Source organism: Diadema setosum, chromosome 12, assembly GCF_964275005.1.
Source record: "Diadema setosum chromosome 12, eeDiaSeto1, whole genome shotgun sequence".
NCBI lineage: Eukaryota > Metazoa > Echinodermata > Echinoidea > Diadematoida > Diadematidae > Diadema > Diadema setosum.
In genome coordinates, this window is record NC_092696.1 from 2,418,056 (window position 1) to 2,562,234 (window position 144,179).

Sequence of the window (144,179 nt, forward strand, 5' to 3'; positions counted from 1 at the left end):
CATGATATTACAAAAATGAAATACAGTCATTTCTTTTTGTTTACAAGAGAATGAAACATGCAGTGTGTACATCCGAATCTAGTCTTGAAGTTATTAAATGTGGCGTCCCTCAGGGTAGTATATTAGGACCTTTACTTTTCATCATATTACATAAATGATTTTTGTAGATCATCCGACATACTTTCTTTTATACGTTTTGCCGATGATTCAAATATTTTCTTCTCCCACCAAAATCCAATCACTCTACTGTTAATTCCGAATTAAAACAAGGAAAAGTAGAAATTACGCGGTGCGTAATATATGTCCCCGCCGGAAGTAGCATTTTGTAGCAAAATGTGCAATATAGGTAAAAAATCAAGGTCAAAGGTCAAAGAAGTCAAAGGTCAAAATTCTGTGTAAAAGTTTTGAAGCCCTCACCTAGTGCCATCACATAAAGCAAACGGGATCGAAATCGGGTTAGAAATGGCGAAGGAGTAGCATTTTCTAGCAAAATGTACAATATAGGTCAAAAATCAAGGTCAAAGGTCAAAGAAGGCAAAGATCAAAATTCTGTGTAGAAGTTTTGAAGCCCTCACCTAGTGCCATCACATAAAGCAAACAGAATCGAAATCGGGTTAGAAATGGCGAAGGAGTAGCATTTTGTAGCAAAATGTACAATATAGGTCAAAAATCAAGGTCAAAGGTCAAAGAAGTCAAAGGTCAAAATTCTGTGTAGAAGTTTTGAAGCCCTCACCTAGTGCCATCACATAAAGCAAACGGAATCGAAATCGGGTTAGAAATGGCGAAGGAGTAGCATTTTGTAGCAAAATGTACAATATAGGTCAAAGGTCAAGGTCAAAGGTCACAACTGAAATTCTGTGTAGAAGTTTCAAAGCTCCAATGTAGTGTTATCATATAAAGCAAACAGAATCAAAATTGGCTCATAAATGACAGAGAAGTAGCAAATTTAACATTTTGATCACACACGGACGCACACACGGACGGACGCACGGACGGACGGACGGACGGACGGACACACACACGTACGGAGCCCGTTTCATAGTCCCCTGTTCGAACTCGTTCGGCGGGGACAAAAAGTGACTCAATGGATAAGAGCCAACAAATTATTACTGAATCTTCAGAAAACTAACTATATGCTATTCAGTAAGTCTATAGAAGTTTTACCCACAGATATCATCTTTGATGACATTCACTTAGAGCGTGTATCTCATATAAAGTTTCTCGGTATTACAGTGGACGATAAACTTTCGTGGAAGCCTCATATTATTAATATTAGTTAAATAATTTCGCGTAATATTGGTATTATTAATAGACTTAAATCTCATATCCCGTTGTCTTCTTTGCTGACGTTGTATTTTTCATTAATATTACCTTATTTAAATTATGGAATCTTAGCATGGGGTATAGTGCCCATCAAACTTTATTAGATAGATTATTGTTATTACAAAAAAAAAGGCACTTCGTATTATTTGTGGCATTTCTCCACGTTCCCATGCAGATCCATTATTTGTTAGATATACGATTTAAAAAATCAAAGATTTGTTTTTCTTACAGCTGGGTCAGTTTACGTTTAATTATAACACAAATGCACTTTCCAGCATTTTTGATTCAATGTTTCCCCGAAATCAATATTTTCATAATTATCCCACCAGGCGATCAAATGAGTTTCATTTACCCCTTCTGAGAACATTATCGGCTCAAAATACATTTATATACACTGGCCCTAGATTTTGGAATTCTTTAAGTTGTGATATAAAAAATTCTTTATCTTTGAATTCGTTTCAGCGTAAGTTAAAATATTTTTTGTTGAACTCATATATCAAGATATATACGATTCATTACTTAGCTGGTCTTTACAGCCTAAGGGTTCATCGTCAATCATTGATTTCATCATTGTGTATTTTTTTTACATTATCTTATTTGTATACACTTTGCTCGGCTGACTGAGCTGAAACACCTCAATTCCCTCTTACGATCCCGATGTTTAGCGTGTTGGCTTTTCCTTTCATTTCCTTTTTCTTTCTCTCCTTCCTTTCCATTATTCTTTTGTGTTTTATTACTGTCATGGTATACCCTACTGTAAAGTCATGTAATGTCGTTGTGTTTCTATTGTCTTGTCTATTGTCCTGTCTTGTTCTCTCCTGTCTTTGTAAAAAAAAAAAAAAAAAAAAAGTTTAATGTATTCACAAGAATCCTTTAAGTGGTTCACAATTTACAAGCATGCTTTTCAGTGAACCTCTCAGTTCTTTCTTTTTTCCCCTCTAAACATAACTTTGTATTCTGCCGGTGTGCATGTATAATTTCCTATTTGTTAACCATTATCTACCATGTAAAGTCGAATACATGCCTATGTTATATCTTCTGATTCATTTCGTGTTATGTTTGACGAAAAAGAAAGAAGGAATGAAATAAATGAAATGAAAATGAAATGAAATGAATATAAAATTGAGATATATCGACAGATTAAAGAAAAGAGTATAATGAGAGAACGCGTCGATAGGGAACCACTCGGAATAAAGAAAATCACTGACTGAATTAACGGAGTGTATAAATGCAGAAGACTGTCGTCAAGTAAGCATATAGCTTGAAGATACGGCAGTCACATTAGTGGTTGTTATGACTCTACTGGTCGATTATTGTTGACATTAGTGGGCTCTACACATGGTGACAGCACATTTTGGATGAAAATCTTATGCAATGATATTGTGAATTCACCTAACTCCCTCGGATTTTGAGCATTTGACTTGAAATTTGGCACATGACCACGTGACAGCTATGACATATAGTTGTGCAAACTTCATTTTTTCTTAATGTCAAACATTGTGTTGACATGGTAACAGTATTCTTAATGAAAATCATAGAAATTGCTGATTTACTGACTTTACTCACTCAAGTTTTGAGCACTTGACTTGAGATATGGAACATGTGACTATCAATGAGCATAGTAACGCATTTTTGTTAATTTTATTCAATGTTGAACAACATACATTGTCATAGTATTTTTTTTAAAGAAAAGCATATATACAAAGTGATCATCGCCTGTTGAGCTAACTGCCTCAGTGTTTAGTTTTGGGGATATTAATCACATTGAGTGATAGTTCTAGTTTGTATCACAATACTTCTTGGATATTGGAGGATCCGATTACATCTGTAGTATACCTTCATGAAAAAAAAGTGCTTGAACATAAAGAAGTGAATAAAGTGCATAATGACTTCATGCAACAGTGGTGTAATTTTCCTAGATAACATGTGACTGTACATGTTTCTAGACAAACTGATCAATGTAGAGAGTAATAAGTGGTCTTGTAAACAAACATTGTAAAGTTTAAGAATCAGAAAGAGAGAATGGGAGAGACAGAGAGAGTATGAAAAACAAATAAATTGTATGATATATATAGGCTAATTCAAGCAGTGATCGAGCAAGGAATACACGAGTCATGAATTTGAAAAAGGAGGGGGTCCGAGAGAGGTCGGAAAATGAATATGCAGAGTGAGTCTTTGAAACTAGTATGAAGGAAAGAGGGACAGGTTTGAGAAACAAAATAATATACCATCAGTATGAAGATAGATTTGGGGGCCTTTAATAGCAACAGATATAACAGGGGGTTGGGGTCTGAGAAATAAAGTTAATACATGTACATACAATGTATATATAGAGGGGGTCATAGAAACAGAAATCATGTGATATGAGAGGGAGTCAAGAGAGATAGGAGAGAGCTTGTATTTGGAACAAATACTATGATGTATGGAGAGACGGGAGAAGAGAGACGTTTTGGAAAGAAGAGTGTGAGGGGGGTGTGAAAGACAAATACAGTACTTTTGATACAATGTATTAATTTTAAAATGAGAAAAAGGGCAAACATTTTCCAATGTATATATGATGTTTGTTCCCTTCAGGTGTCATTAGATTTAAGCGATCGTGTTATTTCACAACTCTCTGATACATGTACATGCATATGTACCAGCTGTAGCCTATTCCATAACTTTCAACTACTCTCCCTTCAAGCTTTCCATCCATGCTCTTCTTCTCCACTCCTTTTCCCTTCAATCTTTCCTGTCAATATCTAAATTATCAATCAATGGAGATGGAAAAGTGTTACATTATTATATACTTACATTCTGTTAGATTACTCGTCATGTGTAGGCCTATTGTGTCGTTATGCGTTTCAGTATCAGGGGGGGGGGGGTGGATTGGCTTCACCTTCAGTCCCCCTCCCCCCCCCCCCCCACATATCAGTAAACGCAAACGTGTGGCCTACAATTTACAAAGGCGAAAAATGACCATCTAAATGTAATTCTTTGGGAGTATGCTCAGCGCCCCTACCATCCCTTTAAAAATCACTCCAACCTGTATATATATATATATATGAATATAAATGAATATATATATATGGCCCGTTTCACAGTTAGGCGCCACTTTTTGTCAACCTAGGTGTCAAAATTTCAAGTTGTCTTTCAGAGATGGAATGTCTTGATTTTTTATTCCTAAGAATGTGAATTTAATGGAAAATGTAATGCCTGAGCTTAATTATTATTGCAATATTTGATATCGTGAATGATTCTATTGGAGATGAAGGTAATTTTGCTGAAAGATAGTGCTATAATGTCATGGACAGAGCTGAAGCACTATGTGTCCAACAGGTAATTTGAAACTGTAACATGATTAAGTGATATTTAAGCAAACTTGGTGCCAAATTTTGTGTTCTTATTTGGATTTATTGGAAAATTGTACCACTTTGAAGGAAAAATATAGTGTAAAATAGAGTATATGACTTCAAAAAGTTTCTCTTGTTTTACACTTCCTCATTCAGGATGTGTAATATTTCATGGAGATAATACTTATGTTGGGGCACATACACACACTTAATACTAACATTGTGAGTGTCCATCTTTTTACATTTAAAATTTCAGCTGGAAGATATGGTGGATGTGACAAGAAACAGATGTGAACGGACATTTTACACCTTGACCAATAAACAACAGTAATAAGGCAAATGATTACCCAAAGAATAGTCAGCACAAGTCAGTTCACACTAAGAAACAAATTATGTTTCACAAGAAAGTTTTGTTTCCAGCATAAATGACATCAGTAATAGCCAATAGTGGTGGATGTGACATGTGAACGGAACACCAATTTCCTTGGTATTTTGTTTTGTACACACCTTGCATATAACAAATGATTTTGCATGCAAAACTACCGAGAATACTATATTCTATAAATTCACAACTCACTGCTGATAAGGCCTCATGTGCTGTAAAAGTTATGGATGCCTGAAATCCCATGTGGCGGATGTGACGGATTGAAGATGTGAACAGACATTTTCAATCTTCTCAAATTTATACTTGATAGTTATAGTTCAAACCATTATTGAAATTTTTATCAGCTTACATGATCAAAGTATATATATGTACAAGGTTGTTTTTTTGTTTTTTTAGCTGACAACATGTACACTATGTTCATTGGACTCTGAATGTTTTTCAGAGTAAATTGGATCCAACATGGTGGACGTGATGCTGAAATTTAGAACAGAATTCCAAATATTCATCTTTATCATCAACTGGTAATTGCTAAGCAGTAGGGCCTACTCTGTTTCCAAGAACCACATATAGTGTAGAACAGTCATATTTTTGAACACAAATCACTGCACACAAGGGTCCACATATTTTCAAGGTACAATGTATGAATGCAAGAAGCTCCTTGCGGATGTGACAAAATCAGATGTAAACAGACATTTTTTTTTTTTTACCTGCAATTGATGTGCAATTGTGGCATCCTTATTCATTAACCAGCCAAATCATAGTGTTTTCATTACAGCAACTGTGCATTCAAGTTTGTTTGTTTTTTTTCCCCCACAGTTAATGATATCCAATGTGGTGGATGTGACATTTTGTTGTGATCAGAATCCCAAATATGCAAAATCTTGCTGTAAGTGTTTCCCATAGAATTAAAAGGAAAAGGTAGGCCCACAAGTACTGTGAGTCTTAGTCTTACCGTACTTTAAGTTAGTTTCTGCCTGTGATGAACCTAGAAGTGAAAACCTACATGTAGTATAAGGACCAATCCTATTTATAATCCTAATTATAATAGATAAAATGCAGATTATGCTGTCATGGCCCTGTTTTCATTACATGCATTGGAAATCTATAGTACAGGCAAAAGCTACACTAACGCTCCGATATGTCACCTACCAGGATTCCCCCAAGAAACTTTGTCATGTCAGGTAAAAATCACATTTCTAATTTGCCTTAGTTTGTGAACATGTGAACTCACAGGATAAACTTTCATACTTACTGACAAACTGAAATACAATTGTGTTCTGAAAAAAAAAAAAAAATTTCTCCTCCTTTGTAGTATGCCACCCTTCCACCTCTTCTACTTGTATGTCATCACCAATATGAGCCATTGTTTGCTAATGACTGTTCATTTTTTTTTTAATGTTTTTAATAACAAGTCTTATTTCACTTTTTTGGCTGTATGAGGCTGTTTCAGCAGGGGGCACTGGGCATGCAGTATTTACCAAAGGTTGTTTCCTTCTTGGTCATGTCTTTATAGGGTTGTGTGTGCAAATACCAATTATATCTTCCCCCCCCCCCAAAAAAAAAAAATAAAATAAAATAAAAAATATTCAAAGGCATTTAACTAAATTATCACTTCCTTTACCAAAATCTGATTGTTTCATTATTAAAAACCGACAGTATGGACGTTGAACACAAAATTAATCTGATCTTCAATAAGCCAAGGGTTATTGATATGCCACAGTGGTCCAGTTTGCCCATGCACCTGCATTCGTTTTACCTGACTAACAAAAGAAATGGACCTCCCCCCCCCCCCCCCAAAAAAAAAAAAAAAAAAAAAAATCATTAACATTTTTCAGGAAAAGTAAGGGATTCTGAAGAAAACTACTAGGGGCCTCTTTAGCTTCAACCAGATCCTATCCTGTGTTACTACAGAAAAATCTTGGGACATACTTGTATACTTATTACAGAGATGGGAGTAGCCAAGGTTAGGAGATCAGTTTTAACCCACTTTTCCCTACCTGTTGCTATAGGATAAGAACCTGTACTGTCGGGCAGAAGCTTGGTAGTCTGGTGGATACTTAGCCCCTATGGACTTACAGTACTGTAGCCTGTCTAGTAACCAAGACCAGTAAATTAGGAGATAGTTGGTTGGAATCTAACCCAAGTTGAATGCCCATGATTTTGTCATGGCGACTACTACACTGCATAACCAGTGTTTATGATATGTTGGAGGCTAATTGTTCGATCAGTTGCAGTAAAATAATTTACAAACCAATTTATTTTTTTTTCACCCTTCAATCTTAGTTAACCATGCCAATGGTTGTGGATCATTTCACACTGTGTTCAAGTCTTGTTGCAAGGTAGCGCATTAGGGAACTAATGCTGAAAAATGCTATGCATTTGGGAGATACACTCTGTGTCCGTTCACACCCCAAAATGTCACATCCACCATATATTTAATCATTATTAAACATATCAAATACATGGTGCAGCAAAGGTTCAATTAATGTAATTAAATAACATTTATATTCTTTTGCCTTTATGAGATTAATCATCTGGAAAATTGATTAAAGTATGTAGAACATCAGCTTTCACAGGTACAGTGACAGGATCATGCTACATCCTCACTGTGAATAAGTATTTCAATGTAAAATTAAGGTGAATATGATGTTAAAGTGGATGTCTCATATCTAGATATCTTGGTAATGACATACTTTTAAAGATCTAAACATACTTCGTCCCAAAAAAATAAGTTGTCCCTAGATTTTACTTAATATTCATTGAAATGTCCGTTCACATCTGGAAATGTCACATCCACCAGGGCATTTCAAGCATTCTCGAAGTTTTTAAAATTGTTAGTTTCATAGCAATGTCAGTATCAATGGCATTTGTAAGCTTAGTACAGAGTCTAAAATGTCTGAAGATTCACAGTCAATCAGGCCAGTATTTAATGAGATGCACACCAAAATGTGTTTCTGACAAGAAAGGCTGGTGGATGTGACATGTGTGAACGGACACCATGTTATTTGACATTAAAAAAGCATTTGAATTTCAAATGCTGAATTGTTTTGGAGGGATGGACACCCAACTGTGTATCACTGATTTATGCAAAAATTTTAGAAATAAGCTAAACCATTAACAAGTTATAGTTATATAAAATTTTGGCGGATGTGACAAAAATGTGAACGGACATTTAAATTTTGTTTTCATATTACTGTCATTTCATCAGATGGAACTGAAGCACAAACAAACTTTCTACAGTTACTCATACAAAGCTATACTTCACTTTTACATTATTTTCCTGAGACTTGCCTTTGTTTTCTTACTTACACAACCCATATAAGCAGATGCTTAAATGTGAACGGACAATGTCACATCCACCAAGAGAATTTTGGGGTGGAAAAAATTAATCAAAAAGGAGTTGAAACTTTTTGACTCTGATATGATTCATTATGGCCACTCATTCACTACACATAAATATGTTTAGTTAACTCAAAGCCAGATATGTTAAAGAATGGCAAAGTTTGTAAAAAAGGGATGTTGGCCAGGTTGACACCCAGTAGGTCAGATTTGGGCACATCTTGCTTCACTGTGAGCAAATGCTTTGGAGTTACATTTTCGTTATGCTATGGGAGGTAGACCCCATGGGGGTCTAACATATGCATAGCAAAACATTTCATGAATCTGCTCTTATTCTGTGTAGTAGACTGAAAACTGAAAAAAATGAAAAGTGGCGCCTAACCGTGAAACGGGCCATATATATATATATATATATATTTATATATATATAATATTCGGTCAGTGTAGCCCATTATATACACCCCCATCATACACCAATAATTGGTCTTCCATGGAATGTACCCTCATTTGATGAGATATCACAGAATATTCATTGCTTTTTTTTTATCTCTTTCCTTTTGATTCTCTCTCTCTCCCCCTCTCCTCCTGGTCAGATTTTTTGTTTTGTATTGTTTTCTTTTTCGCACTCTCACTCGTTTACATACGTACATGGGTGTACTTGGATGCAGGTCTACCACGGCGAGCAAAACTTTCACAGCGCGTACACACACTCACTGATGAACGTGTACGAATCGCGAGCGGAGGGTTCAGTGCTCACAGAACCCTTCGCAACCAACAACCCTAGTGGAGTAAGCATAGACGCATCACGAGCGGTTTCATTGAATTAGATTGCGAAAAGCCACAGGCTTGCGTGTAAATAAAAAATACGCGACCAGGACGAGCTTCTCGCATGAACATAATAGAGCATCTTTTGAGGTCATATGCGACCAGCTCCTGGCTGAAGGCTGAAAGGGCACCCTTTCTAGAGGCAAAGCTCCCACAATCCATGCACATTCGCAGCATGTCTGCTTGGTTGAGGTGCGAGTTGAAATCGGTGTCACTCCAGTTGACGACAAAGGAATGTTTGTAAGCATTCTCTGGCTTGAACTCAAGGTCAAAGCCTTTCGGTGGGGATTCCCGTATGTTTGTTGGACAAAAAATTCTTTTTTATTGTTTTCATAGCAAATGGCACTTAATCCCACGCGTACATTTCGTTCTTTACGCAAACAGCCATGATTCGCAGGGTGCCGATGTCAAGGTACCCTGCCGATAGGTGGTACCCTTACCATACTCAGTACACTGTATGTATGTAAGCTTATGTACACTATGCGAGACCGTTCATTCGCGTACAAATTGGCTGAGCTATAGAATTGGAAGTCCACGCGCTTGCGCACTTCAAAATTTCAGCTCAACTTATGAATAATTCATGTCCTGTAGCGTTTCCATGTACGGAAAAAATATTCGCGTCCGGATCTACACACTGTGTATCCCAGCATACAGTGCTCTTCCCAAGAAAGCTGACCCTGGCATTGAACTTGAGGGCGTGATCAAGGTGCAGTCTCTTCTCCAGACCTTGTGTGAAGTTCATCACAGCGATGCGTGCAAAGACGGAGGCATCCTCTAAGTCTACATCGAACAAGTTCAGACTGCCCCCAAAGTAATCTGTTATGCACCATGGGTTGATTTTACCTATGGACAAAAGAAACAAGCAATCAAATATCAGGGTACCATGTTCCTGTTCCAAAATGTAACTGTAGGATTACCATCATGGCAACTGCTCCAATCTCAGCCTTATTCAAGTACGTTTAGCTTGTAAATGTACAATATATACACATCTACTTCAGTAATCATGCACACATGCACTATAAGAGACAGTTGTCTTCTATTCCATTTTCTCCCTCTCTTTCTCAGCCTTAAAAGAAAGCTCTGTTCAACCATATTGTCCTTGTGACATAGGCCTGGAGTTGGATTTAGTGATCAGAACAAGGAAGAATAGCAAAACATGGGAAAATATAACAACCCATTTAGTTTTTGTGTTGGAAAGTCTAATCTTTGGGAAATCATGACAATGTCCAGGGCTGGCGCAGTGTTTTCAAAAGTGTGGGGGCCCACTTCCGGGTTTCATAAGCTGACAAGCGAAAAAAAAAGGGGGGGCTCCTCAGCTCATTCTCTCCCCTCCCATTTCCGGGTGTTATAAAAAAAAAAAAAGTCTTCAAAGAAAACACATAACCTTACCGCCACCATACTTCAAGATCTCTATTTCTATTTCAGTGCCACTTACGTACTTCTGGGTTGAAAAAAGTGTGGGGGCTCAAAGTGATATAACCTTATGTATTCCTTTGTATGGTGCACAAAAAGTTGGGGGGGGGGGGGGCAAGCCCCCACGGCCCCCACGGCTGCGCCAACCCTGATGTCTCTGATGCACTCTTGGTTCGGATAATACATGTAATTGCATTTTGAAAGACTGCAAGAAAGAATAAATTATGACATTATTACAGAGCCACATATGCCAAAACAAAAATCTGTGATGTTTCAAGAATCCATTGTAGCAAAGCCATCTATAAAGTAGCATTTTGAATATACACAAATTGCAATTTGTAGGCATCTCTACCAAATTTGTTGAATTCCCCATAGCCCAGGTCCTTGTTGATGTAGGATTTCACGAGATTAGTTTCTTCCAATTTGCTCTCCTGGAACTGTTTCATCAGATTTGTCCATTCTACAGGAATTCCTGCAGAGGATGCCAGAGTCCTGATGGGAGGACTGGTCCTGGAAGATAATAAATGTCATTACAAGAAAGACAGATGAGAAAAGGGAAAAATTAATTAGGAAGTAAGAAAGAGTATGAGAATACAAATTTCTGTCTTCATTGATAATCATTTCAACAAAAATCCTAGTCCCTAGACAGAATATTCTGTCTGCAGAAGTCCAGCCACCAGAGTTTTTTTTTTGTGTGTGTGTGTGTGTGTGTTTGTTTTTTGTTTAATCTTACTTTCTATGACTCTCCTCCACAAAGAGAATTCTGTGAAGCCAGACGTATTCTCCATAGAACATATACCCAAAAAGATACAGTCCGACCTTTTTTTAGTTTTAACTAAACGAAATTTTAACACTGACCCTGAAATCAAATGATGATTTGTGTTTTGACATATACATATACATACAACGAATAGGCCTACATTAAAAACCATTTCTGGTGACATTAAGTCAAGTATTGATGTCAGTCGTAGACCCCTTTATATGACATATTATACCGACAATGATAAATATACCGATGCAAAAGTTAATTATATTAGGGCGAGTGTCTAACATCCTGGTTATTTCTTACAGTCTACATTGACATTTTGCACAATCAGAAGAACATGAGTGCAGCCATACTTTCAGTACTGACACAGTTTGAAGTCTAGTACATTGTAGTTGTACATCAGTGCAATGGATTTATTTATTCTCAGACATATAAGAGAGAACTCTATTTTTGTTCTTAGAAAAAGAGGGTTTCTTGCCGAGTTTTTTCTCTTAAGATTTGGGCCAAGATTTGTGTTTCAGTAGACTATTCGTTGTAAATGCACAAAAAGTGATTAAAATAAGTGACCCACCCACTGACACCCGCTACCTGCCATACCTGTTGCACCTGTACGCGGCCGAGGGGCACAGTGCGGGGCTGATCTCGTGCATCAGGCCTTGGCCTACCGGCGATTTACGACATCGACAGACCGTGGCTGTGGGCATGCTGTAAATGTTGCGACCATCTCGTCTGGAACAAGCAGAAGCGGCTAGGAATAGCCTGGAATATATACGGGACATGTTGTAAACGTTCACCAACATTAGTAGAAATGACAGTGTCAGGACGGGTGGGGTGTGACTGAAGGGGGCAGCTAGGGTACACATTCCCCGACGCGACGACCAGATACAGACTGATATCTTTCGGTCAAGGTACACTCGCGCATGGTGATGCACAGGTACCGACGCACGTGCGACGTGACTAAAACCAATTTTAAACGGAGGTTCAAGATATGGAGTTACAACTGCCACACTCAATCAGCTGTCAGTTTTCTATGGATGCACAGAAGAATTCCAATTGTGCCTTTAATATTTGATGCTTGAAGCCGCAATCTTTCTGAGCAATCTGAAGATTCGTTTTTAACGCTAACATAATATCGGGTATTTGTTGCTCGTTTATACATCAAATTAATGTAATGAAATTTCACCTAATGATAAAACATTAAAACAAAAGTCAATTCCGTTCGAAAATATGTGCACAAGTGTAAATCTGAGCTGTATTTTGTGAAAGTATTGAAATTTTACGCTCACGGAAAGCCACTTTCATCACTTTTCTCCTTATCCGCAAACTGAAATGAAAATGGTATCATTTTCAAGTACCGGTATAGTTCTTTATAAATTAATATGTCACATTGGCGTACAGTCACGTACATTCGAGTAATTTTGATATCTATTTCAGCAATATTTGAGCAATTCTATTCGCTCACCTTTACCATTGTCTACCGCCCATCGTTTAGTAAGTAGGGATAGCGAAAAGTAATTACCATCACAAAGATAATCTTCTTTGGAAAGCGGCTGGTGATTATACTAGTAATGCAATGAGACACGAGTCAATTGTCTTCGCATCTGAGCGGCTGATTCAGTTTGACATATACTTCAAATATTTTTTTAGTGGCGGCTTCGAGCATGGGATCAAAGCGACTGTTTTGACTCCATTTCTCGAACCTCCTTGCTTATACTGTGTGTTGGCCAAAGAGCGTACGCTCTTTGCTGTTGGCCTACAATTATAACCAAGGAGCTAGCAATAGCTCCTTGATTAAACCATCCTTAAATTGCCTGGAGCCAAACCTAAAGCCGGAGAAGCTAGTCTTGTGACAGGCGTTTAAGATGAACTGTATCACCAAAAGTTTATTCATGCCTAATATTCCTCAAGAATTGCCTATATTTTTTCTTCTAATGGTACAAAATGAATAACGTAGGTAAAAGAAAACTCACTAAGCTATTGAAAAATATTATAAATGATGTTTTTGTCTTAATCTGTAATAGGTCAAACGAGCCAGTTTGCTAGACCCACTTTATAATTGCTAGACCAAGACCCAATTTGCTAGACCAAGACTAATCATCAGCGTCATGGGGCAGACTGAAGTGGAGAGAAGTGGAGAATATTTCTGAAATTTACTTAAATTATTCGGATATATATTTCCGAATTCCGTTACAAAGTAGAGCAGACACATGAAGCTTCGAAAAGGCAGACAGGGGGGCGGGGGAGGGGGACGGCCTGCATATTTTGGTTTTGCCAGGCCTACACCCTTCACCCGATTTCACCCAAATATGGTGACTTTTCCTAAAATTTTATTGCAAACATTTTGATATATAATTTAGCTATATGTCAAGCATGAGAGTGCATGAGAGAGTCACAGCTCATGCACGTAAAAGATCCCGCTTCATTCATTCATCGCAAAGAGCAGGGTGTCCAACCCGGTGAAGTGGTCCCACCCCACAACCAACTGGACCCCATGGAAGACCAGCTTAGTGTAGCTGAATATGGGCTATCCAGCCATCTTCACAGATGGAAAATGAACAACAAGTATAGCTGATTGCCATGGTAACCGTAAACTGACAACCATGTTCGTCAGAATTTGTATGATTTTCTGTTTCAAATTGAACAGCCAGTTATGATTTTCAATGAGCTAAATTCAAAATAACATTTTTCTAAAAATTTTTGTCATTTTTACAAATTTTCTGTCATTTGAATTTAAATTTCACCAAAGATCCTTTTACTTTGTAATTATGTTTTGCCTTTCTTTAATTTTTGGGGCTGTAGACAGAGAACAATGGGTAAATTTTCATATGAATTTGTGTTTTCTATTGTCTTTGATTTGTCTTTTGTGAAATAAGGGCAGATAGGCCCTATGCATGAATGAGAAATTGTTCATTTGTGCAATTTTCACTTTTGTGCCATGAAAGAGAAAAACAAATGTGTTCACTCATGCATAAAGGTGCATTTTTTTTTTGACCTATGAAGTTGACAACTACAGTTGTAATTAAATTGCCTTTAAACACCTTTAAAGGGGACGGCTAGTAACTGATCAGTGGGAATCAGTGGAAATACTGGGAGATGATTGCTCCAATCCTTATGGGATTCATTCAAGAGTTTATTGTATGTCTTTTGTTGTGTGAAAATGATTTGCTTCAGAACGGTCTCATATTCAAGTAATGTGCAGATTAATGCTCCGTCACTGACCAGGGACGCTGACCTGGAAGCATTAAACTGCACATTACTTGAATATGAGACCATTCTGAAGCAAATCATTTTCACACAACAATAGATATACAATGAACTCTTGAATGAATCCCGTAAGGATTGGAACAATCATCTCCCAGCATTTCCACTGATTCCCACTGATCAGTTACTAGCCTTCCCCTTTAACATGGTATAAAAACATTGATATCTAGCTGAATATTCTATGAGAAATATGAGCTTTAAAAACTGCTTACTTTCTCTTTTGCTGTGTTATGTCTCCATGTGTGTGTATGGTTGTGTGTGTACATGTTTAATATAGACACATATTGCACATACATACATGTATGAATTGTATAAATATACAGTGTTTATCTAAATCTATAGATGTATAGATCACACAGACTAATAAATAAGACTTAACAACTGCGTTATACATGTAATACATGTGTTCTTGTTATTTAATCACTTTTCTTCTGTACAGGTATAAGAATGCACAATGATTCCCGTGATCATTCCAAGGTACATACAACAGACCGACAGACAAACTGAAATGCTGTGAAAGTAATGCTTCTTTCTCTAACCTTTTTCCAAAATATGCATTACGACTTCACAGTGACACCAAAACTCATCTTCATAACAGATATACATGTCACTCGGCTACAGATAGATAATCAAATATCCTTTTATCTACATACATAAAGTTACAAGTGGGCTTGGTGGTCTAAGGTGCATAATGGTGGAAATACAAGCTACACATTACATGAATGATATACAGAGTTTTGAGACACAGGAAGTAATACAGTGGTATGTATTTCAAACTGTCATACCAATCTACATGAAAAAGCGGACTTCAAAGCACAATCCACCAGTACTGCGGTGTCTCACTCGCATATGCGTATGGTGAATGGAGGATAAACGTTGCAGCCAGCTCGCAGGGCGGACACCACAGTACAGTCATGTCAACTGAATAGATCCTCTGGATTGGTCTTTTACATGAGTACTCTATCAAAATTAATGCACACAAAACCAATACTAGCTTTGGATATTTTGTTCGACGGTGGGGTGCTGAGGCCTTTCCCCTTCCTATCAAGATGGCAGCACCAAACCTCAATCACTTCTTAATTAATTCTCAGGCGCATACAAGTCGGCAGTAGAAGACATTTACAATGTCCATTGATTTTCAAGTGACTCAGGAATTGAGCTGAACAGCGCCCTCTATCCGAGCCTTACTACAGTTAACTCCAAATTGTATGCAGGCACACTGAAGTTTTGCCACACACGACACAACACCACATGGCTTGCTCTGCTTGGTACAGAATTCAACTAGAGAGAGAATACCTCAAGTTCTTACTACAAACATCAATGTAACAAGCAAGTAGAGACTCGGAAGAGAGAACCCTCCTTCCATGATGGGGTGTTAAAAGAAAATTAATCAAATACAGCAAATATAATCAATAAGTACACTCTACAATTGGTCGGCGCAGTTTAAAAAATGTAAAATGTCCAAAACAGAAATAGATTGAGAGAAAAAAATAACGCAACTCTTTCTGTACTACCTTTAGTGATTATTCAATCACAGGTGGCACAGTCTGAAGCTGGTAGAACTAATATTAACTTACTTTACTTCATTTTTACTATCTATATCTTTTACCTCTTCAAATGTATCTATAGACCTAAAAAGGTATATGGTGCCAAAAAGGAATGGGAACAATAAATGATTGAAAGGAAAGCAAAATACCTCTCCTGTAAGGAGTCTATTCATTCTTGACCACATCAAATTACACACACACAGACATGTATGTCACAGTTGATAGAAAAAATGCACAGAGAACACATGATTGTATACATCAGAAGATCAAAAATAAAGATCATCAAAAATATCATCAAAGACAAAATAATCTGTGAAGTCCCTGGCGAATATTAGAGTGAGCAAGGCATATGCAAAATGTCTGCCATCTTTAATCAAGCATCATAGTAAAAAGATATGACATATTTGACAAGACAATCGCCATAGATGATTGGACGAAAATCATACCATAGATTCTGAAAGTAAGGCAGAGTGTAAAAAAAGAAGAAAAAAAAGGCAGGTGTTCACACAGTCATCGCCTACTTTCCTACTTTTTGAAGTTTGCTTGCTTTAATGATTTTAAACACATAAGAATTAGTGTGACATCAAAATCAAACATGTTCCATCCACTTGCTATACTTGCTATTATGACACCCATATTGGTTTTCACATTTTCATGGCAAAACTAGACTTGGGGCATTATGAATTTTTTAAAAAGAAAAGAAAAAAGTGACGGTCATTAGCACAGTCTGTGGAAGCAGAAACAAGTAGAAACCGCCAGGATACAAGTAGCCACCACAACTCTGCTGAAGTTCACTTTATCAGAACACAAAATACTAGCTATTAAACATCATCTTAAGACATTGGATAGGTACAACCTCCAAGCCCACTTCACAGATCTGTACTGTGACATCCACTGGTCTGATGTACCAAAGTACCTACCACCTGTTACTGGTTCCCTTGGGCTGAGATGAACCCATTTCAGTTTGACATCACTACCACCACCACTACAATGAGCATGTAGGCTAACATCCTTGATTCAATCACCCTATAGCAATTCACACATCATATTCATCGTTCCTTTTTGTTTGGCCACCAGACAGTAGCTAATCTATAAAGGAGCACCTTGATTTCTCGCTCCTCAAAGAGGCAGGGTGAGGTACTAATATACCCCAGCTATATTGTAACAATTGCTTCCTATAAATGGCAGGTGATTGGGGGGGGGGGGGGGTGGAGGGGAGGGGTGACCAAGAAAGGACTGATTAGTGTTCACGTGATGGTGTGGTGTGTGTGTGGGGGGGGGGGGGGGGAATGCCAATTACCACTCTGATTCCAGTATTGAGAGAATACTAGTCTATCAATATGTGGTGTGTGTGTGGGAGGGGGGTGGGGGACTTCAAATTACCACTCTGATTCCAGTATTGAGAGAATACTACCAATATGTCTCCTCATAATATACAAAGGATATACATCTATTTCTATTCCAGCATTTCATATGATTTACTTTGACAGTGATCATATAGTCATTGCTCAAGTACAAAGTATAATATTCTTGTCTCTCGTGCAGATAAAACATTTCTAGTACAAATAACAACACAAGAACAAACATAAAATACAAGAAGAGAATAGGTTGCCATGGGAATTCCAAACAAATGCGATTGTACATAGAGCTGCTAAAATATGGGTGCATTCAAAATGAAAAAAAAAAACAACAACAACAAACAAACATGCTAACTTTACTTCATATCAAAATATACCATGTCGCACTCTTATTTGAACCAGACTGCACTTGGGCATATTGGGAAACTTGGGCATATTTCTTAAACACTATACTACTAATCCTAATTTCCCCTCCTCCCTCTCCCTCTCTCTCTCTGTTATATCTTTATCTTTTTCTAGTTCTAACTCTATTTCCTGTATCAATACTCTTCCGACTAACACTACAAGACTCTACGCTTGTAAAGAAATGGTAGTACTAACATATTTTGAGGTCTGTATGAAAAGTAGAGGTATCACCATTGAACATTTTTTCCACACACAGAAATAAAAAATAATACGAGGCCATTTTTGCACTCTTCCTTCATTACCAGGCAGTAGCTAATATCAGCCGAGAATCTATGACACTTGATCACATTTTGATCTTTTTGCTTCTGAACTTTGTGGCATCTCTGATAGCTCACCGTGAAAGGACTGGCTGATATTTTTTTCTTCCTTTCCTCAATATTAATAAGGCAGCGATCATAAAGGCAACACCCGACGTGTTCACATTACTGAAATTTACTGAAACCATGTGAGTACAACTGTGTTTTCATTTTGCAGTGTAATCATTTTCAGTATTTTCACGACAGATTTGTATTTGGAGTTAGAGTAGTAAAACAAAATTTCAGCGACAACTACAGTAAAATCAGTCACCTTTTTAAAAAAAAGCTTTCACTACTAGAAGGTCTGGTGCCGCGGTCACACTGGCAAAACTTCTTGAAAATTGGTCAGTCTGAACGCAAGCATCCAAAAAACTTCTCAAAAAACTTTCCACTAAACTCGGTGCATCTGAACACGCAAAACTGAAACTTCAAATGGCCTGAGAGAAATATTTGGAATTATCCATACTGAAACTTTCACTGGTAAGGACTTTTTCTTTTTCTCATGATTTGTTCGGATTTTTGCTTGTCCACTCTCCTGATAACAGTTTTCATTTAACTCAGATCCCTTCACACAAACACTTCTGACGGGGCAATAACCTACCACCCATTACAAAGTGTCCAAAAAGTTTCAATTCCATACAAATTCTCTCATTTTTCAGACAAAAATAATGAGCTGCAGCTGAAGGTACATTCCCTTGTCTCAAAAAAAAAAACACCCCCAAAACAAAACAAAAAAACACTGGATAAAGAGATACAAGGGTAAATCCTACTGTACATCTCACAATAAAACACTCTCTGTCCGTGTGCTATGCTCAACACACAATTTTTAGATTGCACATTCAAACCCCATTTGTATACAAGAAAAAAATCTCCATTTAGCTTATCTAACATAATTTCAAATTCATACATGATCATCACAGATTTCTCAAGGCAGTTCAGTTCAGCACATTTCACTGTGAATATACAGAAATGATTACAAACCATTACATGGCTATATTCTTCTTTTCCAAACAAAAAGTATCAGGTATAATCTCTATCATCCACACATACATAATCAGCTGTGCTAAACTAAAATAAAAGTGAGAAATGCAACAGTGAACTTTGCACTTGTAACTTTCAGTTTTGCACAAACCAATACATGGCATTTATTACCCCTATCACTCTAATCCTCATCACCTACTGTACTGTTTCTGATAGCATAAATGTTAAAGACGGTGTTTCCAGACCTACAGACTTTGTCAAAACACAGCTTAGGTGTAAAATCAAGGCTAAATAATTAGGTACAATTTTTGGGAGCACAACAGGGAAACTAAACTTACTTTTCTTTCACATATCATTACGAAGTAGACATGATGCTGATCAGAATAAGGTTTGCAACAAAGAATCGCTGCAGGTGGCAAAGTGTTGATTAGGAAATCCACAACAGACCTTTCTTGAAAAACAAAACATAATTGTACTTGTCATAACTGTAATTGTACATAACATAATTATGCATGTCTGTGCTGAAACATCTCAACTTCTCATTATCTCAAAAGTGTTCAGTAATTCTTCTTTACTGTATAGGCCCTATGCTGTTATTTTCGCGTACAGCTATTTTCGCCAATGAGGAGATCACAGACACTTTCGCGAGATGTTGCTTTCGCAAACTGATACAGAGGTCTTCATAAGCGCACTATTAGCTTAACGCATGGTGACATTTTCGCATGTTGTTAAATTCAAGGCCCAAGTGTGATTCACAAAATTCATGAAAATTAAACCCTTGCGAAAATAACAGCTTATACAGTATATGAATACTTTCACTAGTACGTAACGCAGGAGATCTGACAGAATAAATCATCTACAACAAAATAAACAACCAATTGTTCCCATGAAGAAAAATTCAAGCATCTCACACTTGGTTTAACTCATTCCATACTGAATTCTAAAATGCCCATAGACTTACTACGCAGGCAATGAGGTATCTGTACAGAACGGGTTAAAACACACCAAGAAGGTGGATCCTGCACTCACATCCTTTCCTCTGTAAAGAAAATAAACACAAAAACACAAACAACAACAAAACCTAAAACCTAAGCCACTATTGTATGCAATCACAAAAACCAAATCTTGCCAAGTCACAGTTCATAAAACTCACTACAGGCATACAGCTATACTCCACGCCTTCTTGACTTATTCTTCAGCACCTGTCTGGTGGTTATTGACATTATCTTTAAAATCTAGACTCTCTCTTTCTTATAGATGTATTCTCAAATTCAAGAAAATTAAAGCCTTGCTTAGTCAAACAAATTAGGCAAATCACACACTTGCACAGGTATTCCCAATAAAGATTAGATATTCCTCTGTTAAAATTCTTATGAAAGGAAAAGATGTATTAAAAATAGATCTGTGATTCTGTTTTTCTTTCAGCTGACAACCAACCCAATTTAAACTCTGGTACACAAAGGCACCATATTTACACACATACAGAATTACAGTTAACACCCCTCGTGTCTTAATCAAAAATTTTGCTAGAGACCGTAGCCTTCACACTGACATGGCTTGTAAAGTATCTACAAGACATGCCGCAATACAAAGTGTCAAGCCTTGAAGCAGAGAAATCAAACAAGCAGAATAATGAAATTCTACTTCATTAACATCAGACAAAAATCTGTAAATTATGATCATTTCCGCACACTCTATATTAAGTGGTACATGCTGCAATCACCTATGCAAAATAGTTTGTAATGATGCTATCAAACTGAATGGCACAAAAATATATCTTCAAATTAAAAAAAAAAAATGAAAAAGTGATTTTACCTTTCATTTGTATTGTATTGTGATAACCTTACACTTAACCTGAAAGGTAATGAGGTTGGAGTTTGGTAATTTTTCGTTTGAGCCAACTTTTTTGTTGTTGTTGTTGTTGTTGTTGTTAGATGCAAGTTACATGTATGGAGAGAGTTGTGATGTGAGAATTCACTACCATTGCTTAGGAACATAATTCACAAGTAATTGTCACAAATGACACTCTTTTACGAAACCATGTGAATGTGAATCATTCCATAATTTTCTTATCATTTTGCTTTGCTTTATTTTGATTTCAGCCATCTGAAAAGATGGCTGGCCCATATTATGGGCTATGTATGACTAGTATATGGGCTCTGTGGATAGCCCATATTCAGCTGTAAAACAGCCCATATTCAACCTGTTTACAACAGTCACTCTTTTCATCACCCTCAGTTGGCTGCTATAGACAGGTTTGACTATTAAATGTTCATGGAACCTCCTGAAGACTAAGGAAGGGTTGGCAGCTCTGTGTAAGCATCATTCTTCAAGGCAGTATACCATTATAATCACGTCACCCCAAAACTGTCGGCAATCCTTTTATATGCCAGGACCAGGAGAGACATCGAGGCTAAAACATCTTATACATGGATATGCAAGTGAGGCAGAATTTGAACACTGAATCTCGTGCATACTAGTTGAAAGCTTTCTCCACTATACCACATCACTCCCCGTAATAGAACATGGCATAAGTTGATGTATAAACATGATGACAATCACATAATAATATGAGGTTGATACCGGTACCCTGTTTTTCCTGGCTGAGTGAAAACGTGGAATATTTTCGTATAACTTTTTTCTTGCAAATATGAGACTGAAATGTATGACATGTATCAAAAGTGATCCGTCACATGTGAAACAGCCAACAATGGTGCAGAATGAGTACGTTTGCAGTGTTACCATGATAAAGTGTTGAATAGCAGGCTTATGATATACAGGCCAGACCTTAAAAACTTTGGGATACACAGCAGTAAAGCGTGATCGGTACAAAGAGTTTTACTCAACACGAGTCGCCCAGTGGAAGAAAACAGTCAAGGAAACTATGTACTCAGTGAAAAGTCAGAGACTGTTGGTAACAGGGGATATGATATGTGGACCCCCCTCCCCCCCCCCCCCCCACCCAATGTTAAAACATACAGTGTTTGAATAGTGCGTGAGTGAGTGAAAGAAACAGCCAACCTTGTCTGTGTTAACCAATGTTAAAGAAACAGGAAATGAAAAGAGGGGATGTGGTGATGACCAAAAAGGTTGCACTTGAGTCTGGCCGATGGAACCAGAGCAAATGCAAATTTGAATTCTTATATTGAGAAAGGATCTTCGTCTGTTCAAAGCATTTTTTTTTTTCATATTTGGATTATTGAGGGATATTTTCTATTCTCTCAAATCAAATTCTTAAGTTCAATGTATCTAAAAAAAAGATAGCTAAAAGAGTAAAAAAGACTGTTCTGTGGTCTATGAAATCATGGACATTAAAATAAAAGATTGTAGGTAGCTATGTGAATCAGTTAGAACTAAAGAGACAAATCATGATTTCGCCAGACTTTAAGGTGCCTCATTCCATTCCAACATACAATTATAAACACAATTTAATCTGGAAATGAGACAGTGCTCTGTGTGGCATTGAGACAAACAAAATAGACCTGAAGTGAAACAATCAACAATAATTAAATTCCTTACTCTGTGAAGATCTGTGTATTTTCACCTCCACATAAAAGACAAAATATCAATGTTGTCACATGTACAATGAGGAAAAATAATAATCTCTAATTTTGGAAAGTTACTGATACATCACCATGATAGCCAGACAATTGACTTGACTTATCCCTTTAATAGGTATGTCATAAATCCTTACTCACTTGGTTGAAAAAACACTGAGCTTGGCAAGGAAATGACAGGCTCTTTGAAAGTGTTAGCAGACAACCTGGTGCCTACGTGTGGCAACATACATCATCACTCATGTCAATAAAATTCCATCTATTGATGTAACCTGGTTTTACAATGACATTTGCAGAGATTCAGCCACAATTACTGCGACATTTAGCAGCAAAGGCCAAATGCACAGAAACAAATAAATTTTCCCTCCATCTTTTTGATTGTTCAGTAGAATCTCTACATTGTCATAAAATTGAATAAATTCAAGTATAAAGCACATTAACCTGTTGAAGACACATCCAGATTGTATACTCCTACAGGTGTCTATGGAAAATGCATGTTATTGTAATTATCGGGTCAAAGGCAATTACCCCCTGGGCAATTACCCTGGAACCTGACCCTAATCCCAATCCTAACCCTAACCCAAACTCTAACCCTCAACCTAACCCTCACCCTAATCTTTACTCTAACCTTATCACTAACCAGTATTTAGCTGGGGGGTAACTGCCCTGATACAATAATTATCTTACTCGTAATCTTGCAGTGTATCTGTTCCCTGAAGTTTGAATATGAGAGGTGTAAGAACATATCCTCTGAACGCCACAAAAAGTTTTTGCTCATCACAAAAAGCACCCGTAACTAAAATATATAAACCTCTAATGTCCACTCGTAACCATGCGAGCTGCATTAGTAGCCAGTTCACTTAACCCGTTCCTTCTGCTATTCTCTGAGTGCCTTAAATACCCCCAAACGAGATTTTTGCCCGTCAACAGAGAACTGTCAGGTTGGTAATCCATCTGTGCACAAGCAGTCAAGCAGTACATGTATCCCCTTTCTATGGTCAACTACATGCGCCTTCGAGCAATGAAAATATCGATCGGGCACAAGGTATGAATAGACCGTGCGCTGATGGGCTCACAAACTCTTTTGTTCACCACAAAACCAGGCACCTGAATGGGATGCCTGGGGTCAGCGAACACAGAAATCTACTGAGCTCATCAGCTTTGATCACTATGTACATGTCCATACAAGTTTTATAGCAGAACAAGTGCAAAGTAAATCAGAGAAAAGTAGTACTGTGATTTACGCATTTTTCCAACAGAAAGAAAATGTATGGTGATAGAATAAACTCTTATCTTTTTATCAAATCCATTTTTCTTGGCATTAGAACACAAAGAAACACGAATTTAGGCCACAAAAGCAGGCACTCTTGTCTTCATCTTGGGAACCTGGTATACCAGGTTCCCAAGATGAAGTTGCTGCCATGGGAACCGGGTATACCAGGTTCCCGTAAGGAACGGGTTAATAGTAGCCATGCATAGCTCTCTGGCAAGTGCATGTTACCTTTGCTAGCCAATGTCCGCGTATGTCTTTATTGAATCCTTTCTTTCGGTATCGCATAGCATTTTGACACACCAACACATACATGCACGCACCTGCAAGTTCGAAAAGCAACACCGAACAATGAAGTCCGCATAGAAAGTTGTCAAACTATGCAATTGAATGCAATCAATATTGTGATGGTTAGATCGAGGTGCCTGTAATTTTAGGCGCTTTGGGACTGATTTTTTTCATTCAATATCTCGTTATGGGAGCAACCTCGCACTAAGATTTCTCAGGGATATTGCCCATAAAATAAACTTCAATGTCAGATAATTATATTTTTGTGCACAGATACGCTTGACATGTCATTGGAAAGCAATACGAATTCATCCACCGAGATATAGACAGAGTCATGACAGTGTTCAAACATAATATAAAATAGCAATGACTTTGTCACAGTGATTGAAAACTTCATCCCAAAAAGGAAGTCACTTTACCCATAACTTTATATGTCATACCGGGCTGATTTTCCTACAACACGCAGGTTCCCATAGACACCTGCTCGAGTATACTCAGGATTCGTCTTCAACAGGTTAATACTTTCTTTGGGGGAAGGAAGCAATTCTAACCCATGTACACAAGGCGTTCTCTGCATTCATTTCATTCTGCATCAAAGCTTTCTATGAATTATACTGCCCTCTACAGGCCAAACTGCATCAAGCCGCTGGTGCGAAATCAGTTAAAGGACAAGTTCACCTTCATATACATGTGGATTGAGTGAATGCAGCAATATTAGTAGAACACATCAGTGAATATTTGGGGAAAATCCGACAATCCATTCAAAAGTTATGAATTTTTAAAGTATCTGTGCAATCACTGCTGGAGGAGAAGACTACTACAGTGTATGATGTCACTTGCGTACAACAATATAAGGAAAATAAAAAGAGAATTTCACAAAACTTGACTTTTTGAATAAAGTGCACATTTCTTCGACATGTTACTGACTTATGTTAGGGGTAATATTATTTCCCCTGACATCTGAAAGAGAGAAGTCGAGTGTTCTTTTATTATGTGAGAAAAGTGAGAATATCTTGAATTTTCTTTATACTTTCTTTATATAGTTGTACTCATATGACATCACAAGCTATAGTAGTCTTCTCATCCAGCCGTGACTGAGCAGAAACTTCAAAAATTCATAACTTTTGAACGGATTGTCCGATTTTCCTCAAACTCTCATTGATGTGTTCTACTAATATTGCTGCATTCACTCAACCCACATGTCAGATGAAGGTGAACTTGTCCTTTAACATGGTTGGTGATATCTGTGCCTGGCAAATTTGCTGCCCCTGGTAGATAGAACAGATTTGCCAGCTCTCAAAACTTTGGCGATATTTTGCTGATCATTAGCAGCAACATTCTGTACTCGACATCAAACAGAAACATCATAACAATGAATGATACAAAGTGAAACACTGGGTATTCTGTCAAAAAAAAATGGAAAAATAACAATGATTTCACATCTCCAAATGAAACTGTCTGGGATAGAGTCTGATGTACTCCTGTATCCAGTGAGATCATAAATCCAATTAGACCATTAAGACACACGATGTAGAGACAAGTAATCAGCACGTGTCTTAAACTGCCCAAAGTAGCATCCATGATCTGTGAGTGGTTCTTGTGGAGGCACTGAAGAAAGTCACATCCTCGTTCCCTCATGAATTCAAATCTTGATTTGAATCCTCAGCCAACAAACTCTCCCAGCTGATTACAAATTATCTCAAGCTACTGTGCACAACTCTGGACTATACACCTCTTTTGGCTCTTCAAAAATCTAGTGTGTGACGGTAGAGTTTGTAGTTGTGCGTGAGACTAAATATTGAGGTATTTTCTTACCCAAAAATAACTCCCACTATGTGCAACATCACAGCAGCTGACTCTAACTCTCTTTTCTGTCTTTCATCCAAGCAAAATGCTTGGGGCAAAACTGGTCAAGCTGCATCAATACACACAGAATATCATTCACATTTTTTGAGGTTCCACTGTCCAAATATTGGATTACCATGAAAACATCTCACAAATAATAAGAAACCTTGTCCTATCTCGCTCCCCTTTTTCTCTCTGTAATGACTTGTAGAGCCAGATGAGGATCATCCACCAGTACCAGGTCTCTGGTCTAACTCTCACCAGCTGGTAGTGTCATGGCAACACAGCTCAGCTGTCTTTGGCAAGTTCACTAGAATCGTTTGGAGACACTGCGGTCTACTGACAGTAACAGATAACGAAAATCCTTACTGACGAATCTTTTCATACTCTTCCAACATTCGTGGGAGTCTGGTATGTGTTCAAGTCTCCTACAAAGCAGGGCACTCCGAGGTAAGGCTTACACGGTTTTCAAACTAAGCTATGACACGGCTTTTGTCGATTCAAGATCTTTGATGACTGGTATCATAGCGGCCAGGGCAGGTCATTGAAATCTACGGATCCTCCCAGCCCAGCATCAGCTTCCAACAGACTCATGATGAAAGCCATGGCTGCTTCGTCATCTCCTCCCATCTCCTTCACCTTGGCTGCCGCTGCAGCTGCCGCCGCAGCGGGAGAGCCGAGGTCGGCCAGAGCCGCCATGGCCGATGATCCCGACGTGGACGGTACTTCAGCAAACGACGAGGAAGTGGTGCTCGACCTGGCCCCGCCCTGCTCCACGGAGCTGTTGAAGAAAGACGGCTGCTGCTGCTGCTGTGACGGGAGGGAAGGTTTGTTGGTAACCAACGGCGGAGTCCTGGCAGTCTTGGGGTCACTTCCACCACTGCTGCTAGGCTGGGTAGCATCGGGGGTGGAGTTGAGGTTGTCTGCACCTCCCCCAACGGAATCAACCACAATGGGGCTGTTATCCTTGGACTCCCAGCCACTGGATGACACTTCATTCCTGCATTGAATAGATCAAACAAATTATTTATCACAGAGAAAGGAACATTACATAAAGCTCTCATTAACAGTGGTCTTGTCACATCTACTCCTAAACACATTAAAGATAATAAAAAGTTTTGGTACCTCAAAAGTTTCCCTGAATTTCCATGTTTCAGGTTAAAGTACCTTTCATATAACTAACACTGTGAGACTTACTCGCCCCAAAGTGCTCTCATTTCTTAGTAATCATGCAATTAACTGTGACCAGCAGCCCCATACGCATAGCGTAATGGGGCTTCGCATTGTAGCATTCAGGATCATGACAGATTTAGTATCGCAGGTAAATATCAACTTAAAATAAAAAAAAAAAAATTCTTCAATTTGAAGACTTACCAATTAAGTTGAAGTCTTGAAAACAGGCTTCGGGCAACGTTTGGTTCTGCCAATAGTCCCTTTCTGTTCGAATTGATGACTGAATGTGACTCTGTCGAGAGGATGTTGGGAGAGCTACATACACTGATTACTACGGCCAGCGCATACGCACACATCACATGCAAACAAATTTCAAATCCATGAACGGATAAGATGTTTGTGTGCGCATGCACTGGCCGTCAATTCAGTGTAGCTCTCCCAAGGTCCTCTCGACCAAGTCACATTCAGTCATCAATTCGAACAGAAAGGGACTATTGGCAAAACCAAACGTTGCCCGAAGCCTGTTTTCAATACTTCAACTTAACTGGTAAGTCTTTAAATTTGAAGAAATTTTTGGATTTTAAGTTGATATTTACCCGCGATACTAAATCTGTCATGATCCTGTAAGCTACAATGCGAAGCCCCATTTAGCTATGCGTATGGGGCTGCTGGTCGCAGTTAGCTACTCAGTATGCGTATGGGGCTGCACGCTGCTGGTCGCAATTATCATGCAATAATGGTTTCGTACAATACATGTACTACCTAACCGCCGTACGGCGGCGGCTCTGGTATGAAACCATTATTGCATGATTACTAAGACATGAGAGCACTTTGGGGCGAGTCAAGTCTCACAGTGTTAGTTATATGAAAGGTACTTTAACCTGAAACACAAACTAAGACAAGGAAATTCAGGGAAACTTTTGAGGTAATACCAAAACTTTTTATTATCTTTAAGCCGTTGATGACAAACTGATTTTGTTACAACATGCATTTTCCATAGACAACTGCCCGAGTATACTCAAGACTCATCCTCAACGCGTTAATCGTTTCCAAGTATTTCCACCGTAAGATTCAAATATGAATCAATATTTATTTTCCCAACTGATATTGTCTTCACTTCATGCCTGAAAAAAAGAATGCTAAAACTCAAATCAAAGAGAAAATTAACAAATAATCTACTGTATAACCAGGAATGTTCGCGTGCATTTTGATTTCATGAATTTTGCGCGAGCCAAGATTCGTGAAAGTTGTCTACACTATATGTAATGAATGTTAGTTAGAACTCAGTATAAAGAAAATTTCATGCCGCAAAAAAAGGCTGTCGGCTGCAATTCGCGAAAATTTCATGCCGCGAAAATATCGAGTTTTACAGTATTACTCACATACCTAAACATACAATATACAATGTAAATTAATTCATACATAACAGCAAACTAACAAATATACATACATGAAGTAAAGCACAAAGACATTATGTAGTCTCTTTTCCAGACTCACATTCTTTCCGCTTCCATGACCATGACCTCCTCAGCAATGCGCCATCCAATCTTGCCGGCTCCCATGTGGGTGTTGTGACTGAACCCCGGCACCGGTGCCTTCCCCATGTTGGTGATCAGGGACTGGAGCTGTGTGGGTTCCTGGTCCTTGCTAGCTGCACCGTCTGTGTTTGAAGAGGTCGCTTCTAACTTGTTCCTGCCAGGTAGAAGGAAAATAAAAACATGTTGAGAAAAAGAGTTTGTGGTATAATGTTGCAACAGCTACAGTTCAACAAATTTAGTAAATCAATGCCTGCCACACTAAACCAAACTCACAAATATAAACTGTCTGTAGAAATTGCCCAACACTCAGTTACATGATTTAGCATTCAATTTTAATCAAAAGCCTTGTTTGATCTCCTACTGTAAATATACTATCGCAAGTGCAACCCACCATGCAGGATGTACACTGGTGTGAAACATACTACCTGGTTCAACTGTGTCTATATGAACACCCTTACTTAATGGTGTAAAACACACTGCCAGGTACACCACAGATTAAATGAACACTCCCAGACTGCTAAATTGCTTTAAACATCAAAAACTCCACACTGAGTAATACTTCTCAATCCACTTGACAAGCCTATGAAAGAGAAAAAAAAAATAATAACTTGATCAAAACTTGTCTAATCTATGATATGTACTGAGTACATAGCACTATTTCAATGTTTTTATTTCATTTTTGACAAGATCCCTTGAGCTCTGATTAAAATTCACTTTAGGGTCTAATACTGAATGAAAGTGTCAATCATTTAAACACTGCTGGTGGATTTGTAATATTTCAGTGAAATCCTGTATAAATGTACAAGAAGAACCAAACATGATCAATGTGCCCACTGAAGAAAGGTTGGATACAGCCGACTTGTACATCTATTGTACTACTGCGGCACCGTATGCTTGTTGTATGAAATCAGCACATGTTCACATGACTTAAACACATATTTGCTCAGGCCAACAATCTGTCTGATTACAACCATCACACCGTGAATGTGTAAATTAGTAAATTACTGTAAAAGTGGATATTTTTGCGCAAGTTATTTTTCACACTCGGCTAGGTAAGATGGATTTCAGGTGTTTTTAATTCCACGGAATCAGGACATTAAATACTGGAACATAATCATATGGCATGCAAAAATATTTGTGAGCTTTCATTTTCGCACTAGCGTCTGGTTTTGTGATATGCCCGCAAAATTTCCACACAGCCAAAATTTCCACTTTCACAGTAGTAAATAGATTAATAGGTAAAGACTGATGGTATTTCACAAGTTTACTTACACCAAAGTGTTTGTTGAAACAACATATTCAATTTCTTTTGTCCACGGGTTGCGGAAGGTGAACATTCGTGATCTTAGGAGGATGAACTCTCCATTCTTGGCTCGGAACCGGTATGGACTTGTGATGATTTTCTCTCTGCTTGACAACACTGTATACAATGGGAGAAAAATAGGTTGTATTCAGAACACTTCACACTGATGTTAAAAGATGATGGTCCACATGCTTTTCATTTGTTTGATCCACCTGCAGAAATCCTGGATGTAGTGTCAATTCTTTACTATACATGTACAAATTACCAGCCAAACTTTCATAAAATATAAAATACACAACTTTAACACCCTCCCTCCTCCTTCCCAACCCACCTCCTGAAAAAAAAAAAAAAAAAAAAACTGCAGCTCACTAGTACTTTTGGCTCCACGCCACATGTTCAATATGAATGTCATTCCCATTATCTCCAAATTTTGTGTCTTGCCAGAATACCAAACATGAAAGAAAGATATCATTCAGAGGGGTGAAGGTTCAGGTGTGAGTTTCTTCACTTTGTCTTCCTCTACACACTGAATTTGTTAAGATCGCAACTGCTGATCTGTAAATTAACAAACATGTCGGAAAAAAAGAACCAGTGGGACTCGAACCTGTCATCTACTGGTTCCTTTTTTCCCACATGTTTATTAATTTACAGATCAGCAGTTGCGATCTTTACAAATTTGATGTGTAGAGGGAGACAAAGTGAAGAAACTCACATCTGAATACCAAACTTGTTACACACCAAGCAAAACATCCATTCAGAACTCCCCCCCCCCCCCACCCAAAAAAAAAAAAAAAGAAGAAGAGAGAGGAATAGATGCTGAATAACAAAGAAATGACCATGCTTGCTCCCTACTTACCTGTTTTATGGTTCTCTGCCATGACGGATATGTCATCAATGTGGTAGTATTCATAGCAGGACGTCCCAAGCAGTTCTTGAGGTAGGTAACCCATGACAGCCGTAGCTCTAGACATTGATAGGTAAAACACAACAATTTCAGTCATATACTGTACTAAGTTCAGTACTTGAAGCAAATAGTGATATTAATGATTTGATATCATCTCAATTACCACATCTCTTTTTGTCACTCATTAAACAAGGCAATCATATGTCTGCCATCAAACTATTTCCTCAATCAAGCCATGTCAAGTATGCTACTGGAGAAAAGTAGTCTCCCATCATCACATCTCTTAACCTTTTGAAGACTAACCCTGTGTTGCAACTGATTGACAAATTGCCCTACATCGACGTAAATAAGCCCTACTTATTTACGTCAATGTAGGGCAATTTGTCAATCAGTTGCAATGAAGACATCTCGTCGGAAGAATTTCATGAATTTGAATAATTACGCAGTTCCCGCTGCATGCTATAAGGATCAGAACCAACACTTGCTGTCGGGCGAAAGCTCGGTGGTCTAGTGGAGATGAAGCCTGTCCGGTGATCAGGAGGTCATGGGTTGGAATCCTGCTTGAGTATGTATGCCCATGATTTTTTAATCATTGCTACTACTAAAACACTGATCAATTCAGTGCTTATTTACGTCAATGTAGGGCAATTTGTCAATCAGTTGCAATAAAAAACCTCTCGACAGAAGAATTTCATGAATTATGCAGTTATCTAGGGATACGCGTGTCATAGAGAGACTTGCTCATTCTCAGTGTGTTTAGCATTCTCTACATCCTCTGCCATTTTGATATGGTCAAGCTCCTTTGTGCTGATAACAAGATCTGTAGAAAACTGGGATTAGGCCTGGTGAAGGAATGCTGTCTCAACCAAGCAAGCACCTGGTACCACTTGGGTGCCCCTTCAACTTTGACACTTTGGTTTTATGGTTGGATCCTTACGCTCATGTTAGTCCACCTCTCATAACATCCTACAACCCTTCTACTGCCCTGTTTATGGCAAATATGAATGCCTCTTGTTTTTAAATGATTAGACAAATGGAATCATCACAGCTCTTATCTGCAAGTGTGAATGGGGTTTTTTCAGTCTTATTTCACAAGTGTGAAGAAACTTGTTCTGAATTATCTTTCAAGTGCCATTGGGTTGATGAATCTGAAGTGTCTATAAGGTTTTTAGTCTTTACATTACAGACATAAACAAAGAATCTCCTGACCTCGACAAGTGTGAGAGTATATCACTTTCCCTCTCTCATTTTATCATTGACTATCACATGTGAAAGAAGTCTCCTACTACAGCTAACTTTCACATGTGAAAGAAGTCTCCTACTACAGCAAACTTTCACATGTGAAAGAAGTCTCCTACTACAGCTAACTTTCACATGTGAAAGAAGTCTCCTACTACAGCTAACTTTCACATGTGAAAGAAGTCTCCTACTACAGCTAACTTTCACATGTGAAAGAAGTCTCCTACTACAGCTAACTTTCACATGTGAAAGAAGTCTCCTACTACAGCTAACTTTCACATGTGAAAGAAGTCTCCTACTACAGCTAACTTTCACATGTGAAAGAAGTCTCCTACTACAGCTAACTTTCACATGTGAAAGAAGTCTCCTACTACAGCAAACTTTCACATGTGAAAGAAGTCTCCTACTAGAGCAAACTTTCAGGTGACAATGGGTCTTTAGTTTTTGGCCCATATGAGGACATTTATCAATAGAGATGTTTCTGTTCAATACAGGTGCAGTCTTGCAGCGCTCCATCTCACAATGTGAATGGGGTCTTTCGCTGGAACGATAAACAACATTTTCTGCTGCCAGAATCTTGCTGGTGTGAAATGGGCCTTTCACTGCTACGTTCCTGGGGAGATCTTCAACTATATTGTAACAGACCTTACCGCGGCAACACCCTGACAACATCCGCGGAACAAAATTCCTTGCCTAGGATAATAAAACAGCAGGAGGCTGCAAAAGCAGAGAGCAAAAGTTACCACGATGATGTCCGAGTAGCAACCATTTTTAAAGGCAGAGTAAAACTAGAAATGTCGCTATGGCGACTGATGCCTCCGCCATAATGCAAGATTCTCCCAATAGGCGTATAGTACAATGTCTTCACAATGTGTGATCCATGACAGTTTCACATAACTGGCAAAATATTGAAATGACAGGTTTGTCAGAAATGTCTTGAACTGGGTTTGCTTTAATTTTTTAAGAGTGCAGGTACACATATATGGGGAATTGAGAATTTTTACTTGAATTCTGACAGACCTTTTTATAAGTTTATGCATTGAGTAATTTCCAAGGTATGAAGAAAGAGTGTAATGATGGTACAAAATGGATTTTTTTTTTTTTTTTTTTTTTTTTTTTTTTGGGGGGGGGGGGCATTGAAACCTGGCCTTTGACCCTTAACCTTTGACCTTTGACCTTCTGGCTGGAAATTTCCCAGAGAATCTCCATTAGGTAATGCTTAAGTTTTGAAACTAATAATGCAAGCATTGCATATACTAGTATATGGGGGAAATAGTAAAATTTTGAGGAGATGACCTTGACCTTTGACCCCTGACTTTTGACCCATGACCCCTAAATTCCCTAGATAATCCCTGCCAGTCAGTACATGCATATGTACCAAGTTCCAGGAAGATACATTGAACCATTTGCGAGAAAAGTGATATTACATTTTCACCTAACCTTTGACCTTATGACATGAAACTCTCTCTGGAGAATCTCTATGCGGTAGTACATGTCCACACCAAGTTTCAAGAAAAGACCTTTGGGCATTGTATAGATATGGGGGAAATTGCAACATTTGTAGCATTTGACCTTGTTTGACCTTTGACCTCTTGCCAATGTCACTAAAATCTACTCAACTAATTGTCCTATCATACATCATCCTTGAACCAAGTTTGGTGAAAGCTGCTTCATCCAGTTTTGAGTTATCACGTAAAAAGATAAATTTTAGGATTTGACCTTGATCTTTGACCTTTGACCTCTGTCCGATTTCACTGAAAAACTAATCAAGTAATTGTCCCATTTTACATCATCCTCCAACAAAGTTTGGTGAAATTTGCTCTATCCAGTCTTGAGTTATCTCGTAAACGGATACAATTTCATGATTTGACCTTGACCTTTGACCTTTGACCATTAGCCGATTTCACCCAAAATCTACTCAAATAATTGCCCCATCATACTTCATACTTGGACCAAGTTTGGTAAAATTCCAGTAAATATTACTCAAGTTATCGCGTAAACGAAAGCGGACGGACGGACGTACGGACGGATGGACAACCCGAAAACATAATGCCTCCGGCACCACTTCGTGGCGGAGGCATAAAAAACATTACCTGGACACTGCCGCAGTAGCTCTAGTTTGAAGAATTCTGTTAAAATGGGTCTTTCCAAGAAGAAAGGGTGATCACTTACCTCTGGTCGACAAATGTGAACTTGCCATCCATAGCATGGCGAGACACAAACTCTGTAGGCTTGAGCTGGATGTTGTTATTAGTGGAAGGCATCGGGCTCTGAATGGTCTGCATAAGAAAACGAGAGAATAATCAGTCAAGAAAAAGACAAATACACACACTGGGCAGTCTTGTAAGTTGTAGTAAGAAATTCTTTTTATGCTCTCACATGCAATTATCTTTCCCAGTTATTACTTGTGTGTCATTAAATACAATTTACAACTGAGTAACTATATAAAGTTACTACTCGAGTGTATCAACATTCAAGTAAAACTCGCCGAAAAACATCTATTTTGAATATGACCAACATATTTCCAGAAAAGGCAAATATTTACATGATTAATCTGTTACCGAAAAACAAGAAACATCCTGGCATGAAACTTCCGCTAACTGGAGCTGAAGGCCTTTTTTTCTGGCATGAAACTGTGGGGATTGGAATGATATACCACTGGCATAGACAAAACTTTTGTTTTACTTTTACTTTTGCGAACCTTGGCTCCTCGCAGACCTCGCAACAGTTTTCTACACAGAAAAATTTCTGGTTTTACACACTTACAGTGCTCCATGTTTCCTTTCCAAGACCAATCTTACTGGTGATCTATCACTTGGTCTACTCCCACTTTGTCTAATAGTCATTTAGTCTCAACCTATCTGGTTTAATCCCATTTCGTCTACAACCAGTTCGTCTAATGACCATTTAGTCCAATTGCCACTTAGCCTCATTACCAGTTGGTCTTCTCTCATATGAGCTATGTCCATTTCGTCTAATACCCACAGTTTATTACACAAAATGGGAAAAATCCAAGGAGACAAAATTGCAGTTAGACCATCTGGTTATTAGACAGCAAGATAATTAGCCCAACAGGGCATTAGACCAAGTGAGAATTTGACCAAACGGGCATAAGATGAAATTGATAGTAGACAAAATGAGTTTAGCCGTAGTGGTGTTAGACGAACTGGAAAGTAGACCATCTGATATTAGAACAAGTAGCAATAAACCATCTTACCTGAACTCTGGCGATTGCAACAAGGCAGCTGAGATTACAGCCATCAATGTCCACTTCAGTCTCATCCTTGTCTAGACCAACCTTAGCTGGAGGCCAGCTCTTCAGGTAGCCCGTACAGTGAATGGTGGCGTACTTCTTACGATCTGGAAACAACAAAGAAGGTAAGCAATCCAATGTGATAACACATCCCATACCCCAATCACATTGAAGTCTATCGATGGTCTAAAGACAGATTAAACCATATCACCTTGACTTAGTAAAGACTGTTCATACTGCATATAAAACTGTCTTGAAACAGTTTACAGGGGCTTAAGATAGAGACTACCATTGCTATCCAATGTCATCCCGATATCACTTCCACCTGTTCACTCCTACTTCTGTTTCTCATAAGCTAGACAGAGGCAATGATATCCCACGCCCTTTACTGTATGGGTGCCAGCCATGTAGACTCAGAGACTGAATTTGAGGAAACCTCGGTATCACTTTGCAACACGTGGTACAGTCCTTGAGATAAAAACCAAATTATATTCTCACAGTGAAACAATGATCCCACACATATACATCTGGTAATAATACAATTGTTTCTGAAGGAATATAGAGGAAAAAATGAAAATACACATCACACGATTGTTAGAGAACAAGCTTGCTTGCAAGCTTTAAGGTCCAGTTAGATGTGTTCCAGTCTAATAGGGTAGATAAAAGGCTGACAGGCATCACAGATTTGTGTGTGTGTGTCTGTCTGTCTGTGTGTCTGTGTCTGTGTGTGTTTGTGTTGGTCAATGTACAGGTCTATGGGGCAAACAAGACACAGACAGGTGTCTACTATTTATGCTTGAGTGAGCAAGCAAGAAATAGACAGGCATCTACTGTTTGAGTCTGATTGTGGAAACCTGCCTGCTGGTTGCTTCAGTCTCTTCCACTGCTGTCCATCCTCAGTCTTTACGGCGTGCTCTGGGCTGTATATCCTCATGCGACAGAAGAAGGAGCGGCGAGCCCCAGACGACAGCTGTGGGGGCGATATGGCCACCTCTGATTTCACCAGCATCCCAGCTGAGAGAGAGAGAGGGCGACATTTATAGATTAACAAAGGCTTTTTATCAAGACAAAAGAGACTTAACATGTCCTGTGATAGCTGACAGTACGTACACCCTTGGCCCATTTTTGATGGTACAGTTTCGGTTCAGATGGAGGTTCAGGTTTCCAACCATTTCTGATGATGATTTCTAGAGATAATGAGAAAGCTCTTGTGAAATATGAAAGAGCACATTATTCTTAGAGTAATTCAAAGTTAATTGATAAAAATCAGTTTTGAAATGGCTGAGATATCCAAAACAAAACAATCCGACTGAAAGATGGGACCCAACTTCCTTAGGATTGCTTTGTTTTACTTTGTTTATGGATGTCTCAGCCATTTCAAAACTAATTTCCATCAAATAAACTTTGAATTCCTCTCAGAATTGTATGCTCTTTATCATTCCATAAAGTGGTTTCTAAGTATCTCACAGAAAGAGGAAAGCTGAATCTCATCTCAATCAATACTATGCCATCCCTTTAACTTATCACTCAGACAGCTACTTGTACTTGCATGAGGTTGAATCTATTGACTCTGAACATGCCAGACAAACATACTGACATGCCACACAAAATACTGCTGTTTGGGATTTGTGTGTACTATCTGGAGCAAAATTGTGACTTTGGCAAGATAAGACTTAATAACATCTGTACATGTATGACACAACTCTCTTTGACCCCGTTTACAGTGCAGGGCAGGGCCGAGCCCGGGCCGAGCACGGCCTCAATGGCAGTACTCAGCCCCGCAATTCTGGGCTTTTAATTCAAATCTTTCAATATTTCGTCGTAGTGGCGCTCTGCTTGTAAACAAACAATTATTTGAGAGTGCAGCGGTCACAATTTGGTACCGTATTTGGCCCAGTTTGCGTTTACAGTGAGAAAAGGCCAGGCTGAGCCCGGGCTGAGCCTGGGCCGAGACTACCTCCAGAGCTTGGTTAAATGCGCGGACGTTTTTGGTGCCGCATTTGGCATATTTTACTTTTGTGTTTTTACTCACTGTAAACGGGGGTCCAAGTGTAATTGCTTTGCACAGATAGTTTGAACATATGGAGTAAAACATCCTCCAAAAGCATGACATACACTAGAGGTACACCCACAGCAAAATCACTTTCCTCTCTCTCTCTCTCTCTCTCTCTCTCTCTATCTCATATGAGTTTATTCTTGCCGAGATGAAAACCTCTATGACCAGGTCTGACATTAAAATCCTAGATTTGACTGAGTGCACTTATGACCCTCTATAACCAAACCATGAAACTTGTGTAAACACTCGAAAATGAAAGAAAATCTGGGACGGTTCAATTCTTTTCCCTTCCTTCCTGTCCCCCTCCCCCCCCCCCCACCCCCCCCCCCCCCACCCCACCCCACCTCAGCAAAAAGGTAAATCAAAAACAAGGATGCCAGTTAAAATGAAATGAATAAATAGCGTATGAAAAAATTTAAAAAAAGACAGAAAATACTTACTTTTTGTGTCAATGAACCTTTCACGGGGTGAAAGGTCGGATGAAGACAATTGCTCTTTGACCTTTGGTACATCCTTGGGGTGAAGAATATCAAACAGACTCTGACCAATCAGACGCTCCTGTGATCAATAGTGAAAACAAACCATGGGGACTTAATTAGAGAGAGTGCATTATAGGTATAAAGGATGAAAGGCATAGAAGGTAGGTCTGCCAAGATTCCCACATCCAAATCAGGGAGATTCCATACAGTAATCAGGGAGATAACTGTGTCTTACATGCATTTCAGTGGGAAATTTCCCAAACCAGGGAGATTTTAATATTCTCTTATTCAGCCATTAACAGATTTTGACATTTTCAGGGAGACTTGGCAGATCTGAGAAGTCAACACAGATAACAGGAAGTGAGTTATGTCACTGCCAGTACTATCAAATGTTACAAGCTAAAACGTAGTTCTCAGAAAGGCTCAAAACTCATCTTCCACCCTTTGGAATTTGCTTGCAGCATATCGGAGGATTCCACCAAGAAACTTACCTGGCTGACACAATTTGCCAGTATAATGAGCTGTTTTGGAGTGTTTTCGGACCAAAATGCAAAAAGATAAATGTCCGTTTACCTAAATTTTATTCCTAAAGCACAGTCACTGTTCAGAAGAGTGTAGGTAAAACACAACTAGTATGTGATGATGGGAACATGCTCTAGCAATACCGTAAAAGTGGAAATTTTCGCAGCGTGCAAATTTTCACGCATTTCACACAACCAGACGCTAGCGTGAAACTAAAAGCACGCAAATATTTTTGCATGCCATATGTTCCAGTAGTTAATGTCCTGATTCCGCTGAATTAAAAACACACGAAATCCATCTTACCCAGCCGAGTGTGTACTTGTAACCTATACTTTGCTTATAATGTTAAAAGACCAGATATCATAATAAAGATTTGTACTGGGCACACCATAGTGTAACCTACATGTAACAATCACCACACCACATGCACTTCACTCGACTTTCCAATCTCAAGTACAGTATATGACTCACACCACAGCCATGTACGTCACTATCAAACAAGGCTAGACATGTCTTTTTGTATGCTTAACATGGCAACCGTTCGTATTTCTAGCTGTTGTATTGCTTTCTATGTTTTTCCATAATGCAAGAATAAATCAAATCTATATGTAGCTTTATCTGAAGTAAAAATCATTGCATGTTATTCACATTATTTATTACATTTGTCTCTTCCTGCCCTTAACTTATTTTATGTCATTTATACATCTTTTTATTTTATGTAAATGTTATAATCTTTACTCCTCCTCCTCTCCCTCCTCCTCCTAAACTTATCCTGGCTTCTGATTATAGACTGATTAGCCAAGATCAGGCCTGTAACCAGGATTTTTTTTTTTTTTTGGGGGGGGGGGGATCAGAATTAGAATAAGTAGACCACTTCTGGGTTTAATCAGCTGACAAGCAAAAAATAAAAATGCTCCCCCATGCAAGTTTTTCACTTCTCATGCCACTTCCGGGTTTCATCAGCCCCTTCAAGCCCCCTGTCATTTTTTTTTCCAAAAGGGGGAGGGGGGTTCTTTTTTTTTCTTTCTTTCTTTTGGCTGCTGGCAAATAGAGAGAGGGGGTTCTGTGGAACCCCTTAACCCGTAGAGGACAAGTCCCGAGTACTCGGACGTCTATGGGAAATGCATGTTGTAGTAAAATCAGCCCATCCTCAACGGGTTAAACCCCCCTATAATACGGGCCTGAAGACGCAGCACAAAGTTACAAGGTGAAGTAGCCGAAATGAGTTAGATGTTGGAAAATGTTCAACAGCAAGCAAATAAAATATCCTCCATGCCCCTCGCTGCTCTGTAAAGTGAGTGCTCCTTGAGTGCTATGGCACCATAAATTCTAGAACTCTGTAGGGGAACGAGAGGGGAGTTTTTGTGCTCTTCCATGGTATTTGCTCACATCTACTTGAACAAACAAATTCGTCATACCGCCCCAACTTCAGCTGCATTCACACACGAGTTATCAGTTTTTGCCTTGCAATGCAAAAAATACTGTAACATTTTGTTTGCTGCCAATAGTTACGTTCAGACGACAAGCCTTAACCTCGAGGTTAGAGCTTGTAGTTAGGGATCGTGAAGACGCACTTATAGTTAGCTAACCTCGAGGTTTGCTCAATGTTAAGAGCCATGAGAAATCTTATGGTTAGTGCTCTAACCACGAGCCGCAAGGGGTCCCAACTCGTAGTTAAGCACCGTGTGGACACAAAAATCAACGCACTCGAAGGGGTAGGAATTCAACCTTGAGGTTTCGTAACCTCGAGGTTAAGATTCGTCGTGTGGACGCACATCATAGTTAGGGGGCAAGAGCTTACAGGACAAGTTCACCTTCATTAACATAAGGATTGAGAGAATGCAGCAATATTAGTAGAACACATCAGTGAAAGTTTGAGGAAAATTGGACAATCGATGCAAAAGTTATGAATTTTTAAAACTTTTGTGTTGGAACCGCTAGATGAGGAGACTACTAAGGCTCGTGATGTCATATGAGTACAACAGTATAAAGAAAATGTAAAGAAAATTCAACATATTTTCACTTTCTTCGCATAATAAAAGAGCACTTGACTTGCCTCTTTCTAAAGGCAATGGGAATAATATTACCCATAACATATATATGTCAGTAACGAGTGAAGGGAATGTGCACTTTTTTCAAAAGATGAAATTTTGTGAAATTTTCTTTATATTTTCCTTATGTTGTTGTACGCATGTGACATCATACACTGCAGTAGTCTTCTCATCCAGCAGTGACTGCACAAAAACTTCAAAAATTCATAACTTTTGAACGGATTGTCCGATTTTCCTCAAACTTTCAATGATGTGTTCTACCAATATTGCTACATTCTCTCAATCCTTATGTTAATGAAGGTGAACTTGTCCTTTAACCTCGAGGTTTCGTTACCTGGAGGTTAGGGCCTGTCGTCTGAACATAACTAATGACGCACGCCTGTGCGGGACAAATTATCCCCGTGAGCGAGAAAACAAACAAATTATCAACAGTGACCGTAATGTGACCCCGGTCTTCCAAGTGTGCCGGGCTACTCTGGCGAGCCACACTATGGAATTTAACAAAATTGATTACGTCTACATTTGCCATTCACACATAGCGCCAGTGCAAATTATTGCAATAGTTAAAACAACAACAAAATTCAAGCCAGACAATTTTTCACATTGCCACGCAGATTGTGAAAGTCAAACATTTTTTTTTTGTGTCCACACTACATAAACTGACAATATTTGCATTGGGTTGCAAAAAAATGATTTTCAAAAAGGGTTTTAATTTTGGGATTGTGAAAATGCGTCTTTGGTGTGAAGGGGAGATCTTTCACGGGTATTACACGAAATGCTCTTTTTCTCAAGACATTGCAGCAGAGGCTGAAGTAAAAGTCAATGTGTCAAACTAAGTGCTAAAACGAGTTTGAAGTAGCAAGTAGGGAGGCTTGTAACTTCTGGAAATGACCCTTTTCATTGACAGGGCAATTAGGAGAGTTCTCACCATTAACCCGTTGAGGACGAATGCCAAGTATACTCAGGCAGGTGTCTATGGGAAATGCGTGTTGTAGCAAAATCAGTCTGTCCTCAACAGGTTAATGATTACCGTAAATAACAGTATATTAACCACACTCATTTAGTAACCACACCCCCTTTTTTCAGCTGTCGGGGGAAATAGAAAAAAAAAAAGACAACCCACCAACGAGCACAGATACTGCCTTGCAGCCCACATGTTGCTTGAATTGGGTGAAATGTCTAGCAGAGAAATTTGTTGATTTTTGTGCCATTAAAAAGAAAGAAACACAGAAAAAAGGAAATTATCTTATCAAAATATGAAGTATGTAAGACCAGTAAAAGAAAATGAAATAAAAAAAAAAAGAAGGGCATGTTCTCCATCATATGGTTGGCTGTTTTTGTGAAATAACAAGTTTAATTTCTAGTTTAATATCCTTCTTGTGTGTGTATGTGTGTGTGTGTGTGTGTGTGAGATATTCGTTGTAACTAACATACATTGTCTGCATACTATATGCAGACATGCAGTAGGTATTGGCTGTAACAGTATATAAACTGCACCCCATCATTCACGGTAATACAAGAATCACATGTGAGTTACACGATAAACACAAAGAATGTAGTAAAACAAGAAATTTTGTGTGCGTGAAACATTTGCAAATTTGCAAGGAGCCAAGATTCATGTAAGTTCTTGTCTGAACAATGCATTGAATGCCAGTGGCAATTGACAGAAAAGATTCATGCCCCCCAAAAGGCGACGGCTTCAATTCATGAGTTTCATGTTAGGAAACGTTTCTGAGTTTACAGCGCACATTACACACAAACACCACACACACACACACCAGAGCTACCAAGTCTCACGCATTCTGCGTGAGACTCAAGCATTTAGGGGCCATCTCACGATCTCACGCATGGCACCCATTTTTCTCACGCATCGGGCGAAGTCTGCAACTTGGGCCTAAAATAATGAGCGTAGCTCAAAAGATGAAAATGATAGTTGCATTTGAAGGTATATTTTCCTTTTGTCTTTCAACAAGTAAGTAGAAAATAGTCACTTAAGTATGCACCTGGTCACATCATTAAGAGCTAAAAATTGAAAAAGCTCCCTACCGTGGGAGGCCACAGGGGGGTAACACGCCTCCCACACCCTTGCTCGCGCGCACATTCGCTCGCCGAGATGCCGAGTCATGAAAATCTCACTCATAAAATTTTTTTGAACTTGGCATCCCTGACACACACACACACACACACACAAACATCACACATCACATCACATCCAAAGTATACACACACATCAAACAAATATCACACAACCATAATGCTGGGAATGAATAATATGCTGCATGTATTACACACAGTGATATGACCTTTTGCACAAAACCTCAGCGAAAGCCACAGAAAATGTCCACAGACACTTTCATAACAATATCCACTTTTCACGCACAATAGTTTAAATAAAGAAAAGGTTACCCACATTATAACAAAACAAAGCTTACTGGAGACTTATAACCAAGCAGCAACTAATGAATGCAGCATACATGGTTTAAAAGGATTAGACAGAACAGATGAGAGGAATAAAAGATGTTGCATAGGTTGTCGGGATGAAGTGCAGTATTTTGTATGCATTCACTAAATGTACTGGCATGAACATGTATAGTCCCAGTTCCAGACATGAATATTTCAATTCTAATCAGGTGGACAATGGAATGTTGAACACTCCCTGTGCCCCAGATATAAGCACACTCTCCCTCTGTCTCTTTATCTCTCTGCTACATATATCCCATTCACAATTTGTAGACCACTGAAAAATACTATAATATTCACTACTTTCCCAATATTGCAATGTAATCTTGTTGGGCAAATCTAAGATACAAGATATGACACACTTTAAGTCTGGAGAGGAGACTACAAAAGATCACATCAAAACCAATCCACTCTGTGAACTAAAGAGAGAAATGAGGTCTGTGGTTTCCAGACAATCACCAGGTTCTTGGTAATCTGTGGGGAAAACAACCATGTAAGGAAATATGCCATCACAGCAGGCTGACATTAATATGATAGACAACTATTACCTGTGTACATGTACTTCTTGGCAGATTTGTTTACATGTGTGAGTGTTGTGTGTGTGTGTGTGTGTGTGTGTGTGTGTTTCATACAAAATTCTTTCTTTTTCATTTGTAATATTGATGATGGGGAATTTATGTTGTCATAATGAAATTTGTATAATTTTTTTTGCAATCAACTAATTTGTACATTATTGCTCGTATGAAAAAGAAAGATAGATAAAAAACTGACAAAAACAAAAAAATGTGTTTGTGTGTGTGTGTATTATGTGTGTGAGTGTACATGCATGACTGTCTGCGCATAGTTTTTTTTTTGTGCTAGTTTAATGGTATACTGTTAGAAAGGATAGCTGAGGAGAATTGTTTTGGCGGATCTTTTTATATTTTTTTCGATGTGATATCCATTTTTTTTTTTTTTTTTTTTGAGGGGGCGGGGGATTGCTGTACTATTGCTATATTTCTTGTTGCAAATGTTGAAAAAAAGAAAATGAAATGTATCATTAATCGTTTCCTTTTACCAAAGGAATAATGTCACATTGTACAGTGATACCAAAGTGAATCGTTGTTTCTGGTATTATTTGAATAGAAGTGAATGAATATTACTTTTAAAAAAAATCACATCATCAGCAAAAGAAAAGAAGTGTGAAAGAAAGAGAGAGACAGAGACAGAGATGGAGAGAGGCAGAGAGAGACATGAAGAGAGAGAGAGAGAGAGAGAAAAGAAGAAGAAGAAGAAGAAGAAGAAGAAGAAGAAGAAGAAGAAGAAAAAGAAAAAGAATTTGAGAGCGTGTGTAGTCTTTGAGTTTAAGATGAAGAACCTGTTCTTAAAAGCCAGAAATTAAGGAAGGCATTATTCAGGTAATTCTAGCTGGTAAAATCCATTAGCAAATTCTTCAAACTTGAACAGAATTTTCTCTCTATGGTGTGATAACATATGATTTGAAGTGTTTAACTCCATTTCAGTTTCTGCAAACATCTATAGCAAGAATGAGTACAGTAAAATATGATGAAAACACAGAAACCATGAAAATATTGTGTGTTGTTTATTTCACTCTCATCATAGATTGAAAAGCAATGTTAAATGGTATGGTATCTCATTCATTTCATTTAAATTCTAGATTTAAAGGGAATGGCTAGTAACTGATCAGTGGGAATCAGTGGGAATGCTGGGGATGATTGTTCCAATCCTTGTGGGATTCATTTAAGAGTACATTATTATCTATTGTTGTGTGAAAATTATTTGCTTCAGAATGGTCTCATATTCAAGTAATGTGCAGCTCAATGTTTCCAGGTTAGCATGCCCGTACAGTGTCGGGGCGACCGTTACGTATTGTACATGGATGATACACATGTACAGTGTATGAAATAGGTGGGTCATTTTGACGAGATCCCACTAATCTACTGTGCACTGCAAAATACGCTAACAGTCCCACATGTGCATAACTGTGTGGGGATGTGTTAATCATCTCGTTTAACCTGCACAGCAGGAAAAGTTTTCAACAGCAATTATTTGTGTTGTTTGAAGGTTTGAATGGTGAAGTAAATATGGGAGAAAGATTTGCGGTGACACCATGTGTATGTAGTCCTTAACCGGATCGTTGTTTGGCAGAAGAGCCTAGAAAGAGGAGAATTGAAGAGGGAAGCGACATATGGGGGTTGTGAGGAGGGCAAAAAGTGAAGAGTGGGGGACAGTAATGAGCTCGAAGTTGAAGTTGCACTAGTGGAGACGATAGAGAAAGGAACAGAGAGAGTGGTAAGGAAGAATAGAGTGAGAATCAAGTAAGATGTTCGGACATCGTTAGGAGGAGAAAGATGAAATAGAAGGGAAGAGGAAGAGGGAGGTGTTGAATGTTGGAGAATCATGGAGATAGGGGAGAGCAGTGAAGATTCATGAAACCAAGAGACGAACGAAGTCGGTGAACAATGTGGACTATGGAATGCAATTATTTACCCCAATTTTTTATTTTTTTTCTTAGCAGTGATAAGCAGTGTAGAGTACTGTAGAAGTGGACATTTCTGCATCAGTAAGTTTTCACACTCAGCCAAGTAAGACGAACTTTGCGTGTTAATTTTGTGCAATCATGGTGTGGTATGTAATAGTAAAATGTGCATTTATTTTTGCATTCATTCATTTTTGCACCAATTTTTTGGTTTACCATAATTTCCACACCATAAAAACGTCCAACTTTTACAGTACAATACACCTTTAATAATGAGATTGTGTTGAAACCAAAGCCTTAAAGAGACAGGTCATCACATTTCAATCTTTACTCACCCTTGTGATATTGAGTACATTCAGGACTGACTCTGATACATACAGCATGCGGCCTCGGTCACAGCTCACTACGAAGAGGAAGCCCTCTGCAGCCTAAACAGAAAATAGAAAACACAGATTGTCATTCAACACCTAAAAAGAATGTAGCTCTCTGATTGGTCGATTGCCCATCATGTGACATTCAGTTAAAAGTTCCATCACATGCTGTGACTGTCAGCTGTGCAATTTTGTTTCAATAAAAATGGATAGCGCATGGCTAACGCAGGGAATAATTTTCCTGGTATCGCATATAACAATTTGCTATGCATTTTGGTATGACTGCTATACAAAATGTAATTTGCATAGCAGTTTCATTACATTGACTTGTATACCATTTTGTTGAAAATGTACGTCCATTGACAAAAATTGCTATTCAATTTTGAGAAGGAAAATTATTCCCTGCTGACGTTACAAACTTCCACGGACTCTCGTGGTAAACTCACGACTGACTCAAAGGTTTTGTTACCACTACATGGCTCTGATGTCACAATACACATACATTTGCCTCGCACACTCAACAATTACAAGGCTCTAGCACACTTACATGTACCAGCGCATACTTTTGTCACTCTTTTTTTTTAAAACAACATCAAGCAATCGGTCGGTTTCGTGTACATACATGCATGTACACGGTGACTGTGCGGTTATACTCATTCGTCTTTCACAGAAAATGGTTGCCATTTCTGTGCTTAATTCAAGAATCTGTGTGGACCACATCTGTTGACGTTCAAGGTGTTGTATAAAACAAATAGTGTATGGTCTTTACTCGTGCAGTGGAACGAGATTTCGCACTCGGAGGAAGATGAGGCGCACAATTCAACTTGGTTTCGCCTCACTGAATAGAGCGCCTCTATCTTTCACCTCGTGCGAAATCTTGTACCATCGCACTTGTGACCATTCACTATTTGTATACTAACGCTACTTATCATCATCAATAAGCCTCACCCACACGTGTTTCAAAACAAGGACAAAACCTAATGAATCACAAATATGCCTATCAGACGAAAATAGAAATATGGCTTCAATACAAAACAAAACACTAAAATTGTCTTCAAATACCGTTATCGTCATCAGTAGTAATACTATTCCTACTTTGTGATAAACAGGGGAGTGGCGAGCAAAAACAAGAACAAAACAAGAAAGAAAAGAAGCGAGATAAACTTGCTGGGAATGTTTTGACAGAGCTACTGCAGTCTCAAACTTGGACTTCAATCAAACTTCACAGGAAGTTTCTTCTCTCCTTCTCTCTCTCTCGTAAAGGGAACCCAAACCCAAAGAGCAATGTGGATTGAGTGAAAGCAGCAACATTAGTAGAACACATCAGTGAAAGTTTGAGGAAAATCGGACAATTGATGCAAAAGTTATGAATTTTCAAAGTTCTGGTGTTGGAACCGCTGGATGAGAAGACTACTAGAATTTATGAAGTATGTGTGGACAACAATAAAAAGAAAATATAAAGGGAATTTCACAAAAATGCATTTTTAATGAAAATTACACATTCCATCAACTTGATACTGATATGTTAAGGGTAGCAATATTATTCCCCCTGCTTTCTGAAAGCAGTTAGTCGAGTGCTCTTTCATTATGCTAGAAAAGTGTTTTGTTGTTTTTTTTTCTGTGGAATTTTCTTTATATTTTCTTGATATTGTTGTCCACATCAATTGTTTGTCATAACCTCTAGTAGTCTCCTCATCCAGCAGTTCCAACACCAAAACTTTAAAATCCATAACTTTTGCATCAATTGTCTGATTTTCCTCAAACTGACTGATGTGTTCTTCTAATGATGCTACTTTCACTCAATCCAGATTGCTCTTTGGGTTTGGGTTCCCTTTAAATGCTATCTGATATCTCCTTTCATTAGACTGTGAAGTGTTTTTTGCATAGCCATCCATAGTCTTTTATCTAATCGCCCACTGTCAGAAGACTATCGTAGGATTTTAGAATAAAAGACACTTTGAAATACCAATGTTGGGCATGTACACTGTTGATATTTGTGAATGAAAGCCAAATAAAAAAACGAAAATAATAACAACAACAACAAAAACAATAATAATAATAATAATAATAATAATAATAATAATAATAATAATAATAATAATAAAATAATAATAACAATACTACTACTTATAATAATAATAAGAATAATGTAGCCATGGTCTTTCATGACAGTCATCAGTTTTTTTTGTTTTTTGCTTTTTGTTTTTACGCAGTCCAAAACCTACATGTACATAGAGTGTGTGTGTGTGTGTGTGTAGCTGGTAGATATCAGACCAACAAGTAACAAGTCTGTACTAATGAATACAAGCCTTGAAAGGGTAGCTATAAAGCAGAGTGTGGATGTTTTATTTTCATCCGACGATATCAAGGAATGCTTTTAACAATGAGTGATATAAATGACTGTGATATTTTTGACATATGCCGTAGTCAACATCCAGTGAATAGCCCTGATTTGATAACCAGCGCAGTAGACAAGTCTCCACCAACACTCAGTGACCTATATGAGTATATAGATTAAGAATCAGTCAACTTCTTTCAGACATAACATTAGCCTTCATCCCAGACACCCAAACTTCTTTTTTCTTTGACAAACATCACCAAAGTTAAGGTCCTATTTACCTTTGGGAGCAGTGAATTAAAAATGTTTAAGATATCACATTTGATGCATATATGTGTGCATGTAGGTCAGTTGTATCACAAAACATTCTACCATATAAAGAACTTTGCAATAAAACCTAAAATATAAGGAGATATCACTATTTTTCTCATTAAACCGTAACTGTAGATGGTTTAGTCTGGAAATTTTTTTTTATTACAATCATTGTTCACATTTTGTTTATCTAACAATATATAACATTGATTATACTAATTAAAATTTTTACATTGGTTGCTTCTATCCCTAACACACATTTTAGAACTATTTCGAAGCACTAGTGCTTGGTTTTTATTTCATTTGCAAATGATAAATTATGCCTTTAAGCTGATGTCTTTGTGATTTCCTCATCTAAATATCAAATAAGATGATCATATCAGTCTCTCACAGATACAGGACTAAATGATGCATTGTGCCTTTAAAGGGATAGTATAGTTTTGGTTGAGACCTAATTTCAAGTTTCTAACATTTATTGGTGAGATAATGAGGAACCTCTTATGAAATATGAAAGAGCATGTAATTCCATGAGGAATTCCAACTTTTATTTGATGAAAATTGGTTTTAAAATGGCTGAGATATCCAAAACAGAGCGATTCTAATACAGTGTGGGACCCACATTATATTACGATTGCTTTGCTTTACTTTGTTTTGGGATGTTTCAGTCATTCCAAACCCGATTTTCATCAAATAAACTTTGAATTCCACTAAAAATGGTATGCTCTGTACTATTTCATAAGTGTTTCCTTGATTTCTCGCAACAAGTTAAAAGCCCAATTCTCATCTCCACCAATACTGTACCATCCCTTTAAAGCCCACATAATAGGTGCATTCACAATTCAATATCATCATGGTATCAAACAACATTATAATTTAATGCTACCATTCTCACTGGCAAAATAATAAAGTAATAGATACCAGGAAATACAATGTATCTGATGTTTCTGTTCTGAACAAACTGAGCATGCTCAGATCTCTGATGGGTACTGTATACGCTGTTATTTTTGCGAGGGTTTAATTTTCGCGAATTTCATGAATCACGGCTGGACCGCGAATTTAAAAACACACGAAAATGTCGCCATCCAGTAGGCTAATAGTGCAATTACGATAGCCTCGGTGTCACATCACGAAAACAACATCTCGCGAAAATGTCCGTGCCCTCCTCATTCGCGAAAATATCTGTCCACTAAAATAACAGCTTATACAGTAAAAGACAGGAAGTGCATCAGGTCACATTAGAAATGCACTGTTGTATAATTTGTGTGGTACACTGTATTTGATGACACCATTCACACTCAAATCTACACTGTATTCGGTGACACCATCACACTCAAATCTACACTGTATTCAATGACACCATTCACACTCAAATCTACACTGTATTTGGTGACACCATTCACATTCAAATCCATACTGTACTTGGTAACACCATTCACACTTAAATCTACTGTAACACTCTATTTGGTGACACCATTCACACTCGATCTACACTGTATTTGGTGACACCATTCACACTCGAATCTACACTGTATTTGGTGACACCATTCACACTCGAATCTAAACTGTATTATTGGTGACACCATTCACACTCAAATCTACACTGTATTTGGTGACACAATTCACACTCAAATCTACACTGCATTTGGTGACACCATTCACACTCAAATCCCACATGCATAATCTGCTCTAATCTAATCACCATCCTAAATAACAGTGGTACTTTACGATGTATTTTGTGGTATATCACAACGCTACCTTTCCCCTTTCAGATTAACATGTGAAATACCACTGTATATCATCATTAATGTGAATGCACGAAGTATAACATCTTGCCAGAGTAGTATTATTGTCATTCAGAAGTAATATCACAGAGCTTGCAGCCACATATTTATTACATTTTGTCCGATTGCTGACTTGTATTAGAACAATTTAGGTACAAACATGCACACTAAATCTTCAGACTGCAAAACAATGTATACCTGAGAAAACTTAGATTGCCTATAACATCATCTTGCATGCGAGTATGCATGATTATATTCACACTCACCTCAAGAATAAGAGACTTTAATTCATCTTCAGACAAAAATGATGGTTTGTAGTTGGCTTCTTTCCTCGAGCTCGATGCTCCTATTAAAACGATGAAAAAGAAAACACACAAAGAAATTATTAATGCCTATAAATAGAGCTCCTAAAAGAAGATAGGAAAGAAGCCTAGTGAGAAAAAAACACTGCACAGTAAACACACATTAATGACCCACTTCTTCAAACCTGACTAGCATCGACAATACCTTTTTGCTACCCAGAAAATATCACATTTACATCTCTTTGGAGCAACCAGACTCCATTCTGTATCCTTGATAACATTACCTTCGGTCTGTAGAGAGCTTTCCATGCAAAATTCAACCAAAAAAAAAGTTTTCTCATTTGAAGTGCATAGAACAAGTAAGAAATGCAATGCAAGCAATACACGTCACATAACCGAGAAAACCAAAATGGAGCCATGCTTTATGGCAAGCTGACAGTGTAAATGTCACCACAGTCTCAACAAATCTTCAGTCCAACTTAGTCATCACTCGTATTTGTTTCGATACTGTGATATAAATTTGTTTTGGTTTGAGGTCAGTTTTCATCTCTATTCTATGAGAGAGCATGATTTACCTATGACATTAAGTGACTGTTAAAAGAAACAAAAAATGTATGAAAATCAATCATCACAGTTCAGTGAAATTTCAAATCAAATGGGCCAAGAATTAAAAAATATTCTGAATTCATCTAGCTTTGAATGTCATTTAAAGTGGAAGTCAATAAAAAGAGTTTAATCACAAGCAGTGCTTATCTTACTTGTCAGTTACTCAAGGGTCAGTGAAATATACACCTTGAATAAATGAACCTTCATGCATTCGGTCAAATATCCTTGAAAATTGTACAAGACTGCAGATCTAATTCATGTACAGTGCAGCTCTGCCACAAAGATTCTCATAACATGTATTTCCCACAAGTAGAGAAATCAGAAACTTTTCTCTTGAAATTAGAGAGCAATTCTTCCTCATTCTACCCATTAAAGGGAAGATAAACCCCAAGAACAATGTGGATTGAGTGAAAGCAGCAACATTAGTAGAACACATCAGTGAAAGTTTGAAGAAAATCGGACAATCGATGCAAAAGTTATGAATTTTTAAAGTTTTGGTGTTGGAACTGCTGGATGAGGAGACTACTAGAGGTTATGATGTATGAGTGGACTACAATATCAAGAAAATATAAAGAAAATACTACAAAAATCCATTTTTCATGAAAATTACAAATTCCATCAACTAGATATTGACATATGTTAAGGGTAGCAATTATTCCCCCTGCTTTCTGAAAGCGGTTGGTCCACTGCTCTTTCATAATTCTAGAAAAGTGAATTTTTGTTGAATATCCTTTATATTTTCTTTGTATTGTTGTCCACTCATACGTCATATCCTCTAGTAGTCTCCTCATCCAGCGGTTCCAACACCAAAACTTTAAAAATTCATAACTTTTGCATCGATTGTCCGATTTTTCTCAAACTTTCACTGATGTGTTCTACTAATGTTGCTGCTTTCACTCAATCCACGTTGCTCTTTTGGGTTTACCTTCCCTTTAATGTCACTCTCAATCATAATTTCCACCACTTGGAAAATTGTCTCACAATTGTGAAATATACACACAAAATATCATCTCTAGGGTGACAAAACCTTGTATCTGAAATTTTGGTGAAAATTCCTTCTTTTTTTTTTAATGGTCAGATGATCAGTTTATCAAAGTGATGTCCTGTCCAAATCCTAGCTGGTTCACCAAAAAAAAAAAATAAAGCCACCACAACATGTCAAAGGAAAGGCTCTCCCATTTGATGCAGTGGTTTGGCTGCCATGTTTTCTTTTGCTCTCCTGAACATGTGACATCTATAAGGTCCTGTCGCCCAAGCGACGATATATGATGTATCAACACAGAATATGGCCACAATGGGGTTCAAAGGAAAAAGCAGTTTTTAATTGATCTTATGAAATACTTTGGTCAACGAATCAAGCCCTAAAAGTGTATCTGTACACTGAAATTTAGTTTTCTGACATTGTAGGTTATTGAACAGGTAATATCCATATGAAATATAAGAGTGCAACATTACTCACATACAGAGATATAGCAATATATATAAAGAGACATATAGAGCAATCTCTAAAATGCCAAAAATTACATGCCCCTTGATCTAAGAGTAGTCTTCTGGCCTTGTCGACTGCATTCAATTGCATAGTTTGATAATCTTCTATAAGATCAATGTACTACGATACTCTGAAAACACGCAAACATACGCAAATGTCCACGTATGCAGCTAAGTAGGTGCTACCACGGCGCGCTACTCATGCAGATCAATGCATATGGCTCGATGAGGCGATACCGATAGACAGTATTCGATATAATAGCTGTGTGCAGACAGAGGTGAACGAAGGAAACGTGCACACACCGATGGTCTACACGCGGCTAATATTTTCAGATTTGGCTACTAGTGCAGCACACTCTAGTGCGTGCTGATTTATTAAAATTAATATTTCACAGTTTGGGACATTTTTTTGTGATAATGGGATAGAATTTTCTCTAGAGTTCTTTGGACATGCTCTCACACCTCTCAAATTCAAATTTTAGGGGAGAGATTCCCTTTAACCTAACCCCATCAGTATTATAAAAGATGCTGTGCTGCATTATGGCAGAAACATGTTTCTGGGGCAGGACTGGTTAAGTATGTTGTGGTTGACCCTTTGCTTGTTTTGAGTGCTGACTGGGAAAGAAATATGCGAGTGTTGTACACACTCTCCGAAATCCCTGCCACAGACGATACACCAGAAGATATGCTTCTTTAAACTTTGAACAATTTCTGGGTAAGCTTTTGTCCACTCCTGTGGACTTTTTTTCTTACAGACAGCCAGGTGATGCAGTATGCAAGGTGCTACAATGTACATCAGTGTTTGCCGGCAAGTGAAAACCACAGTTATGCAGCTGTCATTTGTATCACGCACCTCTTGACCCCCGGGATAGGTGCGTCAAAGTACCAATGTGCGTCATACCTTTTAAGTACCATGACGTACCCTCCGTCACAAAAAGTGACCCACCTCTATGAGACATTGACGCATTAACCAGTCAAAATGGTGACGCACCTCTTCGTGAAAATGACTGACCCTTGACGCACATGTTATTCGCAGTACGTGCCAGACTGGAATGCTGCAGAGCTCTGTGTGCGCTCACGCAATTCGCTGCCTGCGAACTGTGTACACCGAACGGAACTTCGCCCGCGTGAATCCCTGTCGCCTACGGACCCTGGATGTTTACTTCGATCGCCGTGGTACTGTATCCCCATGTTGTGGGCGGCTGGGGAGCGTTAGTATAGTAGCTTAGCTGCACACTGTAGCCAGCTGCTACTACACTCCAGTATCCTGTTTCGATTCGAATCGGGGTAAGCGTTCCGTTGTGCAATGTCTGCTTCTTTTTCTCTTCTTCTTCATCCGCTTGTCCCGTGCCTCCCAAGTATGAAATGATTTTTAGAGTGTTGTGTGTGTTTTTTGTAACGTTATTGCATCATTTTTCTGCAAGGAAGAGGTGAGTTTCTGTTCGTGTATTGATGTGCACTGCAGTATGTGCAGGTGAAAAGCGTTCGAACTGTCTTTCCCGAGTATCGTGGAAGCTCGATGTATTTCTCGGCCTATCAAAGGAGATCTCATACAACAGAATACTTATAACAAACTATTTTCCGGTCAAAATGAATTGATTTCGTTTGTTTTGTATCGTTTATTGACTTGATCCTAAGGATCTTGTCGCAATACCGAGTTTCCAATGTGTATTTATTTTCACCTTATTTTCGCGTAGCTTTCGGTGCTGTAAACTGTTGCTAGGGCCTAAGCCTACTACTAAACTTACCGTTCTCCACTGTCGTTTCTCACACATCGTTTGGTACGATTTCTTCCATTTTATATCACTTTATCCGTTCCCTTTATACTTTGAAGTATTTGACGTAATTCTTTCAAGTGTCTCGCACTGCTATTTTCGTAACGGCGATTTCTCCGCTTTGCTGCAATACTTTTTCGAATTGAAGCGACGAAGTTGATACCAGCCGCTGTAGTGTGCCGTGTGTTGTCTTTTCTAAATATTTGTGTTGTTGGGAGGTGTTGATACTTTGTATTTGTTATTTATTTTTCTTAATGTTGATAGGAAAAGGCTAAAATGGTCTGAGTGATGTCTGATGGTGATGATGATAACTATGCTGGTGTAAAAAGACGGCTTACTGTGAATGCTGAGCGTACGTGCCGTTCGTTCCATTTTACTTTCCCTCTTATTCTTTCCCCCTTACTCTTCTTTTCCTTTCCAAGAATGATAAAAAAAAAGAAATTACATACACCTCACAACAAAATAGAACCACGTGCTACCAACCTTCGTAAAGTTAAATCTAAATGTTCAATATCAGCAAAGAATAAGGGGAAAGCACGAATGACAATAAATTAGAGCGAAGAGATTGTTTTACATGCAGTCTTTTCGGCTCGAAGAAACTTGACACCCCACCCCTCTCCCCTTGTGGAAATTTCCACAAAAGCAGGTGCCACACCCAGGTGCGTGCCAGACGGAAGAATGCGCGCACTGGAATAAACAGCGTGTAAATCAAAGAAGCATCTTTGGTGTAAATATCATGGAAATATCGATCGAAGAACCAGCTCATTAGTTGAATTAAAGGAATCATTGCAAAGATATCGTGATTCTATAGCCTTTCTTTTGGCGCATAGTAGGAAACATCAAACAGTCGAATATAATGTACTTGATCGAATATCTTATGTTCCCTGAACAATAAAAAAAAGATCGATTAATCAGTCAATTAAAAATGCAACTGAGCCAGAAATACTTAAAAGGTCTCGTATGCCCAGAGAAATTCACTACGAGTAGGTTCAATGAGATGCAGTCATCACCTGGTTAGACAACAAAATCATGACAATTAATTTCAGTTCACGCTCATGATAACTGCTTATTACTTATCAAAGTTTTGGCTATCAACATTCGTTCGTAGGTGTTTTTTGTTTGTTTTGTATGTTTTTCCTCGTGAAAGACGTAATGATTTCTTCGTATCGAACGTAGACTGCATGTTTACCGTTTATCCAAACAGTAGGCGCCTAGGCGTACTTTCTGAATATATTCAGAAATTTCTATCAACATTTTAAATATATTACAAGACTCCCAAATACCAGTTGAAAAAAATTAAGAAATCGAATTTTTTAGATATGAACAACAACAACAAAAAAAAATGCGTAGGAAAAAACCACTTCAACCTCGAATGACTTCGAATTTCTCTAAACCGTTCCCTAGTTCATGGACATCCCATAGAAACGCGTGTTTTGATATACACGTTGCTATGGCAAACTATCTAGTTTCGCGAAACTACGGCCTGGCCACAGTAATTTTTTCCGTAACCTCCCCCCTCCCCTTCCCCGATTCGAAAACAGCTTGATTGAAGCCCCTGCCTATTTTAATAAACACGAACCTTATTAAACCCAAGTTAGGTACATGGTTTATATGGCTAGTGTTTAAATAGAATTTACTATTTTAAGTTAATGCAGGTTTTAATAGACTCTCAGTAATGTTAGTTCCATAATCGTTTGTATGTGTTTTGGGGCCTGGCCTCTGCCATGCCTCGCCTTCTGTATACGTATGTACGCGTGTACTGTATGTATACATGTACCACATGGTCGACATCACGCACGTGGTTTTTCTGCAGGTTCCACGGTCGACGGTCGATGCTACACTACAGTGAATGCGATTGAAGGATAGCGAGCTTCGCGATGCCGCGGGCTGTATGTGATGATTTTATTCACAAATCGTGTTTGGTAGTGTGGTTTTGGAGCAAATTTGTACTCAAACTTTCTGAAAAGACCTTTAGTCTGACATCAGATAGAAAAAGAAGACATACGAGAATGAAGTGAGTATCAGTATGTTATAATAAAACTGATTGAAAATTGTGTCATTTTCGCGTTTCCAGGAGCCGGTGAATTCGGCCGACTCGCGATCGCGAGTTTGTTTTATTCTGTTACGGAGTGATACCATGCCCCATGCAAGAAGCCTCGCAAAGTTACATGACGGTCCCATTAACGAACCTTTTGACACACTCTGGTTAAATGACCGACTATGACGCACATAATGGGTCAGTATTGTGACGGACATTTTGCTCCCGTGACGGCACCACGCGTCATCAAATTGGTGGTACTTGACGCGACCATGACGCACATTTCCCGGGGGTCAAGAGGTGCGTCATACAAATGACAGCTGCATTAGCCAAGTGTTTTGGAAAAACGAGGAAAAATGCTTGTCCATGGACAAGCAACACGTTTCAAAATCATCTTTGATTTTTTAAGTCCCCCCCCCCACAACCCCACTAAGTCAACCATACAGAAGTCAAAAAGAAATTTATGACTGTTCAGAGGGATGCACCACACTTTAATTTCCTTATAACAACTTTCAATAAAATTTACGTGGAGAACCCCTGCAATGCCACTCCATCAATCCAAGTTTGTTACTCCAATGTGTTTGTAAGCAAGCAAATCAGTGGGTGATGTTCATTCAAATGATTGTGTTTTATTAAGCCCTTGACTTACATTACCAGTGATTTTCTATATCATTTACTCATATTTTTGGACTTTCTTTTTGGGTAAAGTAAAATTCATGTTTAGGGAAGTGCTCTGCAACAATCTGAACATCTGCCTGCCCAACCGGGCAAGTAGTAAAAATTAAAAAAAAAAATAAAAAAAAAATAGTTGTGTAGCACCCTAGTGTGATTATCACTTGACTTGAAAAAGTCCACAGGAGTGGATAAACACTTGCCCTCTAACTGCTGGTTTGGTAGAAGCCTACAAAATGTAACTTCTGTTGTATTACCATCACAAAGAAGCACTGAAAATTTTCTGTAGGGTTAAAACCTCCTCCATGATACCTCTTAAAGTCTTCATGTGCTGGACGGCCATGCGCAGGATGGTCAGTTTGTCCAGCTTGGATGACATGGAGCTACAGGTGGGTACCATGGCACTCAGCTCCTGGATGTACATATTCATCTTTTCCCTTCTCCGCTTCTCAATTTCGCTGTGGTTTTGCCTGCAATGGAAAGGAGTCAGGAAATGATATGATGATGGTAATAACGATAAGTAGCAATATAACGGTACTCGGAGAGCACAGACCTCTGCCAAGCAGCTCATTTCCACCCCATACTATAGTCTTAAAGGACAACTTCACCTTCATAGACATATGGATTGAGTGAATGCAGCATTATTAGTTGAACCCATCAACCCATTATTAGTTGAGAGTTTGAGGAATATCTGTTCAAATCCGTTCAAATGTTATGAATTTTTATAGTTTCTGCTTGCTCACTGATGGATGCGAAGACTACTCCATCAGGTGATGTCACATGTGCAGAACAATATAAAAAATATAAAGAACTTTAACATATTTTCACTTTTCTTGCATAATAAAAGAACACTTTCCTCTTTCAGAAGGCAGGAGGAATAATACTATCCTTTACTCATTGACAAGTCGAGGAAATGCCAACTTTTTTCCAAAAATTAAATTTTGTGAAATTCTCTTTATATTTTCCTTATATCATTCTACGCATGTGACATCACACACTATAGTAGTCTTCTCATCCAGCAGTGACTGCGCAGGTATACTTTAAAGATTAATATCTTTTGAACAGACTGTGCGAATTTCCCCAAACTTTCACTGATGTGTTCTACCAATATTGCTGCATTCATTCAATCAACCTGTACATGCATATGAAGATGGACTTGTCCTTTAAATTCACAACATCTGCATTATTAGAATCCTTGACCATCAAATACTGTATTACGCCGAATATCTTTGTGAGGTGTTTTTTTTTCCGCGAATTTCACAAGTCATATTGACTCCGATCACGCTATGAATGTGACGCATGCGTACATACATACATTTCTCCATTTGGTACAGGACTCCACGATCGCAAATTTAACCACTCACGAAATCATCGGGAAGTGCTGATTCGCACAAATTTAGACTCGCTAAATATATGGCATATATATACATGTATATACAGTATAACAGAGCCTTAAGATTTGCGACACGAGACACTTCAGACGACTATTGCACAAGCCATCTCCTCTCTCCCTGCGTCATGTTGCAAAGTAGCTTTAGATTACACGAGGGCGCAACCTATGAAATATAAAATGGCGCTCCCATGGGATCATTGCATCAAGTAGCTCTCTGCAGTGTGAATTTGAGCTGACACAAAATGGCCCAGAACCGACCGTGCAAACTCTTGACGACGCGAGGTCAATTTTTATAAGCAAATATGAGCATATATGCAGAATTTGTTTTTTTCCCTCTGAACGTCTGCGTCACCAAAATCTAAAGCTCCCCAATATACCTTTTAATAGCATTTGGACTCACATTGATATCACTGATAGTTTAATAGCTCATCACAAAATCCTTATATCCTGGATCCACGTGGTATTGGGGATCACTATTAAAATTGTAATCATCTGTTCCTTGTGTTATAGTATAGTTTCCCTGAAAATTTCATCCAAATCCATTCATAACTTCTACTATATTGCACACCTCAGTTTGCTCAAACTCATGCTGATCTGCTGCTTTGACTGCAATAATTCTTAAAATTGTGTTTAAAATGTTCTAAACTTGCGTATACTCCTCCAGCTGTGTGGAACAAGGACCCCTTTATGTACATCACATTAACAAGCTTTCAGTGTTTTTTTTTGTTTGTTTTTTTATTAAACTAATACTGCTCTTCCACAGTGAGCGGGTGGTTTGCGTAATTTTCCCCTCATCATTTAAAAAGAATCCTTCCTTGCCTTTAAACAAGACATTCAGCAAAAGCCTGTAAAAAAAAAGTTCCATCATGCACTTCAATCATGAAATATTTACAACTGAGTATGATAAACATAGAAGCCTTCATGTACATCTCAATATGACCTCTTCAAATATCTCATCCTCCTCCCTGCCTCATTCCCCTCACGCCTAACTCTTTCATCCGCTACCATGGCAACTGTAAATCCTCCTGAAAGGAGGGAGCGAAGATTTCAGCAGCATCAATATTCATGAGCTAGAAACAAAGGAGACGACGGACTGATATGCAGGCTGGATTGTCTCAGGCACACAGTTAGTCTTTGTCAAAGACCCTCTCACTGTAATGTAACTAGCAAGAGGAAGTTCGTCATGGATACAAAGTCAAGCCACTAGCAAAAGGTGAACTTCTAACAAGCCTTAAAAAACAAAAAGAAACACACACACACACACACACACACACACACACACACACAAACACATTATAAGAAATAATTCTGAGCAGCTTTTGGTAGCTCTATTCACAGACTCACAGCACATTTATCCACATGTATGGATGTTGGATGGGCAAATATAGCACTTCCATGGGTCAAAATGATTTACTGTAGTTAATTATTGATTTTATACTTGTAAGTAGTTTAGCTTTTGATAAGCTCATAAATAACAATGACATTCTAAGGAATTTTATATGCCCTGGTGTTCTGGGCTCTGCTTGAGTCTATTATCAAATGACAGCAGTAACAAATAAAGAGTGAGAGCCTTTGAAAAAGGCTAGCACACTGTCTTCAAGCCTACTGTCATGAAATGATGCCAGACACGGCTACACAACATGGGTGTGAGAAGCCATAAACTGCCTGCTGTACTCAGACCAGCAAAATTCACTCACCACACACACACACACACACACACGCACACACACACGTATATACACATACACGTATGCACACACACACACAAACACTGTACATTGTATGTCATTAACAAGTTCGTCCAGTACACATTGCCATTGAAAATGTCAGCTACAGTGTGAAACTAGACATTTTCGCGCTAGTATTTTACGCACTCAGCCGCGTAATGTGAATTTCATGTGTTTTCAATTCCATGATGTCAAAAACATTAATTACTCAAGCAAAATTATTGCTGAACACTTATTTTTGTACTGTTAATTTTACAAGGGGAGAGGAATACATGGTATTGTATATGTCATTGTACTTTTATATAGCGAAAAAAAAAAACCTTTTTACAAAAAAAAAAAAAAAAAACTTTTTACAAGAAAACTATCCCAATGAGAAAAGTGGGGTAAAAATGGTCAATCTGCATAAAATGGGTAAAAATTTAACATTGTACACATCAGTATGAGGCTGTTCAGCATGATAGTTTTATCACTTAATTCAATGTATTCAAATTACAACAGTCAGTTATTAGCATATCAGTTTTTACAGCTGCAGTCTTAATTGTAGCTCAGCTACAAATTTCTATCTGGTTGACAATGTCATGACTGGTATTTTACCAGCCATGATATTTATCATTAAGAAAAATCAAACAAAACAAAACAAAACAATATTCTCCATTTCTTTCTAATTTCATCCTCCTCTGATCAGTGTTCTGTGCTCAGTATAGTTTTGCTTCAAATCAATTAAGATTATAAATTAAAGCAGATTGTCAAGCCCCCACTTAAGAATTGTTGCCATAGAAACAGTCATATAGAAGAAAAAAGTCTTACAAAAAAAAGCCAAAATGTGATAAATATCAATATATGTGCGAAATGTCAAAAGATGGCAATTAAGCATGCATTGGGTTGACTAATTTTTTATCTTTTTTTTCTTTTCTTTCTTTTTTTTTTTTTTTTTTTTGGGGGGGGGGATACCCACACCAAATATCTTCAATCAATAAATATACAGATACTTACAGTACATGTAGGTCATGACTTTCATGATCATATTGCTTGCTACTAGCATCCCATAATGTAGGTGAGTCAGGGTTATAAATAATCCTTTTGGCTTCAAGCAAACTGCCATAAAACTTTGAAGGTTTTACAAGTTCTTGTTGTATTGTGGCTCTGGGCATACGTATTAGGGTCAATCCACGTCAAATCATCCAATTTTCATAAAAGTTGTCACCCAACCCCCTCCGATTTTCTTTAAAATCGCACCAAATGTACCCTAAAGTGTCTGACGGAAAATCCCAAAATATTTTGCCCCAAGGTCAATTGGTTGCTAAGATACAGCCTCACATAGCAACCGGTGCGCATTCCAAAAAATTAGTTAAAAGAAAATTAGGCATTTTTGATTGACTGTTTTAGCTTGGATATTTATGCAAAAGTGTTCATTATCTAGATTTTGAGAGAACTTTATAGTCTTTGCAAGAAAAACTGACTGTAACGCGAAATTGACTTTTCGTTAACGTGCACGAGGTCACCGAAAATGGTGTTAAATGTTAATTTTGAAAATTTTAATGCATATTTAGAAGCTAATATCTTCCACATTTCATCACCTTAGGTTCTAAAATATTATGCTGTTGAAGGCTTTGACTTGCTGAGTAATTTTGAAAAAAAAATTGGCGCATTCATGATCACCGTTTTTACGGAGAGCGCCCTCAAAGTTGACAAAAAAGAAAGATGTGCCAAATTCAAGGTCACGGATCACCCTTCGTCCCACCTAGGAATAGCATCAATTTTTGTATATTGATAGACATTTACCTATATTATCTTGGGTTACCAAAGAAATTTTGCTCCCGAAATGTTCAATGGCAAATTTACCCCACCGAAAATGGTCGTAAACGGCCTAATTCCCACGTAATATCACATATTGGGTTTAGAGGACATTTCAAATGTCCACGCTTTCAAAATGAAAAGCACTAGCCCTGTGATATTTGCAGTAGGGATAGTCTGTTATACATATTTTAGTAATGTATACCTCAAAACACTTTTATTACATAATAATGACCTTGAAATTTAACCCAAAATTTGATAGAAAACAATAAATCGCTCCATTTTCCTCATTGCACTGCATGTAAATGTGTTTTTAAAGACTTTTCACAGAGCAATATTTCAAGAATTATGAAAGCTGACAGCCTACAATATTAAGGTTCTAAAGTATTTGTGCTCTTCTTTCAGATTTTGTGTCAATTTGATCATGAATGTTATACCCTTGACCTTGAAGTACTTCTAAAAATAGCTGTAAATTTGTAAACTACAAAGTACACACACGACAGGTGTTTTATGGCATGATACACTTGTGATTCTTCCACAAACACAAAAGCTTTTTATAGTGTAAATGTTATATACTGGAATTAATCTATACATGCTTGCAAGATATGTTCCAATCAATTGCTTTGTTCTGACAATGACCCTCAATTTATGACCTTCAAAATCATGAGAAATGCCTATTCCTCTCCATAAAGACCTGTATTAAAGTACGTAATAATAATTGATAATTATGGACATTAAAAAATTCGTATTCTAGCCTGTGAAACCCACATTAAAAGGACTGAGAGTCTTCTTTTTCGGGGAAATTGTTCTGTACCTAATGAAAACTTTCAAAATCATTTCAATTCTTATGTATTTTCTTGTTTTTGGAATTTCTTATGTATTTCTTTGTTTTTATTTTCTGCAGCATAACCATGTTTTTTTTTTAATTGGAAATTGTCACAGCCCACTTTTCTACCATAACTAGAATAGAATTAACCAATCAAAGTGATAGATAGTAAAAATGGTCAAGTTTTTATGAGTTTCACCACAAAAAGCACTGTTTTCCATAGGAAATGCACACAAAATCACAAAATATTACCATCCCCATTTTTGATTGAAATTGAGGGTCATTGTCAGAACAGAGTAATTAATTGTAACATATCTCGCAAACACGTATAGATTAATTCCAGTATATAACATTTACATCATAAAAAGCTTCTGTGTTTGTGGAAGAATAACAAGTATATCATGCCATAAAACACCTGTTGTGTGTGTAATTTGTAGTTAACAAATTTACAGCTATTTTTAGAAGCACTTCAAGGTCAAAGATATAACATTCATGATCAAATTGACACTAAATCTGGAAGATGAGCAGAAATAGTTTAGCACCCTAATATGGTAGAATGTCTGCTTTCATAATTCTTGAAATATTGCTCTGTGAAAAGTCTTTCAAAACACATTACATGCAGTGCAATGAGGAAAATGGAGCGATTTATTGTTTTTTATCAAATTTTGGATTAAATTTCAAGGTCATTATTATGTAATAAAAGTGTTTTGTGGTATATATTACTAAAATATGTATAACAGACTATCCCTACTGCAAATATCACAGGGCTAGTGCTTTTCATTTTGAAAGCGTGGACATTTGAAATGTCCTCTAAACCCAATATGTGATATTACGTGGGAATTTGGCCGTTTACGACCATTTTCGGTGGGGTAAAGTTGCCATTGAACATTTCGGGAGCAAAATTTCTTTGGTAACCCAAGATAATATAGGTAAATGTCTATCAATATACAAAAATTGATGCCATTCCTAGGTGGGACGAAGGGTGATCCGTGACCTTGAATTTGGCACATTTTTCATTTTTGTCAACTTTGAGGGCGCTCTCCGTAAAAACGGTGATCATGAATGTGCCGATTTTTTTCAAAATTACTGAGCAAGTCAAAGCCTTCAACAGCATAATATTTTAGAACCTAAGGTGATGAAATGTGGAAGATATTAGCTTCTAAATATGCATTAAAATTTTCAAAATTAACATTTAACACCATTTTCGGTGACCTCGTGCACGTTAACGAAAAGTCAATATCGCGTCACAGTCAGTTTTTCTTGCAAAGACTATAAAGTTCTCTCAATTTCTAGATAATGAACACTTTTGCATAAATATCCAAGCTAAAACAGTCAATCAAAAATGCCTAATTTTCTTTTAACTAATTTTTTGGAATGCGCACCGGTTGCTATGTGAGGCTGTATCTTAGCAACCAATTGACCTTGGGGCAAAATATTTTGGGATTTTCCGTCAGACACTTTGGGGAACATTTGGTGCGATTGTTAAGAAAATCGGAGGGGGTCGGGTGACAAGCACTGGATGATTTGACATGGATTGACCCATTTGTTATCTTTTTGAAATTTTCACTATGAATCACACCTGATCTACTTTATAGAAATGCTTACGTTACATTTTTCACATATCAAACAGAGTTGGAACTCAGAAGGTGAACTTGAATCATTTTTCTCCCAAACCCTTTTCTCATGGTTAAATCAAAGTATTATTATATTAGAACTTGATTCTAGGTGCATGTTGTCTGAAGTCTGAACAGCAGTGCTTTCACAGTGGCCATGAGGCAAGTGGCCGTGCTGCCTCACCAACTGGCCCGCATGCCCATGCGACAAACCACAACCAATTTGTAGTCAATAGTAAACACGAGAAAATCCTAATAAGTTTGAAAACAAAAGCATGATTTTCCCTGCCTTTTCATAAATCTGCACAATGCAGTATGTATAACTCAAAGTTTGACTTCAGTTCACCTGTGAGCTACAAGTAGATCTTTGTAGCTTTAGCTGGCTTGATAGCACAGCCCTGATATCAAGTAAATACCAAGGTACTACATGATTGTACAGTATCACATTCTCTAAAACAACAATGGTAACTTTTGTTGACAGGCAGAGAAATACCAAATTCAGTGAAAATCAAAGCATTATTCTGGGGAAGAAAGTTTAGCCTTGATAATGATAACCCCACCCCTCACCCCCACCCCACCCCTCACCCCCACCCCACCCCAAGCTGGCCCTGATTCCTCCTCTAAAAATTTGAGAGTCAATAGCACAGTGACCATGGGGAGTGACCCAAATGAAATGAATTTGAGGCCTGGAACAGCTTGACTTCCTTCCAACTTACTGAGGAGGAAGAGTGATGCTTGACCTTGTCTACACTTCCTGCATGATATCTGTGATACATTTTGAAGGTTGGGTGATTAACAAGACTTCAAGGCCCGCATTCACAAAGGTAGTTTATAACTTACATTGTAAATAGAACATGGTCTAAAATAAGCATTAGATAGGCGTATCTTTGACATGCGCGTATCAATGTGCGTTTGCTACTGGACGTCTGTTGGCGCACACAATCTATCACTTGTACTTACGCAGAAAGAGTTTGAGAGTTTGTGATGCAACTCTGTTTTATGAAATGTAATCTGCATATTACTGTAGCATGGACAGTTAGTCTACATGTATTGAATGGTTCAACTCTATTAAAGCACATTAACAGAATCAAGCTCAAGCTGCATTTGTTGGGGCATAGTATTTCAGTAGGCACACAACATTCAATGTCCTACCTTGACTGATTTCATTCCTAAAGTCCTGGCACAACCTTTCTGTACCAAGGACTTTGGACAGTGCGTACAATGCTTTAGGGGTTTCTGTGTTACAAATGTAGGTGGCACTCAAAGCACACAGGAGGGGAAGGACACTGTCATTTTCAACCTAAGCAAATCAAGCATTATATTTTGATAAATAGATTTTAACCCCCCCCCCCCCCCAAAAAAAAAAAAAAAACCACATATTTTCCACTGTATCAATGTTTTACATGGATAGAATTAAAATTGATGTAAAACAAACACGAACAAGGTGAATGCTATATTGATACATGGAATATACACTGTACACTTGTATAACAAACTATCCAGACACAGTAGCACTGTACCATGGAGCTACCATAGCTCTCCATAACTACACAGTGTAAGCCTACAAGCTGTATGATACTTTCTGTAATGTGAACTAGCCAGACACATGAACACACAAATCATTCCACTGAACGTGCTTCCACTATCATATCATTTCCATAATTCCAGCATACTTTGTATTTCAAATGTAGCTTTACTTCACCAAACATACCATATTACATTGTATGTTTTGTGGCAGTGCTCTAAATATAAACAAATATCCTTTTTTTTTTCTCTCTCTCTCTCTCTTGGTAAAATATTGCAGAAGTTTCCTTCTACAGCCTAGTACTCGAAAACTTCCACTACAAGAGGCCTTTTAGGTGTGTTTCATGTCACTGCTTCAATTTAGTGTGCCCTACTCACAGCATTTGTGTGCAAACAGCCATAGACAAGGAAAATCTCTTGACTATTCAGCCTAGATCAAGACTACAGCACCACTATTCCTCCCAAAAAATACCATGGCTTCATCAGGGATAGACTCTCAGGAAATACAGCCACTTCAGACACTGATTTCCAGCATAGCCATAAATGAAACTGTATTCTACGCACATACCATTTGCATTGCTGCAGTGCGAACCTGCCACAGAGTGCTGCACACACAAGACTGTAAACAAGACTGGTGTGCCCTAGAAAAACATAGAGGTTACACTGACTCCAACATGCTGGCTATACACTGTACATAGAGTGTACCCTTACGGTAGCTAGCAGTCAATACTCCACAAACACACATTGTATGTTATCACACACTTGAACACATCCAGAGAATATTTTGAAAGCTTGCAATGCTAAATACATTCTCTTTCCAGGGATAGGACAGTTTATGACCTCAGAGTAGAATGATAAAATTAGTCTTGTATCATTGCAATCCTTAAAATATCAATGCTTTTCATAATGAAACATTTATGCAAAATACACATACATTGTACAAATGTTCAGTCTATATTATATGGGTTGTTATGACCCACTCCTTGCTATTACATTTGTAGATTGATAAATTACCACAAAGAAAATAAAAAGCTTTCAAGGTGTTTCTTTTTTTTTTTTGCGATTTGGGAAGGTTTATATTAAAGCAAGATTCTTTACAATACAATACGATATAGATACTTCCAACCTTCTACGAGTTAACATGTATCATGGTGCTTCACAGAATTATACCAAATTTACAAGGAGGGAGGAAAAAATTTACAATAGACGACAAAAAAGTGATAATAATAATAATAATGATAATAATAATAATAATAATAATAATAATAATAATAATAATAATAATAATAATAATAATAATAATAATAATAATATTTAATAATAATAATTTGATAAAAATAATTATAATGATAATCATTATTATTATTATCATTATCATTACTATTATTATTATTATTATTATTATTATTATTGTTATTATTATTATACATTTACATAGTGTCTTTTCCATATTAGGCGTACATGTTCAATGTTATACACTTTACCATTGAATTATTAACATTTAAAGAAACAAGTGAGTTTTTAGATGTTATTTGAGGAAGATGAAAGATTGCTGATGCAGAGAATTTGGGGTAGTTGATTCCACATAATTTATAAATCAGTTATTGAAAAGGAAAGCCTTTCAATGACTTCTGGAAGACCGACAGAGATGGTGATTCCTTGATACTTTGAGGGAGCTGATTCCACAGGCGTGGGGCGGCTGCCAAGAAGGATAGTCTGTCTCCTGTCCGAGCGAGAGTCCTAGGGACAGAGAGTCGGGTTGGGTCTTGGCCTGACCGCATTCCTTGTCTTTCAGATTGGTAACAGGAAACTATTTTCTGAAGGTGTTAAGATGGAGCACAATTCCAAGGGCATTTGTGGGGTTTAAATTAATGTTTGTGCAACCCAGGCCTGATCCAGGTCCATCATATCAAAGGATGACCTTATTTTTCTTTCTGTCTTTCTTACCATGAAATCTCATACAGTTATTTTTTAAAGGTGCAGTCATACATGTATTAAGGCACACCACAACTTTTGGCATCACGACAAAGAAACAAAAAATATCACAAAAATCATGGATGTACTCTTGTACACAAAAGAAAACTCATGTTGCCCCACTACTGATACTGAGAGCGGCAGGTTGCAACTAGTAGCGCCTGGCACATCCATCTGCATGTATACCACTCCACTTTTGAAGACAACGAGAGTCAGTACGATTGTTGCTTGTTATCCTACAACCAACAGTTATTGAACAACCTATTCGTTTTCCAGTAATGAACTTGCTATTACAGACATTACGTATTTTACTCTGCTAGTGCCACAAAAATGCTTATCAAAAGCCACTTGCTGATGAAATCTTGAGCTGTCATTGTCTCTATTTCGTCTTTTCTCTTACTTCTTTTGGTATGATTTCTTTATGTTTCTCTATCTTTTCCCTTTGTGACTGGAAGTAAAGTTAATCCTTTGAGTGCGTTGTGTTTATTCTTGTATCGGTCAGTAATAAACATGTCTGTTTTGCTGCAGTATTTTGAAATGAGAGTGTCTTACTCATAATAACTTTTAATAGTGCTATTTGTGGTAAATTGTTTGTCCCACTATGGAGTTGGTCTCACTAGGGAGGTGGTCTCACTAGGGAAGTGGTCTCACTAAGGGGGTGGTCTCCTAGGGTGCGTTCGAGCACTCTAAAGCGAACCAAAGCGAACTGAACTAAAGCGTACCGTACCATACCATGCCAATTTTGGAGCGTTCGAGCGCTCTGTGGAGAAAGCGTACTAACGAGTTCTTTTTAGAAAGGTCACGCTTGTTTGTAGCAAGAATGTCATTCACCCCTGGCGCTTGAACTACTTACAGCTGTCCAGAACAAAGAGAATGATGTTTTTGCATTGTGACATATGCGCATGATACGCGCATGCTTTACAACGAACTTTTGGTATGCTTTGGTACGCTTTTGGAGCACATCGGGAAGTGGTCCACTTTTGGCTCGGTACAGTACGGTACGGTACACTTTAGGAGCGTTCGAACGCTCCTCTGGCACGGGTACAGTACGGTACAGTTCGCTTTAGGAGAGCGCTCGAACGCACCCCTAGGGAGGTGGTCTCACTAGGGAGGTGGTCTCCTGGGGAGGTGGTCTCCTGGGGAGGTGGAACCCCACCTCTCTGGTATAATAGCCTTCTTCCAGTTTACTTTTCTCCTGTCACTCCTTATCCGTGGCATGAGCGACAAACAAACGAGACCCCCCCCCGCAAACAAGAGCCGCATGCTATTGCCAATCAATCTTAAGGCAAAATCTTCCTAATGACAAATTAGAAATAACACTATGAACTAGACAAACATTTCCAGGAAAGGCAAAGCTTCAGACTGGGAAGGGGTAGGGATCTTCCAACAACAGAATGCCGTGCGCAGCCTGTAAATAGCTTGAGAACAGCAACGAGAAAGCCGGTCTTATCAAAGTCAAAGACCCCTGACATTTTTGCACACATTGTAAAATAAATTTCTATTTTTCTTTCCTTTGGGCTTTAATACAGAAAACTGTGGGCAGGCAATTTTGAATACCAAATATTCATTAAAACCTACACTGTACACAAATAGCAATTCATCACCTCATGGGAAATGATGAATCAGATTATATCCAAAGATGACTTATGAAGATGTTGTATTGTATGCTAATTCAGGTACCATTGCTATTAAAAGCAACAACACTGAGGGACATGAGCTTCATACTCCTGGCACACCAACTTCTGTACAAACATGAACAGAGAATGTTAACCCTATGAGGGCGAGTCCTGAGTATACTCGGGCAGGTGTCTATGGGAAATGCGTGTTGTAGCAAAATCATTCAGTCCTCAACGGATTAAGGTGAAAGCGTGAAGTAACATACTGTACCATGATCATGGCAATGAATAAACTCTTAATCTTCGAACCACGCTCATCAAAGGCACAAATGCAACTGTGAAATTCTTTTGAACACCCATAATAAAAAACTGGCAGCTGTTCGCCATAACTCGAGAAACACAATCCAAAAGGATTGCAATCACGTTTCATAGTAGGTATTGAAACATTTTTTAAACATAGGAAAGTTGATAAATGCAGCCTTGGTGTTGTATTTGATAGCATAACCTTATACTCAAGATAATGCACCATAAACCTTGAAAAGAAAATGGGAGAAATTTAAAATGCGAGAATGTCCATGATAAGTGAACACCAGAGGTCAAATATATTGGGGCCATCCTTTGCCCGAAGTATCATACTTTGTATTGCTGTAACATTTGATACTGCCATACAACATGGGAAATGTGAAAGAGATGCTTCTGGAAACTATACTTCTAAACACTCATGGACCACCCCACCCTGTATCTCTTCAGCGTCCAAAAGACTGAAATATAAACATGTTTCAGTCACTTTTGTGTCCTTATCATGCTCTTGGCATTTGTTCCCCCAAAATATAACTAGTATTACTGTAAACACAGAAATGTCCTCGCCAGGCGTTTTACGCGTGGCGGGTGCACCACGCGAAAATTGTGGCAGCCAATTTTGCGCCACACGTAAATTGTGGCAACCAATTTTGCGCCACGCGTAAATTTGTTCTTTGCTGGCAATCAACCATTAAATTTAACTTTACAAAGGTTGCTAGCACGTGGTTCTTTTTGTTGTGAGGTAGACATGTATATAATTTTTATTTTCATCGTTCATGGGAGGTTGGGAGGGGAAATAGAGTAAAAGAGGGAGACATGAAATAAGACGAAGGACTAAACACGCATGCTCAGCATTCGCAGCAAGCTGCTGTCTTTTACACCCAGCATTGGTAGGCCCTAATTATAATCACCATCACTCAGAATCATTTTTTCCTATTCCTATGACATTGAGAAACACAACAACCATCATCACTTCAAGATAAACACCTAAGGCTAGCGAACAAATTACAAAATCCCAACAACCTCCAAAACACCACAAAAACTACAAAAATAACACACAGCACACCAAAGTGGCTGCGATCAAACTTCCTTCGAAAATACTGCAGCGAAGTGGTGAAATCGCCAATACAAAAATGTGAAAAGTGTGAATTACTTCTAGATAATTACGAAATATTTAAAGAGAATGAATAAAGTCATATTAATCAAAGAAATCCTACCAAATGAGAGGCATGAAAAACAACGAAAATAAAGCAGTAAACCGAAGTTCGCAGCACCGAATGCCACGCGAAATAAACACAGTGAAACTCCGTATGACAAGATCCTTGTGCCTCCTTAGGCCTAGATCTAGACCATCTATATTGAGTTTCCACAATACACGGGAAGCAAAGTTCAAAAGCCTTTCACCTGCAGTGCATATCGACACGTGAACATGAATCATGCAACAATGATAAAGACTTCCTTTATTTTGTGCACCGACATGTCTTCTTACTTTATATTTCATTGAATATTTTCCGAATGTTCCACCCAAAATACGCACCAGATCGTTGATGCATTTCTATATACTTCACAGCGACGCATAATTATGCAGCGTTGATAGTTGCAGATAGCACTTCGTTATAGTTACACTATTTTTTTTTACATGTAGGCCTACATGTACCTCTTCTTCCTTATCTTTCCACGTTCTCCTAAATTGCGTGATCTTTGAAGTACACTATAATATTTTGTTTTGTGAGGAGCTGTGAGGAGCTTTTAAAATATACTCTTTGAACTGCTATTTTGTGACATCTGAACGGATATACCCAGATAAATACCCACATTTAATGGTTCCAGGCTAGCATGCCTGAACAGTGACGGGGCATTCAACTGCACATTACTTGAATATGAGACCGTTCTGAAGCAAATAATTTTCACATAACAATAGATATATAACGTACTCTTAAATGAATCCCACAAGAATTGGAACAATCATCCCCCAGCATTTCCACTAATTCCCACTGATCAGTTACTAGCCATCCCCTTTAAGTTATAGGTATCCACTATTGCCAAAAAAGAAAAGACGATTTCGCAGACTATAAGTCACATTTTCAGCGACGCAGAGGTAAGCTAAACGCAGCATTGCAGTGCGATACCGCTCCATTAGTTATACCAATATTTCCTTCCTTTTTTATTTGCTTATTTTTTTCAAAACAATGTGATTCTTAAAATAAAAAGAAACAAAAGAAAGTATAAAAAGCAATGCAGACCCACACTTTATTAAAAGTATTTACTATATTGTCATTAAAAAAATATAATTTCGGAGATTTCAAGTCACACTTTCAGCGGTGCATGAAAGTTAAGTTAAACGCAGCATTGATAGTGTGATGTCGCTGCCATTAGTTCCACCAGTATTTTCTTTTTTTATCTTTTTCTTGCTGTTTTCTCTTCTAAATTTTGCAATTCTTGAAATTAAAACAAAATCGCAAAGAAAGGATTAAATGGAACGGCAAACTTACACTTTAGTAACGTGATAAATATCGATAATTTTGTCGAAAAAAAAAAAGATAATGCCTGACTCCCGAAGTCATTTTACAAATGCAGCGTTGATAGTGCAATGCCGCTTCGCGAGTTTCATTATTTTTCTTCTTTCTCTTCTGCATTTCCTCCCCTGTGTATGTCTTCAAAATGGCGTGATCTTGGTAAAAAAGACAAATAAATGAAAGGATAAAATGCGATGCAACCATACACTTTAGTTACGTGATAAGTATCAACAATGCATATGATCTCTTACAAACGGAGGGATGATTTCAGACATTTTTAGTGACATTTTTTAGCTATGAAGTTGTACCGTCATAATGCAGCATCGACAGCGCGATGTCGCACCAATTTTGTCCCTCCCCCTTTTTTAGCATGCTTCTCGCGCACGTGCATGTCGGTGTGTAAGTGCTGTTTCTTCCCTCGACGACCCGACCACGTGTTCAGTTTGAGCCACCACGCATAAATACTTCAAACTACATGTACCTGACAGCACTTTTCTGCCACGCGTACTTCATTTTTTGGCAAAGACGCTGTAAAGCGGTACATTAATTTTGGCATATTTGGCACTACTTCTGGCTAGCGCGAATTCTAAAACCCAAGAAAATATCTTCACAATTTTCTCTGCACATAGCGAATGGTTTGACAATTGCGCAGTGCAAATTCAATAACCCGTGAATATGTTTTTGCGCCGCTCAGCAAGAAAAATTAATCACGTGAAAATATCGACATTTGCAATATTTACATTACTCTTGAATTTGTTACAAGGATTCAATTCTACAGACTTTCGCTCTCCTCCTCTTTTTTCTCCCTACATGTAATATCATGTATTCAAACAAAATAATGATAATAAAAATGGATTCAACAGTCTTAAAACTGGGTGTTGATAATGCAGAATTTTCATTCCACTTTCAAAGACGTTAAAACTTGCATTATTTTTTGTTTTTTGTTTTTTGTTTTAAATCATACAATTTGCATTCACTGCTTGTATGAACAACTATGACTCAAAGAAAGTGTCATGCTGAATAAATTTGCAAAATAAAGTAACAGATCATGATAAAAAATCAACTGATTTAATTAGCTATAAAACTCAAGATAGATCTTTTTAGCATGTATATTTTATCCCCATTGTCTTGTATCTAAAAGAAACCTAACATAGCTGTTTTTGGTCATCTTCATGAACAAGTTCCCTGAATGTAAAGTCCCCCATTCTCTTTGTCATCAACAAAATACAAGGGACTGTGATATACAAACTGTAATGCACAGTGTGAATGGGCTTTATATTCCACTACACTACCAACATATAAATTTCTCCAGCAGTGGCATTTCCTTGTAATCTCTGATCACCTGAAACATTGTCGCTGATTTTATCCTCCTACCCCTCCCCCTCCCTTTCTTAGAAACATATATGAAAATGAAAGTGAAAGTCACAAAGAAGAACATCTGATGAGATGTAGAGTGGATTATCTTACTTTGAAAGTTTTTTGCTGTCATCGTCCGTTGTATTCCGCTCACTTGAGATGTCTTCATCACTCATTTCTTCCCTGCAAGAGATGGTAATCATCAAAATTTTTAACAACAACAATGATAATATAAGAAGAAAAAAATGATAATAAGAATAATAGTATCATTATTACTACTATTACAATTACAAAAATAGTAGTTAGTAGTAGTAGTAGTAGTAAAAGGAATGATGATGATGATAATAACAATATTACTGATGATAATAATAACAATAATGATAACAATAATAATGATGATAATAATAATAATAATAATAATAATAATAATAATAATAAGGAAAATAATCATAATAAAAATGATCATGATAATAATTGATAATGGTATAAATGATAACAATAATAATAAAAATAATAATATTAAATAATAATAATAATACTAAAAGGAAACAAGAACCCCACACTGGCAACGTACATGTACCACAGTACTGTGTCTGCTCAAATCTCCAGTATACAATTGTACATTTGTACATGTACAGTATAGTGCAGTCCTTGATGTGTCTAAATGCATCAGAAAAGCATTCACTAACTCATTTTTGCCACTCATTTGAAATCTAAGGTAGAAACTGGGGTCTGCATTTAGTAAACATTCCTCTTACTTGGGACTACTTCCTTTGAATGCAAAATGTGTTTTCACTGACTCAATAAGCATGTACAAAAGAACCAATAAATGAAAAGCCTTCACATGATACAATGTATTAGGAGTTGCATTTTGTTTTTCGGGGGGGGGGGGGGGGGATGTTCGGTTTGTTTGCGTTTGTAGTGATTTTCACAAGAGAAGTAATAAGGGGTTAGCCTTGATAGAGCACTGGCGTTTGCTAGTCTGCCACATCTGCTGCCCTTTTTAATATCAGATGGTATGATGTCATCTGACTTTGTTTTTATTTGTCTCAATTTTCTGAATTGCCCACGAGGAAACACAATGTATTTTAATATACCACATTGTATATCTGAAAGTTAACAGAAATTTTGTTTTCCTCTCAGATTCTAATATTGATACATCATATTGGTTGTTTTGTTTTCAGGTGTTTTGTTTTTTGGTTTTTTTGTCGTTGTTGTTGTTTTTTTTTTTTTGTTTTTTTTTTGGGGGGTGACGTGTGAAATTCCTTAGATGCGGAATTAATTGAAATTTGGTATACAGGACTGTAAATGTGCACATGGGAATGGATTTAAACAACAAGATGCCTGCCAACCCCCCCCCCCCCCACCATATCTAAACACACACACATTTACAAATTATATGTCATATTGTTGGTCAGTGCTTCTTGGTCATTCCAAAGTGACTAATTAATGCAGTCATTTCTGACGAGGCATATTTGCCTCATCCCTATACTGCACATCATTTAGATTTATCATAATTTATGAGGAGAGCCTATACCTCTTCTCTATTCAAATCAATGCTTACAAAGTTGTAGCCCAATACAATGTTTTCTTTTTCACTGTGAGAAATATGATGAGATAGCATCAGGGAATTCTGAGATATTAGCTGCACAGGCAATTTTTAGAGCTGAAATTTGACCCTTTTATATTGAACTTTGTTGAATCAGTCCTTATACAGTATCTATTGGGGTCAATGTGCTGTCATATTTTATCATTGTACCTAATCTGATGGAAAATCTAATGGACGGTTGTCTGATATTGTATACAAAAAATGATTCAGCTAAAAACACAAATTTGCGAAGAATTTAACTGTTCTATCACAGTATCATCCCATGTGCAAAGACAAAATATACAGCTCCAAAATATGTCAGATAAACTTGCTGGGTTGGTGGAATAATGATAACTCTATGTTGCAAAAACAAGAACAACTTGAGAGAAAGAATGAGATTAAAGAGAAAGAGCTACAGTGGGACTTGAGATGAAGAGATTGATTGATGGATGGATGGATGGATAGATAGATGGATTGATTGATTGATTGATTGATTGATTAAATGATGGATGGATGGATAGATGGATGGATTGATTGATTATATGATGGATGGAGGATAGATGGATGGATGGATTGATTGATTGATTATATGATGGATGGATAGATAGATGGATGGATGGATTGATTGATTGATTATATGATGGATGGATGGATAGATGGATGGATTGATTGATTATATGATGGATGGATGGATGGATGGATGGATTTTATTTTTGGACAAAAGACAACAGCTAGATACAAGTAGCCCAAATGATGCAAAAGGAAAAAAAAATCATCATAATCGAAATCCTATCAAAAAGCACCATAATTATAATCATAATCCTTTAAAAAATACCACATAAAAACAGGAAAAACAAGAACAGCAATTATGAAGCAAAGATGAGGTGAGACAGTGGCAACAAAGAGCAGCAAGAACAAGTGAAAAAAAGAAAGATCAAACACCAGAAGGAGGAGGAAGGAGAAAACATGAAGTACATGTACAGCAAAAAGAAATGGAATAAAGTGAGAAAGGAAGAAAAGGGAACACTTACCCTCCAGAGTCCATAAAACTGGACAGTTTTCTCTTCCTGCCTATGAGTCCAGACATGGTAGAGAGAGGTGGTAGGTCTTGATTCATGTTTTGCATTATGTCTGTAGGGGAATAAAAACATAAAACAGGTATCTGTTTTAATACACCATCACATGCTATTAAAGGTTTATCTTTGGGAGCAGAGATCTAAAAGAAATGTTTCAATTATCACATTTGATGTGTAGTATGTATGTGTAGGTCAGTTGTATCACAAAACATCCTACCACACAAAATTTGGCAACAAAGCCTAAAATATACAGAGATATTACTATTTTTCTTACTAACTATAACTGTACACGGTTTAGTCCACACACAATTTTATCATAACTACAGGCCTCGAATTTCGCCAGTTTTAGGGGCAGGCAATTTTTGGTTTTGGGGGCACTCTCTCGCAATATTTTTTTTAGGGCAGCAAGGCAAGTCAGAGGGGCACCAAGGCAAAACCCAAAAATTTGAAAGGGCACCAAGGCAAAACCAAAAGAAATAAAAGAAATGGCTTCCAAACTTAAGCGAACATTATTTCCAATCATTCATTGCTGTACTTTACATGGTAAGGGCTCACCTCAGTTTGAGTTTAATTAGTGTAGACCACATTTAATTACGTCTTTCAAGAAAGAAAGAAATATGATAAAAATGGTCCATATAGACAAGAGAGAAATACCATAATTCATTCACAGGTAGGCCTACATGTCCAGTAGATTTAGTGGACTCCGACTTAAGCGCAGCTGTTCAGTTGGTGGAGAGAAAACACTGTCACTGGTTGAGATCAAATCTGGAAGATTATTTTATTACCTGTACAGAGCTGCCAACCTTCGGAAGCACAAATTAGTACTCAGCAGCTCCAAAATTTGTATTCCATCAGAATTCGTATTTTTTCAATCTCCCTCTTTTTGCTATTTTGAAATAAACTCGCCAACTTATGAGGCCTACAGGTTCTAAACATAATATTACGACACATACTGAAGTACCGAGTTGGTCATCAGCACGATAAAGATTCCAAACTACGCAATGTTCAGTGTTGATTGATTGCTTACTCGCTCGCAAAGAATGTGTACTTACTACGAGTGCATGTATGTGGTGTCTCTAAAAACTTGCTGGGCTGGTTGTGGAAACTTCCACTACGTAGCAGGGGAGGGGGAATGCTTTCATCTTCTCAAGAGAGCTTTTGTGTGAGCGAATGCAAAACTCTGTTGGGTGTTTCCAATTACTGTATACTATAAAACATAATCATCCGTCGTTTTCAGGCTTTTTCATTTCATTGGATTTTAAACATCATTTTCCGAAGTATTCCAATTTCCTTTCCCCTGAATGGAATCGGAAAGTCTGCCATAACGATGATCGTTAATGCCGCGCTGTGTGTCGATGTGCCGATGTGAAAAACATGTGGTTTGACTTTCAAGTTTAAAGGAATGCGCCATGTGCTTACTGCAAGTTCGATGGATCGAATGCGCCATAGCTGAGCTTAATGGTTTGGTTACGGTAAACACAATACGTTCGATACAAAGAAATCGTTACGTCTTTCACGAGGAAAAAAGGCACAAAACAAAAAAAAAAAAAAAACACCCACGAACGTATATTGACAGCCAAAACTTTAAAAAGTAATAAGCAGTTTTGATGAGCTTGAAATTAATTGTCATGATGTTGCTGTCTAAGCGGGTGATGGCTGCATCTCATAGAACCTACTTATAAAGAATTTGTCTGGGCATACGAGACCTTTCATGTATTTCTGTGATTGCATTTTTAGTCGAATGATACTTGATTAATCAATCATTTTGGGTTTTTTTTTTTAATTGTTCTGGAAACATATAAGATATTCGATTCAGTACACTATAATCAACTGTTCGATGTTTCCTACTTTGTGCCAAAAGAAAGGCTATAATAGAATCATGATATCTTTGCGATGATTCCTTTAATTCAACTCTTGCGCTAGTTCTTCGATCAATATTTCCAGGATATTTACACGCTGTTTATTCCAGTGCGCGCATTCTTTCGTCTGGCACCTGGGTCTGGCACCTGCTTTTGTGGAAATTTCCACAAGGGGAGAGGGGAGGGGTGTCAAGTTTCTTCGAGCCAAAGAGACTGCATACACAATCTCCTTGCTTCTATTAGTATTTACTGTACTGTCATTCGTGTTTTCCCCCTATTCTTTGCTGCAATGCTGGTTATGAACATTTCGATTTCACTTCATGACGGTTGGTAGCATGTAGTTCATTTAGTTGTGAGGGGTATGTATTTTTTGTTTTATCATTCTTGGGAGGGGAAAGAAGAGGGAAAATGAAGGGCAAGTATGCTCAGCATTCACAGCAAGCTGTCTTTTACGCCTGCATCGTTAATTATCATCACCATCAGGCATCATTTTGACCTTTTCCTATCAACATTTTATAGAAACACGATCACCATCATCACTCGAGATAAACGCCTAGGAATAGAAAGTAGAAAGTATCAACAACCTCCCGACAACAACACAAACATTACAAAAGATAACACACAGCACACTGAAGCGGCTGGGATCAAACTCGCTTCGAAATATTGCAGCAAAACAGAAATCGCCGTTACGAAAATGCATGTACAGTGCTAGACACTTGAAAGAATTACGTTTAAATACTTCAAACTATAAATGGAACGGATAAAGTGATATTAAACGAAAGAAATCGTACCAAACAAGGCATGAGAAATGACAGAAATAAAATGATAAGTAGGCCTATAGGCCCTAGCAGAAGTTTCCCGCACCGAAAGCTACGAGAGAATAAAGGCCCCCTACATGACAGTAGAAACTCAGTATTACGACGAGATCCTTGACCTTGGGATCAGCAGTCAAACGATACAAAACAAAGGCAATTAATTCATTTGGACCGGAAAATAGTTTGTTATAAGTATTTTGTAATATGAGATCTCCTTAATAGGCTTAGAAATACATTGAATCACAGGAAAGAAAGTTTGAATGCTTTTCACCTGCGCTAGGCCTACTGCCGTACTGGTACTGCAGTGCACATCAACACATGAACAGAAACTCACCTCTTACTTGCAGAAAAATGATGCAATAACGTTTAAAAAAACACACACAACAGTCTAAAAGTCATTTCGTACTTGGGAGACAAGGGAAAAGCGGATGAAAAAGAAGAGAAAAAGAAGCAGACATTGCTTCTACCCCACCTCAAAAGAAAACGAAGTAGGATACAACTACTTGTATTGTAAGTATGTGGCTGGAAACTGGCTAATGTGTAGCTACTCGCGCTCCCCAGCTGGCCACACACACACACGGGGATGCCACAGCGATCGATGTAAACATCCTAGGGGCTGGCGGCGGCAGGGATTCACGCACGCGAAGTTCCGTTCGGTGTATAGAGTACGTAAGCAGCGATTTGCGTGTGCGCCCACTTTTTCTATTCAGCGCTTTCTACATTCAGTGCGTACGCGTTGCGTTGATATCCCAGCCGAGTACACTACAGATGGCATGACACATAATGCGATGTGCGTTTATCAATTTTTTACCCATTATTTTCCCCACTGTGACTTCGTACTTTCTAAGGACGTTTTCGTATTCCGTTCGAGTTTTCGTAACAAATACAAATTTTTTGAGCTGTATTTCTGATGAAAGGGCATCACGGCAGACCAAAAATAGGGGACGGCAACAAGTTGCCGTGAGCATGGTAATTTTGAGAGGGGCATCGCGGCAAGTAGATGGGGCATTGCGGCAAATTGCCTTTTGCCGCCCGGGTAATTCGAGGCCTGTAACTATTGTTCACATTTCATATATTTTACAACAATAACATTGATAATAGTAACTTTCTTTTTTACACTGGTTGTCTTTATCCCTAACTCACATTTCAGTTTCTAAATGTTTTGAAGCATTTAAAGGTCTTGTTTCCCTTTGGGAGCAGTGCACATTTTCCTGCGAACCAGAAAGGAATTGAGATACATAGCGTCAATATAAGCGTCTCTAAACATAAATGTGTTTTGCATTTATGCTACCCCAATAAGCCTGATTAGAAAGAAATGTGATCATAAATGCATATTAAGATTTGTGAGTTGGGAATAAGCATTTCAAAATGCTGATTATATAGAGATGAGTGGGGATGCAACCATGTTTTGGACTTATCACATTTCCAAACACTGATTATGGCCCCGAAAAGTTGAGTATAAGCGCACCCATAGATAGTCATATGTTCTTCTTTTCTTTCTTTTTTTTTTGTCTACAAACTACACATCTTTCTCTGTATCTACATTGTACAGACTGGTACAGTACTGTAGGTTGATGTCTCTCAAGGTTATGTGTAATCAATAATGGAATACAGCCGGCTGTGCTTGCTTAATACCAGATTGAATAACAGATGTTCATAATATCTGCACATTAAAATTAATGATTTGTTATTCCGTGGATGATGCTAGTCACATTGAGAATGCACAGAGCTATAAAGTGGAGTATTTGCATGGTAATGATCTAGAAAAGCACTCTGAGAGTGCAGACCTCCGCCAAGCAGCTCATTCTCATCGCTGATCTTGTTCTTCCATAAAGATCAGTGATTTCCACTCGATGCATGCTGAAAATCCCCAATTTCCCAATAGAGAAGCCCTTTGTTACGTTATCGGCTTCCAGTCACATGGTGCCTCGCCCACGCAAAACAAGCACTTTAGTGCGCGTATGTAAACCTCAAAAACATGCAGCTTGAACTCCCAATTTCATTGACCCTACCTGCCAAAATATTTTTTTTAAAACTTTTATAAAATCCATAAAAATTCCTGTATCACTACCAAAATTTGGTCATTTGCTCTTAAATGTTATTCTCAACCTTTCCTGTAAGTTTCATCTAAATCCGTTCACAATTTTTAGTTATTTTGCAAACAGACAAACAAACAAACACCGAAGAAAACATAACCTCTTTTCTTGGCAGAGGTACAATTTGTACTAGATGTACCCTCTTCGGTGTTGCCACCATTCTACTGCAGGGAAGAGCCATTATCACCAGCCCTAGCGTTGCCAGGCACCCGTTCATACATCTGGGTTAAGAGAGCCATGGTAGGTAAAAAGATTTTCCGAGACATACATGGGTTGTAGGCATATGAGGGATTCACAGACAACGCAGGGAGATCTGGGTTGTAGGCAAATGACAGATTCACAAATGACGTGTGGAGATCTACAATTGTAACTCTGGGGAAAGTGACAAAAAATCTCCATGGCTGGGGGATGAAGAAGACCCTTTAATTTAAAACTCTATGAAATACATCATTATATCTGTTTTATGATTTTCAACAATATTATCTGAGATTCTGGATTTTTTTTTTTACAGAATGGTTGGTAGAAAGCTTTGTATTCTTTGTGGAACAATGTCTCCCCGGGCCCCTCATCCCACGTTAAAAAAAAAAAAAATAAATAAAATAAATCTTTGTGCTTTATATAGAGGTGTTTGTTAAAGCAGGGAGGTGCTAGAGAAGGAGAGACAACTACTGCTCTCCTTTGAAAACATGCGCGGCACCGCCGAGAAGTTATGCGTTCAACTACTGGTGTTACATGTACCCATGTGCTTTGACAAAAGAGAGCATCAATAATCAGGACTAGCGCTCTCATATCTAGAAATACTTGTCCCGACTGCAATTCACTCTCTCTTTCAATATGATGGCAACAATGAATTTGTTTACCTTGAATTGGAGCAGCGAATCAAAATGCAGTGTAAAACTGACAATTTTAACAGCAAATACACTCTGTAGTTTAAAAGCACGCTGGAACAAGCTTTAGCGGAGTACTTTACTTGAAAGATCAAAATATCCCAGATTAATAGATAGGAAACTAACATGCGGAAATGTGCGCATTATAGAAAAATATTAGGTTTTTTAGAGGGCCTGATTTTCATTTCATTTCGATTTGCGCATTATGAAGAAACTAGAAATACAAATTTATAATATTGAATTCTTTCCTAAACTATTCTTAATCAATTTGAGTATTTCATTTAAAATTTTACGCTGAAATAAAGCTTGTAATTCAACGAAAGGTAAAATGCGTTTGTCGCCTCCGAACTTCTTGACCAGCAGGCAGCATTCTTTCACTGTCCAGTAATTGATAACCCTCATTTTGTCCATCAAAAGGTGGCCCTCTTTTTGTACAGTGAACTCTCAGAATATCAAGATGTGCATTGAAGAAACACTGTTGTTGCTTCCTAATTCATGTCGTCTATGTTCCACTGGCACAGCAGTCAAAAATTGTTTTGACTCTGGCCCCAAAGGTTGAGTTCAATAGTTGATAATATTCTCTATGAGGCAATAAAGATGGGTCTTATTTCAATAGTGTCTGAATTATGACCAGGATGTCTTGGGTTTGAGGCCCAGTAGGTCAAACTAAGCAGTCCTCTGTGTTTGTGACAATTCCTCAGCTAACAGACCTTATGCATATGACGTCACACGGTCTTACTAACTGAAGGGCGCCCTCCCTCAGAGGGCAAGCGATGCGTTGCTAGAGCGTGCTTTTACACGCGAGGCAATGGGCATTTACACACAACATCGGTGTTTCTTTTACTGTCTTTTCTATTGCATGTAATCTACAGCCCTAGATCGGGAAATTCAAGCTTGTATAGCAAAATCGACATTTGATGTATGCATTGCACTCACCAGGTTAATGATATATCCAACATTTTGGCACAAATTTTCATGAAAAAAGATGCAACTACCAGCGGTCGTAACAGCTCATCAACCTACGAATCCGCTAGCCAATCACATGTGAGGTAGATTTCTACGTGTTTTTTACTAAAACACGTACCTCGCATGTGATTGGCTAATGAAATTCAAAATGGCGACATGCATTCAGCGAACGGCGATGTTGTGCTATGGATACAAATTTCTGCGATATAACCTAGGAATTCTGTAGTTACTGTGAGTATTTCGATTGCACAATGTGAGAAAATTACCCAAATATTGCTGCATAATGTGTCATGTCATGTCAAACTTGTTTGATGGTAAAAAAAACCTGCCACTAGCCTGGGGACTGGCGGCGAGTAGAGCGATCGCCGCTAGCGCGCATAGGAAAAGCACATAACTAGCTGCACGCCTCTGCGATGTCAAGGACTCGCTTGCCCTCTAAGATGGCGTCGCGAGAGGTTGTCAAGCGAGTGATGACGTCAATGCATTTAATGTCTATTAGAGGCAATAATGATGAATCTACAATAAGATCAGAAATACAATACAAGACGGAGGTCCTGTGGATGAAAATGTCATGACTGACTCACATGCAAGTGTATGCAACAGCTAAACACTACACTTCTCAATAAAATAGAAATAGAATTAACTGGTCAAAAAAGGACACTAGACCAAAAAACGGTACTGACCAATCTCTCCATCCTCTCCACCAACATTGAGAATTCCTCCAGATTTTCATCAGCCAGTGTAGGCCTAGTATGTACACCCTGTAGCTACAAAGTAATACAGTGCTCACTCAAGTAATGTGAAGCACTTTACAGCAGGAACCTATAGCGACGGAACATCACTGAAGTGCAGTAACATGCCTCATCTCCTGCCCCTCCCAAATAAGTAACATTTAGATGATTACATCCCTTCAATGTCTGTGTTAAAGGCTATACATAGCAATCTCTTTTATTCAAATTGGCCTCATGGAGGACACAGACTCAACTGGTCTGACTGGTGCAAGGTACAAGTACTGTATACGCCATATACTTCGCGAGTCTAAATTTCCGCGATTCGGAAATTCCCGACGATTTCGCGAGTGGTTAAATTCGCGATCGTGGAGTCCTGTACTGAATGGAGATATGTACATCGGGCTCAGAGTCAATATTTTCGCATGTCTTTAATTTCGCGAATAGCACCTGACTCGCGAAATTCGCGAATATATAATATAAAAACCTTGCGAAATATTTGGTGTATACAGTAGCTGTCAGTGTGAATGCATCTTCCATTAAAATGCAGTACAAAAAGACTGTAAGAGAGCAATGAGCAGAGAGTCTTGAATGAAGCAAGATTCACTTTTTCAAGATTTTTTTTTTTCATATGTTATAAAAGCTTCAAGGATACATTAGACAAATAGAAATGCTATGCCAACTGTTATTTCAGCTTGGGTATCACAAGTTCTCAGAAACCATGTCCCCTTGACAGACATCAGGTAAAGATGGACACACCCACGAATGGTGTTGCAAATGACTTCAATGCTCCTCAGAGATTCCTTGCTCAGGATTCTGGGAAATTTGCAAACTGTAAAGGCTGTTATTTTTGCAAATATTTTTATTAGAAAGTCACAGACATTTTTGCAAGATGTTGTTTTCACAATTTTTACTTCATGGCTCTCATGAGTGCACTATTGCCTGTCCATTCGCGATGTTCTAGTGTGCTATTCAATTCATAGGCCAACCATGATTTCCGAAATAAGTGAGAACTTAACTCACAGAAATAACAAATTTGACACCAGTGTAGTGCTGCTTTCACATCTACTTTGTGATACAGTGTATGTTAAATGTTTTGCAACAACCCCTAGTGCACATTGCTACCCATTAAACTTGAACCATGTACAGTAGCCCATCTCACATCCCACATGAACTAAGAAGAGAATCCGGCCACCTTGTAAGCCAGCTGCCTCTCCTGACTGCACAAAGATTTGTCCAAAGGCAGGGGTCACCTCCAGTCTTGTTTTTAAACAGGTGTATTGGCTCACAGAGCCTTGGGAATTCCACCTGTCTGGGAATGAACCCATTTGCTAGCATCGTTTAAATACCCTAGTGCAATGTGAGTCTGGACAAGTTCGGGTGTCATCGCAATGGGGTCGAGAATGAAGATTAGTTTCACTCAGGAACCATTACATACAACTGTAGGATTACAGGAACCAAATTTTAATACACAACCAAAATTAATGGGTTTTTAGTGAAAATAAATTTGGCAAAGTGATGCAAAAACTGCTAATTTGTGTGCTAGGACACAGAATAATATTTTGTTTAATATGAATCATGATGCAAAACTCAGTTCTGCTTTTTTTTTTTTCTAAACTCGTGATATTTTGCCCTACATGGTCTGTGTGAACAGCATGCAGAGATTTTATTAATATTTTTAAACCCATTAATGCAGCTTGCCACAGTACACATGTCTGCCTATAGATATGAATGCCCACAGTCATGTTGTGGTCAAATGTTGGTACAGACTGTATTCTTTTTTTAAAACTCTTATGCTAGTTTGTAAATAATATTTTTGCATCTTTGGAAAAACCAATACAGTTGTAACTCTTGTGTGCCAATGCAGCTAAGATTAATTACAGACTGGCTCTCTTTAACCCATTGAGGACAGACTGATTTTGCTACAACAGGCATTTCCCCTAGACACCTGCCTGAGTATAACTTGGGACTTGTCCTCAATGGGTTAAGGTGTAGCACACTCGCAGATTCTCTTCAGTAGACACACTTTTTCTCATTGAATGAAAACTACGGGTCATCAAGGATACCTCTTGAGGCTGCAGCTATCAGTATATCATCTCATTTATCATCAGTGATTACACACTGCCCCAGCTGATAACATCTGTCTTGCTGTCTTACGAGTGATTATAGATAGAGAGATTCATTCAAGATACACGTATACAGCCTTTTCTACTAGAGTTTCACTGATATCTATATCATGACAACAACTGTTCTATGAACAGGTTCTGCATTTCTTGTCAGTCAGAACGTACAGTAACATCAGCCAGCGATCCTTTACAGTACTCTCCGCTTTTAATTGGGTAGAGTCTACCATTTAAGCATTTTTCACCCAATTAACCAAAAAGCATGTTAATTAATTCGGAACACAGACACCACATACTTGTTGCTACTGTAAAATGGATATTTTCACGCGGCTAATTTTTCGCGCTTGACCAGGCAAGAAGAGTTTCGTTCGTTTTGATTCCACGGAATCAAGACATTGTACTTACTGGAACATATGTCAAAAGCAAAAATATTCGCGCGCTTCTATTTTCGCGCTACTTTCTGGTTGCTTGAAATGCCCAAACATTTCAACCCGCAAAAATTTCCACTTTTACAGTAATCACACACCTCTCTGCATTAGACTCACAGCACGGTGTGACACTTGTACAATCGTACCATCTGTCACTAGGTAGACACTCCATGCTCAATAAATCGGCTTTTCTAGCTTTCATGATTGTTTGTGTACATGTACAATGTACATTGTACAAGTTTATACACTATCTTGAAAAGCTGTTGTTGTTTGTCAGACTTAAACATATTCAAACCATCATTATACTGTACACACTTCACTGCTGGCAATCACTTGTTATGTCTCCAAGAAACGGTAAATTGTTGTTGTTGTTGTTGTTGTTGTTTGCATCCATCTGTCTTGTGAGACATACAATGTACTGTATTTAAGCTGTTATTTTCGCGAGGGTTTAACTTTCGCAAATTTAATAACATGCGAAAATGTCACCATATGCAAAGGTAGTAGTGCACTTATTGTCTCTGTGTCAATTTGCAAAAACAACATCTAGCGAAAATGTCTGTGAACTCCTCATTCGCGAAAACAACAGCGTATACAGTACTTTGTACACCCTGCATTAACTATACACAGCCCAGTTGCTGTATAAATCGTGACAGGGCTGTACCTGAGCGGCCCACAACACAGAGCACACACAAAGCAAATTTTACGATCATGTTGAGTTTTGATATTTGACGTAATTTTTTGTTACCTCAAACTCAGTATAGACAATCTTCATTAATGAGACTTCATAGCTATGTAGTCGATATTGACGTACACAATTCAAAACTTACCGAAAATGAACATTATATGCAGCGTTTACGAACGGTACATCTGATATTTGGGAGTTCACGCGATCTGAATGCACTTTTAAAGGTCACGCTGTCGACTGTGCTGCTACATTCAAGCAGCACACAGACACAAGAGATTGTGGCACTTACAATGTGTATGGTCACACACACGTGCGCATAATTTGCAGAGAGATCAACGCGCCATTTTGAATTCTGCAACAATGAACCCCGACGGTCAGGGATTACGCTAGAAGGTGTCATTTTTTTGTTCCATGGACTTATCGCGAGGGCTCTCTGTGGACTTTGATATGTATGTACCTTTTGTAATATAAGCATGCACTTTACATAACGTATAAATTGTTCGCCAAGATTTGTAGTTGTGTTGTGGTTCCCCGATGTGATGGCGAGGCCCCGCTCGTCTGACGCCGTGCTTCGCACGGCATCTGGTCGGGCTAACCCTGCATAGGAACACCAGTTTATTTCTTGATGGAGCATTTCCTGGTGTTCTTATGCAGGATGTTTACCATTGCCTCATGAGACAGATAGATGAACACATACTGTGAGAGTGCATCAGTAGAGGTGCAACACACTTTGAACAGGGTACAATGGCAAACATGCACAAAGCGCAAGTGCATGTTGCACGCCATTGCGAATACCTGAGACTGCATTGCATCTCCACTAATGTCACAAATCTAAATCTGTGCATTAATTGTTTTATAAATTGCGATTCTGAAGTACCATATCATCTGGCCGTGGTATTAACATTTTTTCTTTCAATGGGGGCTACTTTCTGACTGGCCATGCAGACAACTCTGTGAACCAGAGTGATTATTTATGGGATCGTGCCACGCACGTTTGTTCATGTACCCACCTATGGACAGAGCATGATTGGTATTACACATAAAAGGTAAAATTGAACCATATTAAAGATAAAAAATTAACACACTGTGTGGCATGCAGTTATGCTTCTTTGCAGCACATTTTGCACACCATTGATGTTACAAATGTACATGTAGTAACAATGTTGTAAAGAGTGCATACATGACTCATTTCAGGGCTTCTGATTGGCTACACTCTTGAACCCATTTCATATTATTCCTTTTCCGTAATACAGGTAGGGTGTCTGAAGCATTTTTACAACTTTTGAAATTCTCTGAAAACGAATTGTGAACTATTTCATATGAAAGAGAATTACATCATTAAGACACATTTCAAATTTCATAGCGAAATGATGTTTCTATCTTGAGAAATATAACTTTCAAATCACAGCAATATTACCCCCTTTTTTGTCGAGCACGCTCAAAAATGTGTCCAAATCATTACCCCGGAAAGTTGTATTCGCGTGTGGATCTCAAGCGATCGGATAATGAGCGTACAGCGGTTAGAAAATACATGTAACAAGCACAGAAGCCACTCCTCCACAATGTCGACTCGTCACACCGCATGTGGTGATTGTGTACATGTGTGTGTGTATACAACGTGCTCGCTACCCTTACATACCACACACGGCGCAGTTGTTTACATTGCAGACCCACGCACGCAACCCCATCACTGCGATGAAGCTAGCGCGAAAGCATGCATGTGCGCTGCAGAGCGAGGATGCCGTGTGCGCCAGCCGACCGTGCCCATGCCTTTACCACAGTGTGCGCAGTGTTGGCTCCGGTAGCTAGCCTCGCCACTGCGCACCAGTATCAGTACATTTATGTAGGCAGCTAGCTTGCATGCACAGCAAATGCACAGGAAGCATACTAGTAATCGCCCAGCAGCCACTCGCGTGAAAGTGATGCCAAATTACCACCATCCATAAAAGCATTATTTTATCACAAAAGAGCCTACAGGCTAAAGCAATCTTTTGAAAATATCCTCGATTACAAGTTCAGTAAAAAAATATCGTAACTAGTAATAGGTCTACTCGATCGTACTCACAGTTTCCTGTTCAATCGTGTCTTCCACGCGTAGGCCTTTTGTATAGGAAGGAATTGACTGATCATTTACAGCTGTGGCTCTACGTACAACTTGTTTGTTTGCGTGGTTAACTCATGTGATAACTGCCACATCGGCTGTCTGAGAAAGCGAGAGTCAATGTTATCAATAGTGTTTTGTTTGTGACTGTGGTTGTTTGTATGTATACACCTGTAAAGCTAGTCTACACGAAGGCACATGGCATTTAGCATTATCCTTTTGTAAATTGTGGAATTGGTGTGTATCAAACATCGTGCGTTGATTGCTGTCAACCGGGGTAGCACAGTTTGCAACACAAGCGGCCCGGTTGACGTTACTGACAGGGCTTGCCCTGGCGGCCTACTGTAACTGTTAGAGCTGCCATACCCCATGCCTGCAGCTGCTGCGATGCCCTAGCTGGGTGTGCAGCGAGCAGCAGACGCAGCGGGCCGTGTGTTAAAGTACGGTACACACACACACACACATCCAACATAATACACACAGCATGCACACACGCAATCCAGCTTCGCGCCGCGAACGCCATGTGGCTGCGTTGCGTGTTGAATTTAAATATGCATGAGCCCCAATACGCGAAAGTTACCATGGATCCTTGCATACGAAGCCACGCCTAAAGCGTTCGCTGCAGCCGAAAAATTATTGCAAGGGTACTTTCAAGGCAAAATCCACAGTCGAAGACGTGGAGCTAGCGAAAAACTAACCACATCATTGGATTCGGCATATCCTAAACTACTCACATGCTACACGCTGGTGCAAGTACCGAAGCAGACGCTGAGATATATGTGGATAAACATGTTTCTAATGACATTTACACCAATTCATTGAAGGATTCATGTACCAGCGCTCTAATACAATGTGGAGACAAACTACAAAATATGTATGGTTGAGGGGTCTAGATATCGCGCACGAAAATTTGAAATGCTCTTATAATAATAGAAGTTATTCCATAATCGTACCTGAATTTCTCAATGAATATCACGAAAATGCAGAAAAATCACCTCCCAGAATCTCCTGATGATACGATGACGGAGTAGTGCGCTGTCGCCGTTTGTATGTCGGACTTTTTTTTTATGCGTTCAATTTCTCGGGGTATGTAAAGATCGCGCAGCTGCCCTCTGTAGCTTCATGCATGAAAGTGTCTGCCCCTCTGCGGCTGTAACGTGCTCCGGCTTTCGTAGAATATTTTTTCACTTGATATTAAATTTGTCCCTGTTAAGCAACAGCAGTTTTACCTAACTTGGTTATATTATTGTTATTATTATTATATGTGTTATTATTATTATTATTATTATTAGTATTATTGTTATTATTATTATTATCATTATTACTATTATCACCACCACCATCATCGATCATCATAATCATCATCATCATCATTATCATTTTCATTATTATTATTATCACTTCCACCACCATCATCATTTTATCATTCTTATTATCATTATTTTTATCATTGATATTTTCCTAATCGTTATGATTTTCATTTATAAAGTTTTCTTACAATATTTCTAATCACTTTAACCAATAATATACGCGTAATATAAAATGGAAAAAAGTAAAATATGAACATATATTTTGTGTGTGTGTGTGTGTGTGTGTTTGTGTGTGTGCTTACCCATTCGTCACCCTCTCATTTTCGTCACCCATTTGTCACACTCTCATCTAATTTGTTTTCTTCAGTATCATTATGGCCCTCCCCTGTCACAAATATATCACAAGTTAGCGCAAGAAATCACAAGCAAATTCAAATTGAAATCACACTTCAATTTCAATAGACTGAAATATTTATTCCTTTGTAATATTATAATCGTTGTGTTAAAATTTGACTTAAAACAACATTTACTAACAGTATTTTAGCGTAGCTGGCAGCATACATTGTTCTTGCGTATGATGACGTCACGTGGTAAATGATCGATCGAACAAATTACGAATTCTATCGACTACGGACGAGACGACACGTCTAGGCTACAACATCCTTAGAGCAGATTTTAAGGGAAGGTAGGTTTGTACAAGGTAAAAAAAATTGGAAATTTAGTGGAAAATTTGTTGGAAATCAAAATTTCTTACCTGCTTCCTTCTCATGTTGAGCGGTAAGTCAGTTATGTTTATTCCACGGGCGTATCGGCAAATTTTGCGCTTAGTCCTACGCGTAATATCGCTTGCTATACGCAGTTACGCTGTGCGCGATCATTAGGTCCCTGCGCGAGACCTAGTACCCTTACTATACTTCTTTCATATGATACCAAATTTGTGAGGATTTGATGTTGTCATCGACTGTGGAAAATGCAATAAAGGCAAAATCCAGCTCAAAATCGCTTGCCAAAATCGGCGCACCTCGCGTTTTGCACAGCGTCCTATGGGAGTTGCGTGTTGTGAGATAGGGCGCAAAATGGTCCGAAGGTAGGAAGGGCGCGATCCGACACCCTAATACAGGTAATTCCGCGATCCCGAGTGTACCATCTCATGGCAGCATGACCTTTCAGTTGCATGCACAACGATATCATACCATCTGGGTATCTTCTGTCTTTACCAAGTGGAGAAGAGTGAACTAGAGCTACGTTAAGTACGTATTTTAGTTTTTACAGACTCTGCCCAAGTCTGACACAATGTAAGGTGTGTGCACATGAAGCAAGAAATCATTGTTTTGGGGATAGACAACGAACGGTTCTAGTTTTACTTGCAGGCCATAGCATAGCCAGGTTGCGTCCGAGTGTAGACAGAAAAACCCATCCAGAGAAGTATTTACACATTTTTTTTTTTTTTATTTAGGGCCTACTTTTAATCTAGACTATCTATGCCGGGTGCCCCTCCTTCGTAGGAGGGGATTCCGTGAAGCCAGACGTAGTCTCCGTGAAGCCAGACGTAGTCTCCGCGGCCGCGGAATCTCTGCTACTCTAACGCCGGTTAACACTACACTACACAGGTTCTACCCCAACGACAAGATCCAGACCAATCTTACCATGCTTACAGTCAAGTACAAGTAAAGTGTTTAAATCAAATTTGTAACATCAATTTTTTATGCAGGTCTGAGACGTGAGTTATCAGACATAGGCCTAGATATCTATTGTCTACATCATACATCAGTTCGGGAAACCCACTCACAAGGGGGGCTGTTGAACCCACAAATGTAAAAACGCCCACAAATGTAAAAATACATCGCCCACAAATGTAAAAATCGCCCACAAATGTAAAAAACACCGCCCACAAATGTAAAAAATTTCAACCACAAATGTAAAAACGACAGTGCCCACAAATGTAAAAAACGCCCACTAATGTAGTAAACAATTCAAACATCAACCACAAATGTAAAAAAATTTTACATTGTGGTTGACGTATTTCTACAAAGTGTGCGTTTATGTAGACCCTTATTTCATGCGTCTTACCTGCTACTAGACGCGCGCAACTTAATTGCATACATGTATTCCGTGAGATCTGTCGAAGCCGATCCGTTTTCAGTTACGAGCGACATACGGGGACTGGAGCTCTTGTCACATCGTGTCTCAGCCTGTAGGTTGACATGCGGGGAGGTTTTTTGTTTTGTTTTGTTTTGTTTTGTTTTTTTTCCTCCGGAGCTCCCCGCAGTGGTGTTGGCCCGCACTAGTACCCGGAGATGCGCACGCAAGTCTGATTTGCCAGTGTCGCTGGCCATCTGCGTGCATGTTGAGGGTCCAGTTACTGTCTCTCTGCTGGTTTAGTTGAGAGTATAATAGACATTCTGTATGACTTTCAGCCATTTCAAATTACTTCGAGAGGGATTCCTTTTGCAGATAAGTAATGCAGTCCTCACCCGCCGCCCAGAAACAGAAACTTGCAGGAAAATATACATACACACACACACACACACGTACACACAAACAGACAGAAGACAAGCATGTTATCACAGTAGTACATGCAACGATACTCCATGGCAGGCCGGCATGCAAATGGCAGGTAAGTGGCACGCGTCTAGCAGGTAAAACGCAAGTACGGAACTCTTTAACAGTTAACATCTTTGTCCGTCCGCAGAAATTGTACTGCTCGTACTCGCAACAAGCCCGCGTAACTTGCCCGGAGGCGCAGCTGCCCGCCGGAAATGTGTGACACGCAGCACACCGTAACACACAGACAGACACACGCACACACATCCATCTCCCCCGCTGAACTCTCCACCACCCACACACACGCACTCGAACATGTTATTTTACAAGAAGTGCACTGCTATCCTAAAGAAGTGAGTCTATTTAGGCCTACATCAACGTACTATAGTAGAATGGGGAATCTAATTGTCGTTTTTACATTTGTGGGCGACGTTTGAAATCATTTCTACGTAAGTGGGCGTTTTCTACATTTGTGGGCGATGTTAAATTTTTACATTTGTGGTCGATTTTCTACATTTGTGGGCGATGTATTTTTACATTTGTGGGTGCTTTTACATTTGTGGGCGTTTTTACATTTGTGGGTTTAACAGGGGCCCCTCCTTATAAGTAACCCGTCCCCCTTATAAGTAACCCCGTCCCCCTTATAAGTAACCCCCGGGGTAGCCCGACCAGACACTGTTACGCTCTGCGAAAACAGCGTCTGACGAGCACGGCATGCAGCCTCGAAGTGAGGAACCTCAACACAACTACAAAACGTAGGAACATGTATACTTTTCTCCTTTAAACAGAATACTTTACTCACGTTAAATGCATGTTTCTATTACAGAAGAATAGTTCGCCACACTGGGTCCATGGAGACCACTTGCGATAAGTCCGTGGAACAAATAAATGACACTTTCTGGCGCAATTCCTGACCGTCGGGCTTCGTCGTTGCAGGATTCAAAATGGCGCCTTGACTTATGCGCATGCGTGACCGGATGTGCTCCAGAGCGAGCGCGTGTGCGTTGAAAGTGTCGAACAAACCTTGGCGTCTGCTACACAATAACCGTGGTATGGAGCTCAATGTTCCTCGCCCGACCAGACGCCAGCCGCCGCCAAGCCCAGTACAGTTTATAGCCCTATACTAGTAACCGTGCGTACGCTGCTTGAGTGTAGCAGCACGGTCGACAGCGCGACCTTTTGAAAGGGCATTCACATCACGTGACCACCCGATATCTAAACTTGGCCTGGCGTGAAAGATTGTGTACGGTGTGGACATGCTGGATATGATGATCAATTTCGGTAAGTTTCATTACGTACATTTGAATACTGATAGCATCAGATGTAGAGTAAATATTGAAGAGTATACTCGATGAGTTTGAGGTGACAAAAATGATCGTAAGTATCAAAAGTCAAAGATATCGTAATACGATTACGTCGCTCTCCTAGTGGTTGGTGGTCGCACTCGTACAGCCCTGTCGCGACGTACCATGTACAGCGACTGGGCTGTGTATAGTTACCCCCGGGGCACCCCTTATAAGGAGTCTCCACGCTTTTTTGCAATGCAACGCGAAAATGAAAGGACTGCGGCAATTCGCTTGATTATGTCCATAAAGCTTCACAAGTTTCCTAGTTACTCACGAAATTTGAGCAAAATCGGTTTGAGGCATCATATCTAAAATCATGGATTTAAATGCGATGTCAAACGACCCATGCGAATGCTGAAATGCGAGCGATTACTGGCGTGAGTGTCGCCAGGCGCGGCGGCGCGGCAATGTTTGAGTGCAGACGTGGCGACTGACGTACTCAGTCGCCACATCTGCACTCAAGCATTGCCGCGCCGCCGCGCCTGGCGACACTCACGCCAGTAATCGCTCGCATGTACTCAGTCGCCACGTCTGCACTCAAACATTGCCGCGCCGCCGCGCCTGGCGACACTCACGCCAGTAATCGCTCGCATTTCAGCATTCGCATGGGTCGTTTGACATCGCATTTAAATCCATGATTTTAGATATGATGCCTCAAACCGATTTTGCTCAAATTTCGTAACTAGGAAACTTGTGAAGCTTTATGGACATAATCAAGCGAATTGCCGCAGTCCTTTCATTTTCGCGTTGCATTGCAAAAAAGCGTGGAGACTCCTTATAAGGGGTGCCCCAGGGGTTACTTATAAGGGGGACGGGGTTACTTATAAGGGGGACGGGTTACTTATAAGGAGGGGCCCCCCTTGTGAGTGGGTTTCCCGAACTGACATGTACAGTGCTGTACTTCTAGCGTTAGGTTCTAGATCTAGATAATCCAAAATCCGTGTAAATTAAATCGCACCGCACTGAGTCACCAAGTTTTTTTACGGCCGGTGTTCGTGAGACAGCCCCGTGTCGAGACAGGGCCGTGTGTAATCCATTTCTCTCTCCTGGCCGGTGGAGTCCCACACTTACAAGTGTAACTACGTAGCCTCATACTGTACGAGCTGAAATTTTCGCGTACAGATATTTTCGCGAATTGGTCCTTGGAGGACATTTTCGCATGTTGTTAATTTCGCGGTTGCGAGGGTCTAACTGAACTTAGTTATTTGCGCGTTGTTATTTTCGCGTGTTGTTATTTTCGCGATTCAAAGGCGATTCGCGAAATTCGCGAAAATAAAACCACCGCGAAAATTTCAGCTCGTACAGTACTATCATAGTATCAGTTCGGGAAACCCACTCACAAGGGGGGCCCCTCCTTATAAGTAACCCGTCCCCCTTATAAGTAACCCCGTCCCCCTTATAAGTAACCCCCGGGGCACCCCTTATAAGGAGTCTCCACGCTTTTTTGCAATGCAACGCGAAAATGAAAGGACTGCGGCAATTCGCTTGATTATGTCCATAAAGCTTCACAAGTTTCCTAGTTACTCACGAAATTTGAGCAAAATCGGTTTGAGGCATCATATCTAAAATCATGGATTTAAATGCGATGTCAAACGACCCATGCGAATGCTGAAATGCGAGCGATTACTGGCGTGAGTGTCGCCAGGCGCGGCGGCGCGGCAATGCTTGAGTGCAGACGTGGCGACCGAGTACGTACTCAGTCACCACGTCTGCACCAAAGAGTATAGAAGCGCACTCTATACTCTTTGGTCTGCACTCAAGCATTGCCGCGCCGCCGCGCCTGGCGACACTCACGCCAGTAATCGCTCGCATTTCAGCATTCGCATGGGTCGTTTGACATCGCATTTAAATCCATGATTTTAGATATGATGCCTCAAACCGATTTTGCTCAAATTTCGTGAGTAACTAGGAAACTTGTGAAGCTTTATGGACATAATCAAGCGAATTGCCGCAGTCCTTTCATTTTCGCGTTGCATTGCAAAAAAGCGAGGAGACTCCTTTTAAGGGGTGCCCCGGGGGTTACTTATAAGGGGGACGGGGTTACTTATAAGGGGGACGGGTTACTTATAAGGAGGGGCCCCCCTTGTGAGTGGGTTTCCCGAACTGGTATAGGGCCTACCTACACTAGGATAGTACAGTCCTACCTCCCCACTCTGACGTAGCCACGCCACGCAAACTGTCATCTGTCACATGAATAACATTTGCTAAGAATGTAGGAGGATTCTACATTGTCATTACCTGACATGTCTGCGACTATAAACTGAGGCTTAGCCGTCACTATCTTCTCAGGTCAGCTCAGCAGCAAAATATGATAGGTGTTGATTACGCCTTCTGAATCTATGACGGCCGGATGATCTGCACTGCAGATTTTTCTGCTGGCTCTCTTCTGCTGCTCTGCGGTCTGGTGTTAATTCCTCTGACACTGTTTTCCTCGTCTACACATCATGACTGATTCCTTCTTTGAACTTGAAGATTTACTTGGGCGTATTCAAAGGTCGGGAATACCTGCAATAGCACGAAAAGTGTGAGATTTACATTTCATACGTGCCTGTATGTCCAAGAGATACGCAGGCTCCTGTTCAAAACATATCACAAACATGTAGATATTCTACATGTAATTACCGTTGACTCTATACTGTACAGCAATGATGCAAGTACCAGTAACTTCAGTACGTACGTACAGTGTACGTACATCATACACTTTTTTCTAAATCCGATTGTTGCTCAGCCAGCAGCCAGCGCACAACGTAAGATCCCCATAGAGGATACACAGTCGGTATCCATTTTGCGTACATGTGTCTTTTTCATTCGAACGGACGCGCACGAAGCGTAGCAAGCTGTAGCTATTAAAGCTGCTCATATCTGACCCTGGGAAGGACGACGTACGCACGGGCGGAGGGCAAATCGTAAACACTCTTCGTACATTATACTGCCCTCTAGTGCTAAATAACATCGTACTAAGTACTTTCTGAATGTGAAGTGTATCACAATTAAAGATCTATACACTGCGAGTAATCAAGCAGGGAGGTGGCTGAATCAAGTAAGCCAGTTCGTATAAAATAGTTCATGTACAAAATGTACACGTTGACCTTTCTTGATTAGGCACTTCACTCGTTTTCAAAGCAGCATAATGCATAAGCTTACCCGACATAGCAATTATTGAATTCTTGTTCAAACGAAGAATGAACTTGTGTAAGAAGTTTATTTAAAAATGATACCATTTAAGGCAAATCGTTCAATAATAATCTACATCAAAATATTCTGCTACCTTAAACAAGTGGGGCTGTTTCAAGTCGATAAAACACGCAAAACATGCATCAAATTGCATCATTTACAACATCAAAATGCAAAAAGTTCTCATCGCAGGAGGGGGAACACCCCCTCCCACCCACCCCCCCCCCCCCCCCCACTCCCCCACTCCCTCGCTCGCTCCGCTCGCTCGGGTTCGGTCGCGTTCATGATGTTCAGTGTTGAAGTTTATTCAAATGATACTATTTTATAGCCAAATTGTTAAATAATAATCGACATCAAAATATAATGCTATAACCTTAAACAAATGGGACTACATGTTTCAAGTCGACAAAACGCGCAAAAACATGCATCAAATTGCTCCACGTATAGTAAAACATCATCAATGCAAAAAGTAACGTACGTGTTCTCACCGTGGAAGGGGGGACACCCCCTCACTCCGCTCGCTCGGGCTCGGTCGCCTTCATGACATTCAGTGGAAGAATTACTATAATTCAAGAAGTTGATACCATTTAAGGCAAATTGTTCAATAATAATCTACATCAAAATATTCTAGTACCTTAAAAAAGTGGGACTGTTTCAAGTCGATAAAACACGCACAGAAAAACGTGCATCAAATTGCACCATGTTGTATAACATCAAAATGCAAAAAGTTCTCACCGTGGGAGGGGGAACATCCCCTCCCACACTCTCCCCCTCCCCCCCCCCCCCCCCCCCCCCCCCCCGCTCGCTCCACTCGCTCGGGTTCGGTCGCATTCATGATATTAAGTGTAAGAAATACAAGAAGTTTATCTAAATGATACCATTTTATAGCCTTATTGTTTTATAGAATAATTGACATCAAAATATATTGCTACCTTAAACAAGTGTATGGATATTACTGCTTCAAGTCGGCAAAACGCGCAAAAAAAACAAAAACAAAATGCATCAAATTGCACCATGTACAACATCAAAATGTTGTAGATGGTGCAATTTGCAAAAGTTTCGTTTCGCTCGGGTTCGGTCGCGTTCATGAAATTCAGTGTAAGAATCATAAATACAAGACGTTTATTTAAATGATACCATTTTTATAGCCTAATTGTTTTATAATAATCGACATCAAAATATATTGCTACCTCAAACAAGTGGGACTGTTTCAAATCGACAAAACACGCAAAAACATGCATCAAATTGCACCATGCATACACAACATCAAAATGCAAAAAGTTCTCACGTGGGAGGGGGAACACACCGCCTCCCCTTCCCCCTCCTCGCTCGCTCCGCTCGCTCGGGTTCGGTCACGTTCATGATATTCAGCGGAAGAATTAATACAAGACGTTTATTTAAATGATACCATACAGCCAAACTGTTTGATAATAATCGACATCAAAATACAATGTATATTGCTACCTTAAATAAGTGGGACTGTTTCAAGTCGACAAAACGCGCAACTGCATGTTTCAAATTGCACCATGTACAACATCAAAATGCAAAAAGTTCTCACCGTGGGAGGGGGTGGACACCCCCCCCCCCCCCCCCCCAAAAAAAATACAAATTTCCCCAAAAGTTGGCACCATCTTCCTCGTGTGGGAGGGGGATACTCCCCTCCCACACCCTCCCCCGCTCAGTTGCTCCGCTCCCTGTTGGCGCACAGATATTCCAACTTCAAATCCCTCCCCCATCCACCATCATCGGGTTAAAACGGAACGATGCCCTTGGGAAGAGTGCTTTATTGACTTAAATCAAGAAAATTGAAAAATACAATAGCTAACAGGAAAATATATCTACTACGTTATTACAAACAAATGGAGATCCATATTACCATTGAATTTATTTGAGCATTATTCAGGGCTGCGATACGTTTTTGAAAGGGGGGGGGGGGTCAAAATCGCCTGTCAGTCAAGAAGAAAGAAAATCAAAATAGAAGAGAAACAACAACAAAAAAGTCTTCATACTTTTAAGGTCTGATTTCCCGCCGAAAGTCGGCTGACAAGGAAAAACAAACAAACAAACAAACAAACAAACAAGAGCAAGAACAAAAAGTCTTCATATTTTTGCTGCCACTTCCCTCCCACTTTATATTTCATGCAAGAGAGGTGGGACATTCGATCCCTGTAAAGTGTGTGTGTGTGTGGGGGGGGGGGAACCAAACTTCTCTCTACACCCCCCCCCCCCCCCCACTCGTCAGTACGGATTTACGCCGTTGATATGAGGGGATCCGTGAAGCCAGACGCAGTATCCGCGGTCAAGATTCGAGGTACCTGTAATTTTTGCGAGTTCGATGAACGCGGCTGAGATTTCGTGGTGGTTGGTGAAGATGATGGGTATTTTGAAAGTAGACATGGGCACTTTTGTGCAATGTACAGTAGACAAGAAAAAGAATGTTGAAGTTAATACACTTTTCTCATACAGGAAGCCAGTGTAGGGACTGAAGTACTAGTATTCGGGTAGTGCGTAGTTTTCTTCGTGAAAGTATAGCCCTTTTTACACTTGTGTCCCGTACTTTCTCTGACCCAGGACTATCGTTAGTCCCGTACCAATTTCTTCAGCTTTTTACACTCGCCAATAAATCCCGTACTAAGCTCTTGTCTTGGGCTAAGGAGAAAACTGACCTTTTCACACTAACTTTTTTGTATTTCTTAGTCCCGTACTTTCCAAACCACATGAATATTCATGATTACGCTGTGCACTGTACAAGTACACGTACGCACCGGCAGCACTTGATTACCTCGTCTCTGATTGGTCAGTGGGGGGGTCGGACTTCGTCTCCGTCGCTTAGCCCCGGATTATTTTTTCGTTCTGTTTACACTCGCTTGCTTGGCACCGCAATTGCGGTGCTAACCCTGCTTTTTTTGCAGGGCCAGATGGTACGGGATTATCGGTGGGGCTAACCCACTTTGGCAAAAACAAGTGTAAACAGAAAGTGGGCCGCAAGGAAAGTCCGATACCAACGGTGGGGCTAAGCCCCCCCCCCCCCTTAGCCCCACCGTTGGTACGGGACTATAAGCAAAAATTTGCAAGTGTATATAAAAAAAGCCCTTTGTAATCAAGCGGCACAATTCTGAAAATTATTACATTATTCATGTTTAATATCTTTGAATGCATGGACAGTTGATAATCACGTTTGGGGCCAAGCTTGCTTTGGCATACAAACGAAAACAAGAAAATTGATTTTGAATGACCTGGTTCAATCGTAATTTAATGATTCTGATAATTTGGTAGAAATAAACAGGACAAAATAAGATCCGAAACAGGGACAATATAATTATTATTCCTGACCGATGTGTAGCTGTCTGTCGATAGAACTTCGCCGAGAGAGGGCGCTCTACCGGCAATAGAGATGGTACGTACGTATGGCGAGCGAGGTCGTCCATTAATATGTCACCGTGCCGTGTGGTATATACGCCTGTTACTGCATGTACGTACGTACGTACAATATGTACGTACTTGCTAGCTGCTAGGTTCATGTGTTCATTTTCATGTGTGTGAATTGAAAACTTATCATATGAATGATCAGCTGTGGTCGACAATCTTTTGCCCTATATACATGCCGGCGGAACCTTGTATCGATGCTTGAGGACGAAGGGATTAAACGAAGAGGTATGTGATTATTTTTTAATGTAATTTCACTAGAATTCAGTTGGGAAAATGACCAAAAAGAATGCTGTTTTGTATTGTGTCTAGAATTTATAATGTTGTCATCCTATCGGGTAGCCACGACTTGCTAGCCCGGAGTTCTGGGCTACGCGACCGTAAGGTCCGTAGCGGTATAGCGAAGGTAGGTGGGTGGTACGCGAACTGTGTAGGTCCTACAAGGCAAGTAAATCAAGAAGTAGGCCCTATGAGTGAATGACTGTATGTATTGGCAATGTACAGTATCACTCAGTATCTGTATCCAGTTGATTAGCATTGCTGTCAGTGTGATACTGGTTGGGATCATATGGGACACGACGTAGTAAATAGGCGCTGATTTGTTTCGAAAATATGGTTATCTTTTCCTAGAAAGTTTCGATACTTTTTCATGCTTCATACCAAAAAACAAGCATTAATTAACAAAATCAAAATGAAGCTCAATTGAAGTAGAGAGGTCTAATAAGACTATTAGGTCTAATTTCTAAAAGGGACAAAGCCTAGGATTTTTTCTGTAAACTTGCTAACATTTTGAAGTGGATTCTGAAAACATCAGATAAAACCAGTTAAAAGAGAAACCAACACTGAACAGCATACCATAATTTTGATCTTAACTTTAATTTAAGTTTAGACTTAAAGGGATGGTACAGTATTAGTGGAGATGATAGTTTTTTTGCAAGATACCAAGAAAACACTTATGAAATAGTACAGAGCATGTACAGAGCATTTTAAGAGGATCAAAGTTTATTTGATAAAATTCAAAAAATGGGGTTTGGAATAGCTGAAACATCCAAAAACAAAGTAAATCAAAATGATCGTAATAAATGTGGGTCCCACACTTTATTAGCATCGCTCTATTTTGGATATCTCGGGCCAATTGAAAACCAATTTTCATCAAATAAACATTGAATTCCTCTTGCAATTACGTGCTCTTTCATATTTCATAAGAGGTTTTTCACCATCTCGCCAAAAAATGATAAGAACCGACGATCCCTGTAATGTCTTTGTGAAACACCCCCTGCCTGCAGAAGCAATTGTGAAGGAATGTAATTAAGACTCCCCTCAATCTATTTTCTCGTGTTGTTATTCATAATATATTGAATTTTAAAGTCAAAACAAAACAAACGGAAAACTTTTGAAAATCATGAATGATCCATGTGTGCATCTTACTTTGATTTCTTTACAGGTGTCATACAAGAATCGTCATCAGACAGCAATTGCTGAATACTTCACTGCAGCTCCACAATGTCAAGAGAACTTCGATATGCTGTCAGAACACTATACAAGAATGTAAGTTTCTGTAGAGACGCGAAAGTCATAACAAATTATAATATTTTTTTGATAAGCCACTTCTCAGTCACTTTATGAACCAACCATGCTATTAAATATAGCACTCCCAGGGCAAATTAGTAATTCTGTGAAACTCGTGATAAGGTTTTGTTGCTGTTGTTTATTTTTGTTTATTTGACACAAGAAGTTCTCAAGTTTTATTTCACCCAGAGACCTCTTTTCTTCTTGAATCCAACCAAGATAGTGAATGGAGACCATGATGTCAAGGCCACATCTATTTTCATTGTAGAGTTGATTCCAGGACATGAGTGCTACACTGACATTGAAAGTATTGTGGTACTGTAGGGGTGGTATTCTGAAAATGTTTCTAAGTTTCTTCCTGAGTTTATTCCTAAGTCAGAAATTTAGAAAGTGCCTAGGAAAGACACAATTGGTATTCTGAAATTTCTTCCTAGGAGCTTCTTAATATGCAAATTGGGCCATCCTTATCCCTGCCCACACCCTTTCTTAAGCCAATACAAAATGCCGTATCATAAGGAACCAACCAATGAAAATCGCATTTCATTTCTTGACGTAGGGTTAAATACACGTGTGCGCGGCATGTCCCCTTTCTCATGCCCATTTCGCGCCAAAGTACATGTGTGCAGTGAATGACATGCGCCTATCACAACGTTTGCAGTTTGCTATTAATCTTCACAACATAATTAGAACAGGGGTGGGGCTTTCTTAAATATCTTTCCTGGGTTTGTGCATTCTGGAATACCAACTTCTTCCTAAGTCAGAAATTTGCATATCTCATCCTCATTAGCATATCTTCATAAGTTTCTTCCTAAGTTAAGGAAAAAAGTTAAGAAGACACTTATAGTCCTGAAGAAACTTAGGAAAAGTTTCAGAATACCACTTAGGAAAAAATACTTCCTCTAGAGGAAGGATTTCAGAATACCACCCTATGCAGGGTTCGAAATTGGTGATGGTCCGCTGGCCATTGGCCACCCAAAATCACGTCGGACTAGCTAAAAATCGAAAAATTCTGAAGTTACTAGTCCGTCTGGCTAGCCAAAATATTGCTTCAGTGTCAAAATTGATTCTAAGTAGTCCGCCTGGCTAGTTTAAAAAAAAAAGTTAAGTGCGACCCCTGCTAGGTATGCATATTATTTCACTCAAACAAAATACAGCTGTATGCTAATATCTGCTTCCCCAGTATCACTGATTTCATGCCAGCAGGTAGTCTATTTCATTTTTTTTTCTTCATATCTATAAGAAGCTTGTATGAAATCTATCCTGTGTGTAAGGAAGCAGTGGGGTTGAGTGAATATTAAAGGTCCTGGAATTTAGGATTGGAGCTTCTCCCAGTTAAAAGGATGGTATAGTTTTGGAAGGGATGGGGCTTCAAGCAAATCCAACTACACTGGACAGCAAAAGAAAGTACCCACTTCTGTCAAAGTCCGCATATAAAAATTCACCACCTAGAAATAAACAATTTTGGTACACAGGTATGCTGCAATATCCATTTGTAATCACATACCCAATGCAAGTGATTATCTTTATTACAAAGAAAAAAAAATGACATGCACAGCATCTTGGTCAATGAATCAAAAGTCCCACACAACAGCACTTTCCACCATGCAAAAATGGCCACTGAATGGATAACTTTTTTAAACAACCAATATGTCAAATGAACATCTGTTTTGTCAAAATGATGTTAATGAGTGTATTCTGTATTTAGGGATGCTACACTTCCTGATTATGCTAATTCTCAGAATAAAATCAGTTAAAGCTCTTTAGACTGGACATTACTTTACTCTGGTCTAAGCAAGCTTCCATTAGAAAGTTATGCCACGTCTTGTAAGGCTTGTTAGGCTCATTCTGTTACTCATTCTGTTACTTTTGATTCAGTGACCAAGATGCTATGCATGCCATTTGCTTCTTTGTAATAAAGATAATCACTTGCTATTGGATATGTGATTACTATTGGATATTGCAGCATACCTGTGTACAAAAATTGTCTATTTCTAGGTGGTGAATTTTGTGTGCAGCCTTGTACAGAAGTGGGTACTTTCTTTTGCTGTCCAGTATATTTTGTGAGATAATAAAAAAAAAAAACCCACTTATGACATATTAAAGAGCATACAATTTTAAGAAGAATTCAAAGTTTATTTGATGAAAATTGGTTTTGAAATGGCCGAGAAATCAAACACAAAGAGGTTCTAATAAAAAGATAGGGTCCACCTTTCAAATATGATCAATATGTTTTACTCTGTTTTTTGATAACTCAGCCATTTAAAAAAACGATTTATATAAAATAAACTTCGAATTCCTCTTAGAATTGTATACTCTTTGATATTTCATCAGTGGTTTTTGCTTACCTCAAAAAAAAAAAAAAAAATGGAAATTTCCCATCTCAACAAAAACCTATACCATCCCTTTAAAATGAATACTCATTTTGTGTGTCCTCGAATAGAATATTCACCCAACTTTCCCCTTTTCAGGCAGGTGTAGAAATCAGTACTTGCCCTTGCTTGGGTAATATTATCGATACTGGGGACCTCTGAAAGAGCAGTACTAATAATAGTACAGAGACTACCCTGGGTGCATGAGACCATGATTGAATTAGCTGTCCTGAATGTTGATACACCTTACAGCTAATCTTTCTGGGCAGAGAGTATCCAAAGGGTGCGGACTACTTCCGTACCAGATGCCACGCTGCCTTCATGAAGAACAAAGACGTCACGGATCCTGAGAAGATCAAGGAGCTGATAGCAAAGGGAGAGTATGTGATGAAAGAATTGGAGGCCCTCTACATGCTGAGGAAATACAGGGCGTTGAAAAAGAGATATTATGACCAATGACCATACTCTAAAAGTAGGAAGGAACTCTCAGTGGATTTCATCCCAGCACTGATGGAAGCCAACCCAGAGAGAAGGATTTCGAGTCATAGCTGGCTTCATACTTGGAAGGACTTGGTCTTGAATTTCACAAAATTTTGCAGGACACAAACATTCAAGGAAATACCAACACGGTTGATATGAGGTGGAAGTAATTTCTTACCATATTTCTGTTATGGTTCACCGTTTGTTTGAGAGGTTGGCGTAGTCGCACAGAGGTGAGATGTGAATTCTGATCTCATTTTATTAGTGTGTGTAAGATCTTGCAATTAGTGTGGTGTAGCAGCAAAACACCAACACACTCATTTCATGTGGATCATTCTCAAAGGCAGTTACTGTAAAACCACAAAGTTTTGTGTACATGAAACAATCGTGGAGAGCCACAATTGGCAAAAGTATAATGCTCAAGAAAGTGTTTGTCTCTACATTGCATAGAATGCCAGTGCAATGCTCCACACCATCATGGTCGGCAATCTGTGAAAGTTTCATGCCAGGAAAAGGGTTGTCGGCTCCAAAACACAAATGTTTCGTGCCAAATGTTTCTTGTTTCTCAGGATGTTGGTATAATTGCACCCACTGTTGGCCCCAGGAAGTCTTCCTAATTCATCAAGGTATCCCACAATGCAGTGGGTCTGTTGGAGATAGTGAATGTTGCCTCTGGTGTTTCCTGCAATGATACTGCAGTCAAAGTTTGTGGCAAACAAAACATATCCAGTGGAACACCTGCATCTTAACATTTTAGTGAATATAATTCTATGTACAAGTATGTATTTTTATGAACCAGTCTTCAGTTAACAAAACTAGAAATATGCTGATAGCCAGTGTAATAGGAGATGGCAAAACTCAGAATGAATATGTGGAACACTAATTTGTAACAACATGCCCCCATAGAAAAATAATAATCATAATATTTTCCTTTTAGTGAGGAAAAATACTTCCTTTATTATTCAGAACTTATGCTGTTTCCGTAAAGTACGGTACTTGTCTGAACTGCAGTCTGTTGGTGACAACCAATCGGATAAAATGGGGGGGGGGTGCAAAAAAAAATGGCAGGAGCGCTGGTAGTGTATTGTCCTGTATCAAATCCTGTCAGTTGACTATTGATCCATTGCTTGCCTTACACAGAAAGCCCACACTGCCTGATTATCTTTATTTTTTTCTTTAAAGTTAAGAAAGTTAGAATGAGAAGCTGACTAGTTTTTCGTCTTTCCTCGTACAGAAATATAACCAGACAAATGTGTAAGGAATGACAACATTGCATGTTTTCAGGTGATATGCGCAGAATGAGATTTCCAGGTATGGCGATCAGTTGCTTTGTCAAAGCAGATTATTACGGTAGATGAAACAATCCTAACTCCAGCCCTAGCTGATGACTTCACATATTTCCCACCTTTACTGTCAGCAGGAATCTCTGAATGTCTTTACTGTAGCTCTGGTAAATACTGTAAAAAAGCATATGCATTTGTACCAAACCTTGCACTTGTGGATTAGGGCATGAAGATAGTGGCCTTCATTATTTCATTTAATAATAATAATAATAATAATAATAATAATAATAATAATAATAATAATAATAATAATAATAATAATAATGAATAATAATAATAATAATGATAATAGTAATAATAATAAAAATAATAATAATAATAATAATAATAATAATAATAATAATAATAATAATAATAATAAAGTGACCTCTTATAATGCGCTGAAGTCCATCAAGAATGATGCTCATGGCGCTCTTACATAACCAGCATGACCAGTACATAATACAACCATGAATTTAATAATTCATTTGGGATTTCAAAGAAAAACAGGCTGATATGATGATTTGCATTGAAGTACACTACAAAATTCATTTAGTGCCATTATGGAGTATGCATTCAGTCTAAAACAGCAATGAAATGCATAAAAGACTTAACATCGAGGGAAATTCAAGAAATGGCTCAATTTTTCTCTATCAGCTGCATATGTAGCAGGATTTAAAATGTATAATGCAGCTACTGTATGATTTATTTCATTTCCCTTTTTTTGTTGTTGTTAATTTCAAAGAATGTTCAAAAGGTGGCTTGCTCTTTTGAGATAAAAACAGTCTATGATAGAACAATTAATGTAATGAAGTGAATTCTCACTCAAAGGGAATGTAAAAGATCTTTTCTCTACCTGCCTTGAAGAAACAGGGTATGAATTGATGTTCACAAACTTATTGAGAAATTTAAATTTGTGCTGTGCTCTACATGTATTTGCTATCTGGCAAATATGCTGGCTGTACTTTTTGATATTGCTGTCGTGAGAGTAGCCAACATTGAATAAGGTGATGGTTACCCTTTGAATCTTGACTGTTTTGTAATGAAATTTTTATTTGACCACACGATACTCTGCCTTAGTGGGTCTCAATTGCACAATAGACAACTTCTGGAAGCAAATACTAATCATCATTATACAACACCTAAAAAGAATGTAGCTCTATCTGATTGGTCGATTGGCCCTCACATGACAACAAAACAAAACAGTATTAGGAGCTACATGTATGTGTGTTTGTGTGTGTGTGTGTGTGCATGTTAGTCTGTAGGCTGTTATGTGTGTAAATTCTGTTAGTTATAAGGTGCTTTCTGCACACACAAAAAAAGAATGGATTGCTCTATAAAAACAAACCATCCAATGAAAGCATACAGTTTTTCAACTGTTTGTTGATTCTGGCCAGTTATTTTATCTAAGGTGAATGTGAGTGGGGATTTATGACTTTCAGATGCATTCAATGCATTAGATCAGAATTGCTTGGCTAATTTTACAAACATTTTGTGGTCATAGAAGTAATATGGCATTTGCATCAATGCAGTATGCCCTACAAACGTATAGCACTGTTTTATGGCTGTTGGTGTCAGTCTCCTAGGTTTGAATCCAATGTAGCACACAAGTGTACTGATACTGTATGAGCTGAAATTTTCGCAGTGGTTTTATTTCCGCGAATTTTGCGAATCGCCTTTGCACTGAGAAAATAACGCGCGAATAAGTAAGTTCAGTTAGTCCCTCGCAACCGCAAAATTAACAACACGCGAAAATGTCCTCCAAGTAGCAATTCGCAAAAATATCTGTACGCGAAAATTTCAGCTCGTACAGTATGCTGATGGAAAAACTGGAGAACATTTCATTTTACAGCTATCCCTCAGTTCTTTCAAATATTACAATGTACATCAGACTGTATACAGTATTTTCCAGCTGTGTGTGATATTATGTCAATTATCATCATGTCATGTTTGCTCAGAATATAAAAAAAAAATATATATATATAGTAATTTAGACATACAGTGCACTCCCGTTATAACGAACACGGTTACAATGAAATTCCGGTTATAACGAAGTAAAAATTTGGGCTGCAATGTCGTCCACTCTATGTATTTCTATTGTTTATTTGTTCGGTTATAACGAAATCCCGATATAACGAAAGAAAACTGCCGGTCCCGAGGACTTCGTTATAACGGGAGTCCACTGTACTGTTTTTGTCTAAAACTTTCTGTGAGCCAATGGGGCACCTTCTAGCAAACTTTCCAGCAAATTATTTTGGTTTTTCCATGACAGACATTTGTGTTATGCCTGTTTGTGCCGTGACACATTCTTCAAGTGACTTTACTTTACTTGGGATTGATGGACTTCCATATATACAAGTAGTGTACCAGCACTGACCCTGAGCGTTTTGTGAATTGAAACGTTTGTCTTGATCTGATGCTGCTGTAATCAGCTAGTGGGAATTTTGGACTGAGTCACAGCTCATGGATTTGAATGAAAGTCATTTTTAGCTCCAAACAGTTATGCAACTGGAGTCAGAAGTGATTTTACTTTACAATCATACAATGTTCCATATCATAATTTCAGGATGGTGGTCTGAAGTGTTAAGTCTTATATCTGAACTGATTATTGTTCATTAGCTACAACTTGATGTAATTGATACCTTTTTGTGGAATAGAATGCAATGTGTTTTTTTTTTATATTCTTTGCCTTGTTATGAGGGAGATACTGTGGAAATCTGAAATATATGTACATTGAAAATTATGTCTACTGTGGATAAGTCAAGACTGTCTCTAAAAGCAAATTAGCAGCTATTAGTATTATTTTGACATTTTGTGTCGTATGTGATTGAAGTAAGTACATGTATAATACGAGTGCAAGGTGCTTTATAGCAATTGATTGCAAACTGTAATACTTCAAGATATAATTAATCCTTCAAAATTATTCTTTGACAGTTAGCTGCCATGAATAATACATGTACAATGATCCCCAAGGAGAAGCCTGGTAATATAAGGTTATGAGACATCAAACTTGATGTCCATTGTTGTGTGTGCATATACCCACTGTGGAATTTAAATGACGGATACAGTGGACTCCCCTTATAACGAAGTCCTCAGGACCGGCAGTTTCCTTTTGTTATATCAAAATCTCGTTATAACCGAATATACAAACAATGAAACAACATAGGAAGGATGATGTTACAGCCTGAATTTTTATTTTGTTGTAGCTGAAATTTCGTTAAAACTATATTTGTTAGAACAGGAGCGTGCTGTACCAATGAACCAGTTGTACTTGTGGCATTTAAACCTTTCTTGAAAAACAAAACAAACAACAAACAACATGGAGTAGTCCAAATAATGTGTAAGTTCTCAAGCAACTCTTAATTTTTTCCTGTCAAATTTGCTTGAAGTTTGCATGTGGTACAAGAAAGCCAGCACATATAAGACCTATGTAATAAGATGGTGGATTTTCAGATTTGCTAAAAATTTATTTTCTAAATGTCCAAGATTCTGACAGGTTTCTGGGTTTATTGAAAGTGTTGAGTACATGAGTCATTCAAATCAATGAATACATTAAACATTCAAATCAATTGATGCTCGAATAATGGAGATACAATGTACATGTATACAGGAGAAAGTGATGAGTTTGTCAGATGAGTTTGTGAATGTTTCCTGTCACATAAGTTCATTTCTTCTATCATATGCCCAGGAAGAAGATTGCAATAAACACAAAAAATGGATATCAAAAATGTTTTCATCCTTTCCTTTGTGTATTTTTTAGAGGTGCAGGAGCTGTGGAACATTTTGTTTTCGTTGATTTTTTTTTTTTTTTTGAGTGGGGAGGAGGGGGGAAGGGGTACTGCAGAGTTAATGGTCAAGGGTCAGCGCATTGGACTCCTTACCCTTAGATGGAACCTTTGGAAATTCATGGGTGTTGTGATCTTTGAAGGTTTTGTTCTTTTTTTTTTAAGTGCCCTCCCCCCCCCCCCCCCACAACCCCTACCCCTTTCTTCAGAGCTTGCTGAAATATTCTGTCTGTTGCCCACCAGGAGGTTACTACACTACAATTTTTAGGAAGAATTTAGCAAAAGTTTGCATTTAAAAAAAAGAGGCAAATTTGTTGTTGTTGCTGTGTGCTTCCTTTACAGATGTATTGTTGAAGACAAAAATGACTACAGTGTACAGTAATTACAGCTGAAAGTTGTTTTCTTGAACAAAGAAAGATATTGGTGGTTTCACAGAGTTACAACTGACTGAATCTTATCAATTAAAGGACAAGTTCACCTTCATTAACATAAGGATTGAGAGAATGTAGCAATATTAGTAGAACACATCATTGAAAGTTTGAGGAAAATCGGACAATTCGTTCAAAAGTTATGAATTTTTAAAGTTTTTGTGGAGTCATCGCTGGATGAGAAGACTACCGCAGTGTATGATGTCACATGCGTACAACAGCATAAGGAAAATATAAAGAGAATTTCAAAAAATTTCATTTTTTGAAAAAAGTACACATTCCCTTGACTTGTTACTGACATATGTTATGGGTAATATTATTCCCATTGCCTTTAGAAAGAGGCAAGTCAAGTGCTTTTTTATTATGCGAAAAAAGTGAAAATATGTTGAATTTTCTTAACATTTTCTTTATACTGTTGTACTCATATGACATCACGAGCCTTAGTAGTCTCCTCATCCAGCGGTTCCAACACAAAAATTTTAAAAATTCATAACTTTTGCATCGATTGTCCAATTTTCCTCAAACTTTCACTGATGTGTTCTACTAATATTGCTGCATTCTCTCAATCCTTATGTTTATGAAGGTGCACTTGTCCTTTAACTTCCCCATATGTATGTATGTGTGTGCATTATGTTTGTGTTCATACATTAATGGAATGTATGTATAGTAGTGGAATTGAAATAAAAAGAATATTGGAAAAGAAAAGTTTATGTATGTATGTGTACACATGCATACATTTTCCTTCTTTGTTGGAGGGAAAAGGCTAATGTTACAATTCACATTATCTGTTAATTAGATACAACACAACTTTATGCAGCAAAATACATAGCATCACTGAGCACAAATGACTTATTTTTGTCAATGCCTTCCTTATTTCTCCAGCTATGAAACAGTCTCAACTCTGGTGTATAAAATTATGTGGGGGTTTGTTTGTTTGTTTGTTTGCTTGCTTGCTTTTTGCTTTTTGTTTTTTTATACCGTCACTTTTCTACTGGCGCGCAGTGAAAAAGGGCTCAGACAGGTGTATAGCAAATAAACGTTGATGGCGCTGCTCTTTGCGACCGCAGTGCGAACGTAGGGAGTGTTGACGGTGAGTGAGCCAGTTTCATTATCGCACTGACCCCTATTTCCCGGCACTACCCCCATCTACGACGACAAGTCTTCAAAGATATGATATGAGGGAATCCAGAAACTTTTTTTATTGTTCATTTTCATGAAAAGTGCACATTCCCTGACTTGTTTCTGAAAATAATTCTTGTACAACTGAATGTATACCCCTGCTTTTTGAAGCTTGACGATTGTGAGAGTGAAATGCGTCACGTCGAGAAAAAAAGAAAACACTGAAAATAATACAACTTTTCATCGGTTGGGAATGATCATGCATCCAACGAAAAATCGTACTAAGTAACTTCTGTTGTATGAACTTTGAAAATGAACAGCAGTGCTGTGTGATGTGCTGATTATATAGATGACAAATTCCTCATTGACATGAGCATAAATAACCACTGTTTCTAATACGATCATGCTAGTCAACGATTTTCAGCGGAATAGTCTTTTAGTGCTCAGCTATATAATGGTTACTAGTCAGAATGTTTGTTATTCCGAAGGCTCGTTATTTCGAAACACACAAATTCGTTATTCATGGATGTTCCTTAATCCGAAAATGAAATACGATTCGCTAACCTGAACACAATGGTGTAATATTCCGAAGATTCGTTAATCCAAAAATAAGATAGGCCTAAAGGTCTGTTAATCATGGGCCCGTTTCATAAAACTTGTCATCAGTAACAACTGCCTCATTTCTATGACAAATTTGCTCTCAGTCAATCAGATGGAAGGATTTCTGTAGCTTGTCACATCTATGACAACTTGTCACTGATGACAAGTTTTATGAAACGGGCCCTAGATGCTCATTATACTCAAATAACATATGGGCGGTGAGTTGGCTCAGTCGGTAGCGCGTCTGTCTCACGATCACGCGGCCCGGGTTCGAACCCGAGTCTGGACTGAGCAATGTTGTGTGTAAGCATACCGTCCCCTCTAGCAAGAGGCAAAACACTCTGTCCCTCGGATAGGACATAAAATGGAGGTCCCGTGTATGAGAGAGTAACAACTCATGCACGTAAAAGAACCCGCTTCATTCATTCATCGCAAAGAGCAGGGTGTTTAACCCGGTGAAGAGTGGTCCCACCTCACATCCAACTGGACCCCATGGAAGACCAGCTTAACATAGCTGAATATGGGCTACTCAGCCATCTTCGCAGATGGAAAATGAACAAACCGTTGTCATTTTTGGATTAACAAATCTTCGGTATAACGAATTAACCTTGGATTGACGAACCTTTGAAATAACAAACCTTCGGAATAAAAAAAAATATTTAATTTTGGTTTGCAAATCTTCTTAATAATGAAGCTTATTTCATTTTAATTTTCGGATAAGTGAACCTTCGAATGAGTGACGAACCGGTGGTAATCAAAATGTGATTACATTGTAATTAACCCAATTCAGATATGAGTATACCTCCTCCGCATGTGGGCGTCAGAGGCAAAATGTTATCGGGTTTCACACGGCGTCCGTCCGTTCGTCCGTCCTTCCGTCCGTGCGACGTGTTCTTGTTGTTTACAGGAATTAAGATGGGACACCAAAATTTGGCCCAGGCATAATAGTGCCAAACCAATCGATATATATGTAGGCCTACAAACATGCGTCAACAGAAAATCTTATTATTCAAACCATGCTAGCAAAATGTCTCCATGAGGACGCTGATATATAAGAAACATGAAAAAGATGAAATAAAGTCTCCACGTGGGAGGTCAAGAGAGCAAATTCTCCTTAAAGGGACTCTACAGTACTGGTTGAGGTGGGGATTCGTGTTTTGAACATTCCTAAGTGAGATAATGAAAAGCCTCTTACGAAATATGAAAGAACATGTAATTTTAAGAAGGATTCAACGTTTATTTGATGAAAATTGGTTTTCAAATGGCTGTGATATCAAAAAAAAAAGTGCTAATAATAAAAGGCGACATGCCACAACTTTATTAGGATCTCTTTGTTTCACATTGTTTTTGGATATCTCAGCCATTTCAAAACCGATTTTCATCGAATAAACCTTTGATACCCCTAAGAACTGCATGCTCTTTGACATCTCATAGAGTGGTTTCTGAATATCTCGCAAAACGTTAAAAGCTAAATCCTCACCTCGACCAGAACTGTACACACCCTTTAATCTCGTTACTGCGATTCGATATTGGCGACGGGTCTATATAAGGGCAATTACCCCCTGGGCAATTACCCCGCACCCTTCCCCTGGCCCTTATCCTAATCCTAATCCTGAACCTAACCCTAACCCTAACCCAAACTCCTAACCCTAAACCTAACCCTAATCTTTACTTATCAACAACCAGTATTTGGCCGGGGGTATATTGCCCTCTGGGGGTAATTGCCCAGATACGATTGGCGACAACATTGGAAGAATTCTCGAAGTTGTATAGCAGTGGCGGATCAAGACAGGGGCCGCGGAACCGGGAGGGGCTGGGGGCTGCACCCCTCCTCACACACACTTTTGGTTCGTGAAAAAAAAAAAAGAAAGAAAGAAAAAGAGGGAAAAATCGGGGAAAAATCACAACAACCATGAATTTGAATTTCCAAAGATTCCGCCCTTACATGAAGTTCCCGTCTAAGCACCGGCGCAGCAAAAACAAAAACAAAACAAAACAAACAAACAAACAAAAAGGAAGGGGGGGCAATGGGGCGGTCGCCCCCTTAAGATTCTGAATAATTCTGCTGAGTGCACAAGACTTTATATCACTTGTTACATTCCCAAAAATCAATAGTTCCCTCATGTACAAGGGGAAAATCCCCTTTTAATCAACCCTTTCCTCTCTCAGTTCCCGCGATCATTTTTTTCTTCGATAATTTCCCAAATATTCCATCAAATATGCGAACACGAGATTTATATCTCAATTTCAACTTTAAAAAGGCAAAAGCTCCCTCGTCCGGGAAAGGTGGAGATAGCGCTCTCATTCCAAACACAATTTCCAAATATTCCAACAGAAATGTGCGACAGATTGTTGAATTTCAGTTCTAAAAATAAAAAAAAAAAAGCTCCCTCGAATGTGGGAGACGTATCATGCCACCCTCCCATAGATTGGTCCCCTCCTCTATATAGACTCAGTACACTTTGGGGAATGACAATTTCCGAATTTCCCACAAAAGGGGGGGGGGGGGACTTGACCTTTACACCCCCCCCCCCCCGTCCCGCAGGCGTGTTTTTTTTTTTTTTTTTAGACGGCACAGATTGGGGACCCTATCCCTAAACCTAACCCTAATCCTAATCCTAACCCTAACCATCAAACCCTAACCCTAACCCTAACCCTGACCCCAACCCTAACCCTAACCCTAACCCTATACCCTAACCATAAACCCTTACCCAACGTTTTTCCCATAGGTTTAACACGCGCCATGCCCCAATCTGTGCCGTCTTTAAAAAAAATGCGTCCCGCAGCCCCCACACTGAAAAACGTTCCGCGGCCCCTGTAAGAGGGGGGGGGGGGGGGGGGTGCAACCGGCGCACGCCCCCCCCCCCCTTATTTTGCGTTAAAAACAGAAGAAATTAAAAAGAAAATGAAATGGAAACCCGGAAGTGGCACCAGAAATATTAGTAGCGCCCCCCTCCCTTTACAGAATTCCTTGATCCGCCCCTCTATTTTGTGCAAACCCAACGCAGACTAAGAAGTCTATATACCCTGCTATGCTCATCAAACAACAGCTTAACCATCACATGTTACTTTGATCATGAATTTCAGTTCTTATACAGAAGAGGAGGCAAACAATATTTATAATCCTTATTGAGTATTTTATACAGTGCACCACTTGCATTCATAACCAGCTGCATGACATTATCAATGAGTCTGAACGAGACGGCTTGATCCATTGTAATTGACAGTGACAGATTCTAACCTCCTCAATGAGATGTCAAATCTAAACATTCCCACAAAGTCTATAAAACTAAATGGAAAAGCGATATTAAATGATGATGAAGCGGTGTCAATTGTAAATAGCTGCGTACTGCAGGCATGGAATGACAGAGTAAAAATAATAAGTAGCAGTGATGTGGAATTAAACAGGAATAAGGAGAGGTTAAAGGGATTGTACAGTTTCGGTTAATAATAATAATAATAATAATTGCATTTATATGGCGCTTCATATTGAGACCTAACTTCAGATTTCTAACATTTTTCGGCGAAATAATTAGAAACTTTTTATGAAATATGAAAGAGCATGTAATTGTAAGAGGAATTCAGCGTTTATTTCATGAAAATTGGTTTTGAAATGGCTGAGATATCAAAAAAATGGCAATCCTAATAAAATGTGGGACTCAGCTTCTTTATACGATCGCTTTGTTTAACCTTTTGTTTTCGGATGCCTCAGCCATACCAAAACCGATTTTCATCAAAATAAACTTTGAATCCCTCCTGTAGAATGGTATCCTCTGTACTATTTCATAAGTGGTTTTCTGGTATCTCGAAAAAAAAAGTTAAAAGCCAAATTCTCATCTCCACCAATACCAAAATATCCCTTTAAATCTATGACGCCATGGTTGGTGGTGGAGGGGCAGTGGCGGATCTGGGGGGGGGGTGGGTTTCGGGGGTTTAACCCCCCTCATTTGGCTGCCAAATAAAGATAATTAATCAATTATATTCAGACCAAAATGAATATAAAGGCACTTTTCTTGTCTAAAAGTTGTCAATTTCATGACTGAAAATGCAAAATTTTTCCTTTTAACATCGCGATGTTATAAAACAATGAAGTAAAAGCGCGACGTAAGACCGCCAGTGCAAACGGACATTAATGTAGGCCTACCTTTGTTATTTTGTTTTTCTTTTCGGGAACGTACAATCAACCAGTATAAAGTGAATAGCAGAGTCACATGGAGGTGTCATGTCTGGAAACAGGTATAACTATAATGGACATGACCTGGCTCGTTCATGCAGTACAGAAATACTTAAAGAAAAATCAGAAAATCGGGAGTTTTCTTCAAACTTTGTTGTTGCCGTTGATGACGCAGGATTTCTCCACAAGATCTCTAGATGTCAGACGTTTTGATTTTGCTTTAGAGGGACTTTATTTGTCTACGTGTTGGTGCAATAGATACCTTGATTAAAATTTCTGAATGAAACAGCCCGTACCCCTGTACAATGTTTTTGACGTGTTTGAAGAGTAGAGGAAATCCCTGTGCAAATCTGATGAAAGAATTCAAGCAAGTTGATTTAGACCAACCAGGAAAGAGCTTGAATCCTTTCTGTTTCTGATATTGTTTATCTTCGATTTTTAACACATCCCCTCAAACTGGAATATTATTTGTGCAGGTGTTTGACTTAACACGGCTCTGACAGGTGATTGGCTGAGTAAAAATATATGGGAGTGCGCCATCATTCGACAGGCAAAGATTTCAAGCATTTGACTAAAATGGCAATGAAAAAAAAAAGATGGTCGGTTTCGCAACCTCCCGATCGCTGGACAATAAAAGAGTCTAACCTTTGTGTTCATGGTCAAATTGCTGATGGGCTGTGTGGTATTCGTAAGAGGTCACTTTACCATGACGTCAGAAGTAAAAACCGGATCACAGCTGGCTTGATATTTTTTCGGGGGGATTCTAAACATGCACCGTTCTAATAGTTCTGCTGATCAGAGTGCTTTTTTTTTCAAAATCCGCACCAGGAATTAACGATTCTTACTGTACGCTACGACTCAAGGCCAAGGTAAAAGTGCACTGCAGTACTTCAACAAATCTACACTTTGTCCTAAAGAAAAGAGTGGGGGAAACTTAAAAAAATAAAATAAATATACGAATGAATCCCCCCCCCCCCCAAAAAAAAAAAAAAAAAAAAAAAAACGTGACTTGGCTTTCATCCAAACTTTCCGTGAACCAAGGATTACCAATTACACTATTGGAATAGGCGGTTGTATCCACTCCAACGAAACTTTTGCTTTGTTCATGGAGAATTAATGACGTCACAACAAGTCATTTACCTTATAAAAGTGACTGGTCCGAATTGTATGATGAAGTTGTGTGGGAATATGCGTGGGCGATGTAAACATGCACACACACACACACACACACACACACACACACACACATCCGCCACGAGACGATGCGTGGCGCTGGCAAAACTGCGTGTACGTGCGCGCGCGGCAGCCAATTGTCCAGTGGTATCCTCTGCGCTCGCTCCCATCACCTCATCCCAGCTCCCTGCTGTAGATCGTGCTCGCGCGAGCGGCCCGAATCTCTACACAACGTTCACGTGTAAAGGAATGGTACGTGCGGTGACTATAAAAATTGTGTACGATTCCCTAATAGTAACACTGAAGTATTAGACCTTCCTTCTTCTTGATGTTAAGGCACTCCCTGAAAATCTCTTTTGCCTGTCGAAGAACCCCCTCTCTTCCTATATTTTCTCTTACCTCAGTCCCAGATAGTGTAGTTAACGACTCAACAAGGCGACTGCGCCACGGCGGCTGCAGCAGCAGCAAATTTGTAACGTTGTCGTCATCTTGTAGCAACTTTCGCAGTATCTGCTCAACTGCAGTCCTACAATACTGCAAGCCTGACAAAATCTTGGACAAAATGGATGGTGCAGTGGACAATGAGACGAAACTCAAAGCTTACACATGGTGTCAGGAGTATCTCGGAGGTGTGTGGAAGCAGATCGATTTGGAGGATTTCCAAATAAAAGATTTGAGGTGAGTGAGGAAAAGGTCTTAATTTGTCATCGCGATGATCTCTTTCTAATTATTTTGTACATGGGCGTTGGTGCATACTGTAGATGGTGAGAGGCGTTTTCCACGCGTTGTGTACTGTTACTTTGCGCTTTGCGGCGTCTGCGTCCCTCCACAATTACCACGTCCATCGTCCATGAAACGTGCAATGTAACCGCGAGTGGTGGTCTTGCGCGTTTGAAGTACCGGTGTACATCATGTACACACGTACACGTGTCATCCAATCATGCTTATCGTTGTTGATTAAAAAAATAATGATCATGTTGTTGTTGGCCTACACGGTGTGACGTGTGAATATTGTGGCGTCCACCTACACCACAAGTCAAGATGTGGCTGACATTTATTAGGGGGCTAAATTGAATAACTGACTTAATGTAAAAACGACCCAAGTCCAAATTTTAGTTATCTGGTTATCTTTTTTGAAGAGCCAAGAGCAAGACACTTTTCTACATCTATAACCGTTAGAGCAAGTATTGCAGTAAGCGGCCGTCCGGCGGTTTGCGGCCACTAACGTAACGTTACAGCAACTAACGTAACCAACGTTACAGCATATTTGGTAATATAACGCTGAACACAGCCACACACTTTATACAGTCATGTATACCACACATTCACTAACACACTCTCATTCTACAAAAACCAACCGATAACATGGAAAAAATCTCCAACAAAAGTGAAATTTTCTCACTTAAATGATGACATCTCGCATCAAAAACTTCATTTTCGGTACTTATTAACATCACAGTTAAGGGTTAAGGGTCTAAGAAACTGGATATTTTGTCGTTTTCCCGATGTTTGCGGATTTTGAATACATGTCCTCACGTAGAAATAGAACTTTCGCGAGCTGATGTGGGCCGCCATTTTTTTCCGGAAGTGGATGTTACGACCGAAAAAATAGGAAAAACATGAGAAAGACAACAATGACACCGCCCTGCCTATTCGCGGTCAGTGCAAGCGCGCGAGCCCTTTTCACGTGCTTTCGCAATGGGACTTGGCGCTTACGCAACGTTCGCGAGCCAAAATGAGGCGTTCAGCAGAAGATCGCGGAGCACGCGCGAATCGCCTAGGAATTGTACATTGGGCCGCAAACCAGACTACCACGGTCGCAAACCAGTGAACGCTCTGCCGGATCGCGGCCGTGGTCTTTTTTTACTATCGCGATGGACATTGGTCTTGCGATTTTCACAATATTTTAAACTGGTAAGTGGTCAACCGCTATGATATAACCTGGGTTAAAGCAATTAGCAAGTTTGCGTTTCAGAGTGGAAAAACCCTAATGCGGCCGCAAACCGCCACTTTTACTCTAGAGTCATGTGCATTATGCAAAGACAGCTTGACAGATAATCAGTCAAATGTGAATGTTATAACTTTTAGTTTCTACATTTTACCTTCGCTTTACCTTCAGGGGCCGTGGAACCGGGGAGGCTGGGGGGGGGGGGGCTGCAACCCCCCCCCCCCCCCCCACACACACACACACACTTTTGGTTTGTGGGAAAAAAAAAACAAAGAAAAAAATAGGGGGAAAAAATTACAACGCCCATGAATTTGAATTTCCAAAGATTCCACCTTTACATAAAGTTCCTGACTAAGCACCGGCGTAGCAAAAGGGGGGGGGGGGGGGGGGGGCAATGGGGGCGGTCGCCCCCTTAAGATTCTGAACATGAGTGCACAAGACTTATCACTTACATTCCGAGAAAAATCAATAGTTCCCTTATGTACAAGGGGAATATCCCCTTTTAAATCAACCCTTTTCTCTCTCAGTTCCCCCAATAATTTTTTTTTTTTGATAATATCCCAAATATTCCATCAAATATGCATATACGGGATATTAGTCAATTTCAACTTTAAAAAGGCAAAAGCTCCCTCGTACGAGAAGGGTGGGGACAGCACTCTCCCACACTTTCTCCCTGTTTGCCCCCCCCCCCCCCTCCCTGTGCATACAAGTAGACTATGGCTATACACTTTGAGTTTTCCAACATATGCCACAAAATGTGTGCACCAAAACGTTCAACTACAATCAGAAAATACAGAATCTCCCTCATGTAGGAGGGAGAATAGGGCTTATCCCCTCCCACACCATTCTGCTGTGTCTCTTTCCACAAACTTGCACTTCTCTGATTGACAAATTTCCACATTTTCCAACAGATGTGTGCGCCAGATTGTTGAATTTCAGTTCTATAAACATGAAAAAAAAAAAACTCCATCGAATATAAGGGAGAGGTATCTTGCCACCCTCCCATTGATTGGTTCCTTCTATAGACTTAGTATACTTTGGGGAATGACAATTTCCGAATTTCCTATAAAAAGTGTGCTTTAGATCGCTTTATCTAAATTTTAAAAACGGAAAAGCTCCGACGAGCGGGAGGGGGCATCCCCCCGCACCCTCCCCCTCTACCTTATTAGACTTTGTACATACACACAGATGATGCACACGCGGAATAAGAGCTAAATGCCGTGATTTTGCTGTCAACACTTCCCGGAAAAAAAAAAAAAATCCCTAATTATTTCCATTATTTTTTTTTTTTTTTTTTGAGGGGGGGGGGGGAAGCTAGAAAAAAAGTATAAGTGGACAACAATACAAAGAAAATATAAAGAAAATTCAACAAAAATCCACTTTTAAATCTAGCATTATGAAAGAGCACTTGACTACAGTTGTAACTGCTTTCAGAAAGCAGGGGGAATAATTGCTACCCTTAACATATAATGTCAGTATCAAGTTGATGGAATTTGTAATTTTCATGAAAAATGAATTTTTGTGGAATTTTCTTTACATTTTCTTTATATTGTTGTCCACTCATACGTCATAACCTCTAGTAGTCTCCTCATCCAGCGGTTCCAACACCAAAACTTTAAAAATTCATAACTTTTGCATCGATTGTCCGATTTTCCTCAAACTTTCACTGATATGTTCTGCTAATGATGCTGCCTTCACTTAATCCACATTGCTCTTTGGGTTTATGTTCCCTTTAAGGATGTTTGTAACTCTAGGCAAATGTGATATCTGGGTGAGACAAGACAATTGATATGTGAATGAGGACTGATATCTTGACTTAACTGGACCAGCACTTGTTACGAACAGTGAATACAAATTGTAGCTTCTGGTACACATCCTACAGTAATAAAGTAAAACCATCAATAGATAACACTAAAGATGATTGTATAATGACCACTACTGCAGTTTAAAGTAAACTAATATTTTTCTTCTTTTCTGTCCTTCCTAGTGTGATTATTCATTTCCTTTTTCAAAGGAAACTTTGTATCAACTCAGCAACTGTGAAGAAGTGCAGTATTCTTTCAACACAACTTCTTGACATGATGACTACATGTAGTTTTCCCCTAAAATTTCAACAATGCATTTCAACACAATATCCCTGTAGACTTCTTTAGAATTTTTGTTTTTAAACCCAGTGCCAGTTGAGACTGATTATTGATTTGGCTCTTACAAAAAACAAACAACAAAAACAAAAAAAAAAAAAAAATGAGGAGAAAAAAAAATGTGACTGCTTGTAAATTCAAGTTTCAGGGTAAGAAAGGTTCATACCGTACATGTGTACAAGGCTAAACGGAAACTGATTCTGATAGGTAACATCTCATGTGAGGATACCACATTGTGGAGCTGATATTAGTTGCCCTGATACATGGAAGGTTATAATGTTCTTCACGTGTCTGTTACTCATGATTAGCTTTACATATTTCCTGTGACGAGTTCATGAGGAGGGTAACCACCCATAGTGCATTAATTTAGTAGAATGGTATGCCATTATAATGTTGAACAAAGCAAAGGGGGGGGGGGGGGGATGGAGTTCTTTACCCTGAAATATATTGCAGGGAGTACATGTGTAGGAAGGATTAAAGTAGCACAGCCTGACCAAGGAGTGGGGGCAAATCAGGGAGGTGGAAAGATCCTACATGTAGTTTGCAGACACAAACCCTTGTCAGTTGTTACAAACATTGCGCCAAAAATCTGTTATGTACATGTACCATTGGCACTGTAGCTGCTTCCAGCAGGTACAGTTGTAGTATTGGTACAGTGCATGGAATATGGTAGGCACCTACAGTGTCATGCAAAGACCCTGGAAGGGATGCTTTGGCATAGACTCCATTACAGCTGACAAGAGTTTGTGCTTTCAAACCAGAAAGATCTGCCTTCTTGGGCAAACAAGAACATGTGATTATATCAGGGCTGCCAACACTGGTAACTAGTTGAGAGTGAGACTCCCATAGACCAATGCTATAATTTAGGAGTCAAAATGAGTGAGATCGATAGAAATGCATGCAAATGAAATAAAGTTTTAGAGTGAGAAAGGACCAAAATGAGTGAGTCTCACGCTCAATGCGTGAGAGTTGGCAGCCCTGTTTTACATGCAGCATGTTAAAGTACTTTAACCCACGACCCGCTACGGGAAAGAGCTTTGGCAAGGCATGAGCTGCTTTGCTGACTGCTAAAGTGTGCTCAGCATGGAAACATGCTTACCTCTTTCAAAGGCCCCTCCACTTGTAAATGCTGATAAAAGTAGCTTCTCTCTCAGCAATATGACGTGACTACAGTGTATACATAATACTTGCATCCGGGACCATCAGTCCACTTCTCTTGCAAAGTAATAAAGTGAGAGGGCCTTTGACAAAGGCTAGTGGCATGCTGAAAGAATCTTTTCCTTCCTTCCCTTCATTTTGCACACATTTTGCTGTCTTGTCACCTTTCATTTTGTATCTGTTGTGAGTCAATTACATTTTCGCACTTCCTCTCTGGCCACTGTCTGCTATCTCCCCATTCGTCTCCTTCCTCTATACCCCTTTAATACTGTGTACCCCTCACCACATGATGTCACAGTCTTAAAGGGACTGTACAGTACTGGTTGAGGTGAGGATTCAGGTTTATAACATTCCTAAGTGAAATAATATTTAAGAATCCTCTTATGACATATGAAAGAGCATGTCATTTTAAGAAGGATTCAGCATTTATTTGTCAAAAATTGGTTTTCAAATGGCTGAGATATCAAAAAAGGGGTAATAATAAAAGGCGACATTCCACGCCTTTTTCTTTGTTTCACCTTGTTTTTGGATATCTCGGCCATTTCAAAACCGATTTTCATCAAATCAACTTTTGATACCTCTTAGAATTGCATGCTCTTTGTCATCTCATAATAGAGTGGTTTCTGAATATCTCGAAAAACGTTAAAAGCTAAATCCTCACCTCGAGCAGAACTGTACAGTAAATCCCTCCTCATTCCTGTTTGATTCCCCATCACTACTACATGTACTTGTTCTGCCATCCTTATTCAGCAGCGAGCATTGCACAATTTACATCGCTCCTACAGCTACTTCATTCCTTCTCCATTTAGGTTGAGAGTTTTCTATGAGAAATGAAAGAATGTAATATTGTGACAGTTGTTGGTCTTATCAGCGAGTAATTTTGAAAACATGGCAGTAATTGGCTAATAAGTAAAAGTTTGAGGAACAGTTGAAACCAGGAACAGTCTATACATGTAATTTTTCACATTTCTTTCTTCAGGTCTACTGTACATAGTTAAACTCTGATCAGATGACTTATCAGCAAATCTAATAAACAAAGTAAACAAACTTTGAACAAATCAATCTTTGGAGAAAGGGTACTGTAAAAAATTGCACAAATGGTAACAAGACAAGAACTCAAAAGGACAAGACAGTAGAATTTACTTTCAACTACATGTATCATGGTATAGGATTACATGATGTGTAGTATCACTGAAGCTTTTCTTTTTTCTATATTAATCTGGAAAAAATAAGACTGAATTATGCTGACAAACACTGAAGGGCCTATTCTTTTTCCCCCTTTTTTCAATAGTTTACTACATTTTTCTTAATTTTTCTTATTGTAAGATTGTATGATATCTGATAGGGTATTCAAAACTGCACTCACACATTGTCTCGGACAACTAAAACCCACTGTTCAGCAAGTACATGTCCAAATTGTGTGGGCTATGAGCTTAAATTCCAGCCATAGATCATGACGAGTGTGTCTTTTATGAGGTGACAGCATTTGCCCCTGTGATGTGTACAGAGTAATTGCTCTGGTCTTACCCGTACTTTCTCCAACGACTGGGGTTAGGGTTAGGGTTGTGATAGGTTTTAGGTTTAGTTTGATGTGAGGATTAGGGTGAGGGTTATGTTTGTGGGTAGAATTTACAAATTTTGTATTGTACTGTATGTTTGGCTTAGCATGCAGATATTTCATGGGAGCAAGTACAATGTATTGCAGTCCGAGCAAATGTCATGGAACTGTCTATAATGGCTGCTATGCGTGTACACATCATTGAAATCAATGTCTTTTCCAACCCATGATGGATTGAGGTTCCATAGCCTGGATCTTTTATATTGACAGAGACCTTTTTTTGGGGGTCATCTTTGTTGATGAAATGTGATTTTACATTTTTCAATAAATTTGTATCAGTGCTATCAGCAAAGAGTTTTCACATGCAGGAAATGAGGTGTCCTTGCTAACTGCTAATATTGCAGATGACATTCCAAGCAAAAGCTGTTCACAAACTCTACAGCTCATCAATCAAGCATGAATTATTAATATCCTTACTTTCTAGAGTATTAATACCGTGGGTACATACCGGATACAAGTATCTAGCAAGCAGCAGGCTGGAAGTGAGCTCAAAGTCAGGTGTACTGGTTCTGCATGCCTCAAAAGTGCTTTGAGAGGTCAAACAGTTCTCATTCCACACATACACATATAAGAAAGAAGAACTGTAACAGAAGACTACAGCAAAACACATCCAGGCCACATGAGCCCAAACATACATTTGTATACTGGAAATCATGTTGTTGTGACTGTTTTTGTTTGTTTGTTTGTTTGTTTGTTTTTTTAAGCAAAATTATGTGAACCAAGTTTGCATTCAGACTTGTCAAATTTCTCAGTTAACATACCAGGTAGATCATATTGTACACTGTATGCTTAGAATTTAATGCTGTCAAAGATACACTGTACATTACAATATCTATAGACAGCGTGTACTGTAAGTGAGAAAATCCCCAGGTTCTTTGTAGTGCCCTGAACTGTACACAGCCAATCTCGTGTGCAAAATGAATGTAGCCAACATCATTCAACCATTCAATGCTTGAAGAGCTCTATTGTTCATGGATGCATGCATTGCAAAGTACATTTGTACTGTGTATGCACAGTCTGTGTTACCACTGTCGAGCTCGTCAATTTCATTTTTTCCCATCTCTAGAGCTGTCTGTTTCACAGCTGTCTGTCTTGGCTTTGTTCGTATGCTCTCCGTTGTTCTTTATGCTTTCCGTTTACCCATTGCCTTGTAGCATCGATGAAGCTTTTACTGTATGCTATAAACACTGTGAGAGAGTGGAGAAATCAGTACAGACCAGTACACATGTTAACCTGGCATAACAAATCCACACATGTTTACACAAAAATTTTTGTTTGCTGTTTTTTTGTTTTTTGTTTTGGTGCACATGTGTTATACAGTGGACACGTTGAGCAGCTGTAATATTAACCCGTTGAGGACGAGTCCCGTGTGTACTCGGGCAGGTGTCTATGGGAAATGCATGTTGTAGCAAAATCAAACCATTCTCAACGGGTTAAGAATGTATACAGCATACTGCATGTCCATACTCCTTGTACAATGTACATCGAAGATAGAACGGTGTACCTCCATCCTTGGAATAGATATTTCAGTGGAGATTGTAACAGCAGCTTGAAAATTAAACCATGAAAAACTCATTTATTGGGGGGGGGGTTATTTTGTTTTATGTTTTTTTGCTATGAATTAAAAGAAATAGTGGTAGAACTTCATGTTATATTCACAATTTAAACCCATGCAATGAGTATTTCACTCCTGCAGAACTACAACTACTGTAGTCCTGTCTGTACCTTGGGCAATATCAAACACAACACCATGACTTTTTTCTTTTAATAAGGAAAAAAAAAAAAACAAACAAACCAATGATTCAGTACTTCGTACGGTGTTGTAAGTGGTATATATATAAACAATAATTACTACAATATTGATACGATTGTTTTTTCAGTTCTCTTCCAATAAAGAACATCCACAGAAACAACAAGAACAGAAGCATTTTTTCAAGGAGAATGACATGAATAATGTACATGATGACAATCTCGAGGTTTTGCTAGCAGAGTTTACAAAGCTGATGATGTAGCGATATACATTTTTTTATGCCTCCGCCACGAAGTGGTGCCAGAGGCATTATGTTTTCGGGTTGTCCGTCCTTCCGTCCGTCCGTCCTTCCGTCCGTCCGTCCGTCCGTCCGTCCTTCCGTCCGTCCGTAATGAATTTTGTGGACAAGGTAACTATCAAAAGCTGTTGAGGTATCCTAATGAAACTTGGCATGTATGTGTATTAGGGGGTGAAGTTGTGCCTATCAACTTTTGGGTGCACATGCTCAAGGTCAAAGGTCAAAAGGTCAAGGTCAAATACATAAAATTTCACTATTTCCACCATATCTATGCAATACCTGAAGATATTTTCTTGAAACTTAGTGTATACATGTATTACCCAATTTAGATTCTCTGGTGAAAGTTTGGGTCATGAGGTCAAAGGTCAAAGGTCAAAAGGTCGAGTAAAAGTATTAAAACTTCTTTTTTTCTCTGTAAATTGGAAAATTGTTCAAGGTATCTTCATGGAACATAGTATATACATGTACTGACTGGCAGTGATTATCTAGAGAATGTAGGGTTCATGGGGTCAAAGGTCAGGGGTCAAAAGTCAAGTGCAACACTTCAAAATTTTACTATTTCCCTCATGTTCTTGCAATGCCAGCAGGATCATTTTTTTTTACACTTGGTGTATGCATGTGTAACCTAATAGAAATTCTCTGGAGAGTTTTTTTTTTTTTTTTTGCCTCAAAGGTCAAAAAGTCAAAGATCAAGTGAAAGTGCTGAACTAACTTTTTCCTCCATATTTCGGAAGTGGCTCAATTTATCGTGAAACTTACTGCATATTTATGCATGTTCTACCTGAAAGTGATTATCTTATGAATTTTAGGGTCAAAGGCCAGATGAACATGGTAACAATTTACTATTCAGTACAGAAGTTGCACTTTTTCTCTATACCAGTACCATGAAAATTACTCAATGCATAAATGTTTGAATGGGTCAAAGTCAAGTTAAAGTCCTTAAATCCCCAAATACATGCTCTCTTATTCATCCAATTAAACCAAGGTCAAGGAAGGTGAACATTCAACACATTTGTGACAAACTTGTCATTTCAATATTTTGCCAGTTTTGTGAAAATGTAATCTCACATTGTCCACATGTACTATCTAGACCTATTAGGAGAATCATGCATTATGGCGGAGGCATATCAGTCGCCATAGCGACATTTCTAGTTTTCAATTTGACAGCAGAGGTCGGATTTTTCTGTTAATTTTCTCCAATGTATTGTTGTTGTTTTTTGTTAAAGCACGACTGATAACAAACTAGTTTATTTCCTTTTGTTTCTCCCCCATTCTGCAAGCCTGGTGGTGCGTTCATTGACCAGTGTTTAGAAGATATTGATGATGAAGCGATCCGCTGTTGCAGAAACTGAAGGGGGAAATCACATCGGAAGTAAGATGACTGCAAGAAGAGAGAGATCTACACAGGCTCCTGTACACATTAGATGAAGCCATACCTGTACCTGGACTGATATACCATGTTCTTGTGTATAGAATAATATCCATAGCATTTCTAGTATCATAAGATTTTATTTTGTTGTGTGTCAAGCAAAAAAAATGAGCACAATGTTCAATTAACAGTCAAACATTTCCTCTTGTACCCCCTCTTTCTTCAGTGACGACAGGTGCAACAACAGACATTATATTTGCAGCTTGCCGGCACACATGGCTCCAAGATTTGGTGAACCACAGGTTGCTGTCCTGCGAATATTCAGGCGCCCTCTATTGACAGGCCAGGTTGTCTATACTATTATGTCTTTTCTCTTTCAAACAAGGTAGATTTTATTCTTTGAACGGAGGCTCTGTGGACGATATGGTCTGTTATATTTTGGCCAATTAATGAAAATAACCCCAAAGAACAAAAAACACATGGAAATAAGTCTATAAAGCATCAAATCATACTCCTGTGAAAACTACTTTATTCATAACATACCATACAGCCATTCTGTTTCATGGGGTTTGTGTGCTGTGTTATCAAGATTATGAAAGAAAAAAATATCCAGCATTGAATAGTGAGTATAGATGAAATGATGTTCAATGCATTTTGCCTCTTATTGCAGTGTTTCAATTCAAGCATTGTGACAAATAGAAAGAAAGAAACAAACAAACAAAGAAAAAGATCTGGGTGGAAACCTGTGTCCTCTTGTCCATATCAGAAACAGAGTCCTCCAATGATCATGTGACTAGGTCACCTGATACACCAAAGTTTGCTAAGGACAGATCTAAATATCCTGGCCTTGTGCCTTGGTCTTTAATGCAGTTTACGTGATGGCATGTCCCAAGTGCTTTTCTGTTTCTCTCTCCCCTCTTTTGTCTTTCATGCAACCCCTCCCACCAGGGCCGGTCTTAGTAACTACTTGTACTTATGCTCTCTTCCCGCTCATCAGCGTGGAACTTGCAATGGCGGGCCCCAAGAGGTCCTCCTCCGTGTTTACGGGGAGATTTTCTTTGAGGGCGAGACACCCCTTCTGGACACCGTCATCTTCTCCCTGCTGTCTGAGAGAAGGCAAGCTCCCAAGCTCTACGGCGTCTTCCGTGAGGGACGGCTTGAGGAATACATCCCGGTAAGTTTCTAAAAAAACATCATTTTTGATGGATTAGCATCATTTTTTTAGGGACTTTTTGATGGATTTCAGCGCTTTTAATATAAGAAGCCACTATTAGAATGTCCCAGAGCAAAGCATCGTGTAGGTAAATATGTTTGACCTCATAGCTGAGAAACCCAATATTGGAACTATAGTTGTGAATTGAAAAGCACTCGGAGCTAGATACAGTATGAGGTGTTTTTTGGTACCCTGGGGTGGATGCAAGAGAATAAAACTTTTAAACAAAGGACACTGCAGATGAGTGATAGACACTAAGAAGACCTTCAAACTGATGGTATACTATAGTTTTGGTTGAGGTCCATGTGGGAATCGGGTTTTAACTTTTTGCCAGATACACGTAATTAGAAACCACTTGATATGAAATTTATGTCAAAGGGCATATAATTCTAAGAGGAATTATTTGATGAAAATTGGTTTTGAAATGATTGAGATATATATCCAAAAACCAACCTTGCATTCATTTTCAGAGCAGATTTTTGTCAAATAGATTTTAAATTCCTCTTAGAGTTGTATGCTCTTTAATATTCCACAGTAGTAGTTTCTAATTCGCAGGCAAAAAAGTTCAAATCTGAATCTCATCTCATCCAAAACTATACCATCCCTATAAGGTTTGGGTCCTTTTCAAATCTGTCAAATAATGACAATATTAGCTTCCTGTGAAAGATAGATTGTCCCCTTTAATAGTTGGTGAACGTTAGATTTCAAAGCTACAACAGGTTTACTACCAGCATTCCTAACCTGATACAAAATGTGCTTTAGTATCTCCCTCAAATATTATGGGAATTACTCTTGACTTTGAGGCATCCATCATTGTGTGACAATAGTGTGGACCCGGAGGCTTGGATTTTTAGTTCATTTGTCTACAATGTACTTTACATAGGGGTTCAAAGTTCAAAGCTGTATTAAAGTTGGCTGAACTCAGAGATCATCCATTCAAAGCTTTGGGGAAGAGAAGTCCAGTTTGCTATGATGAATTCCTTCTTGTGTCCCCAATTTCTATGAGAGGTTTTGGAGGTTCATCTTCAGAACTTGGCATACAAAATTAGCAGCACATCCAAAACTATTGAATTCTCTCCAGCAAAGCTCCAAAATTAAGCTTTGCATGTACTCTCAACTACACACAGATACAAGTATATGTGTACAACTTTAATGTTAAAAAGAATCCAGACTTTTGTCCAGTGATGCATTCATCCATGAAGTGAGACCAGATTAGGGTAATGGCTACATTAGGCTTCATGCTTCTTTTCGTAGTCCATTGTTCAAGACAATGTAGTACACTGTAAAGCTTGAAACATTCACTAATGGGAGCTGGCTGCCTATTTTGTATCATGAAACTTTCATGAATTACTTGCTATGAGCAAATTACGAGTATACTACTACAAAATGTATAAATGAACTGTAAAGTTATCTGAGAGTACATTGTATTTGTATTGATGCCTGTCAAACACAGAATTTGCATTAGACTCGGGAGCAGTTTACAATCATGTGTGATTGCACGTTGGATCCCTACTGTATAAGTTACAGCAGGCGACGATACAAGGGTACTTGATCATGCCTGGAGGGTGTGCAGCATTATACTGGTATTCAATACATTGCATCCTGGACAAAAAAACAAAGAAACAAACAAAACAAAAATATGTGCGTACATTTTACTACATTGCTAATCTTGGCTCATTGTAAAATTAGTCAAAGTTCTGTGCACCCCCCCAAAAAAAAAATAAAAAAAAATCTGGTTTTGCAACGCTTTGCATTATCTGCTGGTTTGAGGACGGTCAAATATCATGTCTCACCCGGATGGATATTACTGACCGGGCAGTCTTTACAGACAGTAGGCTGTATAAGGGATTGAAAGGTTCAGCCATTCAAAGTGGTAAAACTGATATTAATCAAGGCTGCCTACTGGCACTGCTCCAATGGTCCCTGACCAGTAAAAATCACTGTCGGACCAGTAACTTTTTCAGGAATGGAACAGCATGGAAAAACTGGCTACGTACTGGTCTGATAGACCGGTCGGACCAGTAGAAAAAGTGAGTTGGTGTGATGCCCTGTACTAATGATAGTGATGTTGAATAGTTCAATGTCAGTCAGTAATGATAAATCAAAGTTGAATTGGTAAAGATTGTAAGTCAGTATTTTGGCCCTGTCTTGTCTCTGCCGTCAGTCCCGTGCCCTGAGGACCGAGGAGCTCTCAGACCCACAGCTCTCCCAGATCATCGCTAACAAGCTTGCCTGCTTCCACCAACTTCAGCTGCCTCTTTGTAAGGTGCCCAGATGGCTGGACCAAATGCTGGACAAGTGAGTTTGACCATTCCTTCCTCTTCACCCATTGTCCAGCTTAAAGGGATTGTATAGTTTTGGTTGAGATCTTATTTCAGGTTTCTAACGTTTATTTTATGAGAGGAGAAACCTCTCATGAAATGTGAAAGAGCATATTTCAAGAGAAACTCAACGTTTATTTGATGAAAAAAAAATTGAAATGGTCGAAATATCCAAAATAGACCGATCCTAATAAAAGGTGGGACCCATCTTTAATTACCACAGCTATGTTTTACTCTGTTTTGGGGTTTCTCAGCCATTCCAAAACTACTTTTCATCAAATAAATGTTGAATCCAGGGAATAATTTTCCAACTCAAATTTGATTACCAATTTCAGCTGATGAACAATATTTCACATGGAAAGCCTTATCCTGTACATTTCTATGGAAGAAAACTGCTACACAAAAGATAGTTTGTGTAGCAGTGGTGTAAAAGTGCATAGCAAATTGCGATGCGATACCAGGAAAATTATTCCCTGGAATCCCTCTTGAACTTACATGCTCTTTCACATTGTATCTCACAAAAAGTTAACAGCCCTCTCCTCATCTCCACCAATACTATACCATCCATTTAAACCTGTTTGTAGTGAGCACTCAAGGGGGAAAAAGTGCACCATGAACAAAACCCTTCATCAGCCATTGTAGATTGCTCCTTCTGTGGACGGGTTGATTGATGACGTGATTTTGACCGGTTGGGCAATGGTGTGAAGTTAAGCTGTTGGTTGTATTTTCATGCAGATTTAATTTTCGTGTATTTTGTGACTCACTTCTGGACCGTGAATTTAACAGCATGAGAAAATGTCACCATACGCTAGGCTAATAGGGCACTTATGGTAAGCCTCGGTGTCAGATCGCGAAAACGACATCTCCGCGAAAATATCCGTGACCTCACTTGCAAAAATAACAGCTTATACACTACCATGTTATTGGGAATTAACATCCATGATACTAAAATATATTATACTGCCAGTGTTCTTGACATTCAACTGACGTTCAAGTGACCTTGTAGTCTCACACCTTTCATTGTTAAGAAGCTTTTTTGCTTTTTTTTAGAGCGATATTTGTTATTTGGATTGTTGGAGTTGGCTGTGTAATGCGGCAAAGGGGAAGGGCTCAAGTCAAAGAGAGAAGAAGTACAGTTGAACCTCTATTATCCGGCCTCCCTTTATCCGGATCTCTCTATTATCCGGACGCAATCTCGCCATGATTTTTTTTAATAATCACGGGAAGAAAGGGGGATTCCCAACTCCTTGAGAACTCCTACCCAAACACACATGAATTACATATTACTTCCAATATGATTAACATACATTGCATCAAATTTCCTTCCAAATTGCTTACCTTCAGACATTTCAACATCCCGAAACATCCCCAAATGTAACAATGAAAAGGTTGCAGTATACACATTACTACATGTGGTACTACAATGGGCTACATCAGTACATGTGTATGTATATGTACATGTATAAAGCATTGAGTCTCCCGTATCCGGCCAAATCCCATATCCGGACAAGCCCCGGTCCCGACTTGTCCGGATACGAGAGGTTCAACTGTAGTTAAATTTTTTCTGCATGCAGAACGGAGGGAAAAATCTGTGTGAAGTGCACCATGCAAGAGCCTATTTTGTAATAGAACAATTGTTTTGATTGAGTCATTTCTTTATTCAAGAAAATGTTTATACATTTAGTTGTCCGTGGTTCGTTGTTCGTGGGTATTGCCAGCATTGTATAGAAACTCTGTGAGGTTGCAGCAATCCTTCAGTCCACACTTGTGTGGTTTTCTTTCATGATAATCAGTCAGCCAGACCGTTTTTATGTTTGTTGTGTTTTTTCATAATTTTTCGGGTTTGCAAAATCTAATTGTTTGATCCTGCATGCAATCAGATGTACAAAGGTACAAAAATGTACAAAGTTGTTTAAAAAAAGAATAAAATAAACTCTTCAGGTGCTTGGAAGAGTACAAAACCTTCAATCTTTGGATTATGAGATTTATTGTACACCATGTACAGAACTGTACTCAATATTTCTCATTAGCAGTATAGACTGAGGTAGACAATTTATTAGCGTGGTAGATAATGGTGCATAGACAAATAACTGCGATATTTCTCAAGACTTTATTTTAAGATGGAGTATGTTGTCATACATGATCATATAACTCCATGGGCAATTTGGCCACAAAGATATTTATTACATTGTACGAAGCAGTATTAAGCTGTATATTTTTATCATGTTTAAAAGGTGAGATGTTATCCAGGGTAGAATGCAATGCAACCTTCAATCTCTAGAGCAATCCTGGGTTTAGGGGGCTAAATTATAACCCAGGATTAATAATCAGTGTTATAGTGTTATTTGACCGCTGAAGGTGTAGACCAGCGATAATTATCCATTTTTTTTTGTTTTTGTTTTTGTTTAGAATTAGTGTGAAAGTCATTTGCCTCTGTTGTGTCAAACATGGTGTGTAGAGCTACAAGTTGAAAGTCACCTTCAGTGTCATGCCATTCTCAAGAGCAAGCGTTTGTGTGAGGACAGAATATTTACAGAAGTGAGAAAACACGTGCAGAGCCACGGGGGAAGGAAGAGGGTGATTTAGAGTGTAATATGAGGCAGAGCAAGATGTGTGCACTTTTCTCTCAGTCAGTTGAGCACTCTTTTTTGAGTTGATGTACATTGTACAACAAATTTCTGCTCAGGCATGGCCATGACCACAACTTTCATTTGGCTTTTCTCCCTCATTTAAAATAGTGAGATTGGATAGGTGTGTAGAATACATTGTATCAAAAGAGGAAAGTGTGTGTGTGTACCGGGGTATACTGGAGGGCATTTGTGCGTCTGTGTGTGTGTGTGTGTGTGTGTGCATGTGTATTGTCGCTCTGTCTCTGTATGACTCTATGTACATGTGTTTGTGCACATTGTGTGTCTGTCTGTCTGTGTGACTGTGAACCTCAGTATTTTTTGTGTTTTTTTAATGTATTTTTTGCTTCTTCTAGTCATTATTATTATTATTGTTGTTGTTATTATTATTATTATTGTTATTATTGTTATTATTATTATTTTTTTTTCAATTATTATTATTGTTAATATTTGTTATCATTTATTCGGCTTTTACCTGGCAACAAGCGAGGCAACTTTGAAAAAGAAATGTGTACAGTGCTTGGAACCAATACGTAAAGTGTACTTTGAATTGTGCCTTGCATGGAATAGATCGGGGCACTAATTAGAGTTATCTACTCCCATGCCACCGATACTACCTTCAACATCTTGGGCTACAGTGTGTATTTTACCTTTTTCTGTCTGTCTACTGGTGTGTCTCTCTTATCTCATGATACATTGTATCTTTGTCTAGACTGATGTTCCTGAAGGTGACTTGTGCAAAGTGACCTGCGTAGGAGATTATACCTGTCACCAAAGTCCCACTTGTTAGTTTGTCAATTTCTCATTTTTGCTCCTAGCAGTGTTTGTGTTTGACCATTGAACTTGAGTGTGTTTGACTGAAAAAAAAAAAAAATCACAGATTATTAAAGGGAAATAAACTTGTAGCTGATCTGTGTGTGTGTTTGTGTGACTGTGTCGTCTATGCAAGCATGTATTGCGTATGAGATTGACTGCATCTATTGTATGTAGATTTGGGGCAAAGATGACTGTTCTTATCAAGCAATGCCCAGATATGCTTTTGAGATCTCCTATGCTGTGGGTCTTCATGTTATCAAATAGACAAATACCACTTTTGGGAGCATCGATCTGGTTTTCCCAGGTGTGAGATTTCTCTGTGCAATCCTACAACTGCTATGACGCATGTATTGAGAGAGGGGAGATAATTATTATATCTGATGTACATTGTTTATATACACAACCGTGTAAGTGTTGTATCAGAAACAGAATTTGAGAGAGACTTGATTCCATGGCTGTGTATTGCCACACCCTGTCAGTTAAAATTATGATCTCCATGCATTGTCGCTTTATGCAAATTTTACCCAGAAATGGCCACTGATGCATATTGCCCTTTATGGCTCATGCATGGTACAGTAAATTCTAGGGAAAACCTTTTGCTGCTGTATGTAAAGGATCAACGCAGACATTTCTGTTTTAATAGTTTCTCATTAACGATTAAATTCTTGGTTGGGGAAATACATTTCTTACCATGTTACAACGTGTGGTTAATTCCTACAGATACAAATACATGTTCACAGTGTTTAATAAAAATCAGCATTTTTTTTACAGGGCTTTGACATACATAAAGCCATTTATCTAAATGCTAGTTTAAATGCAGTGTTCATATTTTGTTTTATACTGTATCTACCATAAAAGTGTGTTCAAATTTTCTTTAGAGACTCTCCAAAATGATGAATTGCTGATTCACCTTTGACCTCTGTAGTATGTAAATTGCATTTCCTGTCTTTACATTCTGCAACGTTGTGCCTCGGCACTTATGAAATTGCTTTTGAAAAAATATGTTTATGGTATTCTTTATTGCACCAACAAAAATCAGTTGTTAAAAGGTTTCCAAAATCTAGTGAGAGTGTGAAATGCTGGTACTTTTCCATGGTTGTAGATAGTGGGTTTCTGTTTCCGTCCGAACCTCAATTGATTGCTTGTTTCGTAACCAGCAGGAATCTATTATCGTTTTACGTTGGTTTTTTGCCAAATTATGAACCATAGATGAAAGGAAATTAAAAAGCAACAACAACACATCTTCAGGTTGTGACTGAATATGGATGAGTTCTATGATCAATGGTGGGACCAAGTTTTATGTATTAAAGAACAATTACGATTATCAGTTTTTGCCATGTTAAGATGAAATGAATGAATTGATGGAAATGCAGGCTACCGTACCTGCCCTGAACTGGTTTTGTTTGTTTATTTATTTGTTTGTTTGTTGTTGTTTTTTAGGTGGGGGAGAGGTACATTGTACATTTTTCTCTATTAAAGGACTTTTCATGCTTTTAAAAAAAAAGGGAAATTGGGGGCCTGTTTCATAAAACTTATCAGCGACAACTGCCACATTTCTATGACAAATTTGCTCTCAGCCAATCAGATGCAATGATTTCCGTAGCTTGTCACATCTATGACAACTTGTCACTGATGGCAAGTTTAATGAAACGGGCCCCAGGTATATACGTTACCAGTAATACAAGGGTGCTGTTACTGTGTATTAAATTTATTGCCACCTTTCATACAAATGCTGACTAATGGGTGTTGTGCAACTTAATGCACTGTCCACTGTTTTCAGTTTGTTTCTTTCCAACCCACTTGATTACAGTCAATTTGCAGAACTAAAATAGCGATAACATGTAGTGCTGTGTTTTATGATAATAGTGCAGGCTCACTATACTTTGGAGATCTTGTGTTGTCACAAAGTGCACTTTGGCTGTGGTTCATTCAGTAGGATGTGAGTGAATTGACCTTGAAGTTTGTGTGTATGTGTGTGTGTGTGTGGTTTGCTGAGTTTTGACAGCAGACTGAACAATCTGGTCTAGCCCTGACATCAGCTGACCTGATTGTGACGTTTTACTGGCCTTCAAATAATATCCGATTCTAGGTGTACCTGTTAATGACTTTTAGTCTTCCTTTCAAACCTTATAGATTTTCCCAAATACTATCCCATCATCGATGTTGTGTCTCCTTCCACATTCTGCTGTCCATTTTGATTCTTTTGAATTGAATTGTATTTGTCTGACATCTTGAATACCCATTGAGGATGGGCTGATTTTGCTACAACACACACTTCCCACTGACATTTTCCCAAGTAGGCTATACTTGGGACTTGTCTTCAACAGGTTTAATCACAAAGTTTGTTGCCTTTGTTCAAGTCCCTCTTGCTGTGGTTATTGCAAGAGAAATGAGCAGAGGGTTGTCACTCCAAACCGAGTCTAGCCAACTGTGCTTTCGAATTGCTGAATTTTGCTGCCAGTCCAAATCACTACCAACCAGCAGAGCTCTGCCTTGAGAAGCTTTGAAATGATATTCAAAAAGTTGCAGGAGACATACCAACTGATGAATGCTAGGTGAATTCCTGTCTATGAAACTTCATTGGAGGAACCACGCAAATAAAGATGATTTTGTAATACTCGTCTGTAACAAAGAAACATTAATGAATTTCTACTATACAAAAACAGTTGGAAAGCATCTCCAGGCTCATGAATTACCAGTAAAAAGTCATGCTGTAAAACTGACGTGCTGGGCTTCAGCACAAATAATTGGATGAGGTCCTTCAAAAAAGGTTGCAGACCTACATAATAGACAGAAAAGGTTGCAGGCCAGTGAGACAGAAGTCAATGGAAATGCAACCTTGCTGATAGGTTGCTCTCCTTCCGAGTCATACATCCCTAATACCTGTTGGAGGAAACCTCTGATATTATCAGGTGAACAATCATCAGCTATAGGGCTATACCAGAGTTTTGTCATTCAGTAAAGAGTGATAAGCAGCCACCAGCCAGGCAGACCCTGTTTACATCACAGGCCTGGGCCGAACTTGACCCAGGAACAGTTGCAGTGCTGGACTCCGCCCCCCCCCCCCCCCCCCCGAATTTTGTGAGTTTACAGAGAGAAATCAGGCCATGGCCTGCTTGACTTCCACAATGCTGTCGTCACTGCCCACTTCATGCATGAATATCTGTAAACACCACTCGCATGAAGATTTTTCTAGTTAGATTTCAAATTACCTTGTTGCAAAATCTTGTCCGAACCAAACTTTTTTTTTTCTTTTTTGCTAAGCTTGGTATAAATGGGGGTCTATTAAATTCCTAGTGTCACAATCAAAGCAACTCTAACCAAGTTTTATCGGACTTGTGGTCAGTCATGTCAGCGATGACAGAATGCTGTGTTTTAAAGGTAGATTCCTACAAAGCATTGTAGAAAGTCCTCAGGAGAAAAGTTTCATGATCATAGATAGATTTCATGATGTTTCCTCTTAATGTTCCTGACATGTTTATTGCCTGATGACCATCTCAACCTAATGGCCCGAATTCACGAAGGTGGTACAAATGAAACCATGGACAAAAACCATGGAGCGCCAAGTGTCGCACAGAATATTTCGTTACGAAATCGGTCATTTCGTCGACAAAATGACCGTTTCGTTAACGAAATGTTCATTTAGTTACAAAATGTTGTAATTTCGTTTCATTTCATTTTCATTGATGAAATGACTGATTTCGTAACGAAATATTCCATGCGACACTTGGCGCTCCATGGTTTTTGTCTATGGTTTAAACCGTGGTTTCATTTGTACCACCTTCGTGAATTCGGGCCAATGAAAACAACTTTTTTCCCCCTTGTCATTAGGATAGTTTGAAGGAAACTCCTGTATTGTTGAAAGCTACATCAGATCAAAAGTGCATATTTGGGGCAATCAAACTGGTTGACAGAAATATGTGACCTTTAAACACCAAGAAATCTGATAGTATAGGGCCATCTACAGTGTGATGATGATAAAGGTTGCGAAAGGGGTCGACACTAACACTGAACGTGTAAGCCTTATTCTTGCTATGCCACTGATAAAGGTCCATGAAGAGAAGGACCTCTCAAGGTCACTTCTGTCACATGAGTTATCACATGACTCAGTCACATGACTCATCAGGCCATAGAGGGAGGAAAGTTCCCCAACCCTGGTGGGGTGAGAGGGGGTGGGGTGAGAGGGGTGGGGTGTTGGAAGAAGATGCAGAGTTCACACACATGACAGCATGCAGCAAATCTTGCTCTAGTCTTACTGCTGTGGCAAAGGGTCAGAGGTGCTCTGTCATACCAATGGAAAAACATATCTGTACAAAATTTTATTTCAAATTTTCTTGGACATATGTATGTTTGAATTCATCTCACATTTTAAATGTGATACATCACTAGAAAGAGCAGGCATACATATCTTTTCAAGCCTGATCTCAAAGTTTAATGTGGGGAGAAGTCCCCTCCAAACCATTGATAAACTCGACCTAGGCCAGTGATCCATCTCCTGTTTTCCGTTCTAGTTCTGTTGATAACTGCACAAAGACTACATGCTGAATGTTATACTGCACAGTTGATTTTAATAGATCATTCTTCTCTTATATTTTGAACCTTTTTGAAATAGCTCCTCTACATTAATTTCATCAAGTGTGCTTTTTAATGCCTAATGTGAAATGCTGCTGAGCTGTGGTCGTAGGTTTTACTCCCATGTTGTTCTTGGGTAAAATAAGTACTGGTAAACTAGTCTTGTTTAATCTGATGTTTTGGGTCCTGTGAGTTGTAGTGTTGAACTACAATGTATTCAGCCTTTGATGAGATTGAACATTTGATGGGGTGATTTTTACTGTGTAAGTAGGACAGCCATATTTTATCAGCAGGGAACATGGGAATGAATATCTAGCCAGAATGATCAGTTTGTTGACATAAAATGAGGTGTGTGTTTGCATTCCTACCATAGCTCTTCTTGAACTATGTATTCTGTGTCGAGTGCCTTCACAGTTTGATATCTTTTTAGATAAACATTACCCTCAAAAAGTACAGTGTTGATATCAGGCTGTCTGTAAACTTGCCTCCTAAAAAGTTCATATTTGATTGTCTAGTGTCGTGGTTGAGTGGCTATCTTTTATTACTGGATGTTTTTGCTGAGGTTTTTAAAAATCGCTTCCCATGAAGAGACCGCCTTTTGTGCAATAAATCTTTGTGTAGCCATGAAGGGATTTATGTCTATATCAGCAGTATTCTTCAATATCAGACTTATGAGCCAGGGAATATTTACAAAAGAAATTGATGTGCACACACAAATATTTGTTTGCACAGGCTTGCAAGATATTCCTCTATACCGCCTATGTGTGATGCTTTATCACACAAATAAGACCGCGTTGTCAACAGACTTGTACCCAGAGGCAATTAGTGTGATTATTATTGTGACTATCTTTCCTTTTTTCTCTTTATTTTCTTTTTCTTTTCTTTTTTTATAGTACCTGTATGTTTACTTGTGTAGATTGATAACGTTTGGTGTTCACTTGTTGTGTCTTCTTCAGCAAATGTGGTGGCGCATTACAGTGTATAAAGTCTACAATGTCTCGTTTGTCATTGTGCTTCTGTGTGTGCGTTTGTGGAGGTGTGGCTTTTATTTATGTTTGTTTATGTCTTCTATAGGGAGGGGGAATTATTCTTTATCAAACTGCCATCAGGTTTGATCAAGGGTATCTCTTCATGTGAAAATGTTTAAAAAGGGACTTGTCCTTTCCACCTGCCTACTCTCTTTGTGATCATTGCTTGTAAAAGACTGCTGGAAACATTTTACATGTATGTTCCCTTTTTCTTTGTGACAATGGTAGAGCCGGTTCCATCACATTTGCTTGTGCAACAATTGCTCCCATGAAATATCTGCACACTAAGCCAAACATGAATTCTACCCACAAATATAATCCAAACCCTAATCCTAATCTTCACATAGAACAAAATCTAAAGCCCTATGATAGATACGGTTACAGCTCATTATATTCCGAAAGTTCGTTATTCCCGAAGGCTCTTTAGTCCGACGATTCGTTATTCCGAAGGTTCGTTATTCCAAATTTCCTTTTTTCGATTAACAAATCTTCGGAATAACAAACCTTCGGAATAACGCCACAAATGTTCGGATTAACAAACCCTTATTCATTTTCGGATTAACGAACCACTAGGTATAGGGAATTTGCATGTTTCGGATTAACGAACCTTCGGAATATCGAACCTTCGGAATAGCGAACCTTCGGAATAATGAACAGCACCCATAAATACAACCCTAACCCTTTAACCCTATTACAGTGTAGTTAAAATCCTTGGAGAAAATCTATAAGACCGGAGCAATTGTCGCAGGAGCAAATGTTGTGTCACCTGCTGAGCCTCATCCTGTGTGTCCCTTTAAAGCATTAAGATAATGACAATGAACATACATGTCTGGTCACATATGGACATAATGAATGTGTATAGTTGCATACAATTGAACGCATCAGGGTCAAAGGTCAAAAGGGATTCTAGCTACCAGGTGCAGTTATGACTGTTTGATTTATTCAACGTGTTTGTCTTGCTGTTGGAGGACACAGACCATTTATTGAGCTATAATGAGTGTGATCCTGTGGAATATTTGTACATAGCCTTTACCAGTACGTGTGGCATGTAGCTCAGAATTCATTGCCAGTTTCACTATCATGATCATGCGCAAATAAGTCAGTAATAAATATGCCTGTTGTTTACCTACTTTGTAGTTTCACACGTGAAGGTGATTTTGTTTTGCTGCAAGTATGATTGATTAAATCAGCTATCGAGAGTAAAGAACAAAGTTCAAAGCACTTTTTCAAGTTTTCTATTACCAACCAAATCTGCTAATTTGATATAACCCGTTGAGAACGAGCTGATTTTGAAACACACATTTTCTCTAAACACCTCCCTGATTATACTTGGGGCTAGTGTTCAAGGGGTTAAAACTCTAATACCATAGAAAAGATGATTCACATTGATAGGTAGATATATATATTTTATAATGTGAATTCATGCAAATACACTGCAAAATACATACAAAATGCTGTGATATTGAGGGTGGCAATTCAAACTTTGCATGAAATACTCACACAAGATTTCAGTGTGAATGGTGGCATTTATTCCACCGATCGTACAGACTTGTGTATTTGCCATGAAACCTAATAAATTTCTATGTCTTTCCCTCTTGAAATATGCAAGCATTGATGTGCAGTGCTTACCAGAAACACTGTGGTACATGTATTTCAGGATTGAGAACAGTCCCAAGTGATTACTGTGATATTTTGCCAATGAGAATGATACTAACAAATATGCAAGGTAATTAAAACCATTCGTATGTGAATGCAGTAAATTTTTCCTTATTGTGTGGGTTGAAGGTGTACATGTACATGTACATGGTGAAGTAGCAGGGCCGGCGGAGCGTTTTCAAAAGTGTGGTGGCCCACTTCTGGGTTTCATGAGCTATAAAACAAGCAAAAAAAAAAAAAAAGTCCTCAGCTCATCTCTCCCCTTCCACTTCTGGGTTTCTTCAGCTGAAAAGGTCTTAAGTTAACCTCACCGTGCTCACACTTCAAGATCTCTATCTATTTCTATTTAGTGCCACTTACTTACTTCCGGGTTAGAAAAAGTGTGGGGGCCCAAAGTGATGACACCTTATGTATTCCTTTGTATGATGCACAAAAAGTGTGGGGGCTTGAGCCCCCACGGCCCCCACGGCTCTGCCGGCCATGAGTAGATGAGGGAGGAAGGTTTGTGGTAACACCATGTGTATAGTCCTAGCAGGGACTGTTGCTTGGCACAAGAAGAGCTCGTGATAGAAAGAGGAGCATTGAGGAGGGAAACAACATTGGGAGAGTATTAAGTCTTCCCTTTTGTATAAATTGTGTTGTCCCAACACATTGCCTGTGATATTATGTGGATGAGAACAGCGCCATCTATTGCCTGTGTTATAATGATAGGAGAGATTATACTGTCTTATAGAATGTATTCATTGATATGAACGAGATGGATAGAGAGATATACACTTTATACTATTTAATGAGTCTGACTTCATCTGTCTTTATCTACAGATGGTTCAACAAGGCCATGAGTGTCTCGTTTGAGGACGACGCCCGGCAACAGCTTCTGAAGGAGATCCTGTCACATGACCTGGAGATGGAGAAACGCTTTGTCAAGTGAGTATCTAACCATCATCTACTAGCCCTGGGCTACTGTTTTATAAAGCTGTTCGTAAAGTTACGCACGACTTTACGAATGATGTTCATATGGCAAGCCAAGTGGGTTTCCTAATCATTAATTTCAATAGCTATAGTTGAAATTTGCATGATACATGTAATGATTATTCTTACATATTAACACACATTTTTATTTGGACGTGTATTTTTTTATTCCATTCCTCACACACATAGCTTGCAGTGCTTGGTGACTGAGTAACAATGTTCCAAAGGGATTTTTGTCAGTAAATTCTGATTATCTATTTAGGTTGTGTCTTGAAAAAGTAATGTCACCCAGACTTGTTCATGGAAGTATGTGTATTGATGACCAAGAATATGAATTTGCATTCTGTTTTGGGGTTGTGTTTTGAATACTGGCCATTTGCGAAGGAAAAAAAATAGCCATAGGTTCAAGTTCCTTCGAAAAACAGAATGTCTTGCACTCACGCATTGCTGTCTCTGAATAATGTGACGCACAGGACGTTTAATAGTGCCAT

The 144,179-nt window shown here is 38.7% G+C and overlaps 4 protein-coding genes across 4 annotated transcripts in view; 2 read left to right on the forward strand and 2 right to left on the reverse strand.

Moving 5' to 3' along the window:
• Positions 1-12,087, reverse strand: part of LOC140236283 (uncharacterized) — a 15,137-nt gene extending 3,050 nt beyond the window's left edge. The window contains exons 1-4 of the mRNA XM_072316238.1: positions 11,981-12,087; positions 10,970-11,127; positions 9,836-10,047; positions 9,247-9,513 (exon numbers count right to left, since the gene is read on the reverse strand). Coding sequence (XP_072172339.1) covers positions 9,247-9,513; positions 9,836-10,047; positions 10,970-11,127; positions 11,981-12,087 — 744 coding nt within the window. The remainder of the gene's footprint in view (positions 1-9,246; positions 9,514-9,835; positions 10,048-10,969; positions 11,128-11,980) is intronic.
• A 13,767-nt stretch (positions 12,088-25,854) lies between these two features.
• Positions 25,855-96,971, reverse strand: LOC140236098 (protein cycle-like). The gene is made up of 14 exons (XM_072316068.1): positions 96,821-96,971; positions 76,650-76,749; positions 74,142-74,213; positions 57,704-57,861; positions 50,777-50,856; positions 46,044-46,136; positions 38,158-38,275; positions 36,520-36,675; positions 35,626-35,768; positions 34,581-34,687; positions 31,122-31,228; positions 30,235-30,382; positions 28,922-29,116; positions 25,855-27,251 (listed from the first exon to the last, which is right to left on the reverse strand). Exons 1-14 carry the CDS (start codon positions 96,825-96,827, stop codon positions 26,774-26,776), a joined length of 1,962 nt encoding a protein of 653 aa, XP_072172169.1. The 5' UTR covers positions 96,828-96,971; the 3' UTR covers positions 25,855-26,773.
• Positions 96,972-101,295: 4,324 nt separating this feature from the next.
• On the forward strand, positions 101,296-107,033 carry LOC140236012 (electron transfer flavoprotein regulatory factor 1-like). Its single transcript, XM_072315993.1, has 3 exons — positions 101,296-101,410; positions 102,627-102,730; positions 105,373-107,033. Exons 2-3 carry the CDS (start codon positions 102,686-102,688, stop codon positions 105,577-105,579), a joined length of 252 nt encoding a protein of 83 aa, XP_072172094.1. The 5' UTR covers positions 101,296-101,410; positions 102,627-102,685; the 3' UTR covers positions 105,580-107,033.
• An 11,397-nt stretch (positions 107,034-118,430) lies between these two features.
• LOC140236364 (choline/ethanolamine kinase-like) overlaps positions 118,431-144,179 on the forward strand; it is a 42,639-nt gene continuing 16,890 nt past the window's right edge. The window contains exons 1-5 of the mRNA XM_072316319.1: positions 118,431-118,879; positions 128,710-128,830; positions 129,481-129,657; positions 131,861-131,994; positions 143,539-143,643. Of these exons, the coding sequence (XP_072172420.1) occupies positions 118,530-118,879; positions 128,710-128,830; positions 129,481-129,657; positions 131,861-131,994; positions 143,539-143,643 (887 nt within the window). The 5' untranslated portion in view covers positions 118,431-118,529. The remainder of the gene's footprint in view (positions 118,880-128,709; positions 128,831-129,480; positions 129,658-131,860; positions 131,995-143,538; positions 143,644-144,179) is intronic.

What these genes read in the sequence shown, in the direction of transcription:
- LOC140236098 (XM_072316068.1), bottom strand. An exon ending in GCACATGAAGACTTTAAGAG is followed by an intron (nt 50,857 to 57,703) that starts GTATCATGGAGG and finishes TCGTTTTAATAG; the next exon opens with GAGCATCGAGCTCGAGGAAA. An exon ending in TTGCAATCGCCAGAGTTCAG is followed by an intron (nt 34,688 to 35,625) that starts GTAAGATGGTTT and finishes TTTCTTATGCAG; the next exon opens with ACCATTCAGAGCCCGATGCC.
- LOC140236012 (XM_072315993.1), top strand. Translation starts at nt 102,686, where the DNA reads ATGTCAAGAGAACTTCGATATGCTGTCAGAACACTATACAAGAAT. An exon ending in TCAGAACACTATACAAGAAT is followed by an intron (nt 102,731 to 105,372) that starts GTAAGTTTCTGT and finishes TACACCTTACAG; the next exon opens with CTAATCTTTCTGGGCAGAGA.